Here is a 113,147-nt window from a genome sequence, read left to right on the forward strand (position 1 = left end):
ACAAAGAACAAGCACAATGAGTGCTGGCTTGGATGTGGAGATAAAGGAACTCTCATTCACTGCTGGTGGGAATACCATCTAGTCTAGTCTTTCTGGAAAACAATATAGATAGTCCTCAAAAAAACTGGAAATCAATACATACTTTTAATATAAACTCTTTTAAGCTAAAGTGTTCAGATTTTAGAGTAGGCCATTGATACTGAAAGAATCAGAACAAGTAACTGAAACCTTTTAAAACTTGTTCTTACAAGATATCAGGTATAGCAGAGAAGAAAAAAGACACAGTCCCTGATATGTTCCTAGAAGAGTGGGAGAAAATGTAGAGAGCTAAGGTAGCACAGCAACGTAAGCTCTGAAATACAAGTAAAGTTAAATGTGGTGGGGGAAACAAGAAACAAAAAGGATAATGCTTGCCTGAACACTGCAGGGACTCACAGATGTGATTTGAATTATGCTTCTAAGCATGAGTTGCCCAACTTCTATTTTTTGTAATTAAGCAAACAAAAAAGTACAGTATAATTACCTTTTCCCTGCAACCCACTAAAGGGGTTGCAGATATTCTTTTCACTGGGGGTGTGGGGTGGGGTGGTATGCACTCAGTGGATCTCAGGGGTGTTTTCTGGCTTAGCTGAAGATATTTTAAGTCTCACCATAACCAGAGAAGTATATAGTTCTTGATGTTCCAAAGGGCAGTTGAGCAAATTAAAGTTCAAAGGCTAAGTAACTCAGAATCACATAAAAGTGGATGTGGGCCCAGTTGTATGATTTCAAATTCCTTAATAGTGGTCTTGCCTGGGCCAGAAAGGCCTACTTCTGCTCCTTGTGGTCATTCCACGGTTAACTTATGGGTAAGCAGAATGGTGGAAGTCCATTATTGAGAGGCAAACTTTGGCCGAAAGAATTGGCTATTAAGAGAAAGAACAAGTCAGGGCAGATAATACAGTGGGTAGGGCATTTGCCTTGCACACAGCTTACCAGGGTTCAATGCCCGGCACCCATACACTCAAGCCATGTCAGGGGTGATCCCTGAGAGTAGACTCTGAAGTAACCCCTGAGCCTTATAAGATGTCCCCCCTCCAAAAACAAAGAGTATGAGAGAATGGCTTTATATTCATAGTTCACCTAGCCCACTGAGCCCTTGAAGTTCAACATGTTTTTTTTCCAATTTGTATGCATTCCATATTCCATCTCTTATGAACTGTGAGTGCTTGAAAACAGAAAGGATCTGTGCTATACACATTTTTGAAACCTTGTTCAATCTGATGATTTATTTTTTATCAAGGGCTTGATATATATATGGAACTTGAGTTAGGTTGACACATTAGGTGACTAGATTGATTAAGGCTGACATGGCACAAATTAAGGGGAACTGAGCAATATGGCAGGTTTTCAGACTTCTGCCTTTCAGATTTGTGTGTGCATTTGAATCGCTTGCCTCAACAGTAGAGTTTTCCTGCTTAACCTTAGACAACAGGCATAGCATAGAACTGAATGTTGCATTTAAGCAACTGGGAAGACGGGCAGGAGGGGAGCTTGAATTGCAGGGCTGGATCCCATCTCCAATCCTTGTTGTTTTCTTATTCTTACTGCTGTTTTTGTAGGGTTTCCCTCCCCCCCACTTTCAGAGCATAAAATGTAAGTACAATTTACTGAGTACTTACAGTGACTGACACTGTTCTTGGCGCTTTAAACATTGTCTAAAGATCAGAGAGCCATATCGTATTGATAATATCTTGTTAATAGAACAATATATTACCAAAACAGGGGAATAAAGCAAAAGCCTTCCTATTCTTATGCAAGAATTGGAATTTATTTTTTGGCTTACCTAACTCCAAAGTATAAAGTTAGTTCTTCAACACTGAATGGGTATTTGAGCAGGTATTTCAAGGATGTCTACAGACTTCTGGGCATGAACACACAAGAGGGATGCATTTGGAAAGCACCCCAGGGCGTATATGTGTCTCTGGCGCTTCTTGTTTTTGTTTTTTTGTTTTTTTGGGGGGGGGTGTCGAAGGGAGTGCACAATAGCGATGCTTAGGACTTACTCTTGTCTTTGTGCTCAGAAATAACTCACTCCTGGCAGGGCATGGGAAAGGATATGGGCTGTCTGGAATTTAACCTGGCTTCTCTGTGTGTAAGGCAAGTGCTCTACCAGCGACTGTACATTGGCTCTGGACTGGTGCATGTGGCGCTCTTAGAGAGCTTAAATTCCAGATTAGGTACTTAAAAGTTAGAGCTACTACATTAGATAGTTCTGGAGGCTTAAAAGTTGCTCCCATATATTGTTAGCAAATTGCTGAAGAGTCTTTCCTTTTCTCCAGAAACTGCAGAAAGTATTACCACTTGTTCCTTAGAGAAGAAGGCCCCAACCTAGAATGCTAAATGGCTTAATTAAGGCTGGCTGAGGCATCTCAATGCCTAAGGAGGTGTCAGTTGTTGCCTATACCCTGAAAAATGTGTAATCCAACTTAACCAAGCAAGGAACTTGGTTAAAAGCCCAAGAGAATGACTTTTAGATAAAATTCCTTTTTTTTTATTTTCACAATTGGAAACAAATGGGGTAAAAAGAAGTGCTTACTTTCTCAAGGTCTATAGCTGAACAAAGCCACTAGTTAACTGTTAATGAATGAAGGCATTGGTCTGTCTTTTCTGACTCTTTGTACTGTGAATAATTTAAATTATGGTGTCCTTAGGGGGAGAATGGTATTGAAAAGGCATCCCTGGGTTCTCCACATTTTTGCACATTTTCACATTGGGCAGGTCGCCCCCAGAGTCCATTTTCAGGAAGGGGGGGTAGTCCAGCAACCAGATGAGGACCTGGGGGGGGGAAGCAAAGCAGGATCTGGATCAATCAATAAAGAGAACCCCCTCCTCCACAGTCACAACTGTCTTAAAACAACAGGTAGTTCTGATGGTGCACGCTTGCCCCCGAGAGCTCAGGAGCAGACAGCATGTTCCTTCTCAGCTTCCAAGCAACCTGCTGCAGCGAGGCCTGAGAACCTGGCCTCTGGGTCTGGGGACAGACACGGAGGTATGCGGAGAGGGGGTGCACAAGGACACGGGACTCCAGGTACGAGTGTCTCCAGGGGCTCTGTAGCCAGACAGATTGGGGTTCGCTTTGTCCTTCTCCATTCTCAACCGCTTCCAAATTCCCACCCCACCCCCACCCCTTTTCCCTCATTAAGTTCCTTGGGTTTTCTGGAGGGTGTGAAATGGGATAAAAATCAAGTCCATCCCTGGAGATATTTTTGCAGCCATGAAGCCCCCACACACACAGCGCCCGACGTACCCCGGGATAAAAGGGGGCGCGAAGGCCGTGCAAGCGTTGCGCCGAGGAAGCCTAGCTTTTGCGCGCTTTGTTAGGGTTCGGGGAGCAGTGGGGGTGGGCGGGTGTGGTCAGCAGGGACAGCCAGGAGCGCCTAGGCGTTCGAGGCCTGGCTAGGAAGCGACCCTCCACGTCCCGAAGAAAGGCTGCACCCAGGTCCTGAGCAGAGCGCGCGGGCCGGGCCGGGCCATCCTGGGCGGGCCGCGGGGGGCTCTGTCGGTGCAGCGGAGGAAGTTCCCGGGCGCGGGCCTCGGCCTGCGTCACAGCGGGCTGCAGCGGCGGGAGGCCGGGCGGGCGGGCGGCCGGGCGGGGACGGCGGTGGTACCGGCCACCCCGGGCCCGGGCGCTGGGCGGCGCTGGCTGCCGCTGGCCCGGCTGCGCGCGGGGCGGCGCTGGAGGCGGCTCGAGGGGCCGGGCTGCGGGGCTGGGGCGTTCGATCGGAAGCTGCGTCCCGGCCGGGAGCCCGCGAAGAGGATTCATTCGGACGAAGGGAGGAAGGCGCCGCCGTGGCCGCGGCCGCACTGCTCCGGGGGCGCGACAAGCCATGCGCGGCGGCCCCGCCAGCCTCCCCGCTGCCGCCGGCCGCCGCTGAGCCACCCCGAGACCAAGCTCGCCGCTCCCCAGCTCCGTCCTCGCCCGGTCCCCAAGCGCCCCGAGGTATGGGCGGGCGGGGATCGCCCCGGGAGGGATGCCCCGGGGCCGCCCGCTGCGGAGCGCCCGCCGGGCTGGGTCCGCTAGGTGCGCTGGATGGAGCCCGCGCTCGCTCCCCGGACCGCCTTTGGGGCTGGCGGAAAAAAGGGGGTGCCGGCCCGGGGTGAGGTCCTCGGAGCCTCCCACGCTGCAGCGGTTCCTGTTCCCCCGCAAACTCCCCCTCCAGCCCTGGCTGGCTTTCCAGCGGTGGACCCAGCCCTGCGCCCCGAGCAGCGGAGGGTTGCTGCAGGTTCCGCGGAGTTGGGGTGGGGTCGAGGTTTGGGGAGGGAGACGCGGAGAAAAAGGCGCCCGGGGAAGGGGGTTGATGCTGGCTTTTTTTCTGCCTTTAGATTCCTGGAGACACCCCTTAGGCCTTGCTCCGATCTGCTCTCTACCCAGGGCAGCTCAGATCCCTCCTAGTTAGAGCACTTTGGGGGAGGAGAGAGAGGAATTGGGAGGTCCCCCAGGGACCGAGAGGGCGATGTCTGATCTGTAGCTGCTGGAGAGTGGGGAGAGGGTGGGCCCCAGAAACCAGGTGTGTAGGCCGGCGGTGGAGACCAGCACTCTGGCTTTTTACCCCAACCCGAGCTTTCCCAGGGATTGTTCTGCGTCCAGTTGGTGTCCAGCACAAGGTGATTGACTGACTTGGGGATGGACTTTGCAGCTTAGAGTCTACCTTGGGGTGTCCCCGTGGATGCCAACCCCTTTCTTCTCCACCAGGGTGTCGGTGTGCAGACATCCCACCCTGGTGCCTTGGTAACCAGCTTCCAACGGATCCCCAATTTCAAGCCCACTTACCCATATTTTGGTAATTTGGCAGCAGGGTCAAACTTCGCTTGCTTTTAGATTACCCCCCCCCCCCCCAAGCATTCGAAACTACCAGTGAACCAGTTTGGAAGCGCTTTCAAGTTGCCATTCTTGTAGAAGTCACAGATTCGAACCCATTCTTCAATAGAAGTGGGGTGTAGGGGCGGCGAGGATGTCTTTGATCATAGCCTTGGGGAGAGAAATGGGGAAAAGGAAATGGTAGTTGTTTGTCACTGGGGGCGTCTCTAGCCCCTCTCATAAGAATCTGGCTTTCCCCAGTAGCTGCTTCTTGGGACCAGCATGTGGTGGCTTCCATAGGCGGGCTTGAGGTGTCTTTCTTTTGCGCACCAGTCATTAAAATGCCTTGACTCTGGCTGGCAACCTCGTGGTTGGCACCACACTGCCAGATGGCCAGAGCAGATCATCTTTACGCATTTCTACATTTTTATTTTCAAAATTACGTGTATGCCTCCAACTATGAACTGAAAGTCACAAAATTTACTGATGTCTTAATGTATGGATTAGAAGCGATTAGGTCTAATTTAAGCATTCTTTAAATTTCCCCAGACTTGCTTTCATGGAAAGACCTAGGGTGTGACCTCGATTTGTTTCACTTTGGAGTGATTGCTTGAATTCTATCATGAAGACAGTCCTGTCCCCTGTCCTCCTTCTCCCCTCATCAGAGGTAGGGGAGTAGCTTTGCAAGGATGATCTTTTCATGGGTCATTTCATAGATTGACTGAAGCATTCCAAACCCATCATCATGGCAGAGCTACAAAGCATGCCCCAGCCATTTCTTAATAATAAAATTAACAAAGCCTTTGTTAATGGTACCGACCTCCTCTTATTTCACATTCAGCACTTGGTTAGTGAAACAACCAAGGTTTTTAGAAGGAAAAGCTTTTAGTGAGAAAAAAAAAAGGTACTAGTTGTAAGATAAAAAGAATATTTTTCTAATTTACAAAGTTTGTATATTTTAAAAGTATGAAATTAGCAGTCTTTTAATTCTTATGGTTTAGTAATTCAAGGAAGTTGTATTTAATTTTAAATGAAACTCCTAAGTTAAAAATGATGAATAAAAGCTGGACCAGTATCTCAATGGTTGGGCACTTTGCCGTGTGTGTGTGTGTGTGTGTGTGTGTGTGTGTGTGTGTGTGTGTGTGTGTGTGTGTGAATTCCTAGAACTAAACATGCAAAAATATATAAATAAAATTTTTAAAGCAGAGTAGTAAAAGAATTATTTTTATCAGATGGATGTTATTGCTTTCTAATAGTCTATAATGTTTTTAAGTGATAGCCTCAATAAAACTATAAAGGAGCCCACATTTAAGAGAAAATGGGGTAAAAACAAACTCTTTAGTTAAATATTAATGATTTAACATGGTGTTTCATTGCTATAATATATTCTAGCTGCTATAGGTACAAGCTTTACAGGATGTCCTGTTTTTGTGGTAAACCCATAAGGTGCCATCTACTTTATAGTTTGTGATTTGCACCAAGACAATGTACAGCAAAGTTAATGACTGAATGAGACTGTTTTATTAGCCTTAAATACCTTTTCCATTTTCCAAAGTCATTGTTTTCTCTACCTCAACTTGCTTTAAAGTACCATAATGACAATGAGAAAACTGAGATCAAGTCAATAAATAGTCTCTTTGTCCTGGGTTTTCCATATAATTACTGTGCAAGAGAATTCACATTTGGAATCAAAGCTATCTCTTTCCCAAACCCATGTACTATTTGCCACTAATCTATATTAAATGACTGATTAAGAGCTGGACATAATGGGTGTTTTACTCATTCATATTTCTAAGATTTTGTATTTAATCCCTGGAGTGCTGTAGATTGTGCCCTAGGTCAATAATTAGTTAATTGGAACTAACAAGGATGGCATTAGTATTCAGGTATCCTTGAATTATCATAATTTCTTTTAAAATATAAATCACAAAATATAAGCTGATAGCTCTGTGATAACGTATTTGGCTTCATGATAAGAAGTGCTGCTTCTGGTTTTGTTTATGGGCCACACCCAGTGTACTCAGGGATTACTCCTGGCTCTATACTCAAAAATTATTCTTGGTGGGTGGCTAGGGGAACCATAGGGGATGCCAGAATTGAACCCAGGTCAGCTGCATGCAAAGCTAGTACCCTTCCTACTGTACTATGGCTCCACTCCAGAAAATTATGCTTTTGAATTTTTCTACAGTACGAGTACATATTTATTCACGCTACTGAACTTCTTAGTATCATAACCTCCCAATGCATAAAGCAGTCAGTAAGCCTAGTTAGCAGGATTGGAATGCATACTAAATTTAAAAACACGTATAAAGGACAGCTTCGGTCAGGCACTCACCCACTGTCAGCAGATGATGGGATCAAAACTCCCAGCATTGATTGAAATTTTTGCTGTACCTCAATTGATGTGTATTTTAGATGCCTTTAGTGATTAGTCAGTGCTATCAGTGATTCAGTCTTCTTACAGCCAGACTAAAGTCTAATCCAGTTTTTGACATCTTTAACTTTTGAATCATATCTTTTTCTTTTTGGCAGTCCTACAATTATTTACTCACCTTATATAGGTCTTTCTTTGCTTGCTCTATTTGGCATATCTTTTTTTTGGGGGGGCACATCCAGTGGTACTCATGGATCTGTGCTCAGAAATCACTCCTGGAGAGCTTAGAGTTGGTGGGGTGATGGAAATCAAATATTGGTGGGTTTGCACTATGAATCCAGCCCCCATCTACTTGGCATATCTTTTAGAACTTTACTAACCCTATTTCAGTGGATTGGAATTTGTATTTCTTGGCAAACATGCTTTCCTGTTTTCTGCCTCTTCTGATTTCTGACTTTCCTTATCATTCAAGACACCATGACAATTCCAGTATCTTCCCACCACACTCTTCACCTTTGACCAAACCGCAACCAGCTGAAATAATGCATCTCCTTTAAGGCCCACTCAAAATGCTATTTCTTACTTGAGCCCATATGCCTTTTATTTTTAAATTCTTTGTCAATTCACATTTAATTTAGGCAGCAAGAAGTATACCTAATGCTCCACTTATTTACTATTTATTTGTACAATCATACTTTTTAGTTGTTTACACAAATAATTATTCAATCAAAGTATATACATTGAGATCAGAGATGTTTTTATATTCCTTAGAGCCATTGCATAGAATAAAACATAGGTAGTTTCTATTTCCTGAATGAGAGTAGATATTCTGAAAGACATTTTTACAGTAACTAGGAAAGCACTTTAATTCTTTGTCTCTATTACATGCTTGTTAGAGGCACCTTCTAAACAAGTTTTTGTTTTTAATTTGTTCATCAAGCTTCTGCAGATTTAACTGGTATTACATAAATTGGAAGACAGAGTTTTTAGACAAAGCCTTGGCCTCTAGGTACCATACATGAAAGCTATGTTTCATTAATAAATTGCTCCCTTGGTAATAGGGCATACCTCGTTAGTTTGCAAATTTATTGAGCACATCAATAGTATTTGAGGCAGTTGGTTTTTTAGAGAGAGTAATGGTCCAGATGGGTTTCTTTAATTAAGAATAGGATTTACCTAAGAGAAATAATATCTACCTTAGAGAGAAGGGTGAGATAACAAGCAAAGAGGATTACAAACCCCTCTGGTTGGAATAGGCTGATCATTACACAATGTGGAGTGTACAACTAAAAGTGACTTTCATGAGAGAATAGGCACAGAAAAGGACATATTGTCTCACTACAAATATGAGAGGTGTGGAAAAAGTCAGAATAGGAGAAAGAAGTGAAGGAAACTTTAATACTACATGATGCTTATAGGTCTTTTGTGGGATGAGGAGCTGGGGCAGTTAACACAGGCAATCAAACAGGGTATCTAGAACATCTGGAACATTCACATGTTATTGTTTACAAGAGGATGAAGTGAGAATTTTGCTTTAAGTAGTTTGGTGAGAATATGTTAAAATGTTCCTGAGTATTATTGAAGGTACCTAGAGAATGACTGAACTTTTTCCTGATGTTATTCATGAAACAAAAGAGAAGTGTGACAGTGCTTCAGGGGAAGGGAGGACTGTAATGTATAGTCACAAATAGAGGAGTGAGCTTGAAGTAATTTTCTCGTATCCAATGAGTTTCATTTTAAAATATGAGTTTATAGTATAAAGTATCCAGCTGTGAATAGCAGTTGGTAAGGAAATGGTGTTGAACTTAGAAAAAAAAGAGGGTTCAGAAGAGAGGAAAAAAGAACTGGCAAGATTTAAAAATCAATTCTGAATTGATTCAAAAAGGTTTTAAAGCTCAGAGAAGTAACTGAAATGTGTTCCAGAGGACAAATATTTAGAATCAGGGGAATCCGGAAGAACTATATGTTCTTTAAAGAACCCTTCCAAGGAGGCAGGACAAATAGTATCTTGTAAAATGGGAAGGAAGAGCAAGGAGTTAAGAAAAAAAATGTAAAGTAGGCCCAGTATCTCTTTGAAACACTAGAGCTAGTATTGAGATAACTCATAAACATGTATTTCTCAACCTTTGGGTTTATTTAAAAACAAATCTTTCCCTCTCTCCCAGAATCTGTTTTAAATCAATTATACCAGATGCATTGAAATTTATGTCTTATGACCTTTGGGCAGGCTACAAGACATTATTTAAGAGTTTTGACCAACTTTTAATAGGAGAAAGCTGACTCTTCTATTAAAAACAATGGTACAACATAATTCTTTATTGTTTGAATATGACAGAAGGACCATATGGAACCCAAAGGTATGAAGAAAAGTCCTGTATTGATGTGAATGCATATGTGATACCTTATTTATCAGATCCTCTGGGATTACTTTGCAGGCTTGGGGTTATTAGTTTTGTTTTTTGTCCATATGAAAAGTCATGTTTCAGTAACTAATTTTTCAATGAAGCAAAACCAGTTTTGTTGAAAACAAATTATTTAGAGAAATTTAAGGGGAGAGAAAGACTTATGTGTTTAAGAGAAAGACAGGCTTCTGCAGGGTGGGAAAATCTACTTTATTGGCTCTTAAGCTAAAATATGCAGCTTTGAACCCTAGAATCCCAGATAGTACCCTAAGACCCTGAGCATAACCCATATGGCCCACCTACCTCTCAAAACCATATTCTCAGTGAGATTCAATTTCATAAGTATGCATTTAGGGAGAGGAGCCTCTGAAGTCATTCTTTGTGTTTTTGTGTTTTGTTCCTTGCCTTTTGTTTCCTAGGGAGTATAATTCTGAGTTTCTGATGTTTGATATGATCTGGGGAGCTTCCAGGGCTAGTCTTTTGTTTGGGTTTGGCTTGGGTCACCCCTAGAAGTGCTCAGGGATTTTTCTTGGCTCTGTGTTCAGGGATCACTCTTGGTGATTCTCAGGGGACTGTTAAGTGGTGCCACGGATTGAACTTGGGTCAGCTGCATGTAAGGCAAGTTCCCTCCCCTACCTGATGCACTGTCTCTCTAACTCTTGTCTTTATACATTCATTGGCTTCTTTCAGCATTTGGAACCTTCATTGTTCCCTTTGGCTCTCAGGTGTTTCCTTCCTCCCAAACAACTCACTGTCATCCGTATCTACTCCAGCTTTTATTTTAACCTCATTGTTTTCCTTTTTCCTTGTCCTTCAACCTTCAGAAATCTTTGTTTTCAACATCATTTCTCTGGGTTTGAAGTTGGTGCTGCTGTGAAACGTGTATGAGGGCTGTGGCCACTGCAGGGCATCTACTGCAGCCAATTGTATATAATAGGGAGGCTAAATGGGGAATAAGAACAATGAAAACACAAACACACATAACACACACACACACACACACACACACACAAACCCAGGACTTCTCAGCAGACTATAGTTGGGGGTCCCAAATGCCCCTCCCAGACATTCCATGCAGTTAGAAGGTGGAAAAACTGAGGTGCCAGTAGCCCTTAGTAATCCTTTCCCCAAACCTACACATGCCTGTTAACATCAGCCAAGTTGCCAAGGCCACTCTGGCATCACCTAGACACCCCCTTCAGGCAATACTAAAAAGTTCCTCAAGTACATCAGAGCCACCCTCTGCATTCTGCCCAGTCTGCTTTTTGCTTTCAAATCAACTCCAGCTCAGCATCTCCTGTGTTTTACTTAGTTATTCATTTGAGACACAAAGAAACTGGACAGATTCCTTTCCTAACACCCAGCAGTAATACCACATTTTCTAGAGAATCATAATAGATTTTATTATAATGATATTGTCTACAAATGAGTTTTTGTAGCTGTTTCATGGAGGTTTAATTAAACATCAAAAGCTAGCTGTGTCTTTCTACATTTACCCTTTTAAGATAGAAAGAATTGCCTTCTGCGAACAACTCATTCCTAATAGAATGAAACAAGATAATACATGTTTGTACTCACAGACTTATTTGTTTACTCCTACAAGATGTTTTTGCTTCGGTGATACACTCCCAATAATGTTTAATTCTGCGAGTGGAGAGGCAGTACAAGCAGGTAGGGCACTTGCCTTAGACATGGCTGACCAGGGTTTAATCCCTCTATTGTCTCCAAGCCCTGTCAGGAGTGATTTATGAGTGTAGAGCTAGGAATAAACCCTGAGCACCACCAGATGTGACCCCAAAAGAAAACGAAAATATTTTGTGGGTTTAGGTCACACCCAGCAATACTTAATAGCCACTTTTGGTTCAGCACTTAGGAATTACTCCTGGTGATGCTCAAAGGACCTTATGGGATGCTAGGGATCCAATCCAGATCAGCTGTGTGCAAAGCAAGTGCCTACCAGTTTGGCCAACAAATAAATATTTTTTAAAGTAAATTTAGTTCTAGAATGCTAAAGAGGTTGCTTTTGTTGGGTAATATACTGAGAAATGTATCAGCCCACAAATTGAATTTCTGACATTTGCAGTTTCATTATATTAGTCAAATTTGAGATTTGCTCTTTGCAGGTGAATCATTAAGAGCAGTTTAAATTAGAAGCCTCTTAACTTTAAAAGTTTTTTGGGGAAGGGATATGCCTTGAAATGTACTGAAATAACATGATAAATTAAGGGTTTTGGATAGTCTTCAGAGAAAAAAAATTAAATGCCTTTCAGAAAATAAAATACCAATGGTTGGGATGGTTTCTACCAATTAACCTTCTAGCAGATTAGTTAGAACAGCAGATTAAAAACCAACTTCTGGAAGGCTCGAGAGAGCAACTGAAAGTGAGTAGAAACTGGAAGTAAGTTGAAACTAGAAGCTGATCTTTGAGAAAAGGAACTGACTGACTGCACTTTGGTGTGTGCTTTTCTCCAGAACAATACCTCTGTCTCTCTGCTAAACCTCAAGCCTTAAGCTTCAGCCCTACTCTCCTTCATAGTGCCTACAAAGTGAGTAGAAAATTCTGAAAGAATCAAGTAAAGGATCTCAGAATCTGAAGAAGAACTTTTTTATTTGTTTGATTGACTCCAGAAAGGTTAGTAGAGGTAACAGTCCATGATGTTTGGCTGCAAGCAACAACTTGGAAGACTAAAAGACCTGAGCTTTGATTAAGTCTAGATCTAGCTTTGATTAAGAAATATAGAGTTTGGATTTGATTATAACTAAGTGAAAGGCCTGTTAAAGTAAAATCCATATTCTTCTGGAGAAAATAACAGATTCCAGGGCTTCTGTAACATATCATAAAGTAATAGATGTAAGGGACCATTGTTTGTCTTGCACAGGACTGACCCCATTTTGATCTCTAGCACCCTATACCATTAAACTTTTGCCAGGAGTGATCATTGAGCACAGAATCAGGAGTAAGCCTTGAGCATAGCCAAGTTCACACACACAACACACCCAAAAACAAAACAAAAAAAATAATAGATTGATAAACATAGTCAATGAAGTAGAACACACAAATGATAGAAAATATAATTAAGCCAAATTTTGTGTTCTTTCTAAATATGAATGACTCTAGCAAATCTATAAACTTGTAGGCCAGAGAAAGGGAACCCAACTTACCAGAATTATCAGTGAAAGAGTGCGTCATTATAGATCCTTTAGATATTAAAAGCATGAAGAAATTTAAAAATTATGATTAATAATAAGCCAAAGCATTTGACAATTTCAATGAAATAGGTGGGGGGAAATCCTTGGGAAGCACAAATTATATTATCTGACAGAGGTTTTATTATTAGTACTTAAAACTGTCCATAAAAAAAATATCATTTGAAGAAAGCTATGTTAGGAGTATAGGATTAATTTAGAATTTAAAAAACAAATCTATCATTCAGGACACATGTGACTTACACCTGACACCCATTTGATCTCTGGTACCCCTGACATTTAATAAGATTGTAAAACAGTGATAAATGAAAAAATAAGTGATTATAGATAAAAGATTATTTTAATTACTTAATTTTATTCTGCAGCAACACCCAGTGTATTCAGGCTCTGCCCTCTTGGATTACTATTGGTGGGGTTGGAGGACCATATGGGGTGCTGAGAATGGAACTCACGTTGCCCATGTGCAAGGCAAGCACCTTACCTGCCCTCCTATCTCCCCTATTCGTGAGTGATTGATTTTATTGCTGTTGTTGTTGTATTGAAGTCACACCCAGTGATGCTCAGGGCTTGCTCCTGACTCTGTGCTCAGTAATCACTCCTGACAAGTTTTGAGGACTGTATGGGCTTGAACCTGGTCAACTTTGTGCAGGTAACTACCCTGCATCCTGTATTCCCAGTCCCCAAAGAGTAAATTTAATAAAACTGAAAAGTCTGTCATTTTAATTCAACATATTATACTGTCATTTTCCTTTATTATCTCAGAATATACTAATATGTTTAAGAGTTTTCAACAGCTATTTATGATAATGATTCTCAAAAGAGTATTCTCAGGAAGCTCACCACAAAGAGTGATGAGTTTAGTTAGAGAAATAACTACATTTTGAACTGTCCTAATATTGAGAATGTATGAGGGAAATGTAGAGCCTGTTTAGGGTACAGGCGGGGGTTGGGTGGGGAGGAGGGAGATTTGGGACTTGGGTGATGGGAAATGTTGCACTGGTGATGGGTGGTGTGTTCCTTTATGACTGAAACCCAAACACAATCATGTATGTAATCAAGGTGTTTAAATAAAAAAAATTATGCATTAAAAAAAAAAGAGTATTCTCATAAAGCCCTTTTATTTAAAATAGTAAACTGATAGCTAACAGAATGCTTAATTGTAGATTAGATTTTTGGATTCGATTCCTCCTTATAGATTAGGAACTAATAAAATTATCTACTCTCATCATTTCTATTATACATAAAGTTCACCAGTGCAGCAATTATGAAAATATTAAAGACATAAATTAAAAAGGAAGAAGTAAAACTGTCTTATAATAAACTTTGTGATTAGAAATTGATGTTTTATATTTCTTTCTTTTTTTTTTTTTTTTTTTGTGGGTCACACCCGGCAGTGCTCAGGGGTTATTCCTGGCTCCAGACTCAGAAATTGCTCCTGGTAGGCACGGGGGACCATATGGGGCACCGGGATTTGAACCGATGACCTCCTGCATGAAAGGCAAACGCCTTACCTCTATGCTATCTCTCTGGCCCCGATGTTTTATATTTCTAATCTACACAACAACAATTAGAAATAGTAGATAGCTAGGCATGTGGATATTAAATTTTAGACACAAAGTCTTAGAAGTGAATCTCTTGACATCACTGTTTCAGTAACAGTGAATATTTGTTTATGTGCCTGGACATAAAGATATTTCTCATCTCCAAAAGACGTCTAACAACATAATTGCATTGTTAGCTTTTTACCTTTTCTTCTACTTGACATCTTTACCTCTGATCTGATCTCAGTAAATTGAACAGTCTGCTATGGACCTAATTAAGGAATAAGAAAAAAATTTAAATTATTTCAAGCATCCATTTTATTCTGTTTGTTATATTCTGGACTATTGAAAAAGGAGAATACACATTCTGAGGGTAACTTGTGTTATATTAAGCTCTTCTTTATTTCACAGGGCACATCCAATGGTGGTTTTAAGGAGATTTAGACACAATTATGGGCTTGGAGATACAGACCTGAGGCTTCCACATTCAGCGCTGGGATCACAAGGGTTAGACCTGGGTGCTGAAGTGGGCACATAGAGAATTTCAGGCCTCGCATGTACAAGGCACACTCTTTACCAATTTACCTGGGCCCACAAATCTACTTTCCTTTCAAATTTAAAATATTATTTTAAAGAATTATTTTATAACATTGTCAGATAAAAATACAGATGCCCCCAAAATCAGAGCAGTCCATATTGATTATTAACAACTAAATCAAAAACTATATTAGAAATGTGAGAATTTAAATTACTCTAGGAACCTGAGTCTTATTTTTCTTTCTTTTAATTTCTTATAATCTGGTAAACTAAAAATCATCACCAAGGAAGGCAAACTTATTTGTCTCTTATGAAAAAAATGCATTTGAATTAAATGAGGGGAAAAATAGCTTTTGCTGTGTAAGTACAACCACAGTAAGCAAATAACTTTCAAAGCTTTGTATTGATAAATGTTAATCAACAATAAAATTTTTCTGAGTTTTTAGTTATGTATTAAGCTTCTTTATAAAAGTAATTTTATATCTATGTATATTATTTGTCATATAAATCATATAAATGAAACTTAATAATGGTATTTAAAATGTAAATACCTTCCAGGTACCCAGGGATAGGTGAGTGGATAAAAAAAATGGAGACTACTACTCAGCTAATTAGGAAAGATGAAATTTTGCCATTTGCAACGTATGAAGGGGTCATACTAAACAAAAGTAATTCAGAAAAAAAGACAAATACCAAATGATTTCTCTCAGCTGTGGAATATAATGAGACAAATGAAACTAGATCAATCCAGATTTATTTGAGTCTGATCATAGAACTGACGTTATACTAAAGTAGAAAAGTAGGAAGGATGGAGTTTAAAATATTTTGGAGGAGGAACACCGGTATTATAATGGTAGGCATGTTGTAGTGGCATACATTTAAAGAGGTATGAAACGGTGTTCCTAAACATTCTGTTTAAATAGGTTTACCTCAATGTAAACTAAAAGTTTTTAAAAGCCAGAGTATTAAATTTTAGTTTTGAGATAATATTTTTATAAAGTTGACAAGACATCCATGATTATATTTTGAATTCTTAATATTTGAAAGCCATAAAATTGTTTCTATATAAAATGATATGTGGGTTAATATTGAATGATTAAATTAAAAATAAATTTATAATAGTAATTATTGTTCATATTTTAAGAGAAATGTATTAATCCGTGATTTCATATGACTGCAGCATTGCCTGAAATTGACAAACATTAAATTTATAGTCATTAAAAGTGTCATTGAAAGATTAAAAGAATAACTGGGGGCCAGACAGATAGGGTGTTTGCCTTGCATGCAAAAGGATGGTGGTTCGAATCCCGGCATCCCATCTAGTCCCCCGAGCCTGCCAGGAGCGATTTCTGAGCGTAGAGTCAGGAGTAGCCACTGAGCATTGCTGGTGTGACCCCAAAACACAAAACAAACAAAAAACAAAAACAAAAAACTGAACATATCTACAAAACTTTAGTTTTTACTGATTTAATTTTTGTTTTGTGGGGGTTAGGGCTTACTCCTGTTCTGTGCTTCTCAAGGATCACCTCTGACAGGGCCTATGAGACTATGATGCTGGGGATTGACCTCAGGTCAGTCTTCTGCTTTATCCAGGCAACAATTACTCAAGCTTCTGGACTATTTTATAATATATGATCTAATTTATGAGACATATATATGGAATTTAGTAACTTCCAGTTAAATAAGCATCTTGTCAGAGAATAGATCCATGAATAGATTCATGAATTAAAATGCACATTAGCAGCTTTATTAAACTACATATTATTTACACACATGTATTTAAATTACATGCAAAGAGGTACAATTCACTGCTTTAAATCTAATTACAGAATTGTATAATTATTACCATAATACAATTTTAAAATATTCATTGTCACCTCCAAGAAAAGCCAATACTCATATAACCTCTACTCACCACCATGCCCCCCACTTTTCTTCCTAAACTCTACATAACCATTAATGATCTGTCTATGGATTTGCATATTCTGCTCTTTTCATGTCATGATGACTGTATAACAATGATCTTTGTGTTTGCTGCTTTTATTCATTATGCATTTGAAGTTTATACATGTTGACAGGTTGGTTTCTTTAGAGACTAAATCCAGCTTAGGGAACCATCCAGTCCTGGAAATCAAATTCAGAACTCATACAATATAAGCATGTGATCTACCAATAGAACTATTTGCATGGATTATGTTTATTATTCTTTTACTTTTTACTGCCAAACAGTAGTGCAATGTATGGTTAATCCACAGTATTATTCATTCACTAGCTGATATATTTAGGTTGTTTGGGAGCTATGATAATTAGTGCCCATTTAAAACATTTAGTTTATTTTGGGGGAATTTTGGACATCTAGTAGTCTCAAGGCTACTTCTGTCAGTTCTTAGGAGATGGAACTTTATGCAATGTTGTGGGTGGGTCAAACCTGGTTTTGCAAGGCAATCATTTTACCCACTGCACTTTCTCTCTGGCTCCCTAAAATAGTTGCCTTATGAACATTCATTTATAGTATTGTTGTGAACATATGTTTTCTTTTAGAAGAATATGTATAGATGTAGAATGCTGGATCATATAGTAACTGTTCAACATTTTTATCTGCATAATTGTTTGGTTCCTTATCTTTAATCATCTGAATAAGTCCAGTTTCTCTCGTGTGTTTTAGCCTCTTTTTGTTCTAGTGTTATGAGAGTGGAGAGAAATGGGGGTTACTTTTCATCTTCCATTATTCCATGTATATGTGTATATGTTAGATTTTGCCAAGGTCATATGAGCTCCATTTGAGTCTTTGCAGGGTTGTTAATTTCCCTCCAAAAAGAGGAAAAGGTACTTTTTAGAATCAAATATTTTTCTTTTCAGTGTTTAACATTCTTTCAGGCATTGTTCTATTACCTGGATGGAGACTTGGAAGGAATTTGATAAATCAGCTTCTTTTTTATTTGGTTTATTCATTTCATTTGTCAGACTGGCAAATTTGTCAAATTACCTGGCAGTAATTTCCCTTAGCTCTTTCTCTTGTCTCACTTTAGATTTATGTTTTGAGTCAGACCCAGCACTGCTCAAGGTTTACTCCTATCTCTGTGTACAGGGAACACTCCTGTCAATGGTTGGGGCACTATGTGCGATGTAAGGGACTGAACCCAGGTCAAATGCAAACCAAGCACTCTAATACCACCTGTCTGGCTCCTCTTGTCATCTTCCTGAAATCAGCCAAGCAGATTCTTCCCATTTTCCTTCAATTCAAATTCAGCCTCCTCTCCCTCCATTTTAACTGATATACCATAATATATACAATACTGTCAATGATGGTTTCATGCATACAACTTTTCAACACCTTATCTACCACCAGAGTGCTCACTTTTCTTCACCATTTTACTAGGGACCCATTGAAATTCTCTTTCTCCCATAAAAGCTCAGGTAATCCAAACAACAAGAGATTAAACCAGATACACATTTAAAAAATAGAATAAAACCAACAACAATGGCAACAAAAAGTCAGTGTTGGGAGTAAAGGAACCCTTATCCCACATTGTGGGAATGTCAACTTGTTTGACCTATTTGTAAAATAACATGAATACCTCTCAAGAAACAAAAAACTATGATTACATACAAACCTACAATACCACCTTTCAGCAGTTACTCCAAGGGCCCCAAAATACTATTTTAAAAATACATTTGTGTCCTTATATTATTTATTACTGCAACACTATTTACAATAGCCAAGACCTGGGAACAAAACAAGTACCCAAGAATAGATAACTGAATAAAGAAACTAAGAGATATATAAGAAAATATGAAATCATGCAGTTTTCTGCCACATTGGTGGAATTTGAGAGTATCAGGCTTTGTGGAGCTAGAAGAAAAGGATAGGTACAAATTTATCTCACTCACTTTGGGGTATAAAGATACATAGTAAGGGAATAACAATAGCCATGACAATATAATTATAATTATACATTCAAACTGAAATAATTACAAAAAGTAAATACAGTATAATTAGAGACTTTGTCAGTCAATCTTAAAGTTAAAACTGACTCTTAAATATAGAATCAGTGCATGAAAAATTCTTTCAAGGATCCAATAAGAAAGCAAAACTGGTTTAAAGGTCATTGAGAAATTCAGGGGATAAAGGAACAGGAGATACCACTCAGGCTACGTGCATATGACATCCTGATGATGAGGAAACAAGCAACAACTTGATCTATGTCAGGTTGCCCTACCTCATCACCTAACAGTGAGATGACACTCTATAGTTTGATCTGTTCAAAAACCAAGATCTGAAGACTTACAGAAGACTTCCTGCAACAATCATGACTGAGTGGAACTTCTGGAAACATAAAGACTCTCTCCTTGACTTAGGACCTGTGCAAAAACAACTATCTCTAATTACAGAAGACTGACTTTGACAACCACAACCGAGCAGAACATTTCCTGGCATCTTAAAAAGATATGGGGGTCCAACAATGAACATGACTGAAGCCTGTAGTTGATCCCATGCCAGTATGCTCCAAGGATGGAGAAATCCTGTATCTCTTAGGCCAAGGGGATTTTCCTTCTAAGTTCCCCAATACTTACTGTGCCTATTCAAAAAGCAAAAACAAACAAACAAACAAAACAAAACCAAAAAAACCTTGCCATACCAGTTTCCCCCTTCCTTTTTTTGTTTTGTTTTGTTGTTTTCTTTTTCTTTCTTCTTTTAAATTTATATTTATAGCTTCTAGACAGGGACACCTCCCTGCTTTTTTTTTTTTTTAACAGAACCATAGAACATGAATCATCTTGTTCTGCCTCATAAATTGAGAAAAAAAAAAGTGATGGTACCAGGGGCAAGCAGACTCATGAACACTGAGTGGAAATAAAAAATGATCAGACATAAATACCAATCCAAAGTCAACAGCAATAGAATCAAGAGACCTAAACTATAATAAGCTATACACAAAAGGGACCTGTTACACTAGCAATCCACTGGGCTAAGGGTGGAAATATGGGATGCATGCTGGGAATAGGGACAAAGAGAGGTCAACACTGGTGGTGGGATTGCCCTCATTCACTGTCACTATGTACCATAAATATAACTGTGAAAGACTTGTAGTTCACATTAGTTTCAATCAAAATTATACAACAATAATTTTTCTAGTTTGATACAAAATGAGACTCATTTTCAAAGTCATAAGGAACATAATATATGTTTTAATTTCATTGAACAAAAATGGGAAGAGTTATACAGTAAGTCAAATTTTCTCTTCCTTAATTCTTATGTGAATGACTTTAAAACTGTTCTTTGATAATACGATGAAAAGATAAGAGATTCTTTCTTTGCATAATTTCTAAATTTGAAATAGATACTATTTTCTTCCATAAACTTTCACTTGGGTGTCAGGGTAGAGAATAAGTGCCCTCCCAAGTTCAGGAGATTTGATTTCTTGGCCAACCAGGTTGGCAGTTTAATGTGAGGTACCCAAAGATTGTTATTTGTTATTTGTTATTTGGGGCCCTATGGTGCTGAGGATTGCTCAGTTCACACCAGCAGTGCTCAGAAAATATCAGAACTGGGCCCGGAGAGATAGCACAGCGGTGTTTGCCTTGCAAGCAGCCGATGCAGGACCAAAGGTAGTTGGTTCGAATCCCGGTGTCCCATATGGTCCCCCGTGCCTGCCAGGAGCTATTTCTGAGCAGACAGCCAGGAGTAACCCCTGAGCCAGCCGGGTGTGGCCCAAAAAACCAAAAAAAAAAAAAAAGAAAGAAAAGAAAATATCAGAACTGTACCTAGCAATGCTCAGAACACCCTCTGTTACCAGGAATGGAACTGAGGATGGTTACAAACAAGGAATGTACTTTAACCTCAGTCCTACTTTTTTCTGTCTCCTTAAACTTTCTTTTTATTTAAAGCTTTGGTTGTTTGTTAATATGGATTTTTGTTGTAATTTTATACTCACTGATCCAAGGAATGTGTCAGATACATAACATTGTCCTTGGAAATTCTCAAACTGAAAATATCAGACAGAAACTGTGGAATCTGTAATTGAATCCTTTGTCTTGGCTATCTTTTATATCATTGAGATATCAAAATGCCTTTTCTTTTTTTTTTTTTTTTTTTGGTTTTTGGGTCACACCCGGCAGCACTCAGGGGTTACTCCTGGCTCTACGCTCAGAAATTGCTTCTGGCAGGCTCTGGGGACTATATGGGATGCCGGGATTCGAACTACAGTCCTTCTGCATGCAAGGCAAATGCCTTACCTCCACTCCTTCTCTCCGGCCCCAAAATACCTTTTAAAACTCAAGCTCAGGAGTCCTATTTACTAAACTGGCTTCATTCAGGGGTCACAAGTGGTATGACTAGGGAACCATTCTTGTGCAGGGGATCAAATTCTGGTCAGCAGCATACAAGGCAGGCATACTGTTGCTCTACCTTAGCATGTATAGAAGTCATATAACTTAACTATAAAAGAAAAATCTCTCTAGTGGACAAGAGACTTTGCTCTTGGTGTGAACATTTTATGGGGAAAAAGAATGAATCAAAAGACATTAGGGTCAACATCAAAAACCAGTAATATTTTGTTTAAGACCATTAAATTCCTGGTTGACAGCTGATGAACTGTGTGGGTGGTAACTTCAACAAATTATGCCATTAAAGTTCATGAGAATTAATTATTTAATGTCAAGAATACAGTTAATGTTGTATGTTTCATGCTGAGAATTAATTATTTAAGTGTTATTATCAAGAATACAAGTTTCTTTTTTGGGAGAATGTTGTATGTTAAATCATGCTAACACATTTGGGAGAATTCTTTTTTTTTCACAAGGCAGTGAATTCATTTATTTTAAAACATACTGGATGTGGTAAAAGAAGAATCAAAGAATTTTTTGTTGCCACGCTATTACAGTTTAATTTAGGACTACACAAATAAATAGGAAGATGAAAAACTTGGAAGAGAATCAGAAGATCATTTCAGAGGATTAAAGGGCTGAAAACTGAATCTGGAGGAAAAAAAGAAAGGAATTGGAATATTTTAGTTAAGATGAAGAGGGCAAGAAGAAATTTAATATTTCCATTAGTATGACAAGCAATGATTCATCTCATATTAAAAGATACAAAAAACAACCTACAGTCTAAGAATATTTTAAAATAAAAGCTTTTTAAATAGCAAGAATTTTATGGCATAAAGTCTTTAGACTACACAGATTTTTAGAGAAACATGGTCTTCAGCAGATTTTATTTTATTTTTTGGGAAGTTTGAGCCACACCCAGAAGTGCTTGGATTACTGTTGGCTCTCCTCAGAAGTCATTCCTGCCAGGCTTGGGGATTGAACCCCGGGTCCGTCCTGGGTCGTCTGTGTGTAAGGCAAACGCCCTACTGCTGTGCTATCACTCCGGACCCATCTTCAGAATATTTTAAAAATAAAGTTGGGCCCATTCTAACATGGCTTAAAAACCGTCTTACCGGAATTTTTTTCCAATTACTTTATTTAAACACTGTGATTACAGGGTTGTTCATAAAAGAGTTAATTTTTTGTTTTGTTTTTGTTTTCACAGTTACAAAATTGTTCATGATTGAGTTTCAGTCATACAATGTATAACACTCTTTCCAGTGTACATTTCCCACCGTGTACCTAGCTTCCCACCCGCTCTCTCCTTTGCCTGCTTCAGGCACAGTTATTTTTCTTGTCTATCTGTCTCTTTCTCTCTCTTTTCCCTTTATCTGAAGTTTCAACCAGGTAACCTCTTGAGATAGGCTATACATTGGGGGGAGGGTTTGTTTCTTTTTGCTTTTTGGGGGTAGACATACCTGGCAGTGCTTAATTAAGGTTTCTCCTGGCCCTACACTCAAGAGTTACTCTTGGCTGTGCTTAGGGTCCCATATGAGATGCCAGGGATCGAACCCAGGTCAGCCAGGTCAAGGCAAAAAACTTATCCTGCTGTACTATTGCTCCAGCCCAGGTAATGCATTTTTAAGTAACTACTATATTAAGTGAAAAACAGCCATACTCTCATTGAAAGAGATTATGAAACAGCTACTGTGCTTGAGTATTTACTTGTGATAGAGGAAGTAAAGTAAGCAAATAAATTTACTTATTGCAGAGATAAGGATAGCACAGTCACATGTGAATGGAGAAATATTTGCAAGTATTTAAAATTCTGGCAAGGAAACAAAAATACGATTCATAAGGCAAAGACCTAAAAGGGAAAGGGATTAACCTATCCATCACTGAGGAGAACTCCAAGCAGTGAAGACAGCAAAGATAAAGACATATCCCAGTTACAGGGATGAGCAAGGGGGATATTTGTTGAATTTTAGAATATTTAGGCTTAATAAAATTCTTGTCCCTTGTATCTTTGAGAGAGATAAGGAATCATTAGAGGTTTTAAGTAAATAAGGGTTATAATCTAATCAAAGTTTTAAAGGGATTTCTATGTGATATAGAGAACCCCTTAGACCACTTTTTCTCTTTAGCTATTGAGACATTAATTGGAGATTATTGGAAGTCCCAGATATCATTTTGTTTGTTTGTTTTTTTGGATATACTTGATGGCATCCGGGTTACATCTGGCTCTGGGCCAAGGTATCACTCTGGTGGGTATAGGAGGGCTTATAGAGGTGCATTTTAATTCTATTTTAAGATGACTTCCCTTAGCATTAAAACATAATCCTTATATTGACTTATGTTATTTTTAAATTTCAGAGCTTCTTTTTTTGTTTGTTTTATGTCCACATGTTTTCTGCTACTTCTTTGAGGATAAATTTTAAAATATGACCAGCCAATCATGTTTTATATGTTTCTCCTGTTTTTGATTTTTCTATTTTTTGTGTGTGTTTCTTTATATCTTTTTGGATTGGAGGAGTCCTTCAAATGCCTGGTATTCTATAATTATGTTTTCATATGTAATGGTGAATATATTGAATGGTGTTTGGAGTTCTTTGTGAATTGTAATTTTGTTCTTTGTGTTTTACTGAAGCACTTTTTAGCCATCTTTGGAATTTAGCCATCACTGGAATTGTTACAAGATTTTCACACTTATCTTCTACAATCTTCCAAATTTATGTCAGTCACTTTTATTGCTAATGTAATCCAAACGTACATATATGTATTATCAAAAGTATTAACTGGACAAATGGATGTATAACTTTTTATTTTTTATTAATATCTATTTGATGTATAACTTATAATTTAAAAGCAGCAAGACTATAGGGATTATCTATATGATATAATCATGGTAGATAAGGAAGGTCTATTTAGCCTAATTGCCTCATATTCTGGATTATTTTCATTTGTGTGCCTTCCCTCCAGATGAATATTAGTATCACAGATTTATTCTAAGTTGAACTCTGATGATTCTGCACCCCAGCGGTGCTCAGGGACCACGTGGTACAGTGATTGAACCTGGGCACTTTTTTTCTATGCATCAACATTCCCTCCTCAACCTCTGTCAAGATAAAAGAGATTTTCTCTTTGTTTCAGGAGTCTGTCTCTTTAAGTAACCAAATTTTATTTAATAATCCATGGGGGTTGCATGTTTTGTTTTTAGTTTTGTTTTGGAGCCACAAATGACAAAGCTCAGGACTTCATCATGGCTCTACTGGGGACCATATGTGCTGGTAAGCATTAAATCAGTGTTGGCTTGCTTGCATGGCAAACACCTTAATCCCTATACTATGTCTCTCCAATCCTAGTAGCTTTTGTTTTAAGCTTAAGAAGCACATGATAGCTTCAATATAACCCTTTCTTTTTAAATTCCAAACCTTTAAGTAAAGCCATTGTATGTAGGAAATTATACCACATGTACCTTATGATTCCTCAACCCCTCCCCCAACTTGGCTCATTTTTATTTACTCTAGTATGAATGCTAGAACTTGTGACTGAGAGTCAAGTTCAGATGTATTCAAAGTATCTCTGACTCTTGTTTGCTCATAGTGGCTTAAAAGCAGTTTTTTTTCTTTCTCAGACTGGTTGGCACATGATCATGTGGGTCTATGATGTCATAGCTCTGCTTCCTTATGTCTTGATACTCCAACTTTGCTGTCATGTTCCTTTATAATTAGACTGGAAATGATTACTACTCAGCCTACATCTCAGCTCAGAAATGGGAAGAACATTTTGTGAGGGCAAGTTCCTTTACGTCAAAAATATAACTCGGGCCTGGCAAGATAGTGTAGGGGTTAGGGTACTTGTCTTGCAAGTAGTTGACCCTGATTCAATTCTGCCACAGCCAGAAATAAACCCTGAGCTTTTTTGAGAAATCTACATATTGTTTTCCATAAAGGCTGGACTAGATGGCATTCCGACCAGCAGTGAATAAGAATTTCTTTCTCCCCACATCCCCACCAGCACTAGATGTTCTAGTTTTTTATGATGTGTGCCAGTCTGTGGCATGAGATGGTACCTCATTATTATTTTGATTCGCATCTCCCTGATGATTAGTGGTGTGGAGCATTTTTTCATGTGTCTTGACCATTTGTATTTCTTCTTTAAGCAAGTGTCTGTTGATTTCTGAGCTCCCATATGATCCAGCTATACCACTCTTAGTTATATCCTAGGGACACAGAAACAATACAAAAATGCCTTCTGTATGCTTAGATTCATTGCAGCACTATTTGTAATAGCCAGAATCTGAAAACAACTCAGATGCCCGACAACAGATGAGTGGCTAAAGAAACTGTGGTACATATACACAATGGAATACTATTTAGCCATCAGGAAAAATGAAGTCATGAAATTTTTCCATAGGTGGATATGGAAACTATTAGGCTGAGTGAAATTAAGTGAGAGGGAGAGAAATAGACACAAAATAGTCTCACTCTTCTATGGGATTTAAGAAAAAATAAAAGACATTATTGCAATAATACCCATAGACAGTAGAGATGAGGGCTGGAAGGACCGGCCCACGATATGAATGAAGCTTATCACAAAAAGTGATGAGTGCAGTTAGAGAAATAACTACACTAACAACTATCATGACAATGGTAGTGAGTGGGAAAAACAAAATGCCTGTCTTGAAGACTGGCAGGGGATGGGGGAGATGGGTGATGGGGAGGCATTGGTGGTGGGAAGGTAGCACTTTATGACTGAAACCCAACTACAAACATATTTGTAATCATGGTGCTCTTAAATAAGATAGCCTTTTTAAAAAAAGTAGACCCTGAGCATTGCTGGTGTGGGCAATACCACCACCACCCAAAGGAAAAAAATAAAAATCAACATAGAGTCACTTAGTTAAATACCATCTTTTCCTCGGGGCCGGAGAGATAGCATGGAGGTAAAGCATTTGCCTTGCATCCAGAAGGACAGTGGTTCGAATCCCGGCATTCCATATGGTTGCCTGAGCCTGCCAGGAGTGATTTCTGAGTGCAGAGTCAGAAGTAACCCCTGAGCACTGCAGGTGTGACCCAACCTCCCCACCCAAATACCTCTTTTCTCATTTTATTTCATTAGCTAGGATTAAATCATGTTGATATACCTGCCTACAGGTGACTAAAGCATACTATCTGTTACATGACAACGGAAAGCCTGGATATTAGCAGAAAAGTGACCTCTCACAACCTGATATTGATAGCTCAGGACCCTGAAAAACAGGGGCTTGGAATAGTAATCATCAATAGAAATTCAACATAAAGGCTTTTCAGTGGCTGTTCCAGGGCACCATAATTCAGATTATAGGCCAGAGACTTCCACATGGGAATTCATCCATTCTCCCAGCTCAGAGCTAGCTTCCTCACATGCAGTGTTACTCACACACAGCTGTATGGTACAGCCCTTATTTTTTGTGTAGCTGCCATCAGAAGAACACTTTCTTCAGAATTGATCATGCTAAGTATGAGATAAGAAAGGCCCTGTATTTTTTATAGATTTGCTCCTTACCACTATGGATCAGAGCTATTTAATTTTATCCCAGAAAACTCCAGGTCATACTAGAAAGCTGGCTTGGTATATTGTAAATTCGAGGAATCACAGCAAAGTTCTAGCATTGTTATCATTTCCATCAGATTGAAAATGATTATTACTAGGGCCAGAAAGATAGCACAGTGAATAAGGCATGCCCCTTGCATGGGGCTGGCCCAGATTTAATCCCTGACATCCTATGTTATCCAAGCACTGCTCAGGAGTTTTTACAGAGCCAGAAAAACCTCTTGAGTATTGTTGGGTGTGGCCCCAAAACACACACACACACACACACACACACACACACACACACATACACAATAATTACTACTCAGTCTATACCTCATTTCATAAATGAGAAGGACATTTTGTGAGGGCAAGTTCTTTTTCTTTAAAAACACAACTGGGAGCTAAAGTGTAGGGGTAAGTTACTTGTCTTGCATGACCGTAGCTTAATTTCTGCCTCATCCTTAAGAATAGAGCCTGAAATAGGCCTTGACCTTGGGGAAGTTTCATGATTTGCCACTGTAGGACTATGAACTATTAGATAGCTAGTTCAAGGATTGAGACATATTGGCACTTTCATGTATTTACATTTTAAAACATTTATTTACATTTAAATACAGATTTTCATGTATTTTTGCAAGAAACAGCTTTAATTCATGGAACTAAAGATGGTCAATTTGGAGAGACTACTTCATTTTGAAGCAAGGGAAAAATTACCAACATTTTAGAAGAAAACTAAGTATTTTAAAGAGAATTCTGGAATTTTAGATACTTCAGGCATTTTCTGTGAACAGGAGATATGAAACAATATAGATGGGAATTGGGCCATATGATTGGATGATACTCACTTATTAATGCTGAAGGTTACTCATGGCAGTGCTCAGTAGACCATGTCATGCCAGAGGATTGAAACCAGGCTTTCTGCATACAAAGCATGCACTACGTGATCTAAGCTATTTCCCTTCTCCTGATATTTTATTAATTATAAAATGAGGTTGGTAATGGCTTTTACAGCCAGGCACTTCTCTGTATACATAATTTGAAATGACTAATATATAGTTCAATTTTAGAGGTCAGAGAGATAGTACAGATGTTAAGGTTTATGACTTGTTGGCCCATTTTTGATCTCTAAAACCACATGTTTTCTTGAGCAATACAGAGTGCAATATGGTAGTCCCTTGTGCACCAATGAGTAGAGAACAAAAGGCCCTAAGTCAGGGCTCTCAAACTCGTGGCCCACGGGCCGTTTGCAGCCCTCCATACAACATTTTGTGGCCCGCGGCCGGCCTTCAAATAGCGCAGTATTCACGATTATTCGCCTACCGAATAATCGCAATAAAAATTGCATTAGTAAGAAAAAAAAATCGCATTAAACATTCACATACCCCGAGCAGTTCCGTTCGGGGTATGCAAATGTTTAATGCGATTTTTTGTGATTTTTTTTTTGAATAATGGCGAATACTTTGCGCCTAGCGCAGATGTCATTTCCGCTGCTCCTGCCCACTGTCTCTTTTTTTTTTTGTAAAATCCCTTATGCGGCCCTGCCTGACCCCGACTTTTCCTCCTGCGGCCCCCAGGTGAATTGAGAAATCCCTTATGCGGCCCTGGCTCACCCTGACTTTGCCTCTTGCGGCCCCCAGGTAAATTGAGTTTGAGACCTCTGCCCTAAGTCCTGCCTTAGTCACCATGGTCATCCTATTACTACAAGGCCCTTACATCGACCAACTAACTCAGGTTGTCCAAGAGTTGCAGGAAAGACCCCCAGAGTCTTCTGAGCACAGATTGGGAACATTCCAACAATTAAAATAAGAGTTCACTTTCAAAACTTGGTCTTTGACTCCAAAGTTTACTTTATAGCCACTGCATTATGTTAAAAATTAAGAGTAGAGATAATGCCTGCTCTTTAAAGATTAATCTGACTGCTTATAAGTAAACTTAAGAGTTCTGATATTTAGAAATTCAATGAGATAATATATAAAGTAATAATTGCGAGTATATTTTTAGTTTTATTATTGGTAGTAAAGTTTTACTGTTTAGAACAAAGGACTTTATTGTCATCCTTAACACATGAACAACAATAATCACATCATAGAGAAGAAAATATGAAAAAATAATCCTTACATTTTATATTAAAATGCCACTAGGGAGCTGAGGTTGCATTGAGTGGTAGAGAACATTTCTTGCATATATGATTATTAGATCCTTGGTATATCAAGAGAAAAAGTAACCTATCAGGGCCTTAGAGAGGGATATTTCCACCTTTATAAAAGTTGTTCACCTAAGTGTGGGAATGGGCTATGAAAGTGGTTTAAAAGAAAGATGCTTAGGGGCTGGAGCAATAATAGCACAGTGGTAAGGCATTTGCTTTGCACGCAGCCAACCTGGGATGGACCCAGGCTTGATTCCTGGCATCCCATATGGTCCTCGAGCCTGCCAGGAGCGATTTCTGAGTGTAGAGCCAGGAGTAACCCCTGAGTGCTGCCCGGTGTGACCCAAAAACTAACAACAACAACAACAACAAAAAAAAAGATGCTTAATATGATGAAAGGCATTCTACAAAAATGTCGGGAAAACCTTCCAATTTAAATGGAAACATTTTTACACTTAAACATGACCTGTGTACAAAGAATCATATATACACTAGAATATTTTGTGCATGAAAAAAAGCAGTTCAGACAATAAAGATGTGCTGTCAATACTAAGCAACATATGTATTTACAGGAAATTGGAGTGTGTAAATCTATGATGGATTTATAGTTGTAATAAGAGTTTTAAAAGTTAAAATACATCATGCTTTCAAACTCCCCTTTGAGTCACATCTATATAAAAGCAGAATGGGTCCCTTATATGAGGAAACCACAAATCTCAAAAAACAGTGGTCTTCCTTGATATTCTTTGGCCACATAACTGTTTAGTTAGCAAGCATTCCTGGTAATGAAATTGCTTTAGTCTAAGAATTGAGTTTGCTTAGAATTTTTATGTTACTGCCAGACCACTTCCTGTTGACATGTTCAGACTAAATCAGGAATTATGATGTGTGTGATATCATAAGCAATGTAAGTATTGCATCTGCAAACTGGCTTAATCTTCCATTTTAATTAGTCTATTTGAGTGTTTGCATGGAAGCCTGGAATGAAGCTTATTTGAAAATACATTTTTTAGAGTCTAACCTTAGGAAGGTGTTAGAAAAAAAATCAACCTCCATCATTTTCAAAACATTCTCCATTTCTTAACATCTCACAGCATTTTATTTAGTGAAAATGAAGAACCATTGTATTTTTAAAATAGGCAGCTGTGTCTTCATTTTGAACATAATCATATTGGAGTCTTGTAACAAACAAGACAAAAGAAATCCTCATATTTTACTAAAACTAAAACTTTGAGATAATAATTGAACTCTTGTGCCATCTTTCATATCAAATGATAAACTACAAAATGTTTATTAAAATAAACATGTACATTGTGCTTAAATACTTTTCTAATAGGAATATAGACTCTGCATTTAGACTTTCCACTATTAGGTGAAATAGATTATAGTCTTTGAATTTTTTTAAGTTACTATTTTTGTTTTGTTTTGTAGTTATACTGAGTAGTGCTCAGGGATTATTCCTGGATCTGTGTCAGGAATAACTTCAGACGGGCACAGAGGGCCATATAAGATGCCAGGAATAGAATTCAGGTTGGCCATATTGCAAAGCAAGCTATACTATTGCTTTGATTTCAAATGTCTTAAAGTTATTAAGTATTTGACTAAGAGGCTGAAAAGCTAAGAAAAAAATTTTTTTTGGTTTTTGGGTCACACCCGGCAGCACTCAGGGGTTACTCCTGGCTCTATGCTCAGAAATCTCTCCTGGCAGGCTCAAGGGCCCATATGGGATGCTGGGATTCAAACCACCATCCTTCTGCATGCAAGGCAAACACCTTACCTCCATGCTATCTCTCTGGCCCCAAGAGCTAAGAGATTTGAAGCCAAATAGTTGAGTCATTATCAATGGAAAACCAAAGAAAAATTTTATTTATTTATTTGGGGGTCACACATCCAATGATATTCAAAGGTTAGTCCTGGCTCTTTACTCAGGAATTACTCCTGATGAGCTCAGTGTCCATATGAGATGTCATGGATTGAACCCAAGTTGGTCAGATATAAGGCAAGAACTCTACCTGCTATACTATTTCTCCAGTACCCCCAAACAAATTTTTTCAAGGTTTTTTTTTTGTTCTTGTTGTTGGTTTTGTATTTTTGGGTCACAGCTGGCGGTGCTCAGGGGTTACTCCTATTTCTACGCTTAGAAATCACTCCTGGCTGGCTCAGAGGACCATATGGGATGCCAGGGATCGAACACAGATTTGTCCTGGGTTTACTGCATGCAAGTCAGACACCCTACCCTGTGCTATTGCTTCAGCCCCTGTCCCAAACAGAAATTTATAAGAAAACATCTTTGAGCATACATGAAACTCTGAATATAAGTTTAAAATAAATCATCTCTGATATTATGCAAGTTAATAGGAATTTTTAGTCTTATTAAGAAAAACACACACCCTTTTTTCAGATTTCTAATTTCATTCAAGAAGGAACTCATTTTTCAGTTCTCTGTTTTTTGGTTTTTGTTTTTTTTGGGGGGGGCGGTTTGGGCCACACCCATTTGACACTCAGGGGTTACTCCTGGCTATGTGCTCAGAAATCGCTCCCGGCTTGGGGGGACCATATGGGACACCGAGGGATCGAACTGCAATCCGTCCTATGCTAGCACTTGCAAGGCAGACACCTTGCCTCTAGCGCCATCTCTCCGGCCCCCTCTGTTTATTAATTGTTCGGTTTGGTTCTGTTCTATTTCTCCAGTCCCCACACAGAAATTTAAAAGAAAACATATCTGAGAATTCATTTAACTCTGAATTTAAATTTAAAGAAACTCTGATACTATGTAAGTTAATAGGAAGTTTTTCTCTTCTACCCCCAATAGGAATTTTTATTTTATTTATATGAAGAAAGGTACTTTAATTTTTCAGATTTCTAATTTCAATCAAGAAGGAATTCAGTTTTCAATTCTCTTGTCCATGGTACATTAAGGCTTGGTGACTTAAAACAATTGAATCTTAATCATTGGGTTGTATTAAGGCTCTTCTATATTCTGCAGAGTAACCCCAGAAAGACTACTAACTTTCATAAAATTCAGCTTCTCTTGTTAGAGTACCTAAAGCTTGGAGATGTATGGATTCAATTACTATACATTTGGAATGCCTGATACCTTCTAAGAATGCCATAATTATCATTAATATTGTGATGGGACGTGGTGTTTCTCTTAATATAGAAAGAAATCATGGGACTGGAGTAATAGTGCAGCAGTAAAGTGTTTACCTTGCATGAGGCTGACCCAGGTTTGATTCCCGCTATCAGATATAGTTCCCGGAGCCAGAAGTAACCCCTGAATACCTCTGGGTTTGACTCAAAAACAGAAACAGAAACAAAAAAAGAAAGAAGAAAGAGGAAGGAAGGAAGGAAGGAAGGAAGGAAGGAAGGAAGGAAGGAAGGAAGGAAGGAAGGAAGGAAGGAAGGAAGGAAGGAAGGAAGGAAGGAAGGAAGGAAGGAAGGAAGGAAGGAAGGAAGGAAAGAAGGAGGCTAGGAGCATTTAGTACTGTTATTCTGAAGTAAAACACCTAGAAAAGAAATCTAGGTCATACACAACAGGAAGGAAGGAAGGGAGGGAGGGAAGTGGGAGGGAGGGAAGGAAGGAGGGAGGGAAGGAAGGAAGGAAGGAAGGAAGGAAGGAAGGAAGGAAGGAAGGAAGGAAGGAAGGAAGGAAGGAAGGAAGGAAGGAGGCTAGGAGCATTTAGTACTGTTATTCTGAAGTAAAACACCTAGAAAAGAAATCTAGGTCCCATGAAAACTATAATTGTCATGAATGGTCAGAGCTTCATCTACACTCAGAATTGTCTTGAGGTGTAGGAGGTAATTGAAGAAATCATTGCTTTATGGAACTTCTTTTCATGCAAAACTCCTTTTATGTGGGACTCCTTTTTATGTAAAACCATTACTGCTTAGACATCTAGGTCAGTGGCTAGGAGTTCCAACATGATCAAGGTAGCCTCGGCCCTTAAAGAATTTATAGAGTGGGAGGAGAGTTAGATGAGTATATAAATAACCAAGGAGATAAATATATATATAAACAAAGAGGATGTGGGAAAAGGGTGCAGGTAGGGAAAGTGTTGATCTTGGAATGAATAAAAGATCTTAGCCACAGACTTCTAAAATAGGACAGTGCAGTTAAAGTCTGGGACCCTTTTAATTGTTATTCTCCATCCTACATTTCCCATGGAAAGGAGGGCCACCTGGGAAAGCCTGTCTATCTCAATGACCTGGGGAGAGGTGGGCTTTACTCAATAAAGGATATCAAAGTATAAAGTCATAGAGTACTGAAATCATTGTAAGTGAACTATGCTTTCATAGGCCTAGATAAACTGGCTTTGTTTTCTTTTTAAGACCATAGTTCGTGTGCAAATTTAATGTTCATCACAAGGAATTAAGGTATTTCTAGGGGAATTGGTCCCACCTTCTGCTGAGTCTTGGAATTACTAGAAAACCCTTTAAAAAAACTTGTGCCAGGGTCCTATTCGAGGCATCCTGATTTTACCTGACTCCCACATAAGCATGTTTAAAACTCAGCTGCTTCTACAGTGCAGTCAGTGGAAAACCACAGCTCCACCTTCTGTGAGTTTCCCTCCCTCCAAGAGATTCTGTAACTCAGGGGACCTGCTCAGCCCATATTCTGTAATCTAGTTTTCAGTGGATAAATCCGCATTTATTAACAGAATTTTGTGCTGATTCCGTTAATGCAGTAGCTCCTGGAGAAATTGATTCCTCATGAGCAGCAGGACATTTTCCCCTTGCTAGCACTCTGTTTCCAGAGAGCAAGTCTCACCATCCAAATATGATTTACTGTCCTGTTTCCCACATCTCCATTGCATGATCCAGCTACATGTTTTCTTCTAGAACCTTCAATAAAGTTAACACAACAGGTTCTTCCTGTCTATCCTAAATTTCTCTTGTATTTAGTCAAAGTCTTTTTATATATGAAGTTGAAGAATTTTTATATGTGTTACCAATACCCACTTTACTTCTGGATTCCTGACTCACATATTCCTTATATATCCCTCTACATAACATGTCTGTATAGGTTCTGATTCCACATTTTTATATAAAGACAGGCATTCTCCTGGTTATTAAGGACAAATTAGTATCCTAATTGGCGATTATTTCTGTTTTTCTGTGACTTACATTTAAGTCTGAGAACACAGAAAAGAAACCTATAAATTGCTAAAATACGCAATCTGTTCAAAGGTACCAGAAACTTTGGGGGAACAAAAACAGGTCAGGGGGGGAAAGAGAGTGCTGAGACTCAAGGAAGAACTGTAATATTTAGTTGTCTTTGTTCTTACTATTCGAGCAAGAGTAATCTTGAAACATTATAGTGAATGTTGGTGGAATTTATTTGTCAATAAGGCTTGTGAAAAGGCAGTGGACCTGAGCAGATGAGAAAGAATTTCCAGCAGAGGGTAACTAAAGTCCATGGGGCAGGATGCACATAAGTTAAAAAGAAAAGTGAAAGGCTGGAGATATAACACAATGACAGAGCACATAGTTTGCATGTGGGTTCTATCCAGCACCACTGGGAGTGACTCCTGAGCATAGAGCCACAAATAGTCCCTAAGCATTTCTGGGTATGCCCCACCAAATAAAACAGAACAAAACAAAACTGCAAAAAGGATCAGTGTGAAGCCAAGCTAAAGAGTAGAGAAAGCAATTCGATGAAGTAGGAGAGAGGAGAAAGGCAAGAGTTATTAGAGGATTTTGAGCAGAGTAGAAACTCAATATTGTAACAGGATCATTTTGACTTCTAGGTTGCAACTAATCTCTAGAGGTAGGGTAGAAGCTGGGAGGCACCGAGAAGGTTGTTTTAAAATCTGAGAAATGATAATAGCTTGGGCCAGGAAAGTAATAAAGATGGGTAAAAATTGGATGACTTTTGGATACAGTTGTGAAGATAAAATTAGGCCCTCATAGGTAGTGTCTGCCTATTATATTTCCATGTTCTACTTTTCAAGTTCTGTTCTTTAGAATTACTCTGTAGCTCCAGTAAGGGACCTGCTTAATGCTAGTTAGAGCCAAAGGTTAACTTCCAGGATTTAAATATCATGAATCCTTTATCATTGGTTTGTTTTTGTGTATGATTTGTTCCTCTTATCATTCTCCATAAATTCCCAGTGCCTTCAAAGTCCCATTTGGCTGGCTATTTATTATTTTGATGCAAACTATCAATGATCACATTTATGATGCTGTTGTTTAGTAAACACCTGAATTCCCCACTTAGAGTTTTTTTTTTTTTTTCATGGTAGATCCCAGGAAGGTGACTAAGACAGGCAGTAGGAGTAGAGGAAAGAATGTAAAATCTTGATGATTATAAATGAGTTCAGTGTTTAAAATAAAACTGGCTGAGAACATTTCTTTTTCCACTCCTCTTCTACCTTCCCTCTCAACTCCTTAAAAAAGCAATGAAAGATTTTCCTTTCCAACCTCCACATGAATCTTTCCAGTAACCTTTATTCTTTATTTACTTCTCCTTTGCCTCTAAACAGCATGTGATTTGCACAACAAAATGCATTTTGTAGAAGAAACTTGGTGGTTTTCTTTCCCCAAAGTAACTGGGTTTTACTCTAAATAGTACTCTGATATTTCAAAACTATTTGTTGCTTAAATATTGGGGGTGTTTAAGAATAAGCATACACTCTTTTTTCACTAATTTATTCATCAATTGTTTATTCAGTTTATGTGCTAGGCACTGTTCTATAATAAAAATAAATAGGAGTTAAAGCAAAACTTCATTTTCTTATCGATTTACTTTAAATGCAGGAACAAGACACTCATTGATAAAGTACATTGATCAAGATTATTCTATTGAAAAAACAATGGTAGAACAATTAAAAGGTATTGCTGAGTTACTGTGGGGTGAATTACTTACTGTTAATACTTTAAAGTTTAAAGTATTAAAAGGGTCTCAAACTCGCAGCCCGAGGGCCGTTTGCGGCCCTCCATACAACATTTTGTGGCCCTGCCCTAGAGGAATCTTTTTTTGTTTTGTTTTGTTTTAGTTGTTTGGGTCACACCCCCAAATGTTCAAGGCTTACTACCGACTTTGCACTCAAGGATCACTCCGACTTTGCCTCCTGCGGCCCCCAGGTAAATTGAGTTTGAGACCCCTGCTTTAAATAGATGACCAGAAAACTCTTCTTTGGTAATAGAACATTAAAACCAAAACCTCAATGAAGCATTCATATCCATATCTGTTGGGCAAATGCTCCTTGCTTTTGGAAATCTTTTCCCATAATTTAAATCATAAATTTTTTAAATCCCAGAGACTTATATATTTTTATCTTTAGTCCAGATCTTTTCTAACTTTCCAACTTCCTTCCAACTACTGGTTTTGCAATCTTCAAGGATCACTCTTGGTGAGCTCAGGGGGCCATATGGGATGCCTGGGATCAAACCTTGGTCTGCCATGTCCAAGGCAAGCTTTTACTTATACACACATGTGCAAATACAGCCCTCCTTGGTATATTATTGCTCAAGCCCCAGATGTCTTTAATTTAACTTGTCTCTTTATGCAAATTTCTCATTGCCCACTATATGACCCCAAAATATTTCCTCCCTTGAGTAAATGACAACACCATCTTTTTTGTTTCTATGGTAAAATATTTTTGTTTCATCTCTCTCAATATAGGTGGAATAATCACTTTCAGTTTTAGAAGCTAGATTATTAATTTCTTATTCAGGGCAAAGTAGAAAAGGAGGAGGAGGAAATTGGGATGAAAAATTGATCTCAAAGTAAAGAAGGGTGAGAAAGAGTGAGAGAGAGAAAGAGAAAGTAAAAAAGAGAAAAATAAAATGCCTGCCCCAGAGGCAGGCTGGAGAGGATGGAAGAGAGGGAAAAGGACTTCAGGGAGGGTGAAAAGACAACTGTTGATATTGGTGTCAGGAAATGTGCACTGGTAAAAGTTGTTGTACATTGTGTGACTGCAACTCAATCATGAACAACTTTGTCTTTGGAAGAACAATCTTGTAACCATGGTGTTTAAATAATATATATGTACATATAAAGAAAAAAACTGGTCTCAAATAGAAATCACACCAATATTAGGATTGAGCAGTATTGATGAAATGAAAACTGAAGCAAAGAGGGTATAACTCTGGGTCTCGGGTGCATATGATACCACATCATAAGATTCATCTTAAGAGGGCCAGAGCAATAGCACAGTGGTAGGGCATTTGCCTTTCACGCAGCTGATCCAGGACAGACGGGTCTGATCCCCAGTGTTCCATATGGTCCCCCGAGCCAGAAGTGATTTCTGAGCGCATAGCCAAGAGTAACCACTGAGCATCACAGGGTGTGGCCCAAAAACAAAAACAAAAGACTCCCCTTAAAAAATGAAATTTTAGAGCAGTTGATGTTTGGGTATATCTTAACAACAGGATTAGTTAGGGGCCAGAGAGTTAGTTCTAGGTTAGGGCACTTTAACTTGCATGCAGCTCACCGGGTTCTGTATTATATGGTCTCCTGAGCTTTGCCAGATGTGATCACTGAGAATAGCTGGATGTGGCCCAGAAAAAACAAAGAACTAACTACAACAATAAAAGAGTAGCTGGCAGAACTAGGACTAAGGCCCGGGGATAACAGAGCATCCTACATCCCTAGATGCCTAGGTGAATTTTTTATGCGAAGTTCTCCTAAAGCACTTATTTTGCCTCTAGAAACAGTGTGAGCCCTGCATAGGGAAATCAGAAAATCATATAATTTTTATTTAAAAAAAATAACTAAAAAAAGAAATTTAAATAAATTTCAAAATAGTGAACAATTAATAAATAATGATCAATTTAAAAAAGCAGGGACTGGGGAGATAATACAGAGATTAGTGTAAACATAATGTATATACTCAGTATACTCAGTACTACAAGGCCCCCCAAGCACTGCGTATGTCCCTAGTATCCATAGCTCCACAGGGCCCAAGCAGCTTCGCACCCTCACACCTGAGCATTGAGCTGTCAACCTGTCAGCCAAGTTCCTCTTGGAATGTCCTCTGGATCCCTGAGCACTGTTCAGGGATAGCCCCTACCCAAAATGCCCAGGTGGTCATGTCTGTTATAAGGCAAATGCATTTTGCCGAAGTAGATAATGATCATTTTCTTGGGAGAAGAAATTGTTAATAGCTAAGTGTCTTGGTCAAATTAATTTAATTGAGAACAATGGAAAAGAAGGAAGTACATACTGTCCCTTTACTTTGGTCTAAGTTTCCTAGTATTCAAATTCTCAGTATAGAAAGTCCTTGCTATTTTTTGCTAAGTTCTTGGAGATCACATCCTAAAAGAGACTGGAGCAGTATAAAATTTGGAAATTTTGTACTCTGACCAAGGGCTTAGTGAAATAGAAGAGATGTGGGAGAGGGGGAGAAGGAAGGTAAGTAGGAAGGGAGGGAGGAGGATAAAAAACAGGGAGGGATGGATGGAGGGAAGGAGATGTAACAAGAGTATATAGCAACAAAGTGTGTCTGGCTGTGGTCAAATTCTATTTCTATAACTACAAAAGAAGGGTAAATCAAATTACTCATTTATAGGCAGAAACTGAGCCCTTATGACCTTTAAAAAGATCTTTTTTTCAGGCTGGATTTCTCCCTCAGGGCCAAATTTTAGGAAACAGTATGTAAGTTGCAAATATGATTGCTTTGAATTCAATCCTAAAATAGCCAACTCGACATTTAGGTGTCTTGGTCAAGGGATGGCAGGGCTGAATTTTCCATTAAGGAAATTGTTAGATTAAATAATTTTTCTTCTGAAATAGAATGACCTGGGACTAGCATCAGACAGACCAAGTTGGTAGTACTGTTATGGCATTCACAGCCTTATGGTTGTGCATAAATTATTTAATATCTCTTTGTAAGTTTCCTCTTCTGTTGAACAAGGATGATGCCTACTTGATGGATTTAACTTGTAAGTTAATAATATAGTATGTTAAGTTGTTTATCTGGCTATTAATACACAATAATATTGAATACTCTTGTTCTAAGCTTTCCTTCTCCATCTACAAACTATTCTTTCAAGGTTTTTATTTTTCAATATTTATAAAAAATTATATTTTTAGTGTGATCTTGCAAATTAAAACTAAGGAGAGCTTATGTGGTTCCAAGGATCAAACTAGGGCTTGCTGCACATAAGGCAAATGTCTAAACCCTTATACCATCTCTCTAGTCCTAATACTCTTATTTTTAATAGTAAATTCCCTACCACATATAGTATATTTCACTGTCAGCTCTATGTTAGATGCTAATTTCCTGCCACATACTGCAAATCAGTGATAGCCATAATGCTCACACACTTGTGAAGGATGGTAATATCTTTTATGCTGAATTAGAGATAACTAGAAGATACTCCAGCAATCTTAGTGCTAGAGTAATGCTTGAATACTATATCAGGGGTCTCAAACTCAATTTACCTGGGTGCCACAGGAGACAAAGTCGGGGTGAGGCAGAGCCGCATAAGGGATCTCGCTTACCGAATATTCGCAATAAAAAAATCACATTAGTAAGAAAAAAATCGCAAAAAATCGCATTAAACATTTGCATACCCCGAACGGAACTGCTCAAGGTACGCGAATGTTTAATGCGATTTTTTTTCTTACTAATGCGATTTTTATTGCGATTATTTGGTAAGCGAATAATTGCAAATACTGTGATATTTGAAGGCCAGCCTAGGGCCACAAAATGTTGTATGGAAGGCCGCAAACGGCCCGTAGGCCGCGAGTTTGAGACCCTTGCTTTAGGTCTACCTCAGTGTTAGTCTTGCCTATGAAAGTAAGAGCTTGTCTACTTTTGTAAAGTAGAGATGGGGTATGAAAAATGTCACCATTTTTTATGCTTTCTTTTGGGGGGGTTATAATAAAACGAGAGTTCTAGAATAAATGTGGATTTTATACTATTTGGGTAAAGTGAGTAGATAGAAAGAATACATAAAGCTTGACTTTGAAATTAGTTTAAAGATGATAGTTCACAGTTAAGGAAGGCAATTGCTTAATTTTTCAATTAATTGTTCAATCCTTGGGGTTTGATCCCTCGCACTTCAAACAACAGTATCATTTAAAATTGTATATCACTGAAGAAAGTTTCACCTAATCCATAAATAACCTTTGTTTTTCCCCCCTCTATAATCCTATGAATAAAAAAGGTGCAGGGTATTTAAAAGATCAGCTTAGCTCTTATTACCATGCTTCTATTCCCTTGTATATTTTCTTTCTTTAACCCATTTACATGTTCTTTGCCTGTTGCCATGGAAAAGCTCATTCCATGATGTGAGAAACCTCAGTGCTGTTGAATTTTTTTTAAGTCAACTACAGCATTTTCATTTCTACATTTTATCTTGGTGGTTACTAGGGCAACACAAATAACTTCATTTTCTCTTTGAAGCTGATACCTTCAGGCTATTATTCCCTCACGCTGACTCATTTATTTTCTTAAAATTTTTTTAGCTTAATTCCTGCAGCTACTTTCCTTACACAGATATTTTCTTCTTTTGTTCTAGACTTATAATAACTTATGTACGTTTGGTATTTGGCTAAGCAGTGGAGGGATTATAAACCCCACTGAGGCCTAAAGGTGTGCCAATTTAAGAAATAGTGAGTAAATATGCAATATTGAATTAATAAATTAATAAGAGTCCTTGATAGTGGTGGATGATGGTGGATGGATGGTGAGGCCTTTCTCGGCCCCGGCAGGGCACCTGCAGCGTCTTTGGCCTTGCAGGTTTGAGGGTACAGGGTGACGGCCAGGAAATGACCCACCACAGTCAGGTTCAGGAGACATTAGCTTTATTACAAGGCTCTAACCACCATGTGTATATCTTACATGGCTTCTAAGCTAAACAGCCTCTTTCCTGCTCCTGCATCTATCCTGTCTCTATCATCTCTCCATGCTGCTTCCTGCTGAGGCTTCTTGCTCAATCTCTCTCTCACCCCTTCCCAGGTCCCTCTAATTAACAACCACAGACGCCCCCCCCCCAGGAGTGGGTGGGCCTGACCATCAGGTAAGATTAACATTTGGCCTAGAAGGGGTAACATTTGTCCCTTCCTTAAAAAACAAAAGAAAGGCTCATCCTTTGTTTTTCTGACTTTCGCCAGCCAAAGGCGGGAACCCTAATATCTCCAAAAGCCACAAAGTCTAAAGCAATAGGGAAATATCATCTTTTCAGAACTAGTGCTGGAAAGTGCAGTCAGATAGAAAGTAATGAAATTGGACTGCTATCTTATACTATGAATAAATGTTCACTTGGGCCAGAGTGGACAGTCCATAAGGTAGGGTTGCACAAGGCTTGCACACAGAAGAACCTTGGCATTCCATATGTCTCCCGGCACAGCCAGCAATACCTCCTAAGCACCGTTGGGTGCAAAGTTCAGACAGAAGACCTGAAACAAAAATAACTACAACAAAAAACAACTTGAAGAAGAAACAATAAAGGATTGGTTTTTAGCGATGAATTTTTGCTTCTGAGACTAAAAAAGCAGTCAACAAAAGCAAAATAAAGAAGGGAGGCAATATATGAACAAAACCTGTACAGCAAAGAAAATAATTCAACAAGATGTGAAAGCAAAAAATGGGAGAAAATATTTGCAAATTATTTAGTTGTTAAGGAATTTATTCTCCCAAATATAAATAATTCATATAACTAAATATGGAAAATTCATATTAAGAAACATTCCATGGCTATGAATAAATATTTTCCAAGAGATACACAAGTGGCCAATAGATATATGAAATAAAGATACTCAGCATAACTAGTCATTGGGAAATGCAAATGAAAATCACAGAGAAGTATCACAAATAGAACGGTTTTGATTAAAAAAAAGACAAGAAGCAAGTGTTAGAATACAGAGAAAAGAGAAGCCACGTGCCCTTTTGGTTGGGAATAGAAATTGGTGCCGCCACTAAAAAAAGACAATAGGATGTTTTCAAATATTCAAAATTTAGATTGCATTGTGATCATGTAATTTCTGCTCTGCATATTTATCTAGAAAAAACAAGCACTGACTCAAAATATACATGTTTGTGTATATATGTATATATACCCATATGTATATGTATATAGTCCTGAAACATTGGGTCTCATGTTGGACTTAACTGGAAAATTCCAAGCTGCTTTCCTGACAAAAGTGTGATAAGTGTTGGGTTTTCTGCAACCATAACAGTACTTAGTTTTGGTCTTTCTTACATCTTATGTTTGAGCCATCTCATGAATGCCTAAAGATAGGTTTTACCATTTTTAATGACTGGAATTGTTGAAAATATTTATTTCTACCTCTAGCAGCTCCAGTGCAAAATAGATGCTACAGTGAAATAGATATATATATATATACATACATAAATATATACATATACCCATAAACACATAACAGCAATTTATTACTGCAGTTGTAGTTAAGGTAGTATGTTTACAGTAAATAGTCTCGTTCAAAGATACTATCTTTGAGAAACTTTGTGCTCCTGAAACAGTTGTCTCCAATGTAACCTGTCACACTCTCATCTCTTAGAAGAGAAGAGAACAAGGGGAATTTAGAGTTTTTTACTTTCTTCACTTTTCCCCAAGTCCCACTTGTTTCTGCCAAGAATTCCAATATCGATCCAGCTAAAATCTGAAGATATTGAGTAGAATTGAACCAACTTATCTTGCCACCAATTTATATTTCCTGTTGAATGTTTTTGTATAAGCATAATTTTAGTTTATGTCAATTTAATCATTTTAGGTTTTTAAAATACTGATCCATGTTTAGTTTTAAACATGGGCCAATTGAAAATAGGATCAGACTTTACAAAACAAATAAAAACAAATTGAGCCATAATCATGCCCACAAACACAGTTGCCATGTTCAAACCAGGCCAGCACCATAGACTCACTCATTTCTTGAATGAAATATAAACAGAGCCATGAAAGATGATGGGTGCACAAGGCCTATGCATGGCCATATTGGGAGACAAAGGTGGGTCAAGACTCCACACTGCCAAAGACATGCTTGCTGCCTCCATCACCCAGAATCACCATTTTCTCAATAGCTCCACCTCATCTGCTCTCTACAGATTTCTTTGGGGACATCAATATGACCAAACTTCAGGTACACCAGCTTTTATCTTTGGCTGATATCACTAGGGCTTTTTGGAACAAGTGCAGATACCCTCTCCCTGCCCCTATCTTCCTTCTGCCCCTAAAAGTTGCAGTATCAGTAATAGTGCTTTGAATTTCTGAACAGCTTCCATTTGGTGCTGTCATCCCTATAGGAACACACCAATCTAACAGAATAGACAACAACAGGAGCTTACTAAACCTTCAAAATAAACCCAAGCCAAATCCTCACAATTATTCTATAAATTTTGTCTTCCTTTTCCCTTGACACTAAGTCACATAAAAGATGGATCATTCCACAAAATTTCACTTTATTAAGACATTTTTAAAAATATATGAGCTTTGAAATGTTTGCCTTTTAAATTTTAAATTTAAAGTTTTTAAATTTTTTCTCATTTTTTCTACAAGATTTTTGTTTATTTGGTTTGGGGCCATACCTAGTGTGTGCGTGGTGCTACACTTGGCTCTCTACTCAATTTAGGAGTCAGTTCTGGTAGTGCTCAGGTAACCATCCACAGTGCCACGGATTGAACCCATATGTAACCAGATGCCTTAACTCTTATTTTGTCTCTTTAATCACCCGACACACTAAGGTTTTAAATACAGTTATGTTGACTTTTTTTGGGGGGCACACCCAGTGACACTCAGTGGTTACTCCTGGCTTGGGGGACCATATGGGACACCGTGGATCAAACCCAGGTATGTCGTGGGTCAGCTGCATGCAAGGCAAGCACCCTACCCCAGTGCTATCGCTCTGGCCCCCTGACTTTTCTTTTTTAAAAAAGTTTTACTGAACTATTGTGATTTACCAAGTTCTTCATAGCTGGATTCCAGACATACCTGAATAAGGGCCAATCCTAACACCAGTCTCTACCTCCACAACCAATGACTGCTATACAAGTCTTAATTGTTAAGTATTGTGATTTCTGTTACTTTATTTTTGGTTTTGAATTTTTAGGGTTTTTTTTTTTTAATTTGGTTGGGCCCATACCTTGTGGTGCTCAGATGCTATTTCTACCTCTCTGTGCTCAGCGTTCATTTCTTGTGGGCGCTTGGAGAGCTACATGGGGTGTCAGATATCAAATCAGGGTTAGTTGCATGCAAAATAAGTGCCTTTACCCTGATATTTTTCCTCCAACCCCTGTGATTAATACTTAAAAATCTCCCAAGTAATATCTATTGAGCTTTTGCTTACTTCAGTCATTCACATTCTTTCTTATCAATGAAATTGCTAAAGAAAACCACTTCTGCAATCAACTTGAGATAGTTATGTCACTGCACACGTTGGTATAGTGCTGGGATTTAGTATTCTATTTTCTAGGCCATCTATGAAAATGTATTTAGCAAGGCTTTCAGTAGTTTTAATAGTTTTCTCAGGAAGACCTCAATTGACCCCAAGTCATATTTCTTACTAATAATAGTAACTGCAAGTAAACCATTTCAAAATAAAGTACAGTTTGTCTATAAAGATGGCACTTCTTTGGATCAAGTTAACTGATAGTCTGAATTTTTTCCATTGTTTTCCTTTTACTAATAAAGTGTTATAATTTAAGTTTGAGACCTCACATTTTGACTTTTGTTAATACTGCTTTAGGTAATTATTCATTTATTTATTAGATGAATAACTATTGAGCATATCTACTCAAAATTTATACTAAACATTGTTGGGTATGTCCTGGAACCACACAGTGAATGGAAATGGCATCTGTGACAGGCCATCATTGTGTCAGGTAGGGAGAGCCTACAGTGCTGGACTTGACCTGGCTAAGAGGGCAAACTGGCTTCCTTTAATAGGTGGGATGCAGCAAAATCTGTAGGATGCATTGAAGTCATCAAAGCAAGAGGGAACTGAAAGGACACTCTAGTAGGATTAGCATCACAAGACCGTGCTTCTTCTTCTTAGTGATTTTTAAAAGAGCCATACAGATCACCTAACCTTTGAATCATGGAATGTATGTTACCCAGTTTTGCTTTTTGGAGGGCAGTGGTTATTTTTAACTAGAGAACAAACATATCATCTTCAAAACCTGTATGTTAATGAATTAACTCTTATTTTCTGAGTATTTCTTTCATTTTGAGTCTGTTTTATATGGACCCACTTAGCATCTGTGTTTATGAAAAGAGTATTGTAAATCAAGCCAAAATTCCTATTGGAACAGAGGCATCAGTTTTTCCCCCAATGGATTCATTAGGAATTCAGCTCAATAAATAGTACTGAGTATTGTGTAATTGGAGTTGGTAGTAGGATGTCAAAGGTGATCCCCACCTATTCAGACTACTCTAAACTCCATAAGTGAGAAATTAAAATGAAAACTTTTGTTTTCGTTTTCTAGAGGAGTCTTCTGTCTTCTCTACATTCTTTTCTTTCCTTCTTCCTTGGGAAAAAAGTAGCCTCCCAGGTTGATGGCTCAGCAAGTGTTTATTTGGATCAAATTCCTGCCTGCCCTAAATGGTCATATACCTGTTGCTTGGAACTATTGTACTTTCCTTGCTCGGGAAGGATAACATGGGTCAGGGATATCACTTAGTGATAGAACACTTGTCTTATATCTGTGAAGTTCTGGATTTCATCTCTGGCATGAAAAAAAAAAAAAAGGCAAAATGGTTTGAAGCTAAACCTCTCTCCACTCACTGAAAGAAATAGTCTTTTAAATAATCATTGCTTGTTTATAGAATTGAATCACAGGCATAATTTTTTGACATTAATTATTTACTTCCCATTTTATTTATGTACTATAATTACAATACTGTAATAATAGAATTTCAGAAACACAGCACTCACCTCCAAGACCTCAGGGCCACTTCTTGCCTAACCCTTTGTCAAATTGGTTCTATAGGTCAACTCCAGGATCTGTTATCACTTGTTAATGGCCAGTTGTTACTCCCTTCTATATTTCTTTATATTCCACATATATGAGAGATCATTTTGCATTCATCCCTCTACCTCTGACTGTCTTGACGCAGCACAATACCATCTACCAGACATAGGTCTTGACATAGAAGATCAATAAGATGAACTAAACCTTTGTCTAAAAGGCATTGGTATGATGTTGAAAGTTTGAAAATATATCTTTTTAAGGCTTTTAAAGTCCTATTTGGGAGAAAAGGACCAGGGTTATGATCTATCAATGTCCAGATGACTATACTTTTTTTAAGGGTGACAGAAACAAAATGGATTTAAGAGGCAGCCTAGAAGACCAGTTAATCACAGAGAAATGAAGCCATTTCTTGGCACAACTTGGCACAACTGTGGGGATATCACAATAACAGGAACAGGGCAGGAAGTGGGTCACATCCAAAGAGAATATTTTGTAGTCAATACACCAGTTTTTAAGAGTCACATAAAATTTTTGTTTTATTTTAGAAACATTTTTAATTTCAATTTACTTAAAACTTAGAATAAGCGTTAAATAGCATGAGTGTCATATAAACATAGTAAAGCTCTTTGACAGAAATTAACCTCCCAAGAAATTACATCCTTTTAAGACTTCACTAAGATTTGTAAATGTTCTATTTCAAACCATTATTTTATAAGGAACTTTTATGTTTGGATCTGTTTTCTGTCACTCGTTTCTTAATAAGGTAATGTTCTGACAAGGGGTATTGTTATATCAGAACAAATGCTCTGACAAGGGACAAAATTTGGCCATTTGGGTACAAGCTGAGGCCCAAGACAATATTCATCGATTGACATTTTCTTTTTAGTACTAGTCACAGAACATTGTGCATTAAAATTTCAATAATTTTTATCTTTGAAGTGATAAATTATTCCTGACTCTTCTTTTTCAAATAGTTTCTTCTCGTCAATGTTTGGGGTGTTTGTGTTTGTGTTTTGCTTGGGGGTTTTGTATTTTTTTGCCCCTCTCTTCCCTAAATTGTTATTATGGTCATGGATTTTGTACATATCCTTGAATACCACACCTTGTAATTGTACTCTATTAGAATATCACTTCCAGTTGCAATACATAAACACTCTGGTGCTTAATAGCAGATGAAGTCAAACTCCTTTTAGTGTATTGCTCACATATGTGTGTTTATGTAGGGTCTCATTACAGCTATGTTGTTTGTGTACATTATGGTTGTGTTGCTTGCTAGTGGTCACAACTTTTAAATGTAGAGCTCTGATATATGTGGATTACAAGCACTAACTGAAATTGCTTGTGTGACCCTGGGTCAGGTGAGCTCTCAGGCATAAATTGCAGTGCCACCAAGATCATTGAGTATATGTGGTGTACCCCAAAGATCAAACTCACAAAATCATATAAGACAGGTACTTTTGCTACTATATCATCTCCTAGTCCCAGCATGAATAAGTTTTTTTGTTTTTGTGTTTGTTTGTTTTTTGGTTTTTGGGCCACATCCGATTATGCTCAGGGGTTACTCCTGGCTCTGCACTCAGAAATCGCTCCTGGCTTGGGGGACCATCTGGGACACCAGGGATCTCCATCCTAGGTCAGCCGTGTACAAGGCAAATGCCCTACTGCTGCACCACCACTCCAGCCCCATGAATAATCATTATTTAGAGTGTGAGGCAATAAACACTCCTCTACTCTGCTACATTTTATGGCAAAAAAAGATGCTATGCAAGAAAAATGCAGTCTTTACTACTACAGAGTGCATGATTAGGTCCGTGTGTTTGAGTATTTGCAAACAGCCTGTTTTTATATGACAGATCTGTATCTAGGCTCTGTTCTAAGGTATTCTATTTTCTAACAGATACAGAAGAAAACAAGGTAAAATTCCTCCCTTGGTAAGTTAAAATTAACCAGCTCTTTTAATGCGCTGTTTAGGCAACAATAATCAGTCATATTTACAAGGTAGATCAGTTACCACTCATGCTTTTGTAGGTCTTTAATGATACACATCCTCTCTTATATGTATATAGAGTGAGGGGCAGGCTTCTTGTTGTTTTGCTCATTTTCTTTACTCAGCAACTACACAGGGCCTGATCTATCATAATTTCTCATTATTATTCTATATTAAGTACATAAGTGGAAGAAAGTAATTTATGGTTATAAGGAAGCTAAATCAACTACCATTTGATATATAACTTTTATAGTGGAAATAAAAAACCTGTAATGGGCAAAAATAACTATGGAAGCTATGGTATGTGTAGTTTCAGAGGCAATGACCACTGAAATTGACCACTGATGTGCCTCTCACTCCAAAAAAAATATTTTAAAAAATAAAAAATTCTCTGGGGCTGGAGAGATCATCAATATAGGGTATATACTTGCCTTGCACATAGCCAATCAGGGTTCAGTCCCCTGAGAACCACCAATGTGACTTCATCCCAATCAAAAATTAAAGAAACTCCAATGTAAAGTAAAAGTTTTGTGATATATAGGTTTAAATGTAATAATGGACTGTTTTTCTTTTAATTTTGAAAGATGAAAAGTATGATATCTTTTGTTAAGAACTAGAATTACTAAAGCAGAGTCATTTTATTTTTATGTAGTATTGGTCTACAAAAGTGCAATTATTAATATATTTTAGGTGTAGAATATTGTCAAACTACACTACCTGAACACCATTTTTCCTTCAAAACAGCTTAGTGTACCTTTTCACCACATACCCCATCCTTTTAATAACATTAATTCTGTGGTCAGAGTGAAAGGGTTTCATTTCATTAGATAGTGCCTGTTCTTTTTCTTTGTTTCATTACTTCCTACATTTGAGAGAGATTAACTGTTATTTATTTCTCCTTCTGACTTAATTTCACTTGACACAACTTCTTCCAATTCTGTCTATATATATATATATATATATATATATATATATATATATATATATATATATATATATTTATATGTTTTTTGAGCCACACCCAGTGGTCCTCAGGGATACTCCAGCTCTGTGCTCAGAAATCACTCCTGGCTCAGGGAACCATATGGATGCCGAATCAAACCCAGGTCAGGCAAACGCTCTACTGCTGTGTGTGTGTGTGTGTGTGTGTGTGTGTGTGTGTGTCCCCGCCATGTGCAAGGCAAACTCTCTACTGCTGTGTGTGTGTGTGTGTGTGTGTGTCTCCAGTCCCTGGGTCCGCCATGTGCAAGGCAAACTCTCTACTGATGTGTGTGTGTGTGTGTGTGTGTGTGTGTGTGTGTGTCTCCAGTCCCTGGGTCCGCCATGTGCAAGGCAAACTCTCTACTGATGTGTGTGTGTGTGTGTGTGTGTCTCCAGTCCCTGGGTCCGCCATGTGCAAGGCAAACTCTCTACTGATGTGTGTGTGTGTCCAGTCCCTAATTTTGTCTATATTATAGCAAATGGAAAGATTTCTTTTCAGATGGCTAAAGAGTCCCCATTGTGTGTACATAACATATTTTTTTCACTCATGAGTCATTTGTCATTTTGTAGCTTCTGGGTCTTAGCTATTATATAAAGTGCTGGGATGAATGTATGCATGCATATATTTTAGAGAAGTATTTTATAGTTCTTTGGATAAATACATAGATATGGAATTCCTGGATGGTAGTTCTGTTTTTGACTTTTTTCTCAAAAAAGAAATCATCATAAAGTGTTTCAAATGATTGGGACAGTTTGCATTCTCATAAACAGAGAACATGGATTCTTCTTTCTCTGTCTCCCTGACAACACTTGTTTCTGACCTTTTTGATGTAGGCCATTTTCACAGTGAGATAACATCTCCTTGATTTGATTTGCATTTCACTTACAATAAGGATAATGAGTATTTTTTCATGTGTTTGTTGTTGGCCATTTCTGTGTGGTTTGGGGGAAAGTGTCTGTTCAGCCCTCCCCAAATTGTGATGGGTGTTTGTTCTTATTTTGGCTTGTTGAGTTGAGTAAGTGATGACACTCTCCAGTGGTGCTCACGATCTGGGTGCCTCTCCTGCCAATACTTGGCCCCATGGTTTTGGTGCTTGGGGCTGCCCCACTGTGCTGCTTAACCCAAGCACTGCTGGGGTGGGGCAGAAGATGAACATGCAGTGCCAGGGATTAACCTTAGTGCCTCTGCATGCCAATATGTACTCAAGCCCCTTGTCCTATCTCTCTGGTCCCACAAGTTCTTATATATATATATATATATATATATATATATATATATATATATATATATATTAGGAATTAGCCCTTTATCAGATATAATATATGTGAGTATTTCAATCAGCAGAATTGCCTCTGTTTTAATGGTAGTTTTTTTTACTGTGCAAAACATAAGAATAATTCTTGTTCCTCACTATTACCATCCTTGAAAAAAAACAGTTAAATCTCAATTTGAATATTTTCCAAATAATAACTATAACTGGGTCATTAGTTTAACTTGACATCATGGAAATATACTCCGAGATATTCATAAGTACCCATCAGATTGCAAATTCATTTGGCTTATTTTCATATTTTCTGAATCTAAAGTTCTAGTTTTTTGAAACTGTTAGGAGGCAATAGCCTAAGGATCATTAAAATGCATGATACTTTTTTTATTAATATCTTTATTTAAACACATTTATTACAAATATGATTGTAGTTGGGGTTCAGTTTTGTAAAGAATATCCCCCTTCACCGATGCAACATTTCCACCACCAGTGTCCCAAATCTTCCTCCTCCCCACCCCACCCTCACCTGTACTCTAGACAGGTTTTCCACTTCCCTCCTTCATTCACATTGTTATTATAGTTCTCAGTGTAGTTATTTCTCTAACTGCACTCACCATTCTTTGTGGTGAGCTTCATGTTGTGAGCTGGACCTTCCAACCCTCCTCTCTTTGTCTCTGAAAATTACTGCAAAAATGTCTTTTATTTTTCCTAAAACCAAGATGAGTGAGACTATTCTGTGTCTATCTCTCTCCCTCTGACTTATTTCACTCTGCATAATAGATTCCATGTAGATCCATGTGTAGGAAAATTTCATGACTTCATCTCTCCTGATGGCTGCATAATATTCCATTGTGTATATGTACCACAGTGTGAATACCACTTTTAACGTATTTATTGTTAAATATAGACATGAAAAAGAGTTGAGTAATCTATTGAAAATATATTTCTTAGTATATTAGTAAAGTATTAATTGGCAAATTTTTTGTTTCTTAATATATTTGAGTTTCTTTATGTACATATAACAGTAGATTATAACTATATTAAGAGCTGAAGAGTGAGGGGGTAAGATTTGATTCAAAGTCATACATCTCTGTTAAGTCTGTTCCTTGGACATATCCCATAATAAATAAAACTTAGCAACTGAATAATCTCTTTTGTACCTTTCAGGGTCTCACATTTTAGAACCTTATTTTTAAACTAACATATTTCTGTAGCACAATATAATTATAGTTTTCTTCATTATATCCTTCTACAAATATTTTATCATTATATATTATATTGTATAACAAATATTTTATCATTATACATTATATTGTGTATCACTACTACAAAGTAAAATATAATCTGGTCCATACTGTCACAAAGCAAAGATTTTTTTTTCATATTATTTGAAACTGTGGCCTATTTATTTTTTTAAAAAAAATCTTTCCACCTTTACACTGGTAGAGGAAAGGAAGTTTGTTTTGTAATTGAGTCTTTATCATATCTTGATAACTTTATTTGATTCATAGAGCCTTTAGGTACCATTGAGAAGACCCCATAAATAAATCATGGATTTTCTCTGCTCTTTATTTTCCCTTATCTAGTGGATATTAACTTGGAGATGTCAGGTCATGAGTGAATGCAGATAGGAATCTGTATTTAGCATAGATCTATTAAAAGAATAGTGACTAGACGCACTCACTGGAGAAATAGACGAGTTAGAAAAAAGGACCACACACTGAGCATTGGGCATTTCAATTTAGAGATCAGGGAGAAGATAGAGGAATTAAAGAATGACCAGCCAAAGAAAAGAGGAAAATGTAAAAGTTATGCTGTTCTGAAAGCCGGGTAAAGAATGATTGGATTATTCAAATGTTGCTGAAAGTGAGGTGATACCTGAGAACTGACTATTGAGTTAGCACAGATAAATAATAAATGTGGATTTCTTCATGTAAGGAACTCATATTTCATAGACTCAGGAATCAATGCACTTTTATTTCATTTTGGTAAGCAACCACTCACCATGATAGTAATTGGGTTCCATGACATGGTTATGTTATCATTTGGAATTGATCCTTGTTTCCTTATGTGCTGTATGACTGTTTTATGTTAAGGTGATGTGGTTTTCTAACTACCAGAAGAATATGCAGCAAAGCAAATATTAATTATACTGACCTGATCAGAAAACATTGTTAGCAAATATTTGGCATCAAAGTGGAATCATTTTATACTCTGATTAAAGTAATGATTTAATATTTAAAGCAAATGCTTTCTCTATAATTAATTCTGGAAAAGATATTAAAATGCTCCTGAGAGAAGTTACTGTTTCAGTGGGAGCAACTAATTTTACCAATATTCTCTATTAATGGATTTTATGATACATTTTTGAGAGGTGCAGGTTTTTGAATAATGGTACCATAACATGACTTACTGACAAATAGTTTCAATAGAACTATTGCATATAGTTACCTACAAAGGATACAGACACAAATATACATATGTATATAGTGCATTTAATACAAACATTTATATATTTGGGAGACCAAAGATAGCTCAAGGGACTGAGTGCAACTTTGCTTTCAGGAGGCCCAGGTTTGATCTCTAGCATTACATGATCCAACAGAACATCAGGACCAAGTAATCCTTAAGCACCAAGCCCAGAGAAGGCCCTGAACACCATGGCTGTGGTGTTCAATAAAGATTTATATTCATATAAACAACAGTACATTTATATTTTTTCTTTTTTTTTAATTTTTATTTTTAATTATGAGAACAAGGGTGCAAAGAAAGAGGACAAGGATATTTATATTTTTTCAAGTTGATACCAGAATCCTTTGATTGAACTTGAAATACCATAGTTCCAGACATATTTAATAAATGAACTGAAATTGTATTGCTAAAAGTTGGAAGGCATTTTATTGCCAGCGGTTGAAAGAAATATAATTATTTCGAAAATAGAACAAGTTTTAATTGACCTAATAGTGCTGATTGATCCTTAGAATAAAAAATAATCAAGTCCAGTAGTTTAGTTAGAAGTAGTTCCTTTAGAGGCCAGAGAGAAAGCACAGCGGTAAGGCATTTGCCTCGCATGCAGCCGATTCAGGACTAACGGTGATTAGAATCCCTTCACCCCAAAATGGTCCCCCATGCCTGCCATGAGTGATTTTTTTGAGCGCTGAGCACCACCGATGTGACCAAAAAAAAAAAAAAGTAGTTAGTTCCTTCAACTGGAAGCAATAGCCCTTTATATTGGCCTCAATCCTTTGGCAACTAGTGATAATGAAAGGGAAAAGAGTGTATTTGTCATTGACTTCCAAAGGTAATATTTGTGAAAGAAGGCTATAGATTTTTTCAATTCAACCAGAAAAATATTTATCCAGATTCTTTAGAGCTTTGGAGTTTTGGGCTAACTCCTCCTTTACCTACTATTCTGCATATATATATATACATATATATATGTATATATATACATATATATACTACATATATGAATATGTAATACAAATGTGCTCTCTGGACATGAACGCATACTTCACCCAAAACTAAAGTGATGTGTTCTGAGAGTTGAGTTATAATGCATATGACACCATAAAATGTTATGTCATCCTGATCCATTGTTTCTTTAATAAGTTTTGTAATCCAGCTTAATAAGCTTGTATCAGTTACTAGGAATGGTAGATAAAACTTAAGTATTTTAGATTTTGTAGGTTTTTTTTTTATTTTCAATATTAGCAGCGGTGCTTACAACGGCAGCATAGCCAAGAACTTAGAGAATCTTGCAATGATGAATGACTAGTCCTTTGCTTTTCAAGAGAAATATATATTCTTTACAGAAAACAGAAAAGAAAATGAATCGGGGCCGGAGAGATAGCATGGAGGTAAGGTGTTTGCCTTTCATGCAGGAGGTCATCGGTTTGAATCCCGGCATCCCATATGGTCCCCCGTGCCTGCCAGGAGCAATTTCTGAGCCTGGAGCCAGGAATAAACCTTGAGCACTGCCGGGTGTGACCCAAAAAACCACAAAAAAAAAAAAAGAAAAGAAAAGAAAATGAATCTTTTTTAAATTAAAGCTCCATGATTTACCAAGTTATTCATAGTTGAGTTTTAGACATACAGTATTCCAGCAATAATCCCATCACCAGTATTAACTTCCCTCCACCAATGTTCACAGGTTTTCTCACATACCCAAAATGCCCTCCTCACTGGCACCTTTTTTATTTTGGTTGTTAAAGTTTGGGTCTGTCCTTCCTTAATACCACTGATGTATCTAAATCCCCCTTGAACTTACACCCTCATTTCTTTTTTTGTTTGGTTTTGGTTTTGGGGTCACACCCGGTGACGCTCAGGGGTTACTCCTGGATATGCACTCAGAAATCATTCCTGGCTTGGGGGACCATAGGGGATGCTTGGGATCGACCCAAGGTCCATCCAGGGTCAGCCGCGTGCAAGGCAAATGCCCTATCACTGCGCTATCGCTCCGGCCCCAGACCCTCATATTTCTTATCTGTCTTTATCTTCCTACCTCCACAATTTCTTTCCTTTTCCTCGATATACTCTGGGCCAAGGATAATTTAGGCATTCCCTCCACCCCATTTGTAGCATTGCATTCCTCATGCTGTTATATTAACTACCACATTTAAGTGATATTCTGTATTCATTCTTCTCCTGGCTTACTTTATTTAGCATACAGCTAAATAAATAAATAATAAATAGATAACGAATAAATAAATAATTCTGGTAAAATCTTTTAGTTCCATCTAAGTTGCAGCAAACTGCATCATTACATCATTCCTTCTAGCTGTATAGTATTCCATTATGAATATATACCACATCTGTTAGTATATTAGTGGATCAACATGTTAGATCCATCCATCTGTTAACTTCAGTAGTTTTCAGTGTGATTCATGGAACCCTGGGAATCCAAACCTTTTTGTTTGGGCTACATATGGAGGTGCTCAGGATTTACTCTTGGCTCTGTGCTATTGAATCAATCATTGCAAACCTTAGGGACCATATGCTGCTGGAAATTAAGCCCAGATCAACCATATGCAAAGCAAGCACTTTATCCTAAGTACTACCTCTCTAATTCTGAAAATCTAAACCTTTTGAGGAGTCCATTAGCACAAAATATTTGGGGGTGGGGTGAAGAGATTGTATATCAGATAGTTCAGAAATGGACTTGCATGCTGCTGACCTGGGTTTAGTTCCCAGTACCCCATATGGTCCCCTGAGCCTGCCAGAAGTGTTCCCTGGGTGTAGAATCAGAAGAAAACTCTGAGTATAGTCAGCTGTGACACAGAAACAACCTCTTAAAAATATTTAAATTCTGGGACCGGAGTGGTAGGGCATTTACCTTGCTGACCTCGGATGGACCGCAGTTCAATCCCCCAGGGTCAGATATGGTCCCCTAAGCATCTGCTTTGCCTTACGCTAGCCTAGGACAGACCATGGTTCGATTCCTTGGCATCCCATATGGTCTCCCAAGCCAGGAGTGATTTCTGAGCACATAGCCAGGAGTAACCCCTGAATGTCACCGGTATGGCCCAAAAACCAAAGAAAAAAAAGAAAGAAAGAAAGAAAGGAAGGAAGGAAGGAAGGAAGGAAGGAAGGAAGGAAGGAAGGAAGGAAGGAAGGAAGGAAGGAAGGAAGGAAGGAAGGAAGGAAGGAAGGAAGGAAGGAAGGAAGGAAAAGAAATGAAAACTTTTAATTTTAATTCTGTTTTTTATTTTCTTTATATTGTTTGTTTTTTCTTTAAAGGTACAAAAGCAGTAATGAGTAACACTTCTTGGCATAAATCAAGATAGAGGTGCTAGACAGTAGTGAAGAGATTTTATTCATTGTTGGTACATGTTTTCAACTTTAAAAAATATGTACCACTCACCATCCTTATTGAAGCAGCAAAAATTATTTTAATAACGCTACACTTGAGTACATATTGAATCAATTAACTCTGTCATGAAGAAGAACCCATAAAACACTTCTACTTTCAAAATGAACTTCTTACTTGAATTGAACTAGTTATTTTATCATATTGCATAATGTCTCTTTGAATAGAGCAAATTATTATTCAGACTTGAGCATGTGGAAAGTATTTTCACACAATGAATAAAGTAAGCCCGACACTTCAAGGAAAATAACTGATATCTGCTGCCAGAAATAAAATCAAGACTTTCAAGTGATGATTAGAATCTTGGAAAACTTGTATCGACCACTGATTTGTTAGCTTTCCATTGCTTAAACAAATTTTTCTGATGAAAGTTATAATACTAATGAATATGATTTTTTAAAATAAGTTGTCAACATTGCAAAGATCAGCATAACTCAGTTATTCAATGCTTTCCAGATGACCAGTGCATGGTGTTTTCTATGCTTTGGTAAAATAGCCACTTGAAGTGCAAAATAGATGGACGAATTTAAATATCAGGGACTTTGAGAAGATTTTTTAAGATTTTTATTTTGCAGTTAACCTGGTCAGTTTGTTATGTTGCAAAATGTTAATAGCTATAATTTTATGAAAAGATTGAAATGAGTCTCCCTTTTTCAACTGTATGCTCTTGGTTCACAAGTGAATTCCTTTTCGAATGACCCCAATATTTACTGTGCCAGGGCAGGAGGGGAAAAAACAAAAATACAAAAAGCACAAAACCTTGGTTATTTTATATATATATATACATATATATATATTTTTTTTTACCTTCATTTATTATTGTTAGTATTATTTTTATTTACCTATCTATTTTGGTCGATTTCTCTGTTTGGGTGTGATTATTGAAATCGTTGTCCCCAAATATACTTATTTTTTTTCTCTCTTCTTTTCTCTTTTTTCGTTATGTGCTATGCCATGTTTCTTATTTCAAGACCATGGCGTGTTTTTGGTTTGTTTGTTTTTGTTTCTTTCTTTCTTTTTTTTTTTGTCTATTTTTTGTGGTGCTTATCGATATAGCTGGAGTCCTCACTGGATAATTGACACTTTTTTTTTTTTTTTTTTGGTACTGGTGGAGTGTTTCACCTTCTTTTTCTCCTTCATCTCCCAAATCGATGATGAGAGCCTCTAGAAGGATTCCATCCATTTTTGGAGTATTAGACTCTTACCCCAGTTTATATATCTTCTCTTTTTCCGGCAAAACCATGCAACTTGAACTAGCTAGTCCTGCCTACAGTTAGAGGGGGAGATAAAGGAGGCATCAAAACCAAACAGGTGCAAGACTACTAGGTAGTGGATTGGATACAGAGGGGACCACATATTCTAGCCGCCCTGGGGGTGAGGGAAGAGGAAATGGGAAGTAGGACAAAAACGGAGGTGTAGGGAGGACAATTTGGTGATGGGAATCCCCCCTGATTTTATGTAAATATGTACCTAAAATGTTATTGTCAACAATATGTAAGACACTATGATCAAAATAAAAAAAAAAGTGATACTTGTAAAAAAAAAATTTCTTGAAAACAGCATTGAAATTGTCTGCAAAAGCAGACATGAGAGTTCAGCTTTTATTAAACCAGACATTAAAAAATGTGCAAAACTGCTCAATCATTCTGTTATTCAGTAAATATTTTCATTTAGGAGGAGTTATTTTTTCATCAAAATATAATTTGTTAATATCTAAAAGGTTTATTATTTATAAATGAGGTAATGTAAAATTAAATTTTCTCTGAATTTTATTTTAATGATATAAATGTTGGAAGATATTTATACTCACATAGAATATACTTTTTTGAGATTCTCATAATTAATTTTTTGGAGCATCAATCCTAAGACCACAAGTTTTAGGGTCTCTGCTCTATCTTAGTGTATTCTCCTGGATGTTTCTTGCATCAGAGACCTAGTCTTATTCTTTCAAAGTGTATAAGAACTTAACATGGAGGCAACAACTGAACCTCTCAAAGAACAAATTCTGTACTCAAGTATTCTCTGTGAAGTTGCCAAAGTGCTCCCCAGATTTGAGTTGGACAAGTACAACTCCATGAGTGAGCATATGAATCATTTATTTATATAACAGATATTTGTTCAGCGCTTCTTGTTTGCCAGACATTGGTAAGTGACGGGTGCAAGGCAATATGAGACTAGCTTCTGAAGCAGCATTTGGACTTTACAGTGAATTTAATGCTCGTCTGTGACTGACACTACAACTAGAAAACATGGGTGCAATTAAATTATAATTTTATTTATTATATTTATATTATTTATTGAGGAATAAAGAGCAAGATGTGTCAAGAAAACTTTGAACAAATTTGAAAGTTTAATGACATAGTTATTTAGCTTGTACGACTATGTTAATAGCCTGAATTCTATGTTGTGAGAACATATATGTGCAGAGCATATAGTTGCTATCTCCATGCAGCTTACATCCTGTTATGTAATTAAGAAAGCTGGAATTCAGGGCTAGACATAGGACTCCAGTGGTAGAGCATATGCAGCACATGTGACAGGCCCTGGGTTTGATTCCTGATACTTTTGGTTCCTGAGGTTTCATCTTGATGACCCTGAGTCCCTAAGCTTCTCTATTCTCAGAGTAATCTAGTACTTAGAGCACCGCCACCATGACTTTTCATTTTTCCATAAAAAAAAGTAGTGTTTTGTTAAATAAGGATTGTATCAAATGTCCCACAGATGTCAAGTAGAAAGTTCCCCAGGGACAATAATCTAGATCCTTGAAATTTTCAACACATCAAGGAACAAATCTAAATGACAAAAACTTAGTGCTTAAAAAAACAATAAAAAGGCAAAATTTAATGAATAACAATAGTACTGGTCACCTGTATCCCTCAAATCCCTCAAAGAAGGATTTTGTTTTTATGTAGAGGTGTCCTTAATTTAGTATTAGTGAAGAAAAGATCCATGAAGTAAGCAAAGCCTATAAGAATAAGAAGCTAAGATAGCTTTTCTTTTTTCCTTTTTTTTTTGGGGGGGGAAGGGTCACACCCAACAGCATTCAGGGGTTACTCCTGGCTCTATGCTCAGAAATCGCCCCTGGCAGGCCCAGGGGACCATATGGGATGCAGCTGTCCTTCTGCATGAAAGGCAAACACCTTACCTCCATGCTATCTCTCCGACCCCAAGATAGCTTTTCTTTAATTAGGACTAAATACCAAGGACCTGATGCAGAGTGACCCAAAAATGGCAAAGGAAGAGAAATGTTTGCTTTGGTTCTCAATGACCTTATCTCATGTATAAGATAAGATAATTTTCTTCTCACCGTAGCAGAGTATTTCACTTCAATACTTGGTAGTGGAGTGCAGATAGATAGATGAAAAAAAGAAAAGGAAAGAAAGAAACAGGGAGAAAAGAAAAGAAAGAAAGAAAAAGAGAGAAAGGGAGGGAAGGAAGGAAGGAAGGAAGGAAGGAAGGAAGGAAGGAAGGAAGGAAGGAAGGAAGGAAGGAAGGAAGGAAGGAAGGAAGGAAGGAAGGAAGGAAGGAAGGAAGGAAGGAAGGAAGGAGAAAGAAAAAGAAAGAGAGAAAGAGAGAAAGAGAGAAAGAGAAGAAGAAAGAAAACAGGGAGAGAGAGAGAGAGAAAAGGAGAAGGGAGAAGAGGGGGGGAGAGGGGGCGAGAGGTGGGGAGAGAGGGAGGGAGGGAAGGATCCTTCCTCTGTTGGAGGTGAAATTCAAAGAATGCCAGAAACAAAGAAATCAATTCACAAACACTGAGATTTGAAGGTTTGGGATAAAGAGACCAGAAGAAAGTGAAGTACTTTCCAAGCACCCTTATGTGGATGAACAGCACAGCCATATCCTGAGGAAGCCAACCAATGCTTCACAAATAGGACTCAGTAAATAATTAACACAGACCAGTGTTAAAGATTACACTTTAAAAGTTTACAACAATAATTAAGATGTTAAGATAATTTAGTGAAAACCTTTTAAGGCTAGGCCTTACTCTTTCTAGAATCTTGATTTTTCTACTTTGGGGAAGGGACAACTGAGGAAATGAGGGAGTTTTCTGCCCATGGTTTCTCTGTTCCATGAGAAACATGAAGAGCAGCTTGCTGACAGTTGGTAATTAGAGACTTGCCTTTTCCATGCAAGGCTCTTATGGTCCTAACTGATATACCTTCAATCAATAGCTTATTCCAACCCTGATTTACCATGGCAGTTGCTGGACTTCTTCAGCCTGGTGTTACAAATGGTAGAGCAGATTTTCAGATTATTTTGACAGAGCATGTGAACAATGAATTCACCAGTACCTTTCCTTCCCCAGAAACATGATTCCAGTGACAGAGTTCCGGCAGTTCTCTGAGCAGCAGCCTGCCTTTCGGGTGCTGAAACCATGGTGGGATGTGTTCACCGATTACCTCTCAGTGGCCATGCTGATGATCGGTGTGTTCGGATGTACTCTCCAGGTAAGTGCCCCTATTCACTGGAAAAGGAACCAGAGCAAGAACAATTGGCTGTGGGATTTTTAATCAGATAAATGTCAGATGATCTTCTCTACTTAGTGTATGGTTATTGTAGCTATGGCAGAATTGAAAATGCTTATTAAACTCAACTTTAGTCATGACTAAATATGGTACTTAGAAGATATCAACTATCCTAATAGATAAATATGGTACTTGGAAGATGTTAAATAGCAATAAACTACAGAAGATTAACATTTTATATCATTCATATCAAATGAAGCCCCTTGTCTTTTAAATTTGACTTTATAGTTAAGTAGAACAAATTTTTCTGTGGTACTATTTATATTTTTGAAATATTTTTGAAAGAATATTTTGAGATATCATTATTTACCCCAAATATTTTATAAATTATATATAATATGAATAAATTTCTTGTAAAGTTCTGTCAGTGCCTTGTATATTTTGGATGTTAGCCCCTTATCTGATGGGTATTGAGTGAATAGTTTCTCCCACTCAGTGGGTGGCTCTTGTACCTAGGTAGTATTTCCTTTGAGGTGCAGAAGCTTCTCAGCTTAATATATTTCCATCTGTTTATCTCTGCTTCCACTTGTTTGGAGAGTGCTGTTTCCTCCTTAAAGATGCCTTTAGTCTCAATGTCATGGAGTGTTTTTCATATGTGTTGTTCTATATACCTTATAGTTTCAGGTCTGATATCAAGGTCTTTAATCCATTTGGATTTTACCTTCATACATGGTGTTAGCTGGGGGTCTGAGTTCCCTTTTCTGCAAGTGGCTAACCTGTTGTGTCAACAGCACTTATTGAGGAAGCTCCATAAGGGGCTAATATCCAAAACATACAAGGCACAGACAGAACTTTACAAGAAAAAAAAATTTAATCCTATCAAAAAATGGGGAGAAGAAATGAACACTTTGTCAAAGAAGAAATACAAATGACCAAAAGGCACATAAAAAAATACTCCACATCACTAATCATCAGAGAGATGCAAATCTAAACAACTATGAGGTACCATCTCACAGCACAGAGATTGGCGCACATCACAAAGAATGAGAACAAGCAATGCTGGCGGGGATGTGGAGAGAAAGAAATTCTTATTCACTGCTGGTGGGAATGCCGTCTAGTCCAACCTTTATGGAAAGTGATATGGAGATTCCTCCAAAAACTGGAAATTGAGCTCCCATATGATCCAGCTATACCACTCCTAGTGATATACTCTAGGAACACAAAAATACAAGACAAAAAATCTCTTCCTCATACCTATATTCATTGCTTGCTATTTACAATAGCCAGACTCTGGAAACAACCAAGATGCCCTTCAAGAGATGAATGGCTAAAAGAAACTGTGGTACATATACACAATGGAATATTATGCAGCTGTCAGGAGAGATGAAGTCATAAAATTCTCCTATACATGGATGTACATGGACTCTATTACGCTGGGTGAAATAAGTCAAAGGGAGAGAGATAGATATGCAGCATAATCTCACTAACTATGGGTTTTAAGAAAAATAAAAGACATTTTTGCAATAATTCTCAGAGACAAAGAGAGGAGGGTTGGAAGGTCCAGCTTACTACATGAAGCTCACCACAAAGAATGGTGAGTGCAGTTAGAGAAATAACTACATTGAGAACTATCCTAACAATGTGAATGAAATGAGGGAAGTAGAAAGCCTGTCTAGAAAACAGGTGGGGTTGGGATGGGGAGGGGGGAGATTTGGGACAGTGGTGATGGGAATGTTGCACTGTGAAGGGGGGGTGTTCTTTACATGACTGAAACCCAACTATAATCATATTTGTAATCAAGGTGTTTAAATAAATATATTAATAAAAATAAATTTATGTATTATATTTATTTATTATTATATTAATAATATATTGTTTATTATAATATTTATTTATTATGATTTTATTTATAAATATATTTTATCCCATCTTAAATAAAACATATCTCAGTTAGATGTTTTCTTATGAACACCATACACTCAAAATTGAGATTTTTTTTGTGGGGGGAGGACTGATATATTCTTCTGTATTCTTTTATTCCTCAGTCTTAAACTAGCAGATATTTTCCTTAATATGTATGATTTTGGAGGGCGGGTATCAAGTAACCCAGCTGTTCCCAGGGCTTACTTCTGATTCTGTCCTCAATGATTTCTTCTGGTGATGCTGAGGATCCAATTGTCTCTGCCACATACAAGGCAAGTGCAAGGCACCATTCTTTGAGAGCCTACTTTGCCTTTTTTTGGGGGGGGAGGGGGTGAATAATATCCTTCAGTGCTAGCGCTTACTTCCAATTTTGTGCTTAGGGATCACTGCTGGCAGTGCTCAGGGGACCATATAGGGTACCCTGGATTGAACTCAAAGTAGATGTTTGCAAGGCAACTTCTTTTTTGTTTTTTGTTTTTTGGGCCACACCCGGTTGTGCTCAAGGGTTACTCCTGGCTATCTGCTCAGGAATAGCTCCTGGCAGGCACGGGGGACCATATGGGACGCCAGGATTTGAACTAACCACCTTTGGTCCTGGGACATCTGCTCGCAAGGCAAACATGCCACTGTGCTATCTCTCCGGCCCCACAAGGCAACTTCTTATTTGCTGTTTTATATATCTGACCCCAAAAGGGCCTTCATTCTTTGAATCCTATATAACTAAGTCCATTTCTAGAAGAATACTAGGAAAACTGGTTTTCATAAAGGGTTGTATTATTCTTTAGTGGTGGTTTCCACGAGGCACAGAGGAGAAGAGAGGAGGGACAAATTACTTGGGATAAATAAGAGAAATGGTAATGATTGTATTAAAAATTAGAGAACCAGATGGAGTTATACAGGGAAAGAGCCAGAGGTGGAAGTACCAGATGAGGATAGAAAATGATAACACGATTGATTTAAGACTTGTAACACTGCAAAATATAAAGTGCTCACAGGATCACTCCCTTTCTGCAGAAGAATTTGACTTTTATCTATATTATATTGCTCAGTTTCCCAGGAGACCTGATAAATGTTGACCACGGTTAGTAGGCAATATTGCTTATTGTGTAAGTAACTTGTAGTTGGTCAAATATATTTGGGATGAAAGTATGATAAGTGCCTTATAGGAACCCATACCACAGGACTCTATAATTATGGTGGCATTTGTATAGAATAAGGTACCAGGTACCATGAATGATGGTGTATATTGAGTTACAAGAGATATTAGTTCCTTTGCTGCATATTGACTTTAAGCACGGTGGATCCTGAATCTACCTATAGTGAGTCTCTTTGCCTTGAACCTTGAGGTGATAGAGGAAGAGACCTTCAAGGATACATGAGAACCTCTACTCTAAAGTTTCCCCAAGGGAGAAAGCCTTATGCTACCTTATGGGCAATTTGACCTTCCAATCCTGAACCATTGATTCTAGAACTAAATAAGATTTATGATCCTCTTATTAGTCTAAATATTGAGATGTATTTAGAAGACCACTGCCAATCAAATCTCCAATGTTGGCTACTGTGGATTATGCTGTAAGCATTATAAAAATAAAGATTGTATGACCAAATTTGGATTTGTGAGACACAAAGTTAAAGAATTAATTTTCTGAATTTATTAAATTAAATTAAATTAAAATTTTAATATTAGATTTCAAAAATTACCTGTGTTATATTTGATATTTAAGCTTTCAACTTAGAGTAAGCATTAAATAATTAAATATTATATACTTGCTAAAGAAAGTAAAACCATCCTATACAGTGTTCATATGTATAAATGGAAGTTTTCTTTAATATCTTAAAATCTTAGTTTGATTGTTTATAAATAAATAATTCTTTGTGAAGCTCAAATTCCTTTCACATTTTCAAAGTTATATTGCAACAGTTGATAATTCTTATACCTTGATTTTCTGTTTGTGAAATGAAAGTGAAATTACTCCTTATTTACAAAACAAGTTAATTACCAGAGTTTGAAAACATTAACACAAAATCCAAAGTAGGTTTAAAAGATCATTATGTTATGAGAAAATAGTAATCCAATAGCTTTTTTATTATTTTATAAATTGCTTCTTCCAATAAAAAATGGCACTTATCAAAATAACAGTTTATTCCTAAAAGGTTGTATTCAAATTGGTTAAGTATAACCAAAATTTTGAAAATAGAGGAATTTAAAGAAATTTATTATATCAGCCAATGGGTCATTGATTCTTTTTCTTCTTTTAATCTTCATCTCCTCCACTTCTCCTTTTCTTCTTCTTTTCTCTTACTCTTTCTCCTACTCCTTTTTCTCCCTCTTTTCCTCCCCACCACCTTCTTCTCTGTTTTGTGTTTGTTCCACACCCAGTAGTGCTCAGGTCTTACTCAAGCCTCTGTGCTCAGCCCCTGGTAGGGAGGGCTCTGGGCACAAAGATGGGATAGTGGGAAATGAACCCACTTGGCCTGCAAGGCAAGTGCCTTACCTGCTATATTATCTCATTAATTCTCTTTCCCGTTTTTGATATAAAAGAATTAAAACCAACACTCTTCTCTTAGTCATCTGAAAAATATTTATTCATTCTTAAGCAAGTAGCTATTTTCAAGGCTGCTAATGGAATAAGAACATGTGTAAAAGCACATTCCTTAGATTGGATCAGTCCATGTAAGAAACAAATACAAGCTCATTGTAAACCAGGAGAGTGAATGCATCCCATTCCTGTACAGTCATGTACTCTCAAGGATCAGTCATGTAAACACCTAACTCTGCTATAAACAACACTATTCATAAACTCAACACACTCAATAAAATAGACCAGATCTTGAAAGGTCAGCACGTTGCTTCCTGGAAAAATAAGATTGCTTTAGATCTCCACTCTGTGACTCCAGGTTATCTTATTAAAACCAAATCCAAAACAGCCCACAGCAGACCAGCCATTACCAAATATAGAATAAACAGTTAGAAACCAGAAACAGGAACTGGAAGATGCAAGCCCCCTGGAGCCCATGGGGACTTCTCTGTGACTGTAACACAGGAAAGACATTTCCTGCTTTCTGAATCAGAAGGAAAGAATAGACTCAGTGATTTGAAAACACTGACAAAAATTTCATGCAAACTTAACTCAGTCAACAGAGGCAAACATATAATCAGCCACACTAGAGAGAAGAGTTTGGGGGCATCTAAGTGTCTTAGAGCCAGTACCCCCTTTGATTCTGGATAACCAAAGAGGTTATACTAATATCAGCTTCTTTAATTTAGAGCCATTAATGTCAGTTCTATGACATTATGCAGAATCTCAGAAAGCTTGCTGGTAAGAATCAGACTTTAAAAAAATTCATTTTGTATATTTTTTGAAGAGGGTAAGATAGAGGATAGCATTAAGAATTAAATCCAGGGTCTCACACATGCAAGGTAAGTTTTCTACTACTGAGCCACATCCCCAGCCTATACAGTAGTTCATCTTGATCATGTTCCTGTTCAATATCTTCTTCCTTTCTACTCGTCCTCTATTTCCTTATTATATAGACTTATTTTTAGTCACATCTAAATGTCTAGATAAAGGCTCAGAAGTCTTTATTTAGGTCTGTTGTTTGAAGTTAAATTCAACACCATCCTTTTTTTTCTGTTTTTAAGACAGTTTATTTATAATTTTATTACAAAATATTTTTCCTAACTTCTGAAGTTGAATTTTTAATTAATATCTTTATTTAGACACCTTTATTACAAATATGAATGTGGTTGGGTTTCTGTCATCTAAAGAACAACTCCCTTCACCAGTGCAGCATTCCCATCACCAATGTCCCAAATCTCCCTCCTCCCCACCCGACCCCCACCTGTACTCTAAACAGGCTTTCTATTTCACTTATACATTATCATTATTAGGACAGTTCAAAATGTAGTTATTTCTCTAACTAAACTCATCACTCTTTGTGGTGAGCTTCCTGAGGTGAGCTGGAACTTCCAGCTCTTTTCTCTTTTGTGTCTGAAAATTATTATTGCAAGAATGTCTTTCATTTTTCTTAAAACCCATAGATGAATGAGACCATTCTGCGTTTTTCTCTCTCTCTCTCTCTGACTTATTTCACTCAGCATAATAGATTCCATGTACATCCATGTATAGGAAAATTTCATGACTTCATCTCTCCTGACAGCTGCATAATATTTCATTGTGTATATGTACCACAGTTTCTTTAGCCATTCGTCTGTTGAAGGGCATCTTGGTTGTTTCCAGAGTCTTACTATGGTAAATTGTGCTGCAATGAATATAGGTGTAAGGAAGGGGTTTTTGTATTGTATTTTTGTGTTCCTAGAGTATATTCCTAGGAGTGGTATAGCTGGATCGTATGGGAGCTCGATTTCCAGTTTTTGGAGGAATCTCCATATCACTTTCCATAAAGGTTGAACTAGATGGCATTCCCACCAGCAGTGGATAAGAGTTCCTTTCTCTCCACATCCCCGCCAACACTGTTTATTCTCATTCTTTGTGATGCGTGCCATTCTCTGTGGTGTGAGGTGGTACCTCATAGTTGTTTTGATTTGCATCTCCCTGATGATTAGTGATGTGGAGCATTTTTTCATGTGTCTTTTGGCCACTTGTATTTCTTCTTTGTCAAAGTGTCTGTCCATTTCTTCTCCCCATTTTTTGATGGGATTAGATGTTTTTTTCTTGTAAATTTCTGTCAGTGCCTTGTATATTTTGGAGATTAGCCCCTTATCTGATGGGTATTGGGTGAATAGTTTCTCCCACTCCGTGGGTGGCTCCTGTATCCTGGGCACTATTTCCTTTGAGGTGCAGAAGCTTCTCAGCTTAATATATTCCCATCTGTTAATCTCTGCTTTCACTTGCTTGGAGAGTGCAGTTTCCTCCTTGAAGATGCCTGTAGTCTCAATGTCCTGGAGTGTTTTGCCTATGTGTTGTTCTATATATCTTATGGTTTCGGGTCTGATATCAAGGTCTTTAATCCATTTGGATTTTACCTTCATACATGATGTTAGCTGGGGGTCTAAGTTCAATTTTTTGCAAGTGGCTAGCCAGTTGTGCCAACACCACTTGTTGAAGAGGCTTTCTTTGCTCCATTTAGGATTTCTTGCTCCTTTATCAAACATTAGGTGAGTGTATGTCTGGGGAACATTTTGAGTATTCAAGCCTATTCCACTGATCTGAGGGCCTGTCCTTATTCCAATACCATGCTGTTTTGATAACTATTGCTTTGTAGTAAAGTTTAAAGTTGGGGAAAGTAATTCCTCCCATATTCTTTTTCCCAATGGTTGCTTTAGCTATTCTAGGGTGTTTATTGTTGCAAACGAATTTCAAAAGTGCCTGATCCACTTCTTTGAAGAATGTCATGGGTATCTTTAGAGGGATCGCATTAAATCTGTATAATGCCTTGGTGAGTATTGCCATTTTAATGATGTTAATCCTGCCAATCCATGAGCAGGGTATGTGTTTCCATTTCCGTGTGTCCTCTCTTATTTCTTGGAGCAGAGTTTTATAGTTTTCTTTGTATAGGTCCTTCACATTTTTAGTCAAGTTGATTCCAAGTTATTTGAGTTTCTGTGGCACTGTTGTGAAAGGGGTTGTTTTCTTAATGTCTATTTCTTCCTTATTACTATTGGTATATAGAAAGGCCATTGATTTTTGTGTGTTAATTTTGTAGCCTGCCACCTTGCTATATGAGTCTATTGTTTCTAGAAGCTTTTTGGTAGAGTCTTTAGGGTTTTCTAAGTAGAGTATCATGTCATCTGCAAACAGTGAGAGCTAAAGAAAACCAATATTAATTTCATGATTATTAATATTTTTAATTTATTTTTAAATTTTATTTTAGGTCATATGATTGACAGTATTATAATGAAGAGTTTATGCATAAAATGCCTCCACAGAATGTCAGCTTCCCTCCACTATTTCCCCTTGTGCATGATCTCCTTCCTCCCAACCCAGCCTAGTGTACCATATGGTTGATCAGTAAAGAACAGAGACTGAAATCCTTTATCTGAGGTCTGGGGTGGAGGTATGACTGGCCTATACTTGAAAGGATCACTCTGGACAAGAACTGGGTGCTAAAAGGAAATAAAGTTATATGCATATTGACCAGTAAGTAACAATATTGCAAACCAAAGTGTCTAAAAGGAAAAAATGGAAGACAGAGAGAAAAGAAAAGTATCTGCCACAGAGACAGACAGGAGGACAGGAGGAAAACTAGGGATATTAGTGATAGAAAATATACACTCTGAAGGGTGATGAACATTGTATGACTGAAATTCATTATGAACAACTTTGTAACTGTTTATATCAAGGTGATTCAATTGAATTATTTATTTATTAAAAAAAAGTTGAAAGGAAAAAGAAAACAGACCACAGATAATTAAAGAATTACCACATATGAAGTTTCAATACTTTACCCTTTTTCAATGTATCATGATTTTGAATATATGCAATACTGTTTGTACTTAATACAGTTTTATAAACTATTTCATAAAGTATTCTAAAATGATAAAAAGTTTTTATGTATTTTCAAAGACCTCAGCAGCTTCCAAGATACTGTTTTTGGCATATGCTAAAAGCATCTCATTAACATGTTCTCACTGAAGTAACCTGGCATGAATGGGACAGTTCATTCCTTTAACCTCAGAGCCAAAAACAGTTGTGGTGTCCACCGGAATCCAAATGTCCATTTGGAAGTTTCTAGCAAAGGAAAACTATGGGTTTTTAGTATAACAGCACTTCATTTTTGTGGGCCCACACCCAGAGGTGCTCAGGGGTTATTCCTGGCTCTACTCTCAGAAATCATTCCTGGCTTGGGGGACCGCATGGGATGCCAGGGATCAAACTCACATCTGTCCTGGGTCAGCCATGTACAAGGCAAACGCCTGTGCTACCACTCCGGCCCCAACAGCACTTCTTATTTGTAGAAATAAAATGATGTTTAATATTAGTTTAATATCAATATAATACAATTAATATAAAGTATATTGATGTTAATTTAATATAATAGCAAGTTCAAAACTAGTTTTTCTAAGATGCAAACTTGTGCTAACTACAATATTGGTGTATTTTTATTTTGTACTCAATTGAACTCAGTGATTATTTTTGACTTCGTGTTTAGGTACCAATCCTGTCAGGCTTGGGGAACCATATGGGGTGCCAGAAATCAAACCCCTGTCAGGCATGTGCAAGGCAAGCACCCCACCTCTGATATCATCTCTCTGCTTCTCTGGGGGTCAGTTATTTTAAAACTGGTTTGCCTGTCTCTATTTAAACTTTACTACTCCTTAATAACTAAAATTATTTAGTCACTTGTAATATGTGGGGTCTCAGCTTGCAGTTTCACACAAGAAATCAGACAGTTACTCGAAAAAATATTTTTCAGCCAGAGGGTGACAAGCAGCTTGTTGGATCTTTCTGAGTCAGCAAAGTTTTTTCTGCCGTTTTCTCCTACCACTTTTATTAGCCAGAGTTTAACATAAATCAGGGTTGATGTAAGAGTACTTGTGCTAATTAACTCAGAAATTGTGAAAGGAAAAAATAAAGTGATTTTAAAGGTGCATGACAACAGTCACTCTGTTATTCAGAACTAGCCTTAAGTCCATATATATTTATTTATTTGGGAGAGATATTTGTACTATGTATTAGACCCCCCAAGATGTTTAATGATTAGAAGAAATGTTTCCTTTGTATAGCTTTTTGTATGTCTATTGGTTAGTCATTTAGTTTCAATTTTCTATACAAATATTGTGTCCCAATAAAAAAGTCCATCAACTGTATCATCATTTTATATCATAAGAATCCTTATGTACTTACTACAAATACAAAACTTGGATTGACTTTTATAGTTTCACCTAGGTTGAAATGTACTCATTTTTAAAGTTGTATCTTTCCTCAAACCATCAAACAGAAAATATGAACTCTTCTATATGATTTTCATCAAAGTGTATGACTTTTCTGAACCTTAATTTTTCAAAGGAAACAGCATTAGCTTTGTTTGCATTTAGATTTATTGTGGAGCGGTGGGGTAGGGAAGGATAGTAAAAATAGAACATGCATTATTTTTAGTTTATTTTTAGCTGCAGACTTTAAATACTCCTTTTTCCTTGGGACCTTCCTATGTAGTCATACATTTAATCAGTTGGGTCTTTGCCAAACAGATTGAGAGCTAAGATAAGGACAAAATGCCCAGTTTATCTCCCATTGCTAATGGATCTTTTGTCAGAGAACCCACCAGGAACTACAAAGAGAACAAAATCAAGTGAAAACATTTCAGGATCTAAGCTCTGGTCCCAAATATACTCTCAGGAGTTTACTAGTTAAACTCTATCCTGTGTGCTGAACTGAACTTAAGTCACTGTAATTACTGGAGTCAAGCATCTGCAGGCCCAGATTACTCTCAGAACCTTCAGAAAGTGGTAGCAAACAGCACAAGAGCTTCTTCAATCTCTTCCATGCCCTTCAGTTTCTGCCCATCCATAGTTGTAAGAAACAGACAAAAGAGGGCTGGAGCAGTGGCGCAAGTGGTAAGGCATCTGCCTTGCCCCATGCTAGCCTAGGACAGATCATGGTTCGATTCCTTGGCATCCCATATGGTCCCCCAAGCCAGGAGTGATTTCTGAGCCCATAGCCAGGAGTAACCCCTGAGTATCACTGGGTGTGGTCCAAAAAGCAAACAAACAAAAAAGAATCAGAAGAAAAAGGGAAGAGATCAAGAAAGTGATCTTTTGTTCTTCCTAAGGCAAAGAAAAAAACTGTCAGCTGAGTTTCTCGTGTCCTATGGAGTGTGGCCTCCTCATATCACATCTATTCTCAATGACAACTTCCCAAAGTCCAAAAAAGGTGTCTAGAAGGACCAAGTCCAATAGAGAAAACCCCTCTATATGCACTCAGAGCCTTGGACCCTTTCTGAGAAGGAACACCAAGCTCTAATATGTTGCTTCTTGTTACTATCTCTGCTAACCCACTTTCTCCCAGAAGTAAGGACCAACAAAGAAGAGTTGTGATTCTCTCTTTCAGAAATCAACCGTGTAGATAAGTCAGAAACAAAAAGAAACTGATGGGGTCGGAGAGGTGGCACAGGGCGTAAGGCATCTGCCTTGCACTCGCTAGCCTAGGATGGACCGCAGTTCAATCCCAGGTGTCCCATATGGTCCCCCAATTCGGGAGCGATTTCTGAGCGCATAGCCAGGAGTAACTCCTGAGCATCACTGGGTGTGGCTGAAAAATAAAATAAAACAAAGAAAGAAACTGATAACTGAAATTTACCCAACATGGTAAACACTCTATTTGCTAAGACTGTAATGAACCTCTCTTGTCCATATTAATGCTTTTGCTGGACAGCCAGCTTAGCTTCCAAAAACCATGATGATGGGGGAAAAACTCTCATGCCAGGCATCATGCCTAAATAACTAATACTTTAAAAAAAGCAAATAAATAGTAATAAATAAATAATAAGTAACTGATGCTAGCAAGCCCACTTTACTCTGCAAAGAGCAGAACAAGAGTGAGGCCACTGCTCTGCGGCTGTGCACTTCTAGTCCTTGAATCCCAACACAACATGTAGAAAACACCATACTACAAGCACAACAATGGGGGAAGTAACGCAGGCCAACACCATACAAAGAAAATGAAGATGGCAGTTCTGATGACCTGAAAAGTGCCAGCCACCTATTCAGCCTCTCAGATAAGGAGTTTAGAGAAGAAATATGGAGGATCCTCATAGAACTTAAAGGAAGTATGAAATGAATTGAATGAACCACAAATAAGAATCAAGAGGATATGAAAGTAGAAATGAGAAAACTCCAAACTGAAATAACAGGACTGAAAACCTCAGTAGATAAAATGAAAGCCTCACTGGAAAGCCTCTCCAACAGAGTAACTGCTGAGGACAGAATCAGTGAGCTGGAAGATAAGATGCATAACAATATGGTGATACAGGGGCCAGAGCGGTGATGCAAGCAGTTAGGTGTCTGCTTTGCACAGGCTAGCCTAGGATGGACTACGATTCTATCTCCCAGCATCCCTTATGGTCCCCCAATCCAGGAGTGATTTCTGAGCACATAGCCAGGAGAAACCTTTGAGCGTCACTGGGTGTGGCTCAAAAACAAACAAAAAAGGGAGGAGATACAACAAAAGAGATTGGAAATGAGCCTTAAAACAAACAGACAACAGAAAAAATTATTCAAAGAATGTGAACAAACGAAAATAAAAGCTTCTGGTAAACTCAACAGAAACAACTTAAGAATCATTGGAGTCCCAGAGACCCAGGAAGAAAGTACTGCCGTCAGGTGTGTGAACCCAGCCAACATGTACATGAGCACTAGAGTAGCCCTCAGGGACTGGAGAGATAGCATAGAGGTAAGGCGTTTGCCTTTCATGCAGAAAGACGGTGGTTCGAATCCCGGCATCCCATATGGTCCCCCGTGCCTGCCAGGGGCGATTTCTGAGCATAGAGCCAGGAGTAACCCCTGAGCGCTGCCGGGTGTGACCCAAAAACAAACAAACAAAAACAAAACAAAAAAAAAATAGAGTAGCCCTCAGTGAGTACTACAACAAGAGTATACTTAAGCTCCATTGAATGGATAGGACCCTGGTCGTCTCAACATCAAAGGGAAAGAAAGGGAGAAAGTTTTTCTCATATACCTAGTTCATCACCTTTATCACATAATCTAGCAAACACCACCATTCACTTTCCAAGTACTAAGACCAATTATTCTATCATTACAGTATGTTTTATGTATTTATTTTGGTTAGGGGCTATATCTGGCAATGCTCGGGGTTTACTTCTGGCTCTTAACTCTAAGATCACTCCTGGCAGTGCTCAGGAAAAAACTTTGTCTGTATAAGATTAAACCTAGGTTTGTATAAGTACCTACTGCTATACTATATCTCTGGCCCATATAAACATATTTTTAAAATAAATTGATTAGATCAATTATATTTGTGGAAGATGCACATCCTGCAGTACTGAGGGTTTAGTCCCAGCTCTGTGCTCAGGGATTATTCCTAGAAGGGCTTAGGAAAACATATGGTGCAAAGATGAACCCAGATCAGCACATGCAAAAGAAATCATTTTTTAAATATTATTTTAATCCTGGAGCCAGAGAGAGACTACATGCATTAAAGTGCATGCCTTGCATGTGCATGGCCCTAGGTTAAACCATATGATCCTGAACATCACCAGGTTCTGGAACAGCTTTTGAGGCCTCTGAGCACCACTGGAGGTTTCTGCAACTCAGAACTGAAGCACCACTGAGTTCTCAGATTCTATTCTGCACTGCTATTTGAGGAACTCCTCTCCAAATTTTTGAAGTGAAAAAATTTTAGTACAATTTTTGTTGTTGTTCTTGTTTTGGGATATACCCAATAATTTTGAATTTTGTATCTTTGTGCAGTTTATATAAGGTGTGTAGCTAATCCAGATGATTTGCTTCTCTGAATCATAAATCTGAATCACTCTGTGTTTCTTTGCTTTTACTATGCTCAAAATTAGCTATAAGGTGAGGGTATTTAGAGGGAAGTTTGATCCAGCACTAAGATTTCACTGAGGATTGCTTCCAAACAAGTGTTTTCTTTTATTATTTCAAGAGCATAATTTTACATCTTGAATTTGTCGATTGAAATTGCCTCTTTTATGATACATTCTGTGTTTCAGATATTTATCCAAAGTTTGTATTATATCCAATAAATTTTCTCATGGTTTTAACTTTTAAATGGATGCTTCCCTTTTTTAATCTTAAACTCACATAAGTCATTTCACTAGTCATCTTGGTTTACAGAGAATGTCATAAAGCAGAATTGATCATCTTTAATCACAACCACACTTTATATATTTGAATAGTATTTTTCTAATTTTTTTCTTTTTTGTGGGGGGGGGTGTCACCCCCAGCAGAGCTCGGGTTACTCCTGGCAGGCTCAGTGGACCATCTGGGATGCTGGGATTCAAACCACCATCTGGTCCTGGATTGGCTGCATGGAAGGCAAACACCTTACCATTGTGCTCTCTCTGGCCCCTATAATTTTTTTTTTCTTAACCTGAAGCTACTTACCCTCAAAAATGGGAAAACTCTGTGTACATACAGCTAAGATACAGGAAATAAGAGAATTATTGATGACTGGAAAGTCTCAGAATAATTAAAGATTTAAAAAATTAACATTGATGGGCTGGAGATTATATAGTATGGGAATTAAGGCCTTGCAAACAGCCACCTTGTTCCACCAAGTTTCCCCTGAGCTCTGCAAGGAGCAAATTCCAACCACAAATTCTAGAGTAGCTCCTGAGAACTACCAGATTTGACTCCCTAAACAAGTAAATTTACATTGCAATAAACATAATTATCCTTACCCGCAGAAAAGCTATGCATCTATAGTTACGGTATTATTATAAGCAGTGGATTGCCTTTAGTAAGTGAAATGCCAAAATATAGGTATGATCCTAACATAACTGCAATTATTTCACATTTAAGAGTAACTGGGTAATGTCTCCTGAGCCTGGGACTCTCTTTGTTTCTCAAGTGAGTTCACAATTAGATCTGACTTTTGGCATTTTGGAGGATGTTTAATATGAATTATTTTATCTCAGATGATGATCACCAGCACCCATATATTCCCAGATGTTCACTGACATCTGATTATATAAATGTGTGTACTTGTCATTGTTTTGGCTTATCTTCATTTAGGAAAGGATTGAACACAGTGTTTATTTCTTCACAGACTAGTTTTTGCCTATCTCCTTAGTGCAAGGCAGTGTCACTGAGATTTAAAGAGTCTACCTTTAAGGAGCTTACTGTCTCCAAAGTAAATAGTACATGCAGTTATTCTGTACTTTCTTAGATGTCAAGATTGAGAAGGAATAGGTAGTAGTAGAGCTGTAGGATACATGTTTATTGTGTGGAGGGAGCCCACATCCTGCTATGCACAGGGACTGTGTGAGTGGGGTTCCCTCATGCAGATCATGTGCTTCCGCTTTGGTAAATCTTCCTAGACTAACTTTACCTCTTTCAAGGTTTAATCTTCATACAGGCATAGTAGCACTTAAAAGTTCTCCAAGCACAGAATTTTCTAATATTAACTAATATCAAGATTTCCTTGACACTTGGCCTTTAATCATGCGTTCATGAAAACTATAGTCAGTATACTGGTACTGTCTTCAAACAGAAAATTCATAAACTCAAAACACAAAGTTTTTATTTTATATTGGTGAGGGATAGTAATTTGGTTATACCCACCTCTGCTCAGGGTTTACTTCTGGTTTGTGCTCAGGAGTGAACCCCAGAGGTGCTCACTCATCCATATGAGGTTCCCAGGATCAAACAAGCTCTGGTCCAGAGAGATAGTATCTAAGGTATCTATAGGCAGTTATTTTCACCTAGCCAGGTTGAATATAGAATTACAGAAAAATGAATCTAGGTTGAAGGAACTATCTTCAGTGGTCAGACATATGCCCAGCCTCTTGTTGGCATCTTGTTTGGCATTTCACGTGGCTCTGTACATCTCTCCAATAAAATTATAAGTACTTTTAGAACAGTAAGTATGAGTTATATTGCTTTAATTTTCTTATGCTGTTTAGTATAGTGCATATATTCAATAAATTTTCATTGATAAAGTTACAGTGTGTCTATAATTCTTTGAATGAACCCAGAGGAAAGTTTCTTGTTTATCTTTCTTGCTGGGGCTTTGGAAGACAATGATGGCACCCAATTTTGTTCTATTCGATTGAGCAGTTCTGAATACTCTGTTTTTGGTTTTTTGTTTGTTTGTTTTGTTTTGGGCCACACCCCGTGGCACTCAGGGGTTACTCCTGGCTCTTACTCTGAAATCACTCCTGGCAGGCTTAGGACCAAAAGGGGATTGAATCCAGGTCGGTCACATGCAAGACAAATGCCCTACCCTCTGTACTATTACTCTAGCTCCAGAATACTTTGTTTTAAATGACTTTTTTGGGGCACAGCTGTAAAAATCTCCTTTTCTTTGTGGCTGTACAGTATCTGCGTCAGATTTTCCCTAGACAAGTTTATACACTGACTTTGTGATGTATAAACCACAATCTAAAGAAAGCACCTGGAGCAAAGTGAACCGTCAGGAATGGCACTACCTGCTTATCATATGCAGCATATATCCCTCAGTGATAATCAAGGCATAAGTGTGACTTCAAACAAAGACTGGGAAAGTACTTTTGGATTAGAGTTCATAGAAAATGACCCATGGATCTTATTGTTGGGGAGATAAGAAAATAAGTATTACTATATACAGTTCATGGACACAAATAATATCTGATGGGGAGAGGAATTCTATGTCCTGGGTTCCCATTGTTTGGCACTACCCAAGCAACACCAATTCTTTGTAATTGAAGGCTGTTTCCTTGTTAGAACACATGTTCTTCTGAAAAGGCAGCAAGGCAAATGCTACATTTCAAAACACTTCCTCTGTTCAATGTATAGCTATATAGAAAGAAAGTGTGAAGAGACATGCATGAACTCAAGCATGAGATAAGCATTTCTGGAACTCTAAAATTCAACAGCAGGACTGGAGCAAAAAGGTGGGCTTGCAGCCAATAGCTCACTCTCTCAGCCATGAGTTCAGAGGCTGCCAGTAAGGGAACTAAAAATGCCATAAGCAAGATAAGAAACTGGAGCCTGGTCACTGTTTGAAGCCAAAGGTCCCCATTCCCCAATGGAAACCAAGAAGAATGGCTGGAGCTGGTGCCCCAAGAAAACTGCATCTGGGTTGGGAACTAAGGGATGACTCTACTGCCTTAGTGAAGCCTGACATAGCCATGGAACCACAGATTCCACAATGATGCGAACAAATGAGACGGGGCCAGACATGAAGTGTGGGAAACCACAAAAGAACTTGCAAAAGATATAACAATCTCCTCTTCAGAACAAACTACCAGCCAGCTTTTATGATGAGTTTGACAAAAAATTGTTTTGAAACAGATTTAAATACATTTAGAGTGGTCATGAGATGAAACCATAACATAAGGTAGTAGTAGGTAGAGATGACATTAAAAAAAAATAGGCATTCCCTTTCCCCAAAAATAGGTGTGGGGGATTAGACATAAAAATTATATATGGAATATTATAAAGTCACTGAATCAAAAGAATATCAACAGGTGAATAAGTAGACATTACTTACCCCAAAAAGAACTAACATAATAATTCTGAAGTTATCCAGAACTTAATTCAAGCATAGGGATCTCTCCCACTCTCTCTCCTTTTCTCTCTCTCTGTCTCTGTGTCTCTGTCTCTGTCTCTCTCACTCTCTCTTTCTCTCTCTCTCTCTCTCTCTCTCACACACACACACACACAAACACACACACACACACACACACACACGGAGTTGAGAAAACCTGACATATATGTCTAATAAGAATTGGTAGCAGGAGAGGGGTGTGGAAGATATAGTGGAATAATTTCTGAAGCATTATTCAAAGATCTGTAATAAAATAAAACAAATATATATTTAAAATATAAATAATAAAACAAATACATTTTAAAAATCAATAAAATAAAATTTCATTGAAGATATAAGTCCTTAGCTTCAAATAGTGGTTCAAATAAGGTTAATCCACACACTTAAAAATAAAATTGAGAATATCTGGAATTAAAGTGAAATCTTAGGGACCAGAATGATAATACTATGGGTAGGGATTTGCCTTGCACATTGCTGACCCAGGTTTAATCCTCCACATCCTATTTGTTCTCCCATGTACAGTCAGGATTGATTCCTGAATGCAGAGCCAGGACTAAACCCCAAGAAATGCCCCTAGGGCTCCAAAATCAAAAGTAAATAAATAAAAGGTAAAATCTTAAAAGTTATCACTACAGTGACATGGATAAATGACAACATGTATAATTTGCTAATATATTCTAGAATGATCACAATATGGAACTTTTCCACTTTCAAGACATATGTGATCTTTCTTAAATTTTTTATTTATTGAGGTTCCATAATTTACAAACTGTTAAACATGATTTCCCATGTACACTATTATAAAACTACACCCATCACCAGTATACCCACCTCCCTTCCACAAGGGACAAACACCATTGTATGGATCAGTTCTTCCATTGTGTAAGGTACATTTGATCTTTATCTATAGATACTTATTATAATGGATATGCTACAGACAAAAGAAGTATGAACCCAGGGAATAGACATAGAATCTAAGAAACTGATGGTTATTTAAATATAAAAATCACAGTTCGAAGGAAAGCTCGCTTTAAGTTTAAGGGCCACAAAAAGGAGCAGTTCCAAATATGTTAGAAAGTGGGAAGGTGGGCCAGAGAGATAGCACAGTGGTAGGAGGTTTGGCTTGCATGTGTCTGATCCAGGATGGACCTAGGTTCAATCCATGGATTCCATATGGTCCCCTGAGCCTGCCAGGAGCAATTTCTGAGCTCTGAGCCAGGAGTAACCCCTGAGCGTCGCCACGTGTGGCCCTCAAAAATATATATAAAAAAGTGGGAAGGAATACTGAAAACTTTTTTTATATGTGCATTTTTTTTGTTTTTAAAAATATGGAACACTTCACGAATTTGAGTGTCATCCTTGTGCAGGGGCCATGCTAATCTTCTCTGTATCATTCCAATTTTAGTATATGTGCTGTCGAAGTGAGCACTTATATGTGCATTTTAATAAATGAACTTGAGAGATAACTCAAAGGTCTGTTGCACAAGTTTTACATACCTGACCACTTCTTAGTGTGATCTAAAAACAAAAAAAGGAAAAGAAAGGAAACTATAGCTAACATCTCTTTTAGAAATAGTATCTTGAAATAGCATAGAGAGATGGGAAGTTAGATGCATGGAAAATATTAATGATACAGAAGGCAGGAAGAAAAAAATGATATAAAAATTATTTAAAAAATAGGGGCCGGAAAGATAGCACAGCAGTAGTGTGTCAGCCTCGCACACAGCCAACCCAGGACAAATGGTGGTTCGAATCCCAGCATCACATATGGTCCCTGAGCCTGCCAGGAGCAATTTCTAAGCACAGAGTCAGGAGTAAGCCCAGAGCACTGCCAGATGTGATCCCCCCAAAATAATCATTAAATATAGCAGTGAATTCAAATATCCAGTAAATACTTAAATATAAGTGATCCCAGAAATGTAGTGATTGAAATTCATAAGTAGTTAAATATTTTTATCAATATAACAAATACCTACATAATAAAACAAAGCCAATGGAAAAGTAAAATAGTAAGTCATGATATAAAATATTTGAAAAAAGGCTAAAGGGAAATGTTAAAACCAGATGTTTATCCTTCTCACTTTCAATAATACACTTTTTACAGAAACTAAGTATATATTTGCACTTTTCATTATGTATAAATTGCAACTACTACCACAAACAGGCTACAGAAGAATCTCAACACCAAGAAATTTACTATTGCTGAATCTTTGCAGTGAACCTGGCAACCTCTTCTGTTTACCTCTTGACTCTGTCCTTTTCAGAATGGCATGTAAACTCACCATATATAAATTTTCCTTTCAGTTATTATAGAAAACTTTAATACATGCATATCACCATAATAATATATTTTATAAAGCATAGCACATCCATGCTATATAATTCCAGGCCTCATAAACTAAAGTAGGTCTATTCAACGTGTCAAGGTTTCCAGGTATTAATGAGGCGCAAAATTCAAAGTACAGGAAGAATGCATAAAGTAACATCTCGGTTTTTTTTATTTTATATATAAATGTAAAACATTTATCTTGAAGAGTATCTGTCAGACTTACTTGGTTTATCAGAGAAGGCAATGGGGTAGAATGATCTAGGACTTTACTTTCTAAGATAACTCAAATTGAGAGGCAAATAACAGAGGGTACCAGGTCCAAATAACTGTATGATCATTAAATAGTAATAAAAATGATCAGACTTAATCACCAAATCCAAAGCCAACAGCAACAGAATAGATATCCAACCTACAATAAGCTAGATACAGAGGGGATCACTTATATTAGTAGCCCGAGGGTTAAGGGAGGGGGGTATCGGATGAATACTGGGAATGGGAGGGAGGTCAACTTCAGTGGTGGGAATTCCCCCGTTTCAATGTTAATATGTACCTAAAATATTACTATGAAAGATACATAATCCACCTTGATCAAAAATAAAATATTAAAATAAAAAAAATTTTGTGGGCAAAGAGGTACCAGGGATGTGGTTCAGTGGCAGAGTAGTTGTCTTTACATGTACAAAGTTCTGAATTTTATCTCTGGTATCACACACACACACAAAAAAAAAAAAAAAAAAAACCCATCAATTTGCAATAGTGGAACAGAAAGCCAGGAAACTGAAGGAATAAATAACCACTTAAATTCTCAGATTGACTCATAGATGCTTTCTCTTTCACATACTCTCTCACAAAAAGTTTTTGATGAAAAAGTCACAAAATCAAAAACAAACAAGGAGGTAGAGGTTGTTTTTTTTTTTAGGTAGCAAGTGTGATGCAGTCCTAGTGAAGATAATAGCCAGGGTTTGACAAGTTTTATATAGCCAGTGTTTGATAAAGACATAGTGTGAGACAAGCATAAATTTGAGCATCATAATGCTCATTACTGGTTTGGTTGTCTCTTCTCTGCTTGACCCAAAGGGTTCACGGCTTTGGGAATTCCTAATATAATATCTGATATCTGAAAGCAATCCAAAATGATTGATTGCTTTTGGGGAGTACTCTGATGTAAAACTAAAATCCATGAGTTGTGAAACAGCGAAAAAATAATAAGCCAAGCCATTCAGGAAAGAGTAATGGAGTCAGTGGCTTCTGGCTTCTCCCACTTGGTGTCTGCAAGAGCCAAAAGCCAGACCGGGGGGGTGGGGGTGGAGGAAGGAGGGGGAGAAAGAGAGGGGGAGGTGGAAGAGAGACAGAGAGAGAAGAGAGGAGAGAAGTACCTGTCTTCTGTACTTCTCTTCTGTATAAAGAGAAGTATCTATCCAGTGGACTTTTACACATCAAAGGAAGAGGTTTAAGGAAGGAGGAAGTTGAGAAAACACCTTTGTTTTAAGTTAGTAGCTAGGTGTCATCTTATACTTATCTCTGTTCTTCAATAAACAAATTGACTTTTGTGTGTGCTGTTCTGTGCTATTTCAAATGTTTTCTCTGAAGTGATATTGTTTTCATCTCAATTAGTGTCTCATTCAAATCAAATGCGATAATTCTTCAATTTGTTACCCCCAGTGGCTTGTTGTTTTTCATATTGTTAGTTTTCTGGAAACTGCCTAAATTAAGTACATCCTGTTTTCAAATTGTCATGATATGTGCTGTGATTCTAACAAATACTCAAATACCCATTATCAGATATGTATGTAATCAAAGATATAGCTAGGGGCATTATGTTTTAAAATAGTACAAATTGGTAATTTTACCAATTACAAAGGACTTAATTTGCTTTGTGCAGTTTCCACATGCCTCAGAGCTGCTGGAGGATGAGCTCAAAGGGCTGGACCACTTGCTTTGCATGCAGGAATCCAGATTCCATCTCTGGAAATGCTGTCTCCCATCTCTACTGGGAATGATCCACAAGCACTAACTAAGGAGTAGCCTAAGCAACATTAGGTGGAGCCCAAAAATCCAGAAGGAAAAATGCATGAATTTGGGAGTATGAAGTTTAAATATTTCCTAAATCTAAACAGCATTCTTGGTTATGATTTTGACTGGTTGTTTTCTAGGCTTTTTGGTAGTTTCCTTTTAAATAAAGATTTTAATTGCTAACTTTGTTTCTCTTCAAGACACCTCCATGCCCACTATAGAAAGGAAAAACAGGAAATTCAGTTTATTTCATTGACTTTAGTATTGAGGAAGTTGAGTTCCTTTATTTTTTTTTGTTTTTTATTTTTACAAAAAATAGCTTTTACCTGAAAATGATCATAAAATAAAAATTAGCAAATAAAAATCTCAAATTTTGTAAAAATTGGAAAATGTGGGCCTGGAGAGATAGTTCAGTGTGTAAGGTTACTGCCTGATGGCACTTTCTGAGCCCATCAGAAATGATCCCTGAATGCATAGCAAGGTGCATAAGAAATGCCAGCTATGGCCCAAAACCAAATAAACACAATTTGGAAATTTTGAAAGTGAGTCCATTTTTTTAATTCCTGTCGCCCATAGATTTCCTTTCCAAAGAGACTTTCTTGATAGGAAAGTAGTCCTATTTTGCATATATATTGTTATTTCTATTTTTAATAATATCTCATATTTAAGCAGCATGGTTACAAACATGTTTGTAGTTGGGTTTCAGTCATAAAAAGTGCACCCCCCTTCATCAGTGCAACCTTCCCACTCTATTGTTATTTGTATGAGAGGGCTAGACCTATTCCTTTATGAAGCCATGAAAAACATTTTATTTATTTTCTTCTCCTAAAAGTCAATGCTTTTTTAAATTAATACCTTCATTAGAACATCATGACTACAGACATGTTTATAGTTGGCCTTCAGTTACAAAAAAAAAAAACCGCTAGAGGTACTAGCCCTCACCCAAGCTCTGGTACATTTATGCAAAGATTTGATTCTTCTAATCGCAGTCTCTGCATTTGTGGTAACAAATCAGATTTTTAGATTTTCATAAAAACTTTGTTGGTACAACTTTGATCCACTTGTGAAAATTGGTCCCTTTTCACTGTGATTTCTATAGAATTAATTCATAAAATGTGGGGGGGGTGTGGGGGTGTATGTGTGTGTGATTGTACTGAAGACTTGGGATCTGAAAGGTATGTTCCTCCTGGAATAGACATGAGTGTATGCTCCAGTCTTCTACAGTGTAGTCTGACCTATTTCCTTTTATCCTACCACTCTGACTCACCGCCTACAACGTCCAAGCCAATTCATCCCAATGTAGAGCAGGGAGCCACCAATTTGTTGCTTTGGCTCCCCTAACCTTTATTCTCAATGACTCACCATCTTCTGTGTCTTTTTCTTTCACATTCTCAAGCTAACAGATTTTTAAATGTAATCTATCATTCAGTTTCTTTAATTGGGGAGGGAGCTAGACAGTCTATCATTCAATTTCTTTAATTGGGGAGGGAGCTAGACACAAATAGACCACACCCTACTATGCTCAGGGTTTATTCCTGGTTCTGTGCTTGGGAATCATTCCTATTGGTACACAAGGGATTAAACTCTGGTCTGCTATATGCAAGGCAAGTTATCCACTGAACTATTTCTCTGGTCCCAAGGTAGATGATTCTATTCAATAATTATTTTTGGGCTCGAGATGTGACTTGGTGGTATGTGTAATACACTGTTACGATCCACAGCAACACTTGCATACAATTTTGAGCAACAAAAATGTTCTCATATCAGCATCTACAATACTGATGACTATATTTTCATCTTTTGTTTTATTTTGGTATCTTTTTTTCTTCCACTAACCCCACTTTTTTTCTTTCTTTTCTCCCACCCTCTCTATAAATATGTGTAGCTGTAGCCTGAAGCCTTTCTCCTGCAAAGATAGTCTCAGGGTTTTTCCAAGAAGAAAATGGTGATTTCTTGCCTGTGTGTACCTCATACATGAATGTGCATATACATGTATGCATGAGAGACGGTCCTGGCTCAGTGTTTTGAATAAGGGTGCAAATTACCCATCAACCTCCCCAAACCCTCTCCCTTAGTTCTGCCAACTGCACAAGCAGCTTGAAACCCTGCAATTATTCTTTTGAAAAAAATTTGGTAACCTTTAAGACTTGTTTTTGCATTTTAATTACTGGATAAAGGTAAAGAGAAGAGAGGTATAGTTTTAATTAGGCAGACATCTCTGGGAAAAAGTAAAAGCTGGAACACAACTTTACAAAGATATTCCAGGTAAATTGCTCACCCTTGTCTTTTTATCTAGGAAGCCTAACTGTCTTAGTTTCTGTCTTCTCTTCCTTTCTTCAAATACCTTTGGAAATAGTGATCCTTCTCTGGTCTTCTCAAGATTGCAGTGTGCAGAAATACTGTTTCAATTAAACATGGCAAGCAACTTCCACTCCGCTGAAGCTATTGAACTATTTAGGTCTCCCTTTCTGAAGTGGAGTGTTGGACTCCTGAGCCTAGCCTGCTTCTTTTCACAGGTTGCTGGATGAGAAAACCCGCCAGCACTTTCCTTGGGAATGCTGCTCTTAGCTGGCATCTTCTGTGATGTGTACTTTAAGTAGCTTGAGTTGCTGTTGCTCTTAGCAACTAGAGTTCAGGTTTTTCCTCCTCTGTGCTGGTTTCTGAGCAGTCAAAATCTTTTCAAAAATAGAACACTTTTTTCTTCTCAGGGGGTTTAGTATAGGCATTTTTGAAAAGTATACCTTCATGAAGAGTGAAAGACCTATATGGTATAGTGGTTGACATTAGCCAGGACTCTCGAAGCATATAGGAGAGCATTCTCACTATGTAGGCCTGGCACCAAGGACACAGAGCTGAGTGAGGGGAATAAGTAAGATTCAGACTTTAGCCAGGCATCTTGGTACTGACACCCATATTATATCAGCCGAATTTCAGTGCTCCCGTCACTTGTCACCAGAACTAAGCATGGAGAATAGCAGAGCAGGTGGACAATTATAGCCTCATTGCCTGGCAGGAAATGTAATACCTTAAAAAGGCACTTGAAGGGGACGGAGAGATAGCATGGAGGTAGGGCATTTGCCTTGCATGCAGAAGGACAGTGGTTCGAATCCTGGTATCCCATATGTCCCCCAAGCCTGCCAGGAGTGATTTCTGAGCATAGAGCCCCTGAGCGCTGCTGGATGTGACTCAAAAACCAAAAAAAAAAAAAAAAAAGGCACTTGAAGGGGCTAAAGTGACAGCAGAGCAGATAGGGCATTTGCCTTGCACATAGCAGACCCAGGTTCGATCCTTGGTATCCCATATATTTCCTGAGCCTACCAGAAATAATTTCTGAGTTTGTAGCCATGAGTAATCCCTGAGAACCCCAGGTATGGCCCCAAAACAAACAAAAGGTACATGAAGGAACTAGAGAGATTGTACTGTAATACAGAATTTGCCTCGCACTTGGACAGCCCAGGTTCAGTCCCTGGGACCCCATATGGTCCCTAAGAGCTTGCCAAGAGTGATACTTGAGTGCAGAGTCAGGAGTAGGTCTTGAGCACTACCAGATGTGCCTCTTTCCCAAGAAAAGAAGATACTTGAAGGCTTCACTGATAGAACTTGAGTAGCAGAGCACCTGCCTGACAGGTATAAGGTCTCAAGTTCCATCTCCTGTACCTACTGAAATGATCAGGTATAGCCTCAGCAGCGCTACTGTTCTGACCCAACATACCAAACCAAGTGTGCAGTCACTGGTGCATCACAAGCAAGTCTAAGCACAACCAAGTGTGCAATCCTGAGTGAGCTCAGGCCAATCAAATATATCTGTGTGACCTCCCAAAATCACAAAAGTGACAATGTTGGGGCCGGAGCAGTGGCGGTAGGGCATTTGCCTTGCATGTGCTAACCTAGGACAGATCGCAGTTCGGTCCCCTGGCATCCCATATGATCCCCCAAGCCAGGAGTGATTTCTGAGCACATAGCCAGGAGTAACCCCTGAGCGTCACCGGGATGTGGCCCAAAACCAAAAAGAAAACTAAAAAACCAAAGTGACAACAAAGGGGGGAAAATGGGGAAGGAGAGAGATAAATAAAAAAAATTTCCCTTTAAGGCTTTCAAATGTAAAGCCCTCTCATTGATCTTGCTTTCACACTAATTCTTTATTTTTGTCACACCATTACAATGCCATATTAGCATATTAGCTCAGAGGTGTTGCTCTAATAGAATATGCTCAGGGAAGCATTCCTTTTTCATGACAAATCTCTAGCAAATACCATCTGTCTTCACAGATTGTTGGAGCATTAAACAAGACTATGAATGTTGAGTATCCAAACCATGGCCCCAAATGCTATATTTCAAACTTGTATTTCTTCTTTTAGTTCCACAATAAAGTTCGGCATTTTTGTACTTCAGTTTATTTTTATCCTAACAGCTCTAATATTTAAACCTCATAAAATAAGTTACTCTACTGACAGGGAGATAAAGACGAAAGATTGTGGGGGTTTTTCCTCATTTACATATTGCAAGGGTATAAAAATTGTCTGTGTTTATACACTTTAGGGATATCCTGTTACCACATAGGATTCAAAATCAAGGTGCCAATGTCCCTCCATCATAAAAACTAACTATACCCTTTTATCCATCATCCCCTCTTGGCAGTCTCAATTATGTGGTTAGAGTGAAGAGAGCCAAGTCTGTACCTGAAGCAGAGCTGCAAGCAAATCCCAACATGGAAAGTAAGAGTGTTCCAAATGAATTTCAGGAGTGTTTGATCTACATCTTGGAAGAATGTCCTGGGATTCTTTAGAGGGATTGCATTAAATTTGTACAAGGCTTTGGGAATTATTGTCATTTTAATTAGGTTAATCCTTCCACTCCATGAACAGAGTATATGCTCCATTTCTTTGTATCCTCATTTATTTCCTGAAGGAATGTTTTATAGTTTTCTTGGTATAGGTCCTTCACTTCTTTTTTTTTTTTTTTTTTGGTTTTTGGGCCACACCCAGCAGTGCTCAGGGGTTACTCCTGGCTGTCTGCTCAGAAATAGCTCCTGGCAGGCACGGGGGACCATATGGGACACCAGGATTCAAACCAACCACCTTTGGTCCTGAATCGGCTGCTTGCAAGGCAAACGCTGCTGTGCTATCTCTCCGGGCCCGGTCCTTCACTTCTTTAGTTAAGTTGACTCAAAGGTATTTGAATTTCTGTGGTGCTATTGTGAATGGGATTGTTTTTTAATGTCTATTTCTTCTCTATTCTTATTTGTGTATAAGAAGGCCATTGGTTTTTATATGTTAATTTTGTAGCCTGTCACTTTGCTATATGAATCTGATGTTTCTAGGGGCTTTTTGGTAGTAGCATCTTTAGCATTTTTTAAGTATAGTATCATGTCATCTGCAAACAGTGAGAGCTTGGCTTCTTCCTTTCCTATCTGGATACCCTTGATATCTTTTTCTTGCTTAATTGCTATCGCAAGTACTTTCAGTTCTATGTTGAATAAGAGTGGCAATAGGGCCAATCTGTCTTGTGCCAGATCTTAGGGGAAAGGCTTTCAGTTTTTCTCTATTGAGTATTTTATCCATTACCATTAGCTTATGATACTACATTGAGAAAAGTCCCTACGATTCCCATCTCAATAAAATTTTATCATGAATGGGTGTTGGACCTTATCACATGCTTTTTCAGCATCTATTGATATGATCAATGGTTTTTAATTTTTTTTGTTGATGTTTCCTTTTGTTTTCCTTTACATTGATCGATTTGCATACATTGAACCATTCTTGCATCTCTGGAATGAATTCTACTTGGTGTGTGACTTTCTTGATGAGGCATTGGATTTTCTTTGCTAGAATTTTGTTGAGGATCCTTGCATCTGTGTGAATCAGTAATATTGACCTGTAGTTCTCTTTTTTTGTGGCATATCTGTCTGCTTTTGGTATCATGGTGATGATAGCTTCATAAAAACTATTTGGGAATGTTTCAGTGCCTTCAATTTTATGGAAAAGCCTGAAAAGTATAGTCAGTGGTCCTCTTGGAAGGTTTGAAAGAATTTGTTAGTGAATCCATCTGGGCCCGGCTTTTGTTTTTGGGTAAATTTTTGATTATCATTTCAATTTCCTCAATAGTATAGGTATGTTCAGATATTCTAGATCATCTATCCACTTCTTACAGATTCTCATGTTTTACGGCATAGGGTTTCTCAAAATAGTCTTTATTTTTTGAATTTCTGTAGTATCTGTAGTAATATGCCCAGATTCATTTCTTTTCAAATTTGGTTTATGTAAGTTTCTCTCTCTATCTTTGTGAGCTTTGCTAGTGGATTTGTCACTCCTGTTTAATTTTTCAAAGAACCAGTACTTGCTTTTATTAATCTTTCTGATTGGTTTTTTTTATTTCTCATTCATTTGATTTCTTCTCTAAGCTTTATTATTTCCTTCTAGCTTCTTATTTTTTGTTCATTTTGTTGATTGCTTTTCAATTTTATAAGCCATGCTATTATTACGTTTTTAGGAGCCAGAGCAATGGCGCAGCAGTAGGGCTTTTGCCTGGCATGTAGCTGACCCAGGATGGACGCAGTTCGATTCCCCAGTGTAACATATGGTCCCCAAGTCAGGAGCGATTTCTGAGAGCAATGCCAGGAGTAACCCCTGAGCATCACTGGGTGAGGCCCAAAATAAAAAGAAGTTTTTATGTAGGTCCTTCCTGCCTTCTAGATGAATGTTTGCAAAGCTATAAATTTACTTCTTAGCTCCACTTTAGTTGTATCTCACAGATTCTGAATATTTGTGCCTTTGTTTTTGTTTGTTTCCAAGAGTCTTTTGATTTCCTCTTTGATTTCATTCTGATTTACTGGTTTTTCACTAGTGAACTGTTTAATTTCCAGGTGTTAAAATTTTTCGTCTGATTCTTCTTGTTATCACTTCTAATTTTAGTGCAGTATGATCTGAGAAGGTAATATGTATATTTTCTATCTTCTTTATTTTATATAGGTATATTTTAGGGGTTAGCATGTGGTCTATTTTGGAGAATGACCCATGTACATTGGAGAGAAATGTGTATCCAGTTTTCTGGGGATGGAATATATATATGTCAATTTCTTCCATTGCTCCTTTCAGTGCTAGAATATCGTTAGGTTTCAGTCTGGATGACCTACAAATGATGACAAGGCAGTGATGAGTATCCCACTATTATTGTGTTGTTATTGATAATTTCCTTCAGGTTTGTCAGTAGTTTTTTAAAATATTTTACTGGTCCTTCATTGGGTGTGTATATGTTTAGAAGTGTGAATTCTTCCTGTTGTACATATCCATTAGTTATTAAGAAAGGTCCATCCCTGTTCCTTACAGTTTTTTTTTTTTGCTAACCACCGTACAATTCCCCCACCCATTACAGTTTTTTTAAGTCTAAAGTCTGTGTCATCTGAAATTAGTATAGCCACTCCAGCCTTTTAAGGGAGTTGTATGCTTGAATGATTATCCTTCTATCTTTGAGTTTGAGTCTGTGTTTGTTCTGCTATTCATATGTGTTTTTTGTAGGCAGCAAAACATTAGATTCAGCTTTTTGATTTATTTTGCCACTCTTTGTCTCTTTGACTGGTGCATGTAGTCTATTGATGTTGAGAGAGATGATAGTCCTGGGATTTAGTGTTACCTTTTAGTAAGAGTTTGGTGTGTCTTATCTTAAAATAGATCTTTCAGTTCATCCTTTAACGCTGGTTTTGAGTCTGTAAAGTTTCTAAGCTGTTAATTCGAGAAGCTGTGCATACTTCCTTCAAACCTCAATGTAAGTCTGGCTGGGTGTACTTATGGTGATGCATTCATATTGTTGAGTTTTGTCACATTTCCCCACCACTGTCTTCAAGTCTTGAGGGTGTCTTGTGACAAGTCTATGGTAAAACCTTTGAATGTAATTTCCCTTTTTGATCTTGCTGCTTTCAGTATTCCATTCCTATCTATGGTTGTCATTGTGAATAGGATATGTCTTGGGTGCTTTACTTTGGATCTCTTTTAGCTGGTACTATTCAGGCATGTCGGATTTGGTTGCATGCACTCTTTAGCTCTGGGAATTTCTCTGCAATGATGTCCTTGAGTGTTGATACTTCATTATGGTTTTCTGCCTGTGTCTCTGGGACTTCAATGATTTTTATGTTGTTTCTGTTGAGTTTATCAAAGACTTCTACTTTCATTTATTCACATTCTTTGAGGACTTTTCCCATTGTCTTATCGGTTTTTTGAGGCTCTTTTCCAACCTTGTTATAATCTCATCTTCCAGCTCAATGATTCTGTCATCCACCACTGTTACTCTATTTTGGAGAGGCTTTCAAATGAGGTTTTCATTTTGCATACAAGTTTTGCAGCCCTGTTATTTCAGTTTTAGGTTTTCTTATTTCTGTTCTCAGATTCTCTTGATTCTCGCTTGTGCCACATTTGTTCATTTCATGCTTTCTTTGAATTCTATGAACATCCTCCATATTTCTTCTCTAAAGTCCTTACCTGAAAGGCTAAATATTAGATGGTTGGTTCTTTTTGGGCCATCAGAGCTATCATCTTCATGCTCTAAGAATGGTGGGGGCCTGAGTTGTTTTCCCACTGTTGTGGTTGTAGTGTGATGTTTTCTATGTTCCTCGCTGGTGTTCCTTGACAAGGAGGAACACACTCCACTGCTCTTTGTCTTTAATTCGAATTCCATTCCTCATCTAGGTGCTACCAACATTGCTTCTGGGTCCCAAAACCAAAGGCTCTGCCACTATAGCCTTATTGTTTCTGCCGCAGGTTCACATTTCATTCAGTATTACAGAAATTTAGAACTAAGCAGCAATGAGTTATCATTTCACATCAGTGAGAATGGCACAGATTAAGAATGGTAGAAACTATCTGTGCTGGAGTGCTTGTGGTGAAAAGGGAACTTTCATTCACTGCTGGTGGGAATTTTTTTGATTCAAGTCCTGAACATAGTCATCAGCAAAGAAGACAGTCTTTCAAAGGAAGATAATTCACAGAGATATTGCCGTCTACTAACAATTTTTAAAAGGTTTTCCTTTTAAAAGGGTCCAGAGTGATAGCACAGTGGTAGGGGTTTTGCCTTGCATGCAGCCAACCCAGTTTGATTCCTGGCATTCCACACGGTCCCCAAGCCTGCCAAGAGTGATTTTTGTGCAGAGCCAGGAGTAACCCCTGTGCACTGGCAGGTCTGGCTCTAAAACAAAATAAATAAATAAACAAACAAACAAATAAATAAATAAATAAATAATTTAAAGGTTTTCCTATTATAAAATTACTAAACACTGAATATTTCTAATCATTTGACATTTTAAGGTACAAATTGACTTTGCACACAATTGATTCAAATTATTATTATAAATTCCTAGGTAGTTTATTTTTTCCTCTGATTGTTTGCTTATTGATCGAAGAGTTCATGCCTATGAACTTTTTCCAGTACATGATTTCTTGAAATTGAGAGAGAGAAGAAAAGTATCTGCCTTAGAGGCAAGCAGGGTAGAGGACAGGGCAGAGGGCAGGCATGATACTACCTTATCTTCCAAAAGAATGGAGTTTCCTTTGTCCACATTTCATTCTTGTAAAAGTTATATCTTATTATGGACATTCTTAGGATTTGATATTTTTCTCAACAAATTGAAATATTGGTGAAAGTGTAGATGTTCTTAATGCAATATTTTGTGTAGAAAAATCCAACAAGTTTAAATGTGATTTTTTTTTTTACTATTGAACATGTCTGTATTCTTATATTTCTCTCTGAAAGACATAGATACATTTTTTGGGGAGGAGGGAGCCACACCCAGTGATGCTCAGGGGCTACTCCTGGCTCAGAAATCGCTTCTGGCTTGGGGGACCATATGGGACACTGTGGGATAGAACCATGGTCCATCCTAGGTCAGCCACATGCAAGGCAAATGTCCTACCACTGTGCCACTGCTCCGGCCCCTGAAAGAAATAGATAATAAGATATCATCTCAAATCAGAGACAGGCGCACATCAAAAAGAACAAGAACATAGGGCTGGAGCAGTGGTATGAATCGGTAAAGCATCTGCCTTGCCAGTGCTAGCCTAGGATGGACCACAGTTCGATTCCCTGGTGTCCCATATGGTCCCCTAAGCCAGGAGTGATTTTTGAGTGTATAGCCAGGAGTAACCCCTGAGTGTCACTGGGTGTGGTCCCAAAAAACAAAACAAAACAAAAGAACAAGAACAGCCATTGCTTGTAGGAAGAAAGGGACTCTCATTCACTGCTGGTAAAAATATAATCAATCCAGCTTTTCTAGAAAACAATAATCCTCAAAAATAATCCTCAAAAACTAGTAATTGAGTTCCCATATGACCAAGAAATACTGAAAGGAATATACCTCTGCGGCCCAAAAACACAATGCAGAAAATCCCTCTGCACTCTTATTGTTCATTGCAACATGGTTCACAATAACAAGAATCTTGAAACAATTCAAGTGCCAAGAACAGATAGGTGGATAAAGAAATAATGATACATCTATGCAATGGAATAGTATGAATCTGTTAAGAAAATTTAATGAAATTTGCTTATACATTGATGGATATGAAGAGCAAAATAAGACAGAGGAAGAGAGATAAATATAAATTATCACACTCCTTTTGGATATTAAAAAAAAGATAGTATTGTTGGGGCAGAGAGATAGCATGAAGGTAAGCCGTTTGCCTTTCATGCAGAAGGCATCCTGTATTGTCCCCTGGGCCTGCCAGGAGTGATTTCTGAGTATAGAGCCAGGAGTAATCCCTGAGCACTGCCGGGTGTGACCCCCCCAAAAAAAAGATAGTTTTGTTAATAATATCCAAAAATAATAGAGTTGATCACCAGGAAAGCCAAACCATAATAGGAAGCTTGCCACAATTATTAGGGAAGTGCTGTTAGGGTAGAGAAGTTACCAATATGACAGTGATAGTTGCAAATGATCCCTCCAGACAAGAGTTGGGTGCTAAAAGGAGATAAATTGATATACATAATACTCCTTCAATAACAATATTGCAAACCACAGTGACTAAAAAAAAAAAACGGAGAGAGAGAAAGAGAGAGAAGAAAAATGTCTGCCTTTGAGGCAAGCAGGTTGGAGGTCAGGGTGGAGGCTAGGAGGGATACTGAGATCATTAATAGCAGAAATGTGCACTGGTGAAGGGTATTTTACATTGTATGACTAAAACTGAATTATAAACAACTGTCTGTCATGGTGATTCAATTAAAGAAGTCATTTAAAACACTTTTTTCAAAGTTTAATTGATTTGTTTTGGGGTCACACAGATGTGTTCAGGGTTTACTCCTAGCTTACTCAGGAATTGTTCCTGATGAGATCAGGGAACCATATGAAGTGTGGGGATCAAGCCAAGTTCTGTTGCATACAAAGCAGTTATCTTACTAGTTGTACATTCTCTCTAGCCACAATACATGTTTATAGAAACAGTGAACTCTTCTTTTCTTTTTAATTTTTGTTTTTTTGTGGGGTTTTTTGTTTGTTTGTTTGTTTGTTTTTGGGTCACACCCAGCAGTGCTCAGGGGTTACTCCTGGCTGTCTGCTCAGAAATAGCTCCTGGCAGGCACGGGGGACCAAATGGGACACCGGGATTCGAACCAACCACCTTTAGTCCTGGATTGACTGTTTGCAAGGCAAACATCACTGTGCTATCTCCCCAGGCCCTTTAATTTTTATTGTGATCAAAGTGAATTACAATTATTTCACAGAAATATTTAAGGCACATAGTGACAATGAATGAGGGCATTCTCACTACTAGTGTTGTTTTTCCTCTGCACCTGTTCCCAGCATGCATCCCATATCTCCCTTCTTTACCCCCCATAATGCTAATGTAACTGTTCCCCCACTTGTACAGCTTGTTGTAAATTGGGTATCAATTCTGTTGTCATTGAGTATGGGCTTGGTGTTCCAGTTGATCAGTTTTTATTTCCACTAAATGTTCATTCAACTGTCTTGTCTTATCCATTTTTCCCCCTCAAATTGTGAGGCTGAACAAGATGATTCTAGTAATGTGGTTCTGTTGTCCTCCTCCTCCTCCTCTTTTTTTTGCAAGGTACAGTAAATATTCGGGAAATTAGAATTGGAATTCCCTTGGCCTTAGAGATACAGGGTTTCTCCACCCTTAAAGCATACTGCCATGGAAACAACTACAGACTACATAACCGATCATTTTCATACCCCAAGTTCTTTTTATGGCACCAAGGAACTTTCCTGTCAGTTGTGGATGATGACATCACACCTTTATAGCTAGAGATCTTGTTTGCATACTTCATAGGATGAAAGCTAGGAGAGAGCTTTTTTTTTTATGGTTCTAGAAGTTCAGAAACAGTGAACTCTTCTTAAAGCCACTAACATTTATTATGCATTTATAAAAAGGAAAGGAGAAACAGCAAGAATGTCTTCCATATTTCCTCTGTCCAATCTTTTGACTTATCATCAACAGCTGTTATAATCAAAATCAAAATTTTGATTCTGCACTAAAGGGATGTGCTTCCCAATGACTATTCTCCCAGGATTCATGAGAGAATAAATGTAATCTTTTATTTAAAAAAATATTTATTTTTTGTGAATTATTCTGTGTCCTAAATAAAACAAAGTTCATGTCAACTTAGACATGATAAAGATATTTCATTTTTCCAATGTGTGGGCTAAGAATAAAATCTTGGTGCTGGAATTAAACATTGTATTTTCCAGGCAAAGGAAATGGACATTTATTGGATGTTATTGCTGTTTTCTTCTCACTAATGACATTAGGAAAAAGCTCTTTGAGTAATATAATTTGAAAATATTATTTCTGTGTTTCAGGTCATGCAAGACAAGATAATATGCCTTCCAAAAAGAGTTCAGCCTTCTCAGAACCACTCTTCCGCATCCAATATCTCGCAAGCAATTGCCAGTACAACCCCACTGCCTCCAACGAAACCATCTCCTACCAACCCTGTCACTGTAGAAATGAAAGGACTAAAGACAGATTTAGACCTTCAGCAGTACAGTTTTATAAACCAGATATGTTATGAACGAGCCCTCCACTGGTATGCCAAGTATTTCCCTTACCTTGTCCTCATCCATACCCTGGTCTTCATGCTGTGCAGCAACTTTTGGTTCAAATTCCCAGGCTCTAGCTCTAAAATAGAACATTTCATCTCAATCCTGGGGAAATGCTTTGATTCTCCTTGGACCACACGGGCTTTATCTGAAGTGTCTGGGGAGGACTCAGAAGAAAAGGATAATAGGAAGAACAATGTGAGCAGGACAAACACAGTTCAGACTTGTCCAGAAGGCAGCCTGGTCAACTCTCAGTCTTTAAAATCAATTCCTGAAAAGTTTGTGGTGGACAAGTCCACTGCAGGGGCACTGGATAAAAAGGAAGGTGAACAAGCAAAGGCCTTGTTTGAGAAGGTAAAGAAGTTCAGGATGCATGTAGAGGAAGGTGATATACTCTATGCCATGTATGTTCGCCAGACTGTGCTGAAGGTCATCAAATTCCTAATCATCATTGCATACAATAGTGCCCTGGTTTCCAAAGTCCAATTTACTGTGGACTGCAATGTTGACATTCAGGATATGACTGGATATAAGAACTTTTCTTGCAACCACACAATGGCACACTTATTCTCAAAACTCTCTTTTTGCTATCTTTGTTTTGTAAGTATTTACGGACTGACATGCCTTTACACCTTATATTGGTTGTTCTACCGTTCTCTCAAGGAATATTCTTTTGAGTATGTCCGGCAGGAGACTGGAATTGATGACATTCCAGATGTGAAAAATGACTTTGCTTTTATGCTTCACATGATAGATCAGTATGACCCTCTGTATTCCAAGAGATTTGCAGTATTCCTCTCAGAAGTGAGTGAAAATAAGTTGAAGCAGCTAAATTTGAACAATGAGTGGACTCCTGATAAACTGAGGCAGAAACTACAGATGAACGCCCACAACCGACTGGAATTGCCTCTCATCATGCTCTCCGGCCTTCCAGATACAGTTTTTGAAATCACAGAGTTACAGTCACTGAAACTTGAAATCATCAAGAATGTAATGGTCCCAGCCACCATTGCACAGCTAGAGAATCTTCAGGAACTCTCTCTACACCAGTGTTCCGTCAAAATCCACAGCTCAGCACTCTCTTTCCTTAAGGAAAATCTCAAGGTCTTGAGTGTCAAGTTTGATGACATGAGGGAGCTGCCTCCTTGGATGTATGGACTCCGCAATCTGGAAGAGCTCTATTTGGCTGGCTCTTTAAGCCACGATATTTCCAAAAATGTTACCCTGGAATCTCTACGGGATCTCAAAAGCCTTAAAATTCTCTCTATCAAGAGTAATGTGTCCAAAATCCCTCAGGCCGTGGTGGATGTTTCCAGCCATCTTCAAAAGATGTGTATCCATAATGATGGCACCAAGCTGGTAATGCTCAACAATTTAAAAAAGATGACCAACCTGACAGAGCTGGAGCTGGTCCACTGTGACTTGGAGCGCATCCCTCATGCTGTGTTCAGCTTGCTCAGCCTACAGGAATTGGACCTCAAAGAAAATAATCTGAAGTCCATAGAAGAGATAGTTAGTTTCCAGCACTTGAGAAAGCTGACTGTGCTAAAACTGTGGCATAACAGTATCACCTACATCCCAGAACACATAAAGAAACTCACCAGCCTGGAGCGCCTGTCCTTCAGTCACAATAAAATAGAGGTGCTGCCTTCCCACCTCTTCCTATGCAACAAAATCAGATACTTGGACCTATCCTACAATGACATCCGCTTCATCCCTCCTGAGGTCGGGGTGCTGCAGAGTTTACAATATTTCTCCATCACGTGTAACAAAGTGGAGAGTCTTCCTGATGAACTCTACTTCTGCAAGAAACTTAAGACTCTGAAGATTGGGAAGAACAACTTATCCATATTGTCTCCAAAAATTGGAAATTTACTCTTTCTTTCCTACTTAGATGTCAAAGGCAATCACTTTGAAATTCTTCCTCCAGAACTGGGTGACTGTCGGGCCCTGAAGCGAGCATGCTTAGTTGTAGAAGATGCTCTGTTTGAAACTCTGCCTTCTGATGTCCGGGAGCAAATGAAAGCAGAATAACTTATTTTTTGTCAAAAGTTTGACTGAAACATGCTTCTACCAAATACAGTATAATAATTAGGTAGTCCTAATGCCTTTCCTATTTTATTTTATTTTTTTCTTTTCACACAAAACAATATGTACACAGGTTGAGTAAGCGTTTGTATTTTTAATAAAAATTTATTTCTATTTTTTCAATATTAATATTTTTAAGTTTAATTTGTGCTGGAACCTCATGTATTCATAAGTGTTTTCTACTGAGAGAAACAGATGGTTCCATCTGTGTTTTGTTTTGTTACGGTTAGTTTCTTAGTTTTCATTGTTTTTGTTTCGTTCTGTTTTGTTTTTCAAGTTCTATGTAAAGGAGGAAATTTTAAGTTGCGTGACTTTTGGTATTTTTTAAATAGATGAAGATATTTTGCCAAGGTCATTTTTAGCCTGTTTACATCTGTACAGTGTTATTATTTTTGTTTTCATTATATGTGTACCAACGAATGTGTACTAGTTATTTTAATACCAGTTGCCTTCTTCATTGGCCAAATCCTTCATTCTACAGAGAAACTCTTCATTAGAGTATGAATTCACACAAGTGCATTGTTAACAGACTTTCATTTAAAAATTTTCCCCTACAGCAGAACCATGTCATTTCATATATCAGGCAGTAAAATTTATCCTTCGGCAAGGATTTCATAAATAGGCAAAGAAAATTCTGTGGGTAGCATGCTTAAATTTGTCGTTTATAATTTGACCTGTTTGTGTTTTACCAACCTTTTTAAAACATTCTAAAAGTAAATACAGAGGCTTACTTCTACTTTTAATCTCAATATTATTATTTATTACTGGCAAAGAACCTTCGAAAAGCTAGATTTCTTTTTGTTTTGTTTTTTTTTTGTTTGTTTTTGTTTTGGTTTTGGTTTTGGTTTTTGGGCCACACCCAGCGGTGCTCAGGGGTTACTCCTGGCTGTCTGCTCAGAAATCGCTCCTGGCAGGCACGAGGACCATATGGGACACCGGAATTCGAACCAACCACCTTTGGTCCTGGATTGGCTGCTTGCAAGGCAAACACCGCTGTGCTATCTCTCCGGGCCCTAGATTTGTTTTAAATTAAATATAGGATTAAATTTTAAATCATAGAATTAGAAGCCTGTTTTACTTTATTTTAGTAATTTAACCATCTTGGATATCCTTATATACAAATGCATCCGATGGAAAAATTTTACTACTAAAGTGTTCTGTTAAAGAACTGGGTCTGGCCTTTTCCCTTCTCTGTGTAGTATGGCAGTGGTAATCATTTAAATTCTGCCTGTCGCACAAAATAATCCACATATATGTGTGTATATAATTATCAATTTCCCTCACTATTATCCTGGCTGAAAATGTTATTAATACAGACACAGGCACTCTTTGGCTTAAAATAAGTATCTCATCTGAAGTGTCTCTGTTGCTTTTTTTAAGTGTGAATTCATTGCTAAGTGCATGTCACTTAGCAATCCGTAGTGCTTGATGGTCAAGAGAATTTTTACATATCTTTGTGTATAAAAACTCAACATGGTATAGGTCTTGGGCAAAATCTGTCACTGACTGGTAAATTGTTAGAACAAGAAAGTGAAACACTATGTGTCCCCTCAATCCAGAACCTGTACTACTGATCATGGGAATTTTGTTTTATGTACCAAATTCACATGAATTCTTCTAAGCCCTCATCAGATGTGAGAAAGTTTTAGACCTTAATGATAGAAAGAAGGTAGATGGTATGAGATATCAAAATGCTGCTTTTAAATATTGTTCCTTATGCTGGTGAATGTGCTCAATGCTACTTTGAGTCATATATAGAAAATAACTATAGGAACTTACACCAGATATATGTACCTCACTCATGTTTTAAATGTTATGACACATCAGGGGGTAAATAATATAAGGAAACAATGCTTTTCATCTATTTAATAATCTATAATCATTTTTAGACCAAAGTGCTTCACCTTTTTGCTCTATGTTAAAGTGTTTGATAGTGATTTTGTATAACCATCAAAATTTTGATTTATTTTCGCCTAATATTGAAATAATATGTTTGAATAACATGTTGATATTCCCTGTAAGATAAAATATTCAGTTACAAAATATCAGGGTCCTGATTATAAGCAGTGCTATATATATATATAAAACCTTTTCTTTATACAAATAAAAATCTTGATTGTACATGACTAAACATTATGAAAACATATCCAATTTAAAGGTAAGTTTAATTACTGCTGGCAAAAACTGTGTGCACTGTTTGGGGGGATAAAATGTACAATTATTTTCTATGTCACTCTCTAAAAGGGTTAAAAATCAGGTTGCTAGTTAAATTTATGCTGAAATGTTTATCTGGTGTTAACTCAAAATCTCATTTAAATTCATAAGTGAAGAAAGTCACTAATAGTTTTTACCATTGTGACAGTTTTCTCCATATTCCAGAAGAATTTTATTGGCTTTCTTGATGACTTTTCAGACTGACTCCTTACCATAGTTCTTAACATTATCCAGTAAATCAGTATAGTCATAAAACCTTATGTTTTAACTGAGAAGGAAAATTCATAAATGTTTCTATTAAATTTTATAAAAAATGGAAAACTCTCAACCTTTAACTAGGGTCTAAATTTTCTGGCTCTGGCCCTTTTTAATACTATACTTTGCTCAATTCTTAAGTAAAGGGTGTTCAATTATTGGGCCAGGAATATATCTTTGGTAGAGCACCTGCCTTGCATGTGAAATGTTCTATCTCTGGTATGGAAACAAAAAGTAATTACTACTTAGCCTTTCAATGAGAATCTCAGGTAAATGAACTGCTGACTTTTTAAATAAATTCTTTAATCGAAAATAAAAGGAGATATGCCTAGTCACTTTTACATATTTACAAGTGCTCTTGCTAAAAGAAACAACTAGGTCTTTCTTCAACCTCTGTAGAAACTGCTTATATAAAAATCACCATATTTAGTCAAAACTAATGACTTCTTGAAGCTCACAGCAGGTATGCTTTTTGGTCATTTTTAATTGTTATGTATAGAAAAAACAATAGTGTAGTGATATTTGATAATTTCACATATACCCTGTAAGTATATTGAATGGCTCTCATCAACAAAGGCCACACCTCAAAAAATTCCTCTTTTTTTTTTCTTGGTTGGGTTTTTGGTTAGTTTAGGTGTTTTTTTTAACACCTTTAATATAAAGATTATGTGGTTGTAAGATTTTCTTGTTTCTTATTCATCTTTACCCTGCTATTACATTTTTCAGTGTAGCTGTTGTAATTAGTTTCAACAATTCACACACTAGCCTATGCAGTAGGCACTTTTTTTTTTTCAGAAGAACTTAGAAAATTTCCCAAATATGAGTATATGTTCATTTATAGGTGTCTCCTTATCAGCCTCAAGCCATCTTTGTCAAGAGGATCTTAAACAATCTCAAATCTTTCTGGAGTTGAGCAAAGTCCAAATTTTTGGCAATATGCTTCTTAGGAATTCAGACTTTTAGAAAGAGGAAAAAAATACCTTTTATTTCTTGTAAACTCTACCCCATGAGGAGTGTATTATTTATTGTTTGTCTTCTTAATTAATTGTTTTTTCTTGATTCTACTATAAGAAAACTATTCTTTAGTTTATTTTACTTATTAATCTAATTTTATACCAAATATGTAATTGGTAGTTATAATACATATATTTAAATATTTAGCAATCATAGTTCTTTTTTTTTTTTGGTTTTTTGGAGCCACACTCGGCGGTGCTCAGGGGTTACTCCTGGCTGTCTGCTCAGAAATAGCTCCTGGTAGGCACGGGGGACCATATGGGACACCGGGATTCAAACCAACCACCTTTAATCCTGGATCGGCTGCTTGCAAGGCAAGCGCCGCTGTGCTATGTCTCCAGGCCCGCAATCATAGCTCTTTTTTAAACCATCAGAGTACTTAGTAGGGAATTAATAAAATGCAATATAATTTCAATTTGTATTGTATTTAAAAATTAAATTAAGATTCAGTTAGCATTATCCCATTCTTCCTGAAAGTATTAAAGCAGTTCACATTTTTGGTAGGCTCTCAAAAATTCAGGGTAGGGTTCCATACTGACTTTAAGTTAACAGAACAAACCAACAAAATAGTCTAGTATTAGCAAGAGGAATACCTTAGGTTTTGTCTTTTTCTTCTCTAAGATTCTTGTTAAAAAACAAAAGGTTAGAAAGATAGTTCATGTTATGGCACTTGCCTTACACACTGCGAACCAAACCCGTTTGATCTCTGGCACCACCTATGGCCCCCTGAACATTGCCATGAGCATTGCTGGGTATGTCCCTCAAATAAAAAATAATAATAACAAAAAAATTTTTAAGTAAACTTGAATGATCTCCACAAAATATGTCATTGGTTTCTCATTATGGCTTCAGTGACATGCCTCTTAATACAATTTCATACCAGCCTTCCAAGCAAGGTATCCAATTACTGTCTTCCTTTTTTATTATTCACTAATAAAGGTTCATTTGGGGAAGAGGGTCTCATTCACTCCAGGGAATTTTTTTTTATCAAAAGACCGAAAAGAACCTATATCGGTTTCTTGCCATGTTAACTGCTCCCGTGCATGGTTTTTAATGTATAAATTTGCTTTCTGCTTAAGACCATTCCTTCTTCTAATTTTGCATCTTTAATGAATTTTTAACTTGTATTGAAACTGACTGCCTTATGTACTTCTTCAGTTTTCTGTTTGCCCTTGTTTTCTTTTTGTGTGTTCATATTGTGTCAAATACTGATAAAAAGCCTCCAACTGTCAAGAAAGTTTCTGAAAGTTGATTTGTTATCATGCAAATTCATGGTAAAATGTCTCTATGTTATTTGGCTGTATAGTACATAGGAAAGAAAAATAACGTGAATAAAGACCTTTTTTGTAATTTAAAATTGAAATGTGTCCCTTTCTCTCTATAAATGATGTGTTTTACATTTCTCTTGTGTTTGGGATAAGGTGTTGCTTTATTCCCTATACTTTCTTGGGAAGTGCCTGTGGCTATGCCTTCATTCCCTTTTCTTGAGCTGGTTTCAGCAATTGTGGCTAATCATTTCCTTCCTTTATTTACTGTATTGCATCTACCTAAGATGCCCCTGGAGTTTCCCTTGGATAATTAAGTGCCTTAATATGTAATTAAGAGTGCACTTTCTGAATGTTTGCCAGATCAGCTGTACAACAGTTGCTGCCTGGCCCAACTTTCAGTGGGCACTTCTTTGGTGGTGATTGTGCTTATTTAAAGAAATCTTGAATGGTTCTGCACTGCAAAAAGGACTCCCCTAGGTAACTTCATATACTCCAAGCTCAGAGGTACCCTTTTAAAAAAAAAACTTTCTAAGTCAGAGAGACAGTACAGTGAATAGGGTGTTTGCCTTGCATATGGCTGACCAGGTTCAATTACATTGGGTTCCTTGAACACAGACCAGGTGTAAACCCTAACCACTGCCAAGTGTGCCCCCTCCCCAAAAAAGAGAAAAAGAAAAGGGAAAAGGAAACTTTATACTGTGTATGTAAAAGAAATCATGATCAGTAACTTTAAAAATCTTTAAAATTTTGTTTAGCATATCTCTAGTCATTGAGGAACTTTTTTTAACTGATTGGTTGTTGGACATTCATTATTGAGAAAAGGATTAAGTTGAGAGGCCGTGTGAATGTGAATGTTTGAGAAATTAAAAGAGCTGTATAGGGCCCGGAGAGATAGCACAGCGGCGTTTGCCTTGCAAAGCAGCCGATCCAGGACCAAAGGTGGTTGGTTCGAATCCCGGTGTCCCATATGGTCCCCCGTGCCTGCCAGGAGCTATTTCTGAGCAGACAGCCAGGAGTAACCCCTGAGCACCTCTGGTTGTGGCCCAAAAAACAAAACAAAAAAAAAAAAGCTGTATAAAAGCTCTGAGGAAATTTTAAGACAAAGGGTGTGATGCACTATTTAGAGACAACAGTAATTTCAGTACAATTTGCACCTAAGGAAAAGACTTGTGATCTACTATGGCGATCTCATTATCCTTTCATTTTTGTAGAATATGGAGGCAAGCACGGAAATGAAATAAATTCAATTATATGTTATTGTTGGCTAATAAAGTCAAAAGGTGTACTTTAGTCCGGAGTTTGTGAAGAAACCACCAAAGCCCATTTCAGACTCGGCAGGGCAGATAAAAAAAAAAAAGTCTTAAGGATTTCTGAGGATTAAATATGAATCATTCTAAAAATCCAAGGTAAGGAAAAAGTGAAAGTGTGTTTAAATCTTTGAACACATTTTATATTTTGGGTTTCATATGTAAACATTTCAATAAAGTAAAAGGAAAAGAATATTTTAACATGACTGATAGGGCATTTTCAGAGAAAATTTGGCACGAAAGTATTGGACAAAAATATTTTTTCTCCAATTGGCTGGCCTTTCTGCTCATTTTGACTAAGATATTATTTGATATCTATTCTTAATATTTGGGAAGAAACAGAAAATGGACTTTCTCTTGTTTATTTTCTCTTGTTTATTTTTTAACCCTTTATTATACCATTATATGAAGGAGAAGAAGGAAAAAATTTTTCCAGAGTTTATTAGGACTGCTTAGAGGTAGAAGCAAAACAGTTAGGTAACAACATTTTCTTCTCCATCAACGACCCCAATTTCTAGCCAGTTGGAATAGGAGGGCAATTGTAAATAAAGAAAAAAATTACAATAAAGTCTGATTATTTGTTTTCCTCTGGCTTATGGCAATTCCTAACATCTTTTTTTTTTCTCTTTTTTTTTTTTTTTTTTTTTTTTTTTTGGTTTTTGGGCCACACCCGGTGATGCTCTGGGGTTACTCCTGGCTATGCACTCAGAAGTTGCTCCTGGCTTGGGGGACCATATGGGGCGCCGGGGGATCGAACCGCAGTCCGTCCTAGGCTAGCGCAGGTAAGGCAGGCACCTTACCTTTAGCGCCACCGCCCGGCCCCAATTCCTAACATCTTAAATCAAACTAAACATTTTGTATATGAGATCATTATCTCTGAAGTAAGACTCATTCTAGGTTTGAGGAAATGCAAATAAAGAAATCACAATTACAATTTATGATAAGAATTTTGGGTTTTATTGGTTATTTTTTATGGTGCTAGGAATTGGACCGAGGACCTTTCTATTGAATTATATTCCCAGTTCTAGGTGACTTTTGGACAAGTCTTTCCAGTTGTTTTGGTCAGCTTGGTCCAAGTAAAGGGCTGGTTTATATCTGAACAGGGACTGTAGGGCTTTTCACAACTTAAAAATAAAAGGTTTCTTCCCTCCATGGCCGACTCAGAAGTCTTGTAAATTCACCTCCTTTGTGCTCAGTTTTTTCTGATATTAAGGAGTTGGTTTCATTTCAATCCAAGTTATATTTAGATCATTGAAAAGTGTTTAGTATTAGGGGCCAGAGAGATAGCATGGAGGTAAGGCATTTGCCTTTCATGCAGAAGGTCATTGGTTCGAATCCCAGCATCCCATATGGTCCTCTGAGCCTACCAGGGGTGATTTCTGAGCATAGAGCCAGGAGTAACCCCTGAGCGCTGCCAGGTCTGACCCAAAAAGCCAAAAAAGAAAAGAAAAAAAGAAAAGTGTTTAGTATTGTAATATTCTTATTAGAAAATTCAGGTAGTAAAGGTCTTGGGGTAAAGATGTGTAAAAGAGACGTAGTTTTGCATTTTATAGCTCCATGGTTCTTCCAAGAAAAATTTATTTTATGGCAATCACTTTTATTTAGAAATAATTACATTTATTTTATCTGAATTATAAATTTTAAGGGTTATATTACAATTTTACAATGACTAGAATGATTTTATTAAAATCATATTTTAGAGCTAGAGAGAGAGTATGGAGTGTAGAACACTTGATTTCACTCAGCCAGTACAAGTTCGAGCCCTGGCATTTCATGCTGTCCCCTAATCTTACAAGGAGTGATACCTTATCACAAAGTTAGGAGTAAGCCCTGTACACTGCCAGCTGTGACCCTAAAACAATAGCAGTATATTCTTGAGTTTTACCTTAGGTTGATTTAGCCTCAATACAATGAAAACCAATGTTAAAACATGATATATTCTGTGACTTTCAGGAATCAGTACCTATGAGTTTCTGAGTGGGTTCCATTTGTACCTATTTGATTATACGTATGAAAATTATTTCTTAGTGATTTGAATTGCTTTATTGATACTTTATAGTGTAGTTAATCTCAATAACCTGAAGAGTCAGATATAACAATGCTAGTAGCATTTTAAAAGATCGTTCTGGCACCTGGGAAAGCTGTAAAGGAGACATTTATTTAGTGTATTTTTTTCTTGACTCTCCCCAGATAGTAGCCTCTGAATGCATGACTCAACCATTGTTTGTAGTCCATTCTGAGCCTTAACAATATTCTCATACCCACAGACTGTTCTGTGCTCTCAGAAACAAAGACAGGATGTTGATAGATTTTGTGTTGGTGAGGAAGTATTTAAAAATGAGTTCATACTTGGTATTCAGTAAGAAACATGCCACTGAGGGGGCTGGAGACAGGAGGGACAATGACTATGGTGGAGGGAAGCATTCAACCGGTAAGAGGTGGTGCTAAAAGATGATAAAATGTTATATATAAAACACTGTCAGTAACAATACTGTAAACCACGGAGTAATAAATTGTATATTTTTTTAAAAAGTGCCTCTTGTAGAAGCAGACTAGTAAGTAGAAGGCAAATGGGGATAGGTGTGGTACTAGTGGAGGGAAATAGACAATAATGAAGAGATTGGTGTCAAATTATTGTATGCCTGAAACCCAATCATAAATAACTTTCTAATTTCATTGCTATTGAAAACTGGAGATTCAGTGTCCATCAAAATAGGTTCAACATTTAGCCTCATTTTACTAAGTCCAAGTAACATCTCATCTTAGTGTCAGATGGAAAATATTAAGAATATCATAGAGTTAATACCTGAGAGGGAGCTTTATTATTACATAAAGCTTTGGTTTGTGGGAGCACAAATTGAGGTATGGTTTTTTTTAACAGTCTCCCAATTTAGAATGCTCAGTGCTGTTTCTGCTTTATTCAGATCTTCAGGGCAGTAAAGAAGCTAGATGTATTACTTTCAGAGAGCTCTCCCTAACCAGCAAATGCTAGTGGTACTTGAGGTCTTATTATAAATGTATAATATAGGTTCTTATTATAAATATAGCATGTAACAATCTACATTTAACTTGTCCAAAAGTTCACTCCAAACCTTGTGGTAAATATTAATATGACATTCTTTTGGAGAGGTAAGTGGACATAAGTGTAGGTGGCTTGGTCCATATCTGGTATTTTTGTATGTTTTTTTTTTGGGGGGGCACACCCGTTTGATGCTCAGGGGTTACTCCTGGCTAAGTGCTCAGAAATTGCCCCTGGCTAGGGGGACCATATGGGACGCCGGGGAATCGAACCGCCATCCTTCCTTGGCTAGTGCTTGCAAGGCAGACACCTTACCTCTAGCGCCACCTCACCTGGCCCATATCTGTTGGTGCGTAGGGGTCTTACCTGTCAATGCTTGGGTGACCATATGTGTTGCCAGGGCCTAAACTGAAGTTGGTCACATGCAAAGCAAGCACCTTTTCCACTATACTTTCTAGTACTAATAATAACACATAATATATCATAGTAAACTGGAAGACAGATATTGCATGATAGGGGTTTATAACATTTTGAAAATCACACACACACACACATTTCCCTCTGTTTATAGGGGAAAAATTCTTATCTGGAACTCCATAAATAAATAAATTTTAAATTTCTTTCTGTTCTTGAAATAATCAGACAAGGACCGATAGAGTGGCATTCCTAGAAATGCTAGCTTTAGCTCTATTCAAATTTAATTCAGGCTCGGCTTATATTCATATTCTTGAAGAACTTGAGATTTAAGACTTACTTAGAATTTCTCTAACTTTCTGCCTGCCTGAATGAGGCTGTACACACTTTGGTGTGGTCTTTTTTAGGACCTATCATCTTTCTCTTTACAAAGTGATAAACCCTGTGAGATTAAAAAATAAGATTCTCTTCTTTAATGTGCTTCCCACTGTGACATGTGAGATAGTCCCTGAAAGAAGATTGCTGAGTGAGCAAAAGTGCTAACTCTAAGATCAACTGCAGGGTTTGGTCTACTTCCCACCATCACTGTTGAAACTAGTTCCTGTATCTATTGTTTTCTTGCCATTGCAAAGTATCAAATATTGAGTGGCTTAACCAAGCACATTTATTGTCCCTCAGCTGTAGGTCAAGACATCGGCAGGGGGTTGCTTCTATGAACTGAGAAACACTCTGTCCCATGCCTCTGTCCATCCTTTTAAGGGTTTCTTGACAATCTTGGCCATTCCTTGGCTTGCGGATGCATCACCTGATCTATGCCTTCATCTTCATCTTCACAGATTAATCATTCCTGTGTGTCCTCACTACCCAAACTTTTCCTTTTGTCTGTTTGTTTGTTTGTTTTTGAGTCATACCGGCAGCACTCCTGGCTCTATGCTCAGAAATCACTCCTGGCAGGCTAAGGGGACCATATGGGATACCAGGATTCAAACCACCGACCTTCTGCATGCAAGGCAAACACCTTACCTCCATGCTATCTCCCCGACCTCACTTTTCCTTTTTTTATATAAATTACTTTATTTAAAGATCAGGTATCGGGCCCGGAGAGATAGCACAGCGCGTTTGCCTTGCAAGCAGCCGATCCAGGACCAAAGGTGGTTGGTTCGAATCCCGGTGTCCCATATGGTCCCCCGTGCCTGTCAGGAGCTATTTCTGAGCAGACAGCCAGGAGTAACGCCTGAGCACCGCCGGGAGTGGCCCAAAACCAAAAAAATAAAAATAAAAATAAAAAAATAAAATAAAGATCAGGTATCACAAAGTTAACATAGTTGATAATAATATATTTATTTCCAGGTAAATGAAAATTATTTAAAAGAAAAAAGAGAAAGAATAAAGTACAGCAACAACAAAACATGTGAAAATTATAGAAAAATATAGAAAATTATTCTATTTTGCAATAAGGTCATTAAGACCATTTTTTAGAAGGTGTAGTAAGTTTTGTTGCTAGTTGATCATGCTGTTACTTCTGTTTCTGAACATTAGGCTTCATATCACAGATGTTGGTCTACTCGGTCCTAACCTCAGTATGATGTGGTGATTGGATCACTGGATCGATCCCTCCCTACTTAGTATTCATTCTCCACTCTAGGGTGTGATCTGGTTCTTGTTAATAAAAACCCAGGTTTCAGGAAGGCAGTGCATTAATTCTCCAATCTTCCTCCACTAAGATGCCCTCCTTCTTAGGAGCAAAAGGCTTGTGTGTTGGATTCCTGGCTTGAGTGTTGGAATTCCTGAACCTGTTTTTGCCCTCTTTCACTGTGTGTATTATTTCCTGCATCAGTGTGTGCTTCCAGACCCACTTCCAGTATCTCCAAGTCCTAGTTTTGGAGCCTGAGGCTTTCATCACACACATTTATCTAATTGGTGTATTCCTAAGGTGATGACACTATTAAAAAATTGAAGCACCATCCTGCCACAAATATAATATGATCCAGGAATTCCAAGAACTTTCACTGTTACTGCAGCTTTTGCAGTGTATGATTTCAGTTGCCAGGGCTTCAGGAAGTTCAAGAAGGCAGGGAAGAGAGTGCCCGCAATCCAAAAATGTCCATGATGTAAACCCAAATAATGGCATACCTTGAGTTTTAGTCCAACTGACTTCTCTGCAGAAAGCTGCAGATGAATGGTGAAGCTGAGCCATTGGCAGAGTGGTAACTCTGAGTGATGAGTGCAGCTGGCATGGCTTTGGGACTTGGTTTGCCCTCTCCTCCCAAGATAGCATTTTCAACTGTATGGCTGATGTTGCCATGATTTTCACGGCTTGGTATACTATTTTTAAAGTAGATTGAGTCTAAGGTGCTGGCTCAATGCAGACATGGTGACTGCATTCGTGCATTTTTTTTAAATAAGGACAAAGTCATATTGCATTAGGTCTTACTCACAGACTTTATCTAAATAATAAAAACCTTTTCAACTTTGTGACCCTTCTCTTTACTGCCAAAGCATAGAAGAATTCTCTGGGACTAAAATATATGAACAGACAGATCAGAGGCCTGTGGTATGTAGAGTGACAACCCCTCTCTAAAGTGGCTTCTCTACCATTTTCTGTGTTTGCAGTGCATGTCCATGGTGTGGTCCTCTCATAAGTATGCATGAGTTTCCTGAAAAACTAATTTTGAACCATAGCATCATCCTATCTTGTACTACCTAGCCCTCCATCTAATTAAGTTTTGGGGAAGCAAGAACCAAGAATTTTTAGAGGGGTATTCTCTCCCACTATCATTTGATAGCTCAAGATCATGAACAATCTGCTGCAATAGATCAGGTAGGACACCACCACCACCTCCCATTAACTGTCTCAGGAGATAGAAGGGAAGCTGAATCCAATTCATGGCTTGTAAGTCCCCTTTCTTCAGCCATCCTCTACAGTTAGAAAGCCATCAAAGTCATCTGGTTTAGGGGCAGCACAAAGTGAATACAGGCCCCACCTCTCAAAGGGATATGTGTTAGTGTTGCATTGTAAGAATATGTAGGCAGGAGTTACTATTGTGACATTTGTGAAAAATAAATATCACACTGCCCTCTCCAACATCAACCTAACTCTGAGGTTTTTCAAAAAATATAAATAAGAAATTAGGCCAGAGATCTCAGTGGATCACACATGTAGGAGACCCAGGTTTGTCCCTGCCTGTCACTACATGATATCCTAAGCACCTCTGGAAGTGACCCCCCCTTCCTGGTGTTGGAATAGTGGGTTGTGTGTTCCACAATCCCCAGAGAGGAAGAGGGATTCCCATGCCCCCTATCCAGATAGAACAAGAGACGCAGGTCCGGCAGCAATTCAGACACTGAAAAAAAAATCCACACACAGTTGTGAAGGAATAGCAGGCCAGAAACTCACACAGCAAGCTGTTCACCTACAAGCCAGTTGCTCCACCACGTGGAACCACGAGCCAAGATGTCAGCCACTTCTCTAGGCCGCCTAAATAGCCCACTCCCAAGGGAGGGGAAAAAGCCAAATGAGGAGGCAATGGAGAAACATCTTTTTAACAGGAAAACCGAAGTAACCAATTGAGAGACATCTAATTAGAAGGCAAAATGGAGACCAACCCAAAGGACTCTACCAACATCCAGGACCTTGCTTTCCCATTAGTTTGACAAAACACCACAAAGACTCTGGACAGCAGCACAATTTGGACAGGCCTTGAGGTTCTACTTCCCAGCTGCACCGGGCCCTTCCCTGTTAGGTCCTTTCCTTCAAAAAAAAATTAGTAAAAGAGGAAAATAGTTTTCTAGGAAACAATTACTCACGAACTAGGGATCCAGAAAAATCCCAGAGTTATCCAGCAGACAATGTTAACTCATGACTCACAGCTAGGCAGCCTGCCCTTTGCTGGTGAGAAGGCGTCAGTGAAATTCTGTCGTAGGTCCTGTTTCCCCTCCAGACTCTAAATCTTCCAGCTCACTCACTGAGGGATACCTAGACTCATGTTCAATCTTATGAAACCACTGATAGGTCCAGAAAGAGTATTTAATCAATCACCTGCCTTCCATTCTACACGCCACCTACAGTCTGAATATCTCTTTAGATTTAAAGGGACTATATTCCTCATCCCATATTCGTTGTCAGTCCAAAGACTTCCCTAAGGTTTCAAAAAAATTCTGTCATATATATGTTTTTTGGCTACTGGCCCTAATGTTTTCCACTCAACTCACTATTCGATGGCTCTGCTTCTGGAGACAAGACCACCCTGATCTTTGACTTCACCCAATATTCATTTCAAGCTCTTGTGTATTTTAGAGCTTTCCTTAAGGGCTGGGAAGAATAGCAATGTGTCCATACTGTCCATTCAAGCCCCTTTCAAGTTTCCTATTTATAGAAACTTCTCCCCTACACTCTCTATTAAGCCATTTTATCCTCCCAATTCTTCATTCCTCTTCTACCCTGTTTCCAGTCTTATTTTTCCCACTGTTATACACCCTCAAACTCTAATTCCTCAACCTGCTCTCTCAGAAATCATCATGTCTTCGTGTCTGCTAATAAATTGTTTCATGAGCCTGTCATACAAATCATCATTCCTCCTGCACCTCTCTGGTTGTTTCTCCTATTTTCTACATGCTTTTCTTTGTTCCTCTCTGAATATTGCTAGATCTCCAAGTTTAACCATTCATCCCTCTAACTTTCTGTCCCCTCCATCCTTGCCCCTGCCCTTCATAATAATCTCACTTACTTTTAGGATATGTCTAGAGAGGCTTTCTGTAGCAACTGGCAGTGGTCCACATGCTTCTCTAGTGCTCCTCTCCCACTCTCCCTGTCTTCTCTAGCTCCACCTGTCTAAGAGCAAAATTATTCTAAGAATTGCTTTTGTTATTGCAGCAGTTTCCCCACAATCCACTCATCCTTCCCCCTCACTCTTTTCTATCACTAGACTAGTCTTCTAAGGTGTAACTCATCTTGTGACTCAAAACTCTTGGCATTACTTCATAAAATGGCCTTGCTTTTAAGACCCACCACAATATAGGCCTAGCCCTCTTTTTCCAGCACAGATGACTTGCTAATAGGGTGGAGCGGTAGTAAGGGTAGTAAAGGACCTTGATAGTATGGTGGAGGAACACCAACATTCTGGTGGTGAATGTGCCATTGGAACAATGTATTCCTGTCACTTTGTTATTAAACCTCTTTAGCCTGTAAACCACCTTAGCCTATATAAAACAAAATTGCAAGAGGTTAGGGAAGAGGTGACAACCAAGTAAGTTTAAATTCCCACTATACCCTTTGTGAGAAGTTCTGAGTGGGGCGAGTTGTTAGTTTTTATTTGTTTGTTTTTAAGAAGTAAGCTTTTCTATTGGGGGGGTATGGGCCACACTTTTGGCAGCTCTCAGGGGTTACTCCTGGCTCTGTGCTCAGAAATCGCTCCTGGCAGGCTTGGGGAAGCATATAGGATGCCGAGAATCAAACCTGGGTTTGTCCTAGGTTGTCCTCATGCAAGGCAAATGCTCTACCACTGTGCTATCCCTTTGGTTCTAGTTGTTGGAATTTCTTTCCCACTCTAAAGTTAAAAACAAACATGGTCTTGAAAAACACCACAGCAGGTAAGGCGATTTGCCTTCCACAGACCAACCTGTGCTTGATTCCCAACACCATGCATGGTCCCCTGTGCCTCTCCAGGAGTGATCCCTGAGTATGGAGCCAGGAGTAAACCCTGGGCACAGCCATGTATGGTCCAAAAACCAATAAAATAAAATGAAGGCAGGTAATTGAAGATACAGGAGCTTAGGTTAGAGATAAAACTCCACCTGCTTCATCACTTCTGAATTCAGTGATGTGTGATGTGATATACAGGACAGTTCACATTCCATTCTGCTGCTTTCTAGGCGTTGTTTATTGGAACAAATCACTTTGCTCTTCCTCTGTACAGTGGTGACAGGGAACTTATCCTAAGGGATGAAATAATGAATGCTGTGATTGAAACACTCCTGTTGCAATATTTAATCTCTAGAAACTTGTTGGTATCATTATAACTATGGCTAAGGACTAGAGGCTAAAAAAGTAGCTTACAGTGTTGAGCAATTTTCTAGGCAGCATTTATTTACTCCTAAAATGAGGTAGCATTATCTTAAGGGCAGTAAAAGTGAGCTTTTATCCTCATAGAGATGGAGCATCTCAGAATGTATTTCTCAGCGAAGTAATTATCTCTGAGCAACAAGATGAGGGAGAAGCATGTGTATAAATACAAAATTAGGGAGAAGCACTGAGTCTTTTAAGCATCCAACATTCTCTGAAAGGATTCCAAGTACCAGACACTGTTGAGAGTTGAAAGAGATGAAATGAGCATTAATATGTTTTATTGGGGGGGGGGACTTTTCAGAAGTACTGTATACTCAGGAGACTACCAGAGCTACATCCAGCTGTACTCTGAATTCAGACCATTGGGTATTAGGGATTGAATTTACGGCTGAAAGCAATGTGGGCTTGTGCTCCAGCCCTTTGAACTATCTCCCTGGCACTGATCTCTATGTTTAAATCACTCACAATCTGGTGTCACTAGTCATATGTTGAAACAACTGTAGGATGCTAAATATTCTCATGCAGACATCTTCACTGGGCATATGAGTCAAAGGAGGGTTGATTAGATTTAGCTACCAAGAGAAAGATTGCAGGATGTGATCCTGAATTAAAGCTAGAAACATATCAACACTTTCAG

The 113,147-nt window shown here is 37.9% G+C and overlaps 1 protein-coding gene and 1 non-coding gene across 2 annotated transcripts; one reads left to right on the forward strand and one right to left on the reverse strand.

Annotated features, from left to right (window-relative positions):
- Positions 1-3,892: 3,892 nt before the first annotated feature.
- Positions 3,893-97,243, forward strand: LRRC8C (leucine rich repeat containing 8 VRAC subunit C). The gene is made up of 3 exons (XM_049772203.1): positions 3,893-3,982; positions 60,222-60,363; positions 94,628-97,243. The coding sequence occupies exons 2-3, from the start codon at positions 60,226-60,228 to the stop codon at positions 96,899-96,901; spliced, it is 2,412 nt and encodes an 803-aa protein (XP_049628160.1). The 5' UTR covers positions 3,893-3,982; positions 60,222-60,225; the 3' UTR covers positions 96,902-97,243.
- On the reverse strand, positions 78,815-78,921 carry LOC126008253 (U6 spliceosomal RNA). The gene has a single exon (XR_007495593.1). It is a non-coding gene; the product is annotated as a U6 spliceosomal RNA (small nuclear RNA).
- Positions 97,244-113,147: the final 15,904 nt, after the last annotated feature.

This window comes from Suncus etruscus, chromosome 4, assembly GCF_024139225.1.
Source record: "Suncus etruscus isolate mSunEtr1 chromosome 4, mSunEtr1.pri.cur, whole genome shotgun sequence".
NCBI lineage: Eukaryota > Metazoa > Chordata > Mammalia > Eulipotyphla > Soricidae > Suncus > Suncus etruscus.

Bases quoted from the DNA above. Each gene is read 5' to 3' on its own strand.
- LRRC8C (XM_049772203.1), top strand. From the start codon at position 60,226: ATGATTCCAGTGACAGAGTTCCGGCAGTTCTCTGAGCAGCAGCCTGCC. The intron at 60,364-94,627 runs GTAAGTGCCCCT...TCTGTGTTTCAG, and splicing joins TGTTCGGATGTACTCTCCAG to GTCATGCAAGACAAGATAAT.